Source organism: Euleptes europaea, chromosome 1 (genome assembly GCF_029931775.1).
Source record: "Euleptes europaea isolate rEulEur1 chromosome 1, rEulEur1.hap1, whole genome shotgun sequence".
In the NCBI taxonomy this organism is placed as follows: domain Eukaryota; kingdom Metazoa; phylum Chordata; class Lepidosauria; order Squamata; family Sphaerodactylidae; genus Euleptes; species Euleptes europaea.
The window spans coordinates 152,919,745-153,063,923 of NC_079312.1; the positions used below are offsets into that span (position 1 = coordinate 152,919,745).

The following is a 144,179-nucleotide window of genomic DNA, read 5'->3' on the forward strand; positions in this document are numbered from 1 at the left end:
ATCATAGCACAAATGAGTTAAACCTACTCAGTTGTACCTACTCAGGATTTCTTAACAGTTAAGGCACAGATAACTTAGCTTTGTGATCCTTTTGCCTAAGCACTAGTAATTGCTGTCTAATTGTATTATGTCTAATTGCCGTCCAATTTTATTCAATTGTTATTCCACCCTTCCTCCAATAAACTCAGAGCCCCATTTTGGCCTTATAACAACCGTGTGAGAGTGAGCTGTCCAAAGTCACCCAGTGAGCTTCATGCCAGTATGATTATTTGATTCCTCCTCTTCCAGATTCCACTGACACCAGGGTTGCCAACCTTCAGGTGGTTTGGAAATCAGCACAGACTCAAGGTACAAAATTTTTATTAGTGATTAGGACAAATTACAACAAGTGCTATACAACAACAATTTCTATCCTACTAATATAATACATATATATAAGATTCACTTAATGTCAACCATACAGGTGTACAAATATTCTTTGTGTTATAGATGCAAATATACAATTTCTCTTTATGGTATGGTATAAAACTCCAATTCAGTTAGGATATCCAATGAATGGTATAATCCAAAAAGAATGAGCTGGGGGACGGCCGTTTCAAGATGTTTTCTTCAGCCCCATGTTCAATCCTATATTCAAATATACAGTATAAATATTGCTAATAAATCCTATCACCGAAGTTTACTATTTTCTTAAAATGTCATACTCACAAATCCTATTATAAAATCTGGTAATTTGTCATTAATCATTGATCCAGTACTGCTTCAAGTCAGATTCATAGTTCCTCAAGGGATACAATTCAGTGTGATTCTTAGTTGCATTCTATACTTTCATTTATAATCATGAACAGGTGTTAGCTGGTGTCTAACTTAATTACCCACTTTCAAACTACCTTATTAAGTCAAGCCACTAGATGGTGTCTTCTCACAGGCTAGCTACCATATATCTTAAATTATATAAAGCAGGAAAGATCATTTTCGAGATTCAAGCCTTTAGGTTTTACAGAATCAAATAAATGTATAAAAAAGCCTCTTTTTGTCTTAAAATCCTTTCTGTATTTCTCTTGTCAAACTGTTTTCCTTTTAAACTCCAAATTATAAAGAACCGAAGATCATTCTCAGAGTGACGCGCTTCCAGGAAGTGATCGGCTACCGGGGCACTAACAATCTTAGCGCATATGTTCTAATATCCTATTTTTTATAGGTCTAACACTTGAACCAATGTACAAAAATCCCCATGGACATAAAAGGCAATAAACAGAGTTCTTAGTGAAATTAAACAGCTTAAATGTAAATCTTGTATCAGTGCGTGTAAATTCCTTTACCTCCAGACATAAATTGCACGCCAAGCATTTGAAATGAAATGGCATTTAAAATGTCCCCTTTTGTCATTACTCCGTTCTAAAGTCTGTGACACATCCGTATGTACCAACTTATCCTTCAGGGACATAGTTCTCCTAAATCCAAACCGGGGGGAATTTTCATATCCAGGCATGCTTGCTAATAAATGCCAAAGCTTCCCATATTTTTATGGCGGACTTTGAACACCGTTTCATATACAATAACAATCCCTTTATAAACAGTATCATTGTGTATAGACGTTTTATAGATGATTTGGTATTTATTTTTGCAGCTGATATAAATTTTGAGGAGTTCTTGACATGACTGAATACACGTTCGACCATACAATTTACAGGCAAAAGTGACAGCAATAGCATCCTTTTTCTGGATACTACGGTATACCGTAGTTCCTCTAACAAACTGGCAGTTCGGACGTATACTACACCAACAGATCGCAATGCCTTGTTGCATTTCAACACATTCTATCCTAGACACTTAAGAGAAAATTTACCATACGGCCAATATATTAGACTCAAGAGGAATTTTACGAACCAGTATGATTACCAACAAGCAGCAGATAAATTTTCTAATGCGTTAAGAGACAGAGGATATCCAGAAAGGATTATACAACAAGCACAACATCGGGCGCAGGGGGTAGATAGACAGGATGTACTGTATCAAAATTCTAAAGGATCTAGTGATCTCAATAGACTTACCTTTGCATTCCAGCATACACATTTATCTGGAAAAATCAGCCAAATAGTTAGGAAGCATTGGCATTTATTAGCAAGCATACCCGGATGTGAAAATCCCCCACGGTTTGGATTTAGGAGAACTATGTCCCTGAAGGATAAGTTGGTACATACGGATGTATCACAGACTTTAGAACAGAGTAGTAAATGCCATAAATGCTTGGCATGCAATCAATGGATCAATGATTAATGACAAATTACCAGACCTTGGATTTTATAATGGGATTTGTGAGTATGAAATTTTAAGAAAATAGGATTTATTAGCAATATTTATACTGTATATTTGAATATAGGATTGAACATGGGGCTGAAGAAAACATCTTGAAACGGCCATCCCCCAGCTCATTCTTTTTGGATTATACCATTCATTGGATATCCTACTTGAATTGGACTTTTCAACCATACCATAAAGAGAAATTGTATATTTGCATCTATAACACAAAGAATATTTGTACACCTGTATTGTTGACTAAGTGAATCTTATATATATGAATTATATTAGTAGGATAGTACTTGTTGTTGTATAGCACTTGTTGTAATTTGTCCTAAGCACTAATAATAATTTTGTACCTTGACTGTGCTGATTTCCAAACCTATTAGGTACAAGCATAGTGATGCCTGTATTTGTTTAACCTCCAGGTGATGGCTGGAGATCTCCTGGGACTACGACTCATCTCCAGGTGACATACATCAATTCACCTGGAGAAAATGGCCACTTTGGAAGGTAGACTTTATGACAGTGAAGTCCCTCCTCTCCCCAATCCCCACCCTTCCCAGGCTCCACCCACAAAATCTCCAGGTATTTGACAACCCAGTCCTGGCAACACTATCTGACACTCTAAATACGACACTATACTGGTCTCAGCTTTTCCTGAATCACCTTTGTCAGAATAAATCCCAAGAACTAGCAGGAACTAGGCAGTTTGCCAGTTAACTAATCACCAGACCATGATCTACCTTCTGCCCATACATGCTATAACAGCATACAAAATTCTCAAATTATGAGAAAACACAGCAAAGCACACTGAAGGCAGAACCAAAGTGGGTTCCAACTGCAATAGTCTGTGTTAAAATTACTGGAATTAAGCCCCTTCAAATAGATTTCAAATGGCGACCTACTGCAAAATGTGGAGTCCACACCAGCAAGTCAAAGGTATAAATCATCTTTTTTTGAACAGCAGCACACAAAGTATTCGCCACCTTGGAATCCATCTTGGAATCAGGCCTGCACTAGCCCAGCCTTCCCCAGGAACACGCCTAATCTGGCAACTAACAGGAACATATATGCCCTCACCACATAGTCCTAGCAAATTCCTAAGAACATGAGTTCTGCTGGATCAAACAAATGATCCATAGAGTCCAGCATCCTGTTTACCACAGTGTGCATCTAAGTATCAAAGTCTCCCCCTGTTGTTGCCCCTATAAAGGTAATCATGACACTGTGCAAGCAGTGGGTAATTACTGAGCCATGGGGTGACGTCACATCCCGATGTTTACTAGGCGGACTATTTTTATGGGGTGGTTTGCCGTTGCCTTCTCCAGTCATCTACACTTTACCCTCAGCAAGCTGGGTACTTAAAGTCAAATTTATTGTATAAAGCCATAGGCCATTACAATCTAAAACAATATAACAGCAGGGGTACTCATTTTACTGACCTGGGAAGGATGGAAGGCTGAGTCAACCTTGAGCCGGCTACCTGAAACTGACTTCTGTCAGGATCAAACTCAGGTTGTGAGCAGAGCTTTTGACTGCAGTACTGCAGTGTACCACTCTGTGCCACGGGGCTCTGTTGCCCCTAGCAAACAGAATTCAGGGGTATATTTCTTCCAAGAAGAGAGATGTGATTTAACCATCCTGGCTAATACCAATTGGTGGACAGATTTATCTAATCCCCATTTAATGCTTTTTGAACTAGTGGCTATCAATCCTATGATGATTTTCTTCCTCCAACATGATCCTCAATACTCTGAATTTTCTGAGCAGCCATGGGTTGATGAATCATAGGAATTAGCTGATCAATGGAATGTGTCATCTAGCTTGCAATGGGAAGGGGGTAGAGCAAGGAAGAATAACATTAGTTGTAATATGGAAGAAATGACATTTTGAAATTACATAGAAAGTTATGTGTATTGGCTGTAAAAACGCCGCCATTTTAAGTTATGAAGTTTACATGTAAGTGAAATGAAGCCATCCTGTATCAAGGCAGAAAAACTGAACAAGCGTAGTGATAGGTAGAATGTAACCTCTTCGTGTGGCCTTTCATTGGCCAAAGAGGGAGAGAGGGAACATGCTGAATCGGGACTATAAATTGAGCTGTGCTGTGTCACAGACTTCAGGGACAGCACGAGTTGCTTTCTCTCCATGGACTGCAGTCATGTATCCTGAATAAACTGCTTGCTACTAGCTGCCTTTGTTCGACTGATCTATGATCCATCCATAACAAACTTGGTGTCAGAAGTGGGATATTGTCCTTTTTGGGATCAGAGGTCCTAACCTCTGTTGGAGCCTTAGTCAAGGAATGTGGCTTGGAGATCAGGGGGGCGCCCCGGTTGTTTTTCAATCGGCCCTGGTCCCTCATTTCACCTTTGTGACTGGGAATCCAAGAACCCTATTGAAACAGAAGTAGCAACCAGTTTCATCCTCGGCGGGAGGATCGGGACTTCTAGACTCATTGGTGAGTATCTTGGTCAAGTTAGAACACACACACTCATTACAAGGGAATAGGAATAATGGGAAATAAGACGTCTAGGAAGAAGGGACGCGAGGGGGATGCCCCGCCTGTGGCCAGACGGGTAGCGATTCCCGAAGGAAGTCCAGTGGGTGGACTATGGAAGGCTTGGGATACCCAGCCAGGAACCAAAGGTTTGTCATGGGAGACAATGGTTTGCTTATGTACACAGGACTGGCCCCTGTTAGGTCTATCAGGTGACATGAGGTGACCCAAGGAAGGGTCGTATAATTATTCCTTATGTCGGGAGGTTGATAGAATTTTGAGGGAAACAGGTGGTGAGGCAGCTAAGGAGGGAGTGGCCTATGCCTTAGTTTGGTCTCATTTTGCTCTAGAGTTGTGTGGATCCCGGTCTTCGGGAAATAAATCAAAAAAGAAGAGCTTATGCATTTCTCTGAAACAATCCCCCTCTGCCCCTACTGGGGAGAAATCTCAGTGGGATCCCCTAAACCACTTACCTCCTCCTTATACTGAAGGAGGGGAAGGAGGTCAAAATCTACCGAGGGAAGATGACAACAGAGCCCCCACTCCACCACCATCATCAAAGGGTGATCCTAAGAGGGGAGAAACAAGAGGAAGACAGGTGCTGGAGGAGAAAGAGGAGGAGGATAGTGATGGAGAGGAGGATAAAATATTAGAGGCTGTAGGAGGAGGTCAGGGTGAAAGCTCTTACCAAACACTCAGAAAAGAAGTAGAAGATTTAAAACAGTGTGAAAAGTACTGGGGGACTGAATCCCCAATTGCTCGGAGGAGGCTTAAGAAAAAAATTCGATCATTAGAGAAAAGACTCCAATCCTTTCAATCAGGGTCAGAAGTCTTAGCCCCTCTAAGGCAGGTTCCCCAGGGGCAAGGAGCTATTGGTTATGTGGAAGTCCCTCTAACATCAGTTGACATCCGGGGAATGAAGGCCCAATTACCTAAATTACAAGATGACCCTGAGAAATTTACCAAGGATCTCGATGGACTCCTTGGCCCTCAGATATATACTGTAACTGAATTGCTGCATATCTGTCAGCAACTCACAAACAATGAAGATGTTAACGGATCAGTAGAACAGGCCCAGAAAATTTGGCAGGAAAGAGGGCCTGCAGGAGTGGCTCGTACTCCAGCAGACGCAGAGGCCCAAGTTCCCTTTGCAATGTCAGCCGATTGGGATTCTCAGACCCCAGAAGGAAGGAAACATTTAGAAGATTATAGGGAACTACTTTTTAAAGGATTTGTGAAATTGGTCCCCAAAATAACCAATGTTACTAAAGCTTTTGAAAACCCTCAGAAAAAGGAAGAAACCCCCTCAGAGTTTCTAGAGTGCCTAAAGGTTAATATGCGCCACTATACTGGATTAGATCCAGAGGCAGCCGAGAATCAATCCACCCTTAAACTCCAATTTATGGCTAAATCATACCCAGACACTAAAAGGAAGTTGCAGAAGATAGAGGGGTGGGAAAATAAATCAATTACAGAACTAGTAACAGAGGCCCAGAAAGTGATGGTCAGAAGGGATGAAGAGAAAGAGAAAAGAAAGGTTAATCTGACGGTACAGACAGTGAAAGAAGTAACTAGAAAGGAATGGGAGATGAGAGGAGCTAGAGGTAGGAGCAGGTCCAGAGGAGGAGGAATAAGCAGGGGCATGGGAAGGAGAGGCTTGGCACCCTCGTGGGCATCTGGGAGTGCCCAGGTTACCCCAGCCAGAGGGGAGGAGGTAATCAGAGAGGCAGAGGAGGGAGGACACCCCTCCCTCATGATATGTGTGCCATTTGCAAAGAGACTGGTCACTGGAAGAGGGAGTGCCCTAATAGGAATGGTTCAGGCCGGGAGGCTACTTATCTTCAGGCACTTCAGTATGAAGAGGATTAGGGGGGTCATGGGCTCTTGTACAATGGCCTGTCCTCAACAGAGCCCATGTTAACTTTGGAGGTGGCCCCCAATAAGGAACTTGTTGACTTTTTTGGTGGATATGGAGCCACCCGCTCCACTCTCTGCCAAAAGGTCCCTGGTATGTCACTTACTGATGGAAGTGTAAAAGTGACAGGGGTTACTGGGACCCCTACTACTGTCCCTGTATTAGGCCCATTATTAGTTACAGTTCAGGGAAAAGATCAAAAAGAGTGGCATGACTTTCTGTGGATGCCAGCAAGTGGTTTGAATTTATTGGGGAGGGATCTGCAGTATAAATTAGGACTTCAAATACATTTGATAAGGAAAGGATGTAGTGTACTTCAGGGGGCCCTCAGGGAGGAAGATGAACCGTTAATTGATCCGACCATATGGGCTAGGCCAGGCAATCCAGGTCTTCTGGATGTAACTCCTGTGCAAATTACCCTTAAGCTAGACCGCCCAATTCAAGTTAGGCAGTATCCAGTCCCCCAGGAATCTAAGGATGGATCAAGGCCAGTAATAAAAGACCTCCTAGATGACGGGTTGATAGAACCTTCTGTATCTCCTTATAATACTCCTATCTTACCTGTTAAGAAGCCAGATGGAACTTATAGGATGGTGCAAAACCTTAGAAAAATTAATGAAGCTGTTGTTCCCCGGGCCCCTATAGTACCTGATCCATATACAATTTTGAACCAAATCCCTCCTAACTACCAGATTTACACTGTTATTGATCTTAAATCGGCTTTCTTTAGTGTCCCATTGGCAAAAGAGAGCCAAGGACCCTTCGGATTCCAATGGCCCCACCCTGACACTGGTCAGGTGACTCATGTTCAGTGGTGCGTTCTTCCCCAGGGGTTCACAGAATCTCCCACAATATTTGGGGAAATCCTCCAGTCTCTCCTGACTGCTCCTGCAGTACGTTGATGATTTTCTGCTAAGTGGGGAGGAAGGGAAATCAGTCCAAGAGGCCTCCATAAGCCTGCTTAACTTTTTAGCTGGCAAAGGGCTCCGGGTATCAAAGAAAAAGATTCAATTTTGCCAGAACCAGGTTAAGTATGTAGGGCACATTCTGAAGGAGGGCAAAAAGTTAATTGATATGGAAAGGGTGCAAGGCATTCAAGATATACCTCTACCCCAAACAAAAAAGGAAAATAGGGTTTTTGGGAACTGTTAATTTTTGTAGACTTTGGATTGAGGGTTTCGGTACTCGAACAGCCCCCCTTACGAACAAACTTAGAGATTCTGAGCCTGATCGATTAGAATGGACCAAGGAAGAGAAAGCAGCCTTTCAGGGAATAAAGCAGGACCTAGTGTCAGCTCCGGCCTTGGGTCTTCCGAATTTGCAGAAGCCCTTCCATCTATATGTAACCACCAGAAAGCAGTTTGCAATAGGGGCCTTGGTGCAGCTGAAAGGTGGGGTAAACCAACCAGTGGCATACTTCTCCAGGATGTTGGAACCGGTAGTCCAAGGATGGCCCCCTTGTTTACAGGCTTGTGCGGCTGCAGCCTTACTGGTTAAGATGGCAAGGAAGTTTCTCTGGGGAGGGGCCTTGGTTGTTCATTCCCCCCACCAAATTCGAGCAATCTTGACTCACACTGCCAGGCAGTGGATGACAGACGACAGACTATTGCAAATTGAGGCTATGCTTTTGGAGCGGCCTGATTTGGTCCTCACAACTCATGAAGGCTCTAGTCCTGTATTGGGACTTTCCCCTACAATGAAAAGGGACCTTGAGGTTGATCATCCATGTGTTGAAATAGTAGCCTTGCAAACAAAAACTAGGGAAGATTTAGGAGAGGTACCAATGGAGGGTGCTGTTAATGTTTTTATTGATGGTTCATCCAGGGTAATCCAGGGAAGAAGATGTAGTGGGTTTGCAGTGGTAGAAGAGGGGGGACAAGAAATATAATCAGGAGCTCTCCCTCCGTCAATGTCAGCACAAACAGCTGAACTTTATGGTTTAAAAAGGGCTTTAGAACTCTAATCAAAATATAAATATCTATACTGACTCAAAATACGCTTGTGGGGTGGTACATGTGTTTGGAAAAATCTGGATGGAGAGAGGACTGCTATCTTCTAGGGGAAAATCAGTAGCTCACACTAAGTTAGTCCAAGAAGTCTTAGAGGCTTTGCAGAAACCAGCCCAGGTGGCAGTAATTCATGTAAAAGGGCATCAATCAGGATCCTCAAAAGAAGCTATGGGTAATCGAAGGGCGGATGAACAGGTTAAACGAGCCGCCCTCAGTTCTCTAGAAGCTGGAAATACGGTTGCAGCCATGATCCCTTTGGCAGCACACCCTGAGCCCCCATTTAAATATACACAGAGAGAATTAGAAAAAGCAGCCCAGCAGGGGGCAGTAGAAAAGGATGGCCAGCTAGTTCTACCTGATGGGAGATGCTGGCTGCCCAAAGGACTGGTGAGGGAAGTGTTTAAATTGCTGCATGAGGAAGGTCACTGGGGAGCTGAAGCATTGGTGGAAGCATTTCTAGTCAAGTATGTAGGGTCTGGGGTATGGACTATAGCAAGACAAATCACTTCAAACTGTGTCACTTGCCAGAAGGTAAATAAGAGAGGGAAAAACCTCACCCCGACTGGAGGTCACCCCCTTGCCACCAGGCCTTTTCAAAGTTTACAAGTAGACTTTATAGAGCTCCCACAGGTGGGAAGGTTAAAATATTGCTTAGTCCTAGTTGATCAACTGACCGGATGGCCGGAATCTTTTCCAATCTTTCGAGCCACTGCATCCACGGTCGCGAAAATTCTTTTGGAACATGTGATACCGAGGTTCGAGTTAATTGAACGTTTGAATTCAGATCGCAGAACACATTTTACTGGGAAGGTACTCCAAGGGGTGATGAAAGAGTTGGGAATCTCTTGGAAACTACACACCCCATGGCACCCACAGAGTTCAGGGCAAGTGGAGAGAATGAATCAAACCCTTAAAGGAATACTAAAGAAACTTATGATTGATAGCCACCTCCCATGGACAAAAGTTCTCCCCTTAGCTTTGTTTAGTGTTAGAACCAAGCCCAGTTTGCTTTCTAAACTGATGAGAATAATAACATATGAGCTTTATTAATGTTGCTGACTGGGATGTGAACAAAAAGGACCTTTACTTCATCACTCTGCTCAAGTCAATGAAATAAAATGGCTGCTGTGCTAGGTTTCTAATCACTTTGTGTATCTCACAATAGGTTTATAATCTCAACTGTTTATGTCAAAATTAAGACGCAAACTTTTTTCATTTTTAGGAAATATTTTTAAATGTATTTGCACTTAGAACTATTTGCACTGTAATTGGTAATTAACAATTGAGGAATTACAGGGGGTAAACAATTTTTTCCAGCTCATGAATCTCTTCTTCAGGACACCATAAATTCTGACAAGCTGCAGCAAGCCATTTTTCCATCTCACTATTGTCATTTCTTTTTCATTAAGTGAGACTCAACTGTCTTCAACTTCCCTTAGGGAGGCAGTGGGAGACTGGGGGGCAGGGACATGGAGGGAGTTATAGATGACAGTCACTTCCAGAAAAAACATGGGAAAGGCATGTTTTTGAAGATTCTAAAGATTCCTAGAGAGATTCTGGGTTTTCCCCATAACTTGTGTCAGTCCTTACTAGATGACCCTTGAGGTTCCTTCCAACTCTATGTTTCTTTAAATCACCAAACACACTATAGTCTAGAGATGTGTGACATTATCTTTGGAAATGACATTACGCCATCAGCCTGACTGCCAGATTTTAATTTTTTTCTCCCCCACCTCTCAGAGTGGTAACAGGAAATAAGAGGTGTTGGGTCTCCCACCCCAATAGGGGACTAAGGCAAAGGTCCTCTGTGCAAGCACCGGGTAATTCCTGACCCATGGGGTGACGTCACATCCCGACGTTTTCTAGGCAGACTAGCAACCTTATTTATATTCTAGAGGACAGTGAGCATGTTCCATCCTCATCAGGCCATTTACTTTTCCACATACTGCTTCCTGCTATTTAACCTTTTATTAATTCTTGAGACGATCCATCCTCTTATCCTATGATCATTAAGTTGAGGAACGTCATCAAAAACGTATTTTAAAAACTGGTATGTAATATCTACTGGTTCACCCTTATCCACATATTAGTCAATACTTTCAAAGAAGAACTGTAAAAGGCTGGTGAGGCAGGACTTCCCTTTGAAGAAGCCAGGCTGATTTTTTCTCCTTTGTATCATCAGTAATTCTATATGAAGTAATACTTTCCACTAATTTACAATTCATCTTAGGGTTCTCATTTGCCCAGTTATGGCGGGCAATTACCTCCCAACTAACCATGCTGCCCACTGACCCTTGGTTGGTCAGCAGGCAGAAGTATGCCTGCCGAAGGGAGGGAAGCGATCTGCATGTGCACATGGCATGCCCTGGAAGCACCAGCATTGTGATGGGGACACTCTAGCATTCTCCCCCCCAGGACAGTGCTAGTGTCCAGCGTGATACCGGTGCTTCTGAGGTAAACTTGGAAGTGACATCATAGTGCCACGCATGCGTGGATTGCCACCTCCAGCCCCACTTCCAGGAAGGTCCCACCGGTGCCTAGGGGGGACCTGGCAACCCTAATTTAACTGGATTTGTTTCCCCACACCTGTTCACGAAGCCAGCTGGGAGACCTTGGGCAAGTTACAGCTCTGCTAGAGCTCTCAGCCTCACCCCCTCACAGGGTGTCTGTTGTGGGGAGGGGAAGGGAAGGTGATTGTAATCCGGTTTGAGTCTCCCTTAAGTGGTAGACAAAGTTGGCATATAAAAACAAACTCTTCTTCTTCTAGATGGAACAAGAGTGGACTGATGCAGTCTCTGTGACCATATTATTATTATTAGGAGTGACGGAGGAACTGCAAGGACTTGCAGGGGGCATGTCATTTACACTTGTATCTCCTCCCCCACCATCTCCTCTTTACCTTCCATGGCAGTGCCCATAGCCTCTCCCCTTTTCCTGTTTCCTTTTCTCTTCCTACCCATCAACCTATCTTTATCAATCCCATGTCTTTAGCCTTCACTCCTTCCTTATCCAACAACCTGTCTCTGCCAAAATCTGGCTCGGCTGTGTGGTGGCCAGGCCCAGTTGTGTGGTGGCTGCTGCAAGGCAGGGCCAGGATGAGTAGTGTGGTGGCCACCAGAAGGCCAGACCTAGTTATGTGGGTAGTGAGTTTCTGGTAGTCACTGCTGAGCCTGTCACCAGCAAGTCCTCCCTCATCACAGGGCTGTTTTGGCCTCCAAGTACACTCCTGCTTCCTCCCCCCCACCCCATGGCTTTGCTTTATAAAAACCAAGGCTTGGCAATATTGTTGTGGTTGCCTAGTAACACCCAACAACCACTGAGAGTTCAGTGAACATTCTTTTCTTAAAGCCACAGCATTGGTTGTTATTTGGGGAATATTTAAGCCTCACCCTTTTGTTTTTTAGATTTCAGATTTTTCGGCAACCCTTGGACTTCCTTCAGGTTTGTAGAGCAATCCCCCTGGTCTGTCCCTAGCTCCATTTTGTCTCTTTGTAACTGCAACCCAATATAATTACAATGTAAAGCCAACAGAGTTAGTTCCATACATGAAAACCCATGGCAAATCTTGAGGAAAAACTTGGAAAGGAGTTATAAGTTTCTTCTTAGGATCATGGCAAAATTACAGAGGGAACAATAAAACCGAGAGAAGTGCTCACTTGAACATAATAGGAATCTATACCCACGCGTATATAAATAAACATCCCTGGAAACTCATGTGCTCATAAATGCATGACAGGTTAAATAGCCAAGAACTAATTAGCTGCTAAAATTTACACATTAACTTGAAAACTTGGCAGGAAGTTTAAGCAAAGCTACATTGTTTTGCCATTTTCGTTAATGTAATTGTTTCATTTACATATGTAGAAGCATGATCCTTGTAGTAGCCTGCATTCCAGCACTCTAGAATATTGTACATATTATTTAGGTCAGGAATGGACAATTTGCATACCAGATACACTCCCTAATGGACATTTATTGGCCCTTGAAGGTCCTACTAAATTTTAATGAAGATATGGTACAATAGTTTCACTCATTCCAGCCGTCCAACTACTCTATAGGGCTGCATCCACACTTCACTAAATACTGTGCTATCATTAGGGTTGCCAGGTCCTTCTTTGCCACCAGTGGAAGGTTTTGGGGGCAGAGCCTGAGGAGGGCGGGGTTTGGGGAGGGGAGGGACTTCAATGCCATAGAGACCAATTGCAAAAGTGGCCATTTTCTCGAGGTGAACTGATCTCTATCGGCTGGAGATCAGTTGTAATAGCAAGAGATCTCCAGCTAGTACCTGGAGGTTGGCAATCCTAGCTATTATAGCACTACAGCAATCATTCACAACTCTCAACAGGATCTGCCTGTGTGGGCAACAAAATCCAGCTGCAAATATTGTTGTGGCACAACAGAAGTTCAATACAGAACATTCAATCATCCCTATAAAAGTCTGAAGAAGATAGCAATGTGACCCTCTGATAGCCTATCTCCTGACCTAGTTTATACAGTGTCAGAAACAGACACAGAAGAAGCCAAGGGGAATCAACAGAGAGCTTTTCATGGGACATATAAACCTTCTGAACACCCAGCACAGTGATCAATTAGCTCCTGGGGCACGAAAATGAAACCTGTCCATCAGGCTCACTAACTTGGCTGAAACCCTTGTTTATTTGGTTTAAATTCAGCCTAGCCTGTTGGCTGTGTCGTCTGTTTATGGAAATCTCAGATGTCTGCTTTATGTGAGAAGCAATGCAGAACAAAATGTCTTGCCCTTGAGCTACTGGCCCTCTGAAGTAATGATCTCTTCCATGACGGCCTCTGACCCCAGTCCACTCCTACCAGACTTTGTTTATCTGATGTAATGCCCTTGAAAATAATTTTTCACAGGGAAGAATGACAGCTCATTTTAATCAATATCATTACTCAATTTATTCTGTTTTTTTGAAATTAATCATGAGAACAAAGAATAAATGATGTTTGCATGAAATTAGAACAAAGTAATGAAGAGACATGGGAAAGTTCGGGCTTTAAAAAAAATCTTTTTCAATGTTATGCCTTTGTTTGACAGCTATTGGATGGGAAATATATATTATTTGCTTACAGATTTATTATTTGATTTTTAGAACCTTGTGTAGGATTAATGCTTACTCAGAACTTATTCCAAGTGCTTTGGGTCTAGAAATTGAGCTGTAAATCTCTGAGGAAATTTCTAGTACTTTCTCAAGCTGAATGGATAATAAATACTGCAAAAGGCAGTGTATTTTGCAGTTATTTCATTTAAAGCTACAATGGAAAAAACAGCTAGGAAAGTCTGTCTCACAGAGTATTCTTGCTTTGGCCCTAGGGATTTAATCAGTGATGTGATGTATGTAAAGTGGCTAAGAAAAAGAGCGTATTCTTCCAGGGGTTTCATGGCTTTGTCTAGAGTTTCAAAGCCTTGTTTGTGTAATTTCCACTAATTCATACTGGCTGCCTACATCAGACTTTGACTGGAGACATGTATAACATTTTAAGAACAGTAGGATGGTTTGAAACACATTAATTACAAATGAACCTTTTTGTCTCTTGGAGAAAACTCCAGGAAAAATGGTTTTGAAAGTTTTTAGTGTGGTACAGTATGGACTAGGGGAAAGTAGACTTCGGAGGTTTTCTCTTGGTTAATACCTGGTAGACCCACTGATCTACCTGGACACAAGAATGCTGGGAAGTAGGATGGGTAAACTTTGCTGGGGCCCAGCGGTCTGGTGGAGGGCAGTAAGCCAGTTACCATGCTATAGTTCCCATGCTGACCAAAGGGATCAGTAGGACAATAATTATTAATACTGTTGTGCCTTTAAGGGGGGGTTCCTTCCTCCCTCACCTTCCCTTCTCTAGTTCTGTTTTCGACATGCGCAGAAAGGGGGCAAATGAAATGTTGGACAATAATATCCCCCTCTCCAGCTCCAGTCCTCACCCCACCCATCAACCTACTAAAAGCAGGTTGCTAGGGGCGGCTTTTCTGCTGCTGCTGCCACTGTCTCCCAGGTGCCACAGTGTAGAAGCTGCTGCTCAGCGCCTCAGTGCCACATGGGCAGCGCACTCCCCACGGTCTGCCCATTGCCCAGGGCAGGCATCCCCCCCTAGATCTGGCCCTGCCTTGAGGTAACAGAGAGTTCAGTTCCTCTTGCACAAGAGCTGCACCCAGGCAGAAAGGTGTATCACCCTATGCAAGCACTGATGAGATCAGTGACAGGGCACCCATCATCAAACCATTCTTGTCAGGCTGCTAGAATGCTTTGCACAGGCACAGGAAATCACTGACCTCTCACCCCTATACTACACTGCCTCTCACCACCAGCACTGCACAGTGCTGATGCACAGCATTTTATTTAAAACATTTTAGGGTGCCTTTCCACCCAACTTAGGGTACCCAAGGCAGCAAACAATAAAAACAATATAAACAAAACATATATAGCTCTCTCTCTCTCTCTCTCTCTCTCTCTCTCTCTCTCTCTCTCTCTCTCTCTCTCTCTCTCTCTCTCTCTCTCTCTGTGTGTGTGTGTGTGTGTGTGTGTGTGTGTGTGAAGCACCCTCAAATCACAGCTGACTTATGGTGACCCCAGTAAAGGGCTATCAAGGCAAGTGAGAGGCAGAGGTGGTTTTCCATTGCCTTCCTGTGCAGTGTCTTCCTTGGAGGTCTCTCTTCCAAGTACTGACCCTGCTTAGCTTCTGAGATCTGACAAGATCGGACTATACCTTTACTATGTATGCATGGGCGATACACGAGACTGGAGATGGAGTTCCAACGCAACTGCTTTATTAGGTGAACAAGAACAGAACTGGAGAACTGTGCAACAAACCCCTGCTAATATGCCCAGTCGGCCACACTGGGGCCACGCCCCCATGTCCGTGATTGGGCAGCTGCAACCCCTTGAGCCAATTAGAACACACAAGTGCAGGAGCCTGGAGAAGCTCCAAGCTCAACATGATTCCAGCTTCCAGCTGCATACATAACAACCTTCCCTCCCATATAACTATATAGAAAAGAACTAAAAGCAATTCAAACAGCTATAGAGAGGGTTAATGGGAATCAGTGAGGGAATGCCAGACAAAAGAGAAAAATCTCCACCCTCTCGCAGAAGACAGTGATTGAAGTATCAGATGGTCAGAGCACTATCAACTTCTGGACCTTTGTGTTTAGTATCTCAGCTGGGCTCTCCCTCACTGCCCTTTCTGTGTTCTTTGCTGTGGTTCTTGATTTGATGTTCAGTACTTGATGAATGATCTATCATAGATCAAATGTTACAGAGGCAGGTTTCAAACTTCTTCACAACTGTCTCATGCACAATTTTTTTCAATGGAGACAGTTTACATATTCAGATGTAAGATATTGAGTGGGTGTAAGTCATTGAGTAAACATCTTTAGTGTGGGAAAATCTGTGGTCCAAATGGTTTATGATTTTTTAATTCAATATTTTATTTTGTTGTACACGAGATATGTCTAATTAAACTTCATCTTGTGAATCATTCATATCTGCACTAATGACAATGAGTGTGAACATTTTTTTAATGCCAAATTTTCAGCTCTCAAAAATTAAAAAGGTATATTTTTATTGCCAATTCTAGTGCTGTTTTCCTTTAAAATCAGGGTTGAAATGCTACCACAAACCCGTTAAGTGATTCATGAGAGAGAGATTATGCTTAAAAATTAAAAAGCAGAATGACCTTTTTTCATTTATTTTGCTCATTTTTATTGGTGTGTATGCCTATAAACATTCGAACAGCTGTCTTAATTCTGAATGGTTATTACATGGTATATACAGAGCCAAGATCTAAGCCAGTCAAAATCAACATGAGAATAGCATTTGGAAATGCTTGCCAAGATAACAAAGTGATTCTGGTATGGAGGACTCAGAATAAAATGTCAGGCCTTAAATGTGAACGTGATGAAATGACTTTGTTGACATATGGTATCCCCAGGAGTGGATTTATCACTTAAAGGAACATAATATTCCATGCTTAATAGTTTTCCCTTTTGCACAGATGTTTCTGACTGAAATTAACACATGAAAATGTGTTTGCATTCATCATCTGCTTCCTGTATAGTTAAAAATAATTCCTAATTTCTCCAATCTGTATGCAGAGCTATACTTAACAATAGGACAAACACACACTGTTCAGTTTTAGCTTTATAACAGCCATCTAAATAAAATAATTTATCATTTCTCACATACACACACAAATGCTAGACCATAGACTCAGTCACACCTCTGAATCATCATTGGTGTAAACACCAGATCCGACAAGGTACTCAGCCAGACCTAACTGCCAGGATAAGAAGTTATTAATAAGGATGTCCAGGATAAGAAGCTATTAATGTCCAAGATTACTCTTTGGCACTGGGTCACTGTCAGTTAATGTTCTAGCCCAATGCAGGCTTTGGCATTTCAAACCCCAATAGTGTGATCCTAAGCAGAGTTACAACTACTGAAGTCTGTGGGCTTAGAAGATGGTAACTTGCATGTTAAAATATTCATGCTTAGGATACCAAAAGATTTGCCTTCCCCATACCCATATGTTCTGCAGGGATGTGGAATAGTATAGTACAGCCCGATCTCCTCAGATCTCGGAAGATAAGCAAGGTTGGTACTTGGATGGGAGACCATCCAGGAAGACTTTGCAGAGAAGGCAATAGCAAACCACCTCTGCTTCTCACTTGCCTTGAATACTCTATGGGGTCACCATAAGTCAGCTGTGGCTTGACAGCACTCTACACATATAAATATGTTCTGCAGCACAGAGGCTTTGAGACTTTCAAGTGAGGCTCTGCTCCAGATGCCTCCAATTTGTCAGGCCTGTATCTCAGTTACTTTGTTTTCCTTTCGTTTCTATCGCTGACTTGACTACTGACTAAGCTCAAGGACAAGCCTGCATACCGAAGCCTGTTTGAAGTCCTGGGAACAGCAGCTATGTTTGTGTTCTGTAATCTCTTGCAAATATCATAGCCTTTATACTGCTGAGTGTTAGACAGCGAGCTCATTGCTGTCAGCTTTTCTTCATGCTCTGTACTCCTATTTAGACCAAGTAAAAACCAGCTTCTTTTGGACCTGGCTGTCTCGATGTGGTTTGTTTTGGTTCTGATTTAGGCCAAGGGCTCACATTCTGACAGCAATCCTTCATCACCCTTTTTATCAGTCAGGCTGGAACCCAGGAGGGTTCGCCTGCCACTCGGATGGGAGCTAAGACAGAGCTCTCCGAGTGAGTTTACTGTGGCTGGAGCCCCGTGTGGTTCACCACCGGTCCCGGTGGATCTGTTCCCCGGGTAGCGGGTTCCTCGCCGGAGCCCTGGAAGGGTCTCATCCCTGATACCTTCCTTTTAGGACGCCCTAGACAACGTTCAACGGGCAGAAGTGGAACGTAGCCGCCTGACTGGACTTGTATGGGCGCAGCACGGAGGCCAGCGCCCGCCACGACCTCCTGGCGTCAAATTGTCCAGTGGAGGATGCTCGACTGGCCCGGGTGTGCGGAGCCGGGCCAAAAACACTGGCGTAACGGATGGTTTTACTCTTCCACGGAATGACCTCGACCACCACTTCAATGGCCGGGATTGATAAGCTGTCAACCCCCGCCTCTGGTGTCAGAGCAGCAACCTTAGCGGTTCGGATCCAGCAGCGACTGGATCTTCCGGATCAAACCGGACCTATTCCGGCATGTGAGCAGGAGGCTCTGCCACTAGTTACCATGGCCCTGACCACCAAACTTGAAGCAGACCAAGTTTTGGCGGATCGTAAGGGGGTCAAAGAGGACTTGCACTATGAGGACACTCTCTGGGCTGCAAACCTCTGAATCAGCCAGCCCCGTCGCTTAGGTGATGCGGGCGAGGATATGTTTTTGCTCCAAAAGCACAAGCGGGTACACGTAGACCGAGTGGCCCGCTTGCAGGATCAGATGAACTTTTGGCTTCACGACAACGACTGCTTGCAGCAGATACAAGCCGAACCGGATGACTCGGCCCCAGCTCCACAACCAGGGTCTCCTGATCAGGCTCAACCGCAGCAACCTGCGGCACCTCTGGGCGGAGCGCCCATGTTGCCAGTAACTCCAGCAGTGCCTGTGGCGCCAGGAGACTCCGGAGCTCCCGTCCTGCCACCGCCAGGAAGGCCAGGGGCTCCGTTCCTTGGATCTACACCAGCACCCGTAATACTTCAACGCAGAGGCACCGCGGCCACCCGCAGTACAGCACCGGGACGGCCCACACCCTCTGCACTTCCTACTTCTGCAGACCCCTCCGCGTCCTGGATTACAAGTGCCCCAGTGAGGGACAATTCCCAGTGGGGGAACGCATCGCCCCGAGCTCGGGGACGACTTCAGCGCAGAGGCACCGCGGCCACCCGCAGTACAGCACCGGGACGGCCCACACCCTCTGCACTTCCTACTTCTGCAGACCCCTCCGGGTCCTGGATTACAAGTGCCCCAGTGGGGGACAATTCTCCATCTTCAGACAGGGATCTTCCCTGGGATACCCCAGCGTTAACCCTGGACTCGCCTCCTGACCTGGCACAAAACCGGGGGCGACCTCAATGCGGAGGCACCGCGGCCACCCGCAGTACAACGCCGGGTCGGTTCACACCCCCTGCATTTTATTTCAGAGACTCTCCCGGTCTTCCTACTTCTACAGACCCCTCCGGGTCTCGGATTACAAGTGCCCCAGTGGGGGACAATTCTCCATCTTCGGACGGAGATCACCTCCGGGATACCCCAGCGCTAAACCTGGACTCGCCTCTTGACCTGTCAAATAACCGGTCACAGCCTGCAGTGAATGGAACATCCCCGCAGACCCCCGCAGTTTCTCCTGTAAAACCTACGAAACCGACGAAGGTGAAAGAAGTAGAAAATACGATGTATGTGGACGCAGTGTTACAACGCTATAAAGGGGGTCCCCAACTGCCTGTCAGGGCACTTATTGACTCCGGCTGCGGTCGCACTTTAATTAGTGAAACCACATTCGCAGCTCTCAAAGTCAAGTCCAAGGCGCTACCAGCTCCCGTCCAATTTGCCCAGATGGATGGAAGCCATTTCAAGGGGGGCCCAGTTGATCATCGCACTAAAGGGGTGGCGATGGGTATTGGCTCTCATTGGGAGCAAATAGACTTTACCATAGCCCCTATCCGATTCGAGGTGGTCCTAGGAATTAATTGGATTAAGGGTCATAATCCCTATATAGATTGGGAGACGGACACTATCTCCTTTACCAGTTCCAAATGTGAACAGCACTGGCAGCACATCGCGCTGCTGGCTCCACCCGCTCCGGCATTGACCTCTGATATCCCATCGCCACCGTCCCTGCCCGATGTATACCAAGACCTTGCCGATGTCTTTGACATTAAAGAATGCGATGCTTTACCACCCCACCATGCCACAGACTGTGCAATTGAAGTAGTAAAGGACTGCACACTGACCAAAAGCAAGATTTACCCTATGAGCGCTGCCGAGCGCACTGTGCTTCGGGACTTTTTGGATAAAAATCTTGCTCGAGGGTTCATCCGACCATCGAACGCTCCTAACTCTGCTCCTGCGTTCTTTGTCCGAAAAAAGGAGGGCGACCTGCGTCTATGCATTGACTTTCGAAAGCTCAACGCAGTCACCCAAGCCAACGCCTACCCCATACCATTGATTTCGGATATTTTGGGACAGTTACAAGAGGGATGTATATTCTCCAAATTGGACCTAGTAGAAGCTTACTACCGCGTCCGTATCCGCGAGGGGGACGAACCCCTCACTGCCTTCTCCAGCTGTTTTGGAATGTTTGAATTCCTCGTGATGCCCTTCGGGCTAAAAGGGGCCCCGGGGGTCTTCATGCAGCTCATCAACGAAATACTACATGATTTGCTGTACCGCGGGGTGGTGGTTTATTTGGATGACATCCTTATTTATTCGAAAACCATGGAGGAACATGTTGCTCTGGTCAGAGAAGTGTTACAACGACTCCGTAACCACCAGTTCTATGCAAAACTGTCCAAGTGCGAATTTCACCGAAAGCAGATAACTTTCTTGGGATACATAATCTCTCATCGTGGCCTTAGCATGGACCCCGCTAAAGTCCAATCGGTACTTGACTGGACTCCGCCCTCCACCCGCAAGCAAGTGCAGCAATTTCTGGGCTTTGCTAATTTCTACCGCGGTTTCATTCCCAACTTCGCTCAAGTGGCGTTGCCAATCACTGACCTCCTGAAAACAAAGGGTAAAGGGGTTTCTGCAATGTTGCCCTCTGCCAAAATACTATGGACTGATCAATGCCAATCCGCCTTTGTAGCCCTCAAACGGCTTTTCACTTCTGAACCGGTCCTACAGCACCCAAATCCGAACCAAATGTTTATTGTACAGGTCGATGCGTCTGACGTAGCCATGGGGGGGGCCCTACTCCAGAGAGGACCTTCACCCCTGTGCCTACTTCTCGAAGAAGTTTACACCTTCCCAATTAAACTGGCCCATTTGGGAAAAGGAAGCTTCAGCCGTCCACCATGCCCTTATGCTGTGGAGGCAATTCCTGGAGGGGTCCGGGATCCCCTTTGAAGTTTGGACCAATCACAAAAATCTAGCTGCCCTCACGGGGACCCATAAATTGTCCGCAAAACAACAGCATTGGGCGGACTTCTTTGCTCAATTCCGTTTTGTTCTCAAACATGTACCTGGGAAACAGAACGTGCTTGCAGATGCCCTATCCCGGTTGCCTCAATACCCAGTAAAACGGGATCGGCCGACAGACTCGTTGTTTTACACCGGCGCAAAGGGAAGCCCTACCCCTACTGGTCATGCAAACCCGGGCCCAAACCCGGCTCCAGCAGGGGAACCATACCGTAGCTGACAAGGTATCCAGCCCTAACCAGCAGGCTCCCTCGCCTGTCCCCCTTGCGCCAACTGTATCCAGCGCTCCACAGCAACCAGCCTCTCCTCTCCCTCCACCACCATCAACTCCTGCTTCTCCCTCTCCCACAAACGGAGAGGGGGTGATCATCTCCAATACCTTCCTGGACTCCCTTCGGGCTCAGTGCCTAGCCGAACGCACTGCCCAAACCTTGCCCCAAGGTGTACTCGAGCAAGGTGGTTGTTGGTAAAAAGACTCAAAATTATACGTGCCTAAAATACTTCGAAGAGAAGTTCTACAGTTAGCCCATGGAGCTAAGACAGCAGGGCACTTTGGGTTCCTGAAAACTCTTCACCTATTGCGTAGACAGTTTTGTTGGGGGGGGGATGCGTTCTGATGTGGACTCCTTCGTTCGCAGCTGCCCTATCTGTGCCACAGTCAAACGTTCTCAAGGCAAACCCCCAGGACTACTGCAGCTGCTGGAAATCCCCAGTAAACCCTGGGAAGTGATTGCCATGGATTTCATGACGGATCTCCCCCTTAGCAGGGGCAAAACTGTACTATGGGTTGTTACTGACTTATTTTCCAAACAGGTACATTTGGTTCCCTTAGCGGGTATTCCCTCCGCCCCCAAGTTGGCCCATCTCTTCCTGTCACATGTCTTCCGGCTACATTCGTTTCCACGCAAGATAATCTGCGACCGCGGAAGTAGTTTTATTGCTAAATTTTGGAAAGCTTTCCTCAAATTAGTGGGGGTGGAGCAAGGATTGTCTAGTGCTTACCATCCTCAAACGGATGGGCAAACTGAACGTGTCAATGCTGTACTGGAATGCTATTTGCGTTGTTATGTCAATTATCACCAAGATGACTCGGTAGAACTGTTGCCTTTTGCAGAATATGCTTACAATAATGCTGTGCATCAATCTACTGGCTTCAGCCCTTTCTATGCTGTGTATGGTCAGGACTTCGGTCCTATTGCGCCTGTAGAAGGATCTGAGGGGGAGGGGGATCCTGATGTCGCCTCATGGGCGCATGCCCTCCGTACTACTTGACCCTGGCTGATTAGCAACCTGGACCGAGCCAAACGCAAATACAAAGCGCAAGCTGATAAGCATCGCTCCCCCAGTAAGGACTTTCAAGTCAGGGACTTAGTATATCTTTCCACCAGAAATCTGCGCTCCACCCGTCCTTGTCACAAACTCAGTGCCAAGTACATTGGCCCATTTCCTATCGCCCGAATCATTAACCCTGTCGCCGTGGAATTGACTCTCCCCAAAACCTTAAGGCGTATCCACCCCGTCTTCCATGTCAGTCTCCTGAAACCCCATGTCGCCTCCTCAGACTGGCATCCAGAGCCGCCTCCCGAACAACCAGTGATGGTGGGAGGGGAGGAACATTTCGAGGTGTCCAAGATCCTGGATTCACGTATACACCATGGATCTCTGCAATACCTAATTCGCTGGAAACACTTCCCCCCTGCCTATGACGAATGGGTGCGTGCACAAAATGTCTCCGCCCCCCGCTTAGTAAACGCCTTTCACACCACCTACCCAGACAAGCCATCCCCCTTGCCAGGAGGAAGGGGGCCTTAAGGGGGGCAGGATGTCAGGCCTGTATCTCAGTTACTTTGTTTTCCTTTCGTTTCTATCGCTGACCTGACTACTGACTAAGCTCAAGGACAAGCCTGCATACCGAAGCCTGTTTGAAGTCCTGGGAACAGCAGCTATGTTTGTGTTCTGTAATCTCTTGCAAATATCATCGCCTTTATACTGCTGAGTGTTAGACAGCGAGCTCATTGCTGTCAGCTTTTCTTCATGCTCTGTACTCCTATTTAGACCAAGTAAAAACCAGCTTCTTTTGGACCTGGCTGTCTCGATGTGGTTTGTTTTGGTTCTGATTTAGGCCAAGGGCTCACACAATTTCAAAGGAAAACTGAATGCAGTTAATCATGGGGGATTTTCAGTGGTGGTGCTAGGGTTTCCAGCTCTAGGTTAGGAAATCCCTAGAGATTTGAGGTGTAAGCATACGGGTTGCCAATTCCTGGACTGGTCATGGCAACCCCGGCCAATGTGTGCAGCAGCCTCTCCAGACCAAGCGGCAAGCTTATGCCACCATGGAAAGGACTCCTCTTCATCCCGCGAAACCGGCAGTCAAAGAGCATCAGCCAAAGTGGTCCCTCCAGCTAACCAGAGGGCATCCATGTTCCTGTGTATCCTGCTCCAGTGAAAGCCATATTGCAGGGAATACGTCCAGGCATGTAGCCTGCACCAACACTCCCCCTCTTGCAACATTGGACTAGTTCAGCAAAGCCATTCAGCAGACATTGAGATAACAATGACTCGCTCTTCAGCAACGATCTCCAGACATTAGCAGCGATCGCACCTTTTGTTTCAAGCCATTAAGCCAATCAGTGAGACTCCTGACTTCTCCTGGGGTTGCACAAGCCATTGGAATCAGAATAGATTTCCAAATTCTCCTCACCCCACCCAGGTAGCAGACCATTAAGGTCTTTTGTCACCCTTTTGTCACCTGGGAACCTAGCAGGGTTAATCCAATCATCCCGCCCCCAGAGAAACAGTATAACTGGGGTAGCCCACACCCATAACCTTACCTTAGGGCTTCCCATTTCATACAGCCTGCCACTCTGCTGGAGTGAGCAGCCATGCTAGAGTACGCAGGGGGCTACCCCTGCCCTCTATTTATTCCCCATGCCCCCCCCCCATTTATTCATCTTGATCCTATGGAATTCTGGACTACAGGAAGGTATCGTATATATCCTGTGAAAATATTCCTGCCACTGGCAACCGTTTCTCTCTCTCTCTTACCTTTGAATTCTTAGACTCTATGAATATTTGTGTGTTTCACCACTGAATGCTTGAATACATGAACACTATTAATTTGGTATCCATTTGCCTCTGTCTTCATTCCAAGGTCACAGAATATGGACTCTGGTAGAGTTGGCTGCAATCTCGCTATATAAATACATAATTACCGATTGCTCAGCTAATTTCCCCAATTAAAGAGCAATTCGGGTAACAGGGGCCTGGGGCCTGGTGAGGGCAGGGTTTGGGGAGGGGAGAGACCTTACAAAAGTACAATGCCATAGAGCACACCCTCCAAAGCAGCCATTTTCTACAGGGGAACTGATCTCTGTTGTATGGAGATCAGTTGTAATACTGGGAGATCTCCAGACCCCACCTGGAGGTTGGCAACCCTAGGTCGTGCCCTGCCTCTTGAACAGTCACCTGGCTGAATTTGCTTAGAATGTTGATAAATACCTTCTCATTCAGGAAGACATTTATGTAATTAGATAACGTAGCTTCTGTGGTTTTGGTTTTGTTGTTCTAATCTGATTTTTAATGTTCCTTTGTTTTATTGAATTATATATGCATTTTAACTTGGCTATAAGCCACCTTAAGAGCCTGTCAGACTGAATACTAAAAAGGCTGTAAAAGATGTGCATATTTTCCTTTCAAAGGTTAGGTCTATTAGATATGTAAAAGTAAAGGTAGTCCCCTGTGCAAGCACTTGGTCATTACTGACCCATGGGATGACATCACATCAAGACATTTACTAGGCATCCCAACATTTACTAGGCAGATTTTGTTTATGGGGTAGTTTGCCATTGCCTTCCCCAGTCATCTACACTTTACCCCCAGCAAGCTGGGTACTTGTTTTACTGACCTCAGAAGGTTGGAAGGCTGAGTCAACTTTGAGCCAGCTACCTGAAAATGACTTCCGTTGAGATTGAACATCGTTAATAATAATACATAGAGAGCTGGTTTTCAGTTCTAAATATGCCCACATTGAAGCAAGCCCTATTAAAATCAAATATTCCTGGTATCATGGTTAATTAGGACCGGGCTTAAGGTGTGTCATCTGAGAAAGCTCGGGTTAAGAACTGCCACTGGGATTTCTAACGTTCCAGGGGCTGTTTCCCAAAGTGGCTAACCAAACCAAAGCTGGAATGCAGTGTCTGTTAGTCAGAGACTTTGATTGTCTTCACTGGGCTCTCTCAGTGGCAGTGGGGAGAAGGCCAGTGGTAGCAGCTCATGGTATGTGGACCAAGGTTGGAAGCAGCACTGCTGAATAAGAGAGGCTAGGAGGAGAGATGCAGGTGTTCCTCTCAACATGAGATTAAAGGACCTCCACAATAAACTTTTCCTATTCTGCTCATCCATCCTGTAGGGATTCCAACAGTCCTCAAAGGCTTTTATGGGATGTTATTTATCAGATGATGCTATTTACCTCCATGCCATGAAAAACTTCACCTGCCCATTGTCACATTTCAAAGCTCTGTTAAAAAGAAGGAAGTGTTTCTCCTGATCTGATGGCCATCCTATCCTCCAGCTTGGCTAATTCTGAGCAACACAACCTTGGAGGCCAGCTGCGCTACCAAGCCTGGCGCTCACGTGACTACACTGAATTTTGGAACTATAGCAAAGTGAGGTGACTGAGAAGCAACTCCCTGAATTTAGGAAAAACCCACTAGTTACATAGTGGGCTAAAACCCTTCCAACTTCCAACTGAGCTGCTTATTCACTGGCATCAATATTAGTCATCCTTCCTTCTCAGATGCCAGTTTCCATTTCCACTTCCCAGGAAAGGCAAGGAAGGCTGAAGGTGGGGAAAGACCAATCTTTAAATTCCTGTTGCTCCAGCAAATATAAAGGGAGGTTCACAAGGATGCTCTGAATTGTTCCATGGGAACAGTAGGAGTTTAAAGAGGAGCCTTACATCATCCCTAGCCTTCCTTGCCACCAGATTTTCTTCTCCCCACATAACATACATTTGGGAAAGGAGGGGGAGCCATGTACACTGGAGGGCTGGCAGCAGTCCCTCCAGCCTCAGTCTTTGCAAGATGTTTTCATAGAACTCTCACAAAAAACTCAGTTTTTTGCCTCTGGAGCTAGATGGTACGGGTGTATGGTTGCCAGGCATGGTCTACTAAGCCTACCATGCACTGCTACAGCATATTGTTCCATGCTTTACTGACATAGATGGCCAGCTAGGAGATTAAAACAAGTCCCTATTGCATATAATTTAAATTCTCTACATAGGCTCTTTTCTCAAATAGATTTTCATGTTTTTACTCCCTAACATTGCCTCCCTTGTGCACATATGTGCTCCTCTGTGAAAGGAAAAAAAACATGGGGAAAATCTCCTAAACCAAACATAACGTTTCCTCTGAGCAGACGTCTGACTGCCAGCAAGATGTAGTGGTTATAGGGTTGGACTAGAATCTAGGAGACCCAGGTTCTAATTCAGCTTGGCAGATGACTTTTGGTGAGTTACAAACTCTCAGCCTAACCTACCTCTAAGGATTGTTGAGAGGATAAAATGGAGAAGGAGGAGTTGGTTTTATATGTGGACTTTCTCTACCACTTAAGGAAGAATCAAACCGGATTGCAATCACCTTCCCTTCCCCACAACAGACACCCTGTGAGATAGGTGAGGCTGAGAGATCTCTAAGAGAGCTGTGACTAGCCCAAGGTCACCCAGCTGGTTTCATGTGTAGGAGTGGGGAAACCAACCCAGTTCACTAGATTAGTGTCTGCCGCTGATGTGGAGGAGTGGGGAATCAAACCCAGTTCTCCAGATTAGTATCCACCACTCCAAACCACCACTCTTAACCACTACACCATGCTGGAGAACAATGTAAGTTGCTGGGGAGAAAGGCAGGGTATAACTGAAGTACATATAATCAAACAAATACATGATACAAACACCTTGTATTGTGTGAACTGGCCCTTCATTTGCCCAGCTGGAACATTCTATTACTCTTTAAACTTCCATCTGTTTATCAGGACCAAAGGGGCAGGGCATATTCCATCAGCTTTAAAACTTTACTCAGCCAAATCCTTAGCTCAGCTTAGTTATGGGTTCCAATTAGGATTCGCTACCAACAATGTGGCTCTGGAAAGGGTCCAATCAGGCTTCCTCAGAGCACTATTTAAAGTACCTAAATGTACGTCTAATGCAGTACTAAGACAGGAGGCTGGTTTGCTTAAGGTCGAAACAAAGATTTGGCAAATTTCCATCAATTATTGGCTGAGAGTTCATTTAAATCGCAATGGATTACTCCCTGTCCTATTAGCAGCAGTTCCATATCCAAGATGGTCATCCAGAATAATCAATGAACTACACATGATTGGATTAGATCCTGAACATCTACTGGAGTTAGGCTTGAGACAGGCAAAATCATTGGTCCATCAATGCCTTGTGAATATCGAAAATCAAATCCAATTTTCCACTATTGCCAAAATCTTTTTTTAAAATAATTTTTATTATTATTTTTCTATATTAATTAGACAAAGTATTCAACAATCAATATAGGTAAACATCAGAGTATAAATTCTAATAAACAATTGTTGAAAGTACATACATATATAGATTAAAAATAAAATATAAAGACTTCCCCTACACCTCCCTCAATCTTGTCATTTATTTGTAATCTCCTTTGTTTAAGATTCTAATCCTAATATTATTACAAATGTTTATAAAATATTTTTTATTTTGTTTAATTAACATTACTAATAATCTAAGTATTTGCTATTTCATTTGTCTATATTCAAATAAAGAGAAAAAAAAAGAAAGAACAGAAATAAAAAGCACCGTTTTTATAATAAAAAAGGTAATAAGTATCATTTTTAAATTCTTTGAGAATGAATATCATTATGATACCTCCATTTCTCCCACATATCTAATAAGTATCAGTTGTAAATGCCATTAATTATTCTGTTTTTGTCAAAGCCAAGCCATTTAATGTCCTTTTTAATTAAATCCCGAGAAAAACTAAACCCTTTGACCCAGTCTCTTTATCTTAAATTTCCAGCATCTTCCTCTTTTTCCCAGTAGCTTTAAACATCGAAGGGCATCCATGGAGGTTGTTAGTGCAATTCCCTCTGTGAAAATTGATGGGGGATAGTAAATCTGCAGCATGTTTTCTTCCATCCCTAAGGCGAGAAGAAAAATCCCGGTATTTCCAGCTTTTTGCCCTTTTAAATTCTCCCAGTTGACTTTGAAAAGTTCATCAGGTAAATCATATGAACAAAAGTCAAAGTCTCTTACATTCATATCCATGTTTGTCAATTGGGTTGGTTCAATTTCTTCTTGTAGATGTATATCCTTTGGTGGTCCTTCATAGCTCTCCAACTACTTTGCAGAATTTAATTCGTCTTTTAATGGTTTGTCATTTGGGGAGCTTCCTTCTCTCATCTCTGATCTCATTGTCATAATTCGGTCTTTTATATCCTTGAGATCTCCCGGAATTACATCCAGTTTCCGATTGACAAGTTCGCAGATATTGTTTGTCAGAGAGACTAGTCGATCCATAAATCTAGTCTTACTTTCCATGGTTGCTACTTCTGGTAGTTTGTTGAGGTTTAATTTGTAAAATCTGGACAGGTATACATTGTGAGTTGTAAAGTGGTGTTACGGGGGGCAGGATATAAGGTCGCACGCCTGCCGTTCCTTCCTTTTGCCTAGGAACTTGGGAAGTATTTTCCTGTTACACAGTGGTGCCACACATCCGGTCTCAAATCCTGTAGTACTCTCGCGATGGCAGACGATAGCTGATACTTCTGGATAAGACGTGGCTTGAAAATTTGTTTACTCAGAAAAGCCTCCTCCAGGAAGTGGGGGGGGGAATCTGCTCATCCCTCCCCTTTACACTTCTGAGTTTCTGATTGGTGGCTATAACGTCATTCAAAAGGTCCCAATTGTTATGTCTATCCACCGATCAATTTGATTAAGATCCTGCTGGCCTATCCAATACTTTTAAATGTCAAAGAGTCATCCAAACCTCAGATGGGGAGATAAGGATTCTGTAGATATTTTTTCCACTCCTTCAGGACTTCCAATTCCAGGTAAAACAAAAGAGTTCTTGTTACTTACTCAGATTTTAGAAGAGTAGGCATTCTTGATACTTCCAGGCAGAGACCAAGCCTGCCAGACGCGATTCCTTTCGCGGGTTCCCAACTGCCTCCGTGGAGACCCCCCCCCCAGGCCTGGGGAGAGTGGGCAAATAGGAGATCCTCTCCATAAAGCCTTCCCGTTCCTAATGCGGGGGTCCAACAGCCAGCAAAACGCTGAGTAAGCGTCTGGTCGAAGGAAGCAACTGGGGGTGAGTTCACCGAGACCATGGCGGCTCTCCGTCCCTACTTTCCCTCCCCCCCCACTTCCGTTTTTTAAGAATTTTTTTAAATACCACATAAAAACAATCTGAAAGTCACCATAAGCCTTGGATTTAATAAGCCAGCTTTTAAACAAGTGGAGAGGGGCTGCGTAAGAGCGAAGACGACTGATAGACCGGAGCGAAAAGAAGGGGGGGGAAATTACTGTTTGAATTCAGCTGCTGCTGAACAGAGCTCATGGTCCACACGGGCGGCGCGACGTGGTGCGGTCTCTGTGCGGCTGCCCTGGGCTGCCGGCTCGCCCGGGAGCGGGGGGGCCGACAGACCCGGAGCGGGCTGTAGGAGCCAGGATACCGGTGGTTGCGGTGGCGGCGACGCGGCGGCGGCAGACCCAGATGGTTGTCAGCAGTGCGGATTTCGACTCTCGTCTTCTTCCCTCACAATCTCCCCCCCTCGCCTTGCATTGGATTAGCTCCGCGCCCCTCACTGTGATTTTTTTTCTTTTGTTGTTGTTGTTTTGTTGTTAAACAAGTTTTATAACTCAAAACGGAGCCCACAAAATGGAGTCGGTCTTTTAGAGAGCTACTTTAGTTTCTTCACACTGAAAAAATCTAAATAGACGCTCTGCTGCCCTCTAGTGGTTTTTGGACGAACTACACTTATATTTTCCTTTCCACTATTTTTTGAATTGACAACCTTGTGGGTAAAAGGACTACAGATAACAACTGAAGATCAATCAATTTTTTTATCTATTTCCCCTCTTTTTACGTGACACTCACTCATGGAAAACAATTTTTAACATTTGCAACTACTGAACTCTGGAATAAATTGCTAAGTGAGCTAATTTTATTATACTATATTTTTTAAAAAAATATTTTTTTTGCTTTGCTTTTCTACAATCACTGATCACTGACAATTAACTTAGTTGATTTTCTTTTTTGAAGTATAATCGAAGACTGTGTTGATTGAATTTAATGAATTTAATGGTCTCTATTAGTAAATGAGCTGATCATATTGGGAATTATTTGTTACACTTAGATCTAATATTTTTTCTTTAATACTGTGCAGTTGGGAGAATGTAGATGATAATAACTTTATATGTACAAAATTGAAGTTGATATATTTTCAGGTTTTTAATTATTATGAGGAAAAGATTCACCAGCTTTGTGCATCGACAATCCCAAAAACTCAAAGATAAACAACAAAAGAAATTTTTAGAAGAATTTGAGGAGTCAGAAGAAGAAGAACAAGAGGTTGACGTGGCGAAGTTTAAATCTACAGCAGAGAAGTCACAGGCGAAGAGTTCGGTGATGGCCAAAGAAAGTCAGGACTTTTTTCTGCATACTCAAGAAATGATACTGGATATGAAAACCTCCCTACAGAAGTCAATTCAAGACTCTGAACAGAAGGTGCTTCAAAGTATTGCAAAGGTTGAGGAAAAGCTTGAACTTAATTCTCAAGAAATTGTAAAAATTAAACAGAAGCAAGAAGATATAGAGACTTCAGTAACGCAACACACTACAGAACTTTTGGAACAATCAAAAATAATTCAAGATCTTTCAACTAAAGCTGATGCTCATGAAGTGAAGCTTAGAGATAAAAATATTAAATTTCGTGGGATTCCGGAACGTTTCGGGAAAGATACTTTGGTAGCAGATGTCAGGGCCTTACTTCATGACAATTATGATTTTGACGAAGACGACACTCTCCTGGAATTTTGCTACAGAATAAACTCATCTTTTGCTACTAAATATAATAAACCAAGAGATATATTGGTGAGATTTGTTCACAAGAGAACTAGAGATCTGTTGCTGAAGACACAAAGAGACGATCCACTGATTTGGGAAGGAAGTTCAATACAGATTCTATCTGATCTCCCACGAAACGTTTTATCCAAAAGGAAAGAGTACAATGAGTTAAAGCAAGAACTGGCCAAGCAACAAATCAGGTTTCGCTGGCTCATTCCATACTCCCTAGAGATCTCATTACCACAAGGGAAGAGAATAATCCACAATCAACTCCAAGCAAAAGACCTACTTGAAGAATTAAAAACTTCAGAAGAATCTCTTCCAAAAAACTCTGAAGACACTCCGGAAGCAGGTCCCAGTACGTCACAACCGATTCAGAAAGATAAAAAACAACCACTTGAAAAACGAGAACTTAGAAAACAAAAGAAGACTACCGAAGGTGACAAATTAGATCGAGCAGCAGCATTGTAGATTAGAACTTCAATTGAACCATGAATCACCTACAGATTGTATCACTGAATATTAACGGGCTTAACTCCCCTAATAAAAGAAAGAGAGTTTTTCACAGTCTAAAAAAACAAAAAAATGATATTGTTTGTTTCCAAGAAACTCATATTAAAAAAGAACATGAAAAAATCTTACAGAAAAATCATCTTGGAACTCCCTATCTTGCATCGGCTCAAGAGAAGAAGAGGGGCCTAGCTATTTATATTAACGAGAAAATTTTGACTGTTAAGACCCATATAGCAGACCCAGAAGGACGTTATCAAATCTTGATCCTCTATGGGCCAGATGGAATTTGCTTTACAATAGCTCATATTTATGCTCCGAATGCTGCCAAGGAAGCCTTCTACGAAACATTGTTTAAGAATCTTGCAGAATGTCAACAAGGAGAAATTATAATTCTAGGAGATTTCAATGCAGTTGTGAATCCAATGTTAGATAAGACCCACAATAGTACATCTGGAAAATTGCCGAAGAATGTTCTCAAACTAATGAAAGAATTTCATCTAATTGATGTATGGAGAATGAAGAATCCTAGAACAAAAGATTTTACATTTTACTCAAATCGACATGGATCATATTCTAGAATTGACATGTGTTGGATTTCCAGATCAATGATAACAAGCGTGGAAAAGATACAGATTGCACCTAGAATACTGTCAGATCATAACCCAATTGAATTGACTTTGCTAAAAGGCAGAACAGGGATCAGAAGATGGCGTTTGAATGACCAAATATTGCGGAGGAAACAAATACTCGAACAATGTAAACGTGATGTGGAGGAGTTTTTTATAATAAATAAAACTGTAGGTATGTCTGATTTTGTTATATGGGATGCAAGTAAAGCTTTTATCAGAGGGAAAATGATTGCCCTGAATTCCAAAATTAAAAAAGATAAACAGAAGAAACTTAAAGATCGGCAAGACCAATTAAGAAGGTTGGAGAAAAAAGTTCAAACTAAGTTAGATAAAAGTACATTACATAATATCAAGATGATCAAACATCAGATTGAGCTGATAGAAACAGAAGAAATTCAAACAAAAATCAGATATGCCAAGCAAAGAATTTTTGAAAGAGCAAATAAACCTGGTCGTTTTCTGGCTAACCAACTTCGACAACAAGAGAAGACAAGGAAGATAATCGGGGCTAAGTCCAATGGGATAATTCACAACAAGCAAGAAGAAATCGAAAGAATATTTGTTGATTATTACAAGCAACTATATGCGAAAGATGACCTGCAAGAAGAAGGATCAAGAAATTACTTATTAGAGGCACAATTACCTAAACTACCAAAAGAAGACCAAGAGAGTCTCAATCAAAAGATAACTCAGGAAATTGTAGATGCTATAAACAACTTGAAATCAGATAAGGCACCCGGCCCGGACGGTATAACACCTCAATTCTACAAGTTGTTCGAACAACAATTGACTCCGGTTTTACTTTCTCTTTATAATGAAGTAATTGAACATGGCAAGATTCCTCCGTCCTGGCAGGAAGCACATATCTCCCTGATTCCAAAAGAAGGCACAGATCAATATCTTCCTCAAGCATACAGACCAATTTCATTGCTGAATATTGACTATAAAATTTTTGTTTCTATAATCACTAAAAGATTTCAGAAATATGTTGGCAAACTGGTACATCCAGACCAAATTGGTTTTATTCCAAAGAGATTTATGAGAGACAACGTACGATTGATCCTCAGTGCAATCAAACATATAAAATCTAAATCATTAAAAACTGCAATGATCTTTCTAGACGCAGAGAAAGCTTTTGACAACGTTTCTTGGCATTTCATCTCTAAGACTTTACAACAAATGGACTGCGGAGATACCCTTTTAACGATTTTTAACACAATATATTCCGTTCAGAAAGCACGTCTTTTGATAAATGGCTCACTGTCAACAGAATTTGCTATTACTAAAGGTACAAGACAAGGCTGTCCACTTTCTCCCCTTCTTTTTGATTTATCTATGGAAGCTCTCTCGAATTACATAAGAAATGACCCAAAGATTAAGGGTCTTACAATAGGAAACGAAGAACACAAAATTAAAAGTTACGCAGATGACGTTGTCTTAATCTGTCAGAACCCTGGACAAACACTCCCACAGGTTTATAACCATATTATGGAATACGCAAAGCATTCCGGCTACAAATTGAATAAGACAAAGACGAAAATTATGACCTTTAATACTACAACAGACGAAGATAAGTACATTAAAGAAGTTACTGGTTGTCACATTGCCAAGGAACCAGTTAAATATTTGGGAGTTAATATATCCTCACAAAACAAGACACTTAAGGTCAAATTATTTGAAAATCTGGGGGAAAATAGAAAGGGATTTGAATTTATGGTCAACAATGAACATTTCATGGTTGGGAAGGATATCGGCGATAAAGATGAACGTACTTCCTAGAATTTTTTATTCCAGTTTCTGCCGATTGATATTCCAGACAGAACAATAGAAAGTTGGCAAAAACAGATCAACCGATTCGTATGGAACAGGAAAAAACCGAGAATTAGATTTAAAGTGTTACAAGACGAAAAGAAAAGAGGAGGATTAGCATTACCTAATCTCAAATTATATTATCATGCTGCCTGTCTAACTTGGATTACAGAATGGATAAAATATCCCCAAACCAGACATGTTATTCTAGAACGAGGGGACCTTGGACAAGGTTTTCACAAAGTTCTGTGGGACTCCACAACAAAAATTCGAAAAGACAAAGCACCAGAAGATTGCGATGTTAAAATAGCGCTATTGAAAGTATGGAAAAAATATAAAAAGAGAATAAGTCCTTCTCCACCATCCATGATGTCGCCTGTTGAAGCTTATCATGATAACGTTAAATTAAAACCGGGTGTCCATCTTACTTACAATCAAATGATAGAGCCCACAGGAGAAATTAAGACCTTGATTAATCTTCAAGAAAAATTTCAAAAACTCAACTGGCTGACTTACCTACAACTGAGGTCTAACTTAAAAAAAGATTGTTTCTATCCTCAGCCATTTTGTGAACTAACAGAATTTGAGCAGATAATATCTAAAAATGATTCACATTTATTAGGAAAAATTTACAAGCTTCTTTTAAAATACGATACAGAAGAAGAACAAGTGAAAACCAATATGATAAAATGGATGCAAAATTTTGGACAAATGATTAATATGGATTTATGGGAAAAACTTTGTACTTCCGAATTGAAATATACCGTTTCTCAAGAAGTTAAAGAAAATTGGTATAAAACTTTTTACAGATGGTACTTGACTCCTAATATGCTCTCCCAGATGACTACTCCCGGAAAAAGAGGCGCTTGTTGGAAATGTCAAGACACGGACGGTTCCTACTTTCATGTCTGGTGGACATGTCCAAAGTTACAAATATATTGGAAGAAAATTCATCAAGAACTTCAGTTGATGTTAAATACCAAGTTTACATTTGATCCTAAATTCTATCTACTCAGTATAGTGCCACCAAACTTCTCCTCGAATTCTCACGATGTTTTTAAATATGCTACTACTGCAGCCAGGACGGTTCTTGCTAGAACCTGGAAACAAACTTACATACCTGAAATAGAAGACTGGAAAGAAAAGCTACTGGAATACGCCAGTATGGCTAAGATGACTTTCGAGTTAAACCTAAAGTCTAGTGAATCTACAGAGCAATTTGCCGTTAAGTGGAAGTCATTCTATACTTATATGAACTCTAGTTAATTGAATGCAATAGGTTGGTTATGTATTATTTAATTAGCATTAAACAATTGCTGAGTAAATTTTAGACTTTTACAAAATAGAACATCAACATAAGCAGAATAACTGACTGAATGACACTTTGTATTAAAAAATTTTTAATTTTATTTTTATTGCTGTATAGATAATGTCTTTTAATATACAATTGAGCTTATTTCATAACACTGTATTGTTTTTATATTTACAACGATTTATCCCTCCCCTTTTTTCCTGTACCCTTTCACTTATACAAATAAAATCTTATATATATAAAAAAAGAAGAGTAGGTATTCTTGCTTATGTATCGTTGCTTAGATGGTAATAGGTAGGGGAGAGCTGAGCCTAATTCCAGAGAGACGTTCGCGGCAATGGTTTCCCCTCAGGCCGGGCGGGACCTCATCCAGGATTCCAAGAGTCGTCCGATGACTCTCTCAGCAAAACTGGAGGTCAAACCACACTTCGTGGGCAGCAGGAGAGATCCTGTTTCCCAATCCACTATTTAGGATCGGGTAGGGGTGCAGGATTACACCCCAGATTCGAACGAATCTTGGTTCCCTTGGGAGCCCCCAAGAGACGTGGTGCTCAGCTCAGCGTCCCTAGCGGAAGTATTGCCAAAAGCTTACAGTGTATTGAAACCTTGCGTTAGATCCGCTGCAGCCCCATATCTGTTGACCATCACCTATACTAAATACAGATGGGCTTTCTCGAGAGCACGTTTTGATGCTATGCCTGCTGTGTTAGAAGGAAGGTTTACCTTTGGAGCAACGGCGTTGCCCATGTTCACCCAATGCGGTTGAAACAATATCACACACAATTTTGCAGTGTGAATTTTATACTGACATTAGAACTAATATAATTTATCCTCTATTAGCTCATCTTGAGCAAACAAGTTATTACTCGAGATTTACAGAGCTAGATCAGATTAGATACCTGTTGGAAGATAAGGAGGCTTATGTGTCGTATGCTGTGGCAAAATTTTGTCATTTGGCCATTAAGAAAATAAATGTTTTAGTAAGAAAGAAGGATGGCTAATAACTTTTCATATAAAGTAAAATCATGTGCTGAAGTGAAGGTTTACATAATTTATCTACAGCAGACTCAGGTTTGCTGTACAGATTTCTTATGTTTAGCTAGGTACATGTGTGGTTACGGATGTATATAATTTTTACTTTTATGGTGGTTTATGTAATTCTTTTAGTGTGGATTGCATTTTATATAAGAGTCCGTTTAAGACTGTATTTTATACCCATGCTGGTCTATGACCATAACAACAATAAACTAAACTAAACTTCCATCTGTTTATCACATTTAACTTGCCATTCTGCCAAAGAGCTCTCCTCCTCCATTTTATCTTTACAAGACTCCTGTGAAGTAGGTTAGGCTGAGAAAGAGTGTAATTGGTCCAAGGACATCTAGCAAGCTTATGGCTGAGTGGGGATTTGAGCCCAGACAACCCCATATCAAAGTCTGTACACATTACAAAGTCCTCATGTTTCTTGGTAGACAAGCAGAAGGACAAGCAGAATGGCCCTGGACCCACTCCAATCCATTCTGACCTGGCCAGTGGCCACAGGACTGAGACAGTACTGGTTGCCCTTACATATGATCTCCAGAGGCAGCTGGATCAGGGCAGGTCAGCGCTGCTGGTGCTGCTCAATCTGACCACAGCATTTGACATAGTTGACCATAACCTGTTGACCCACTGCCTCGGCGATGTTGGTATTCGTGGGACAGCCCTTCAATGGCTGATCTCATTCCTCCAAGATCGGGAACAGAGGGTGGTGCAAGGGGGAGAGTATGCCTCCATGGTACCCCTTGGTTTGTGGGGTCCCTCAGGGGGCAATCCTCTCCCCAATGTTGTTCAACATCTATATGCATCCCCTTGCCCAGCTGGTCCAGAGTTTCAGGCAAAGTTGCCATCAGTACACTGATGACACCCAGCTGTATCTGTTGGTGGGCTGCTGTCCAGATACTGCCCCAGATATATTGGCCAGTTGTTTGGGGGCTGTAGTGCGATGGTTGAAACAGATTCAGCTGTGATTGAAGCCATCAAAGATGGAGGTCCTGTTGCTGGGGCAGGAGATTTGGAACTGGAGGGCCAGCTCCCAGCTCTTGATGGAGTGTAATTAACACCTGCATCCTCCGTCAAGAACTTAGGTGTGACCTTAGGTGCCTCCCTTACAATGGAGGCACAGGTCACGGCTGTAGCCAGAGTGGCATTTTATCATTTTTGCCAAGCAAAGCAGCTGGTGCCTTACATCTCTTGCCCTGACCTAGCCACAGTGATGCATGCAATGGTCACCTCCAGACTAGACTACTGTAACTCGCACTACATAGGGCTGCCCTTAAGACTGCTCTGAAAACTTCAACTGGTCCTCACAGGGACACACACACACACACACACACACACACACACACACCGGAGAGTACATATTTGACCAGTGCTCCAACAGTTGCACTGGCTCCAGATTGAAGTCCAAATCAGGTTTAAGGTTTTAGTACTGACTTTTAAAACCCTTAATGGTCTGGGACTATCGTATCTGCAGGACTGCCTCTCCTGTTATGTCCCCCAAAAAGCTCTTCACTCTGCAGGAGAAAATCTACTGGTGGTCCCTGGCCCTATCTTACAATAGACCCTCTGACGAAGCCACAGGCAAAACATATTGGGATCAGGAAATAACAATAAAGAATTTAATCAACACCTTGATTCTTTTCTTCTGCTTGCTACTGCAGGTGTGGCCCTGACTTCTTCCTGATTATTCCTGGTAGACAACACTAGGACTTCTTATCACACATTTTGGAGAGCCAGCATGGTGTGTAGAGGTTAAGAGTGGCAGACTGTAATCTGGATGGGTGACCTTGGGCAATCACAGTTCTGTCAGAACCCTTTCAGCCCATGTGGAGGCAGGCAACGGCAAAACACCTCTGAAAGTTTCTTGCCTTGCAAACCCTACAGGATTGCCATAAGTCAGCAATGACTTGACAGCACTTTCCGTCACCACAATGGGAGTTTTGTGCTTCCCACAGATACAATAGCCCTTTTCTGCTTGTAACTGTGGTGCAAGGCAAAAGGAGGCTTTAGCCTCCCCTCAGCACCAGTTTTGCATTGTCAAACTACCTGGTGGAGCCAATATTAGCTCTGTTGCTAACATGTGTAGTCACGTAAATAATGTGATTTTTTGTAATGGAGTCAATAGTGGATCCACAGGGCACTCTGAGGACATAAAGATGTGTGCTGGGCAGGGAGGCTAAAGCTGCTTCTCCCTATGAATCCCATTCATAAGTAGAAAGGGGTCAGTGTCCATGTGGGAGACACAGAATTCCTATCCCACATGGGATACAAAGTGATTGTGTCATTCCCCAGCAAGCATGGGGGGGGGGTTTGTAACACGAAGATTGGCCCCTATAGTGTACAACTGACCACCCATGAAAGCTTCATGTGTGCATTGCAGCCCTTTGCCTACTACCCTTGTTATTTGAAGATATTATTTTTAACACTACTATGGAATGGTTATTTTTATTCACTGACTTTGGAATTTGTGTTTTTGGACCTATGGAGGGGGTTTGCTTTTGGGATGAAAGTTGCATACAGCAAAGGATGTCCAATCAGTTCCACACATTCCTTATTCCGCACCTTTATTTTCCTCAAAGGATTTTTTTCTTTTTTCATTCTGGAACTACAGAACAACAGTTTTATGAACCTCCTGCAATTAAAGTCTGTAAAATGTGAAGCAAATTGCTAAAAAACCTTCCCTGGACCAAAATAATTCAAGTTCAGCGAAGCAGTGGATTGTCCCAACGTATCTCCAGCAACTGATAGGCTGTTTGTGACCCTCTTCTGCTGCTGAGACTCAACACACTTCCAAATTTCATGTTATGTAATAGATTCTGCCTGGGCAATTTCACACTACATAATTCATTTCTGACTTGAACAAAATAGAGCTTCCACTGTGGTAAGGTGACATAGTTAAATGTATTGCTGCTAAAAATCTGTGTAGGTAGTGTGTTTTGTCAACTTAACTAACTGTACCGCAATCACTGGAAATTAGTGATCAACACTTGCACATGTTTGACAAGGCAAAGAACATCAAGAAAAAGAGTGTAATTGTAGAACTTGTTAATGTCCCCATTCAGGCACTGAGAATATTACAAGCCCCTTAACTTTCTGCATAGAATTGCAACCAGACCTGATATATGTAGGATTCTTCATTCTGAATGCTTGTTTTTGCCTCACAGTTCAGTAGTATCTTTGACAAGGCTTTCAATGAAGTAAAATATATTTTATTTCAATGTAGAAGTTGGCAGGAAACACATTTCACGCACAGCTCCCAGAAATAAGTAATTAGACTCCTGATAACATTTTAAAAGATAACATTTTAGCAACAAAACACTCTATAAGGGCTACCTCACATGAACATGAAACTGCCTTATACTAATCAGGCCATCAGTTCATCAGAGTCAGTATTGTCTACTCAGACTGGCAACAGCTCTCCAGGGTCTCAGGTGGAGGTCTTTCACATCATCTACTACCAGATCCTTCATCTAGAGATGCCAGGGGTTGGACCTGGGACATTTTGCATGCCAAGCAGATTCTCTACCACTGAGCAACAGCCCCTTCACCTTCACACTGGAACTGATACAGTATGCTCACGTTTATTTTGTTTTATTACATTTCTAAAAAGCACAGAAAAAAAGAAGGGGGAAAAGTGCACTTCAGCCCATAGCCTTCTACACTGCACATGTTTATTGAATTTTTAGCTTCATTGTCTTATACTACCTATATTTCATAAAGGATAATTGCTTCATTTCCGATAATACCTACAGTTACAGTCCAAAGAAGAGACATCGAAACGGGATACATTTTAACAGCTTCATTGATCTGTCAGTGGTTTCCAAATTATTTTGGGCCGCCACTCTCTTAGTTTCATAAACTCATCCCCAGTGCCTCCTACCCTATAAAAAAACATTATTCAGAATAGTAGTTTGCATGACCCACTAAGGAAAATAGTAACAATAAAATTCCAAATAGTAACAATTAATTACACATTTATTCGAAATCCAATTACAACATTTTAGTTTAATTTATTAAACAAAATTGAACACTTGATTCAATGATATCAGCTTTTCAGAGGAAGAATCTTAGATACTACATTTAGTAACTACTCTACCACATTTAGTAATCTAGATTTATTTGCTTGGAGAGAAGTTGGATGAGCACACTAAAACCACATTCCACCAAATCTGATGTTGGGAATGCAACTAGGAGTTTCTTCACCACTGTCTATAGCGCAGGATACCGATCAGAAATTTCCCTCTGTAACCAAAACTCTTGATACAATTTCTTAAACTTTGGCTGCAGCTAAACGTTACTTTGTAGCTCAATTCCTTCTTCCTCCACTACCTCAACTTCTTCAGTATCTGAAAATGGATTTATCACCCAATCTGGAATTTCAATCGAAAGAAGATTCTCAAATTGCTCACACATATCTTCATGCAGCATATCCAAATGGTCACAAAAAACTTGAAGATCATCATCTGCTATCCCGCTTTTCTCTTCTAGCTCAGACAGGCTCAGAAATTGGTATAGCTCATGATGACTTATATTGTATTTGAATAGAGTTAACTTTAAAATAAATGTAGAGATGACAGATTTGGCCTTGATAAGATTGATCTCATTTCCTTGCAACTGCAAATTCATTTCATTGAACTTTGCAAACAGTTCTGATAAATAAGCAATGTTATGCCTGATATCTTTGAGTTCATCCCTGTCTTCAAAAAACTCTACACTGTCAAAAAGGTTGTAAAAGCATCTTATGTAGTTGCCTTTTGATAGTCAATGAATTTCAATATGAAGCAGCAAACATTCAAAATCATCATTCCAACATAGAGCTCCTAGAATAATCAATCATTGAGAGCATGGGCTTTAATTTAATTCACTGCAGAAATGACAGTGTACAATGACTTGTGCAGGCAATCACAGAGGTGTTTTGCAGCCAGATGTTGGTGATGAATGACACAGTGAATTGTGAAAATATTTGGCACAGCTTTTTCAAGTAAGCAACACACCCACGATAGTGACCAGTCATTGATGGTGCTCCATCAGTTGCACAAGCAAGTATGTTAGTTAACAGAATTTCCTTGTCTTTGGAGAACTCCTCAACAACACGGAATATTTATTCCCCTTTAGTATCTGTTCTTAGTTGCCTTGCAAATAACAACTCTTGAGCCAAACCTTTGTCTTTTCTATCACTCACATAAGCCAGAAGCAAAGATTCATTGCCTGAAAAAGATCACTCATCCAGCTGTAATGCAAATTCTGTTGCTAGCCAAGGACTATGACTGGAGGAAAGGCATTGGGCAATACCCATAACCACTTTGTAATTATAACCATTAACATTAGCACAACTCAATAATACAACAAACACAGGTTTGGAAGCAATGGCCACAACCTATTTATTGGCATACAACTGTAAATGCCTTGGCACAACATAGAGGATGGATAGGAGACATTGGTTGACCCCATGTGACTGGATTTGCACACCCTGACCCTACTCCCCGTGAGCCCGCTGAGAGTAGCAAGGGATGACGGTATTGAAAGGCACCTCGGCATGTGCCACTTGGTGGCTCCCCTGCCACTTGAGGAGAGGCATCCAGATTGTCCATTGAACCAGGCATGACTAACCCAGGTCTTCTCCCCAAAATTCGTTATTGGGATCCCCCAAGGCAGAGGATAAGGGGCACGCAGACTGCTTTCCTCTCACAAACTGATCTAGCCTCATGCAAAACCGCCTAAGTTGTGACATAAAAAGCCAAAATACCATATAAGTAACAGGGAGGGGGGAATGGGACAAAGCCGGAGACGGACTGAAGTCTGGAGGTGAGCCAGCCCTCCTTAAATGCTGGGCAAGCAGACAAAAGTGAAAACTTCCCTCCACCTCTGCTGGCCCACCACCACCCCACCAGAACCCAGGCAGCTCCTGATAGGCTCGTTTGAGCCCAAACTGGGAGCTGATTGGTCTGCCGGAGGGAGCCAGCACAGCTCCCAAGGAAGGTGACGAGCTGCGAAGATGCTTCTTCGCAAGCCGCCTGGAGGAGCTGCTGGCCCGCAACCACCCTCCTGCCCCTCCCGCTGCCCAGGCCACCAAATTGGGCTCCAGGAAAGTCCCAAAACCTTTTCTTGTCCTTAGCATGCTGCACAATGTGTCTTCCACATTTTTCAGCCATTTCTCTATGGTGGTGGTGGTGCTGCTCTTCAGGCTTTTTATGTTGCTGCAGATCTCTGGAGGCTGCTGCTCTCTTGAGGCTCCTGCTCAAGTCACTCTGTTTTCTGCCCTCAGACCCAGATAGCTTCTGTCTCCTTTCTTCTCCTCAGAACCTCCCTTTCCCCTCAGGACTCTCCTATGGTTCCCTCTCAGGGACAAAATACTTTTGCTCCCCAATAGAGGAGCCAAAGCCAACTCCAATAGAGGGCCAAAGCCACAGGGTAACATATATATAACCTAGAAATATTAATATTGGGGGGGCTGTGACAAAAATAGTACTTCTATGGCTAAAAAGCACACTTCATAATCAACATGTTCAGTAACTGAGAACACAGGAATAGAAATACTTACCAGCAAAAACTTGAAAAATGACAAAGACAAAAACACACATGGTGACTACAGCTTCTCAAAATGCGGTATACTGGTCGTACTAGTGTTGTGGTGGCATATTTACTAGAAATTCCAATAGTTTCCATGAGATTTCAGCACTATGCAGAGGCAGAAACTTGGAGTGCCATTTGCCAGCATCTAGACTGGTCAATTGTAAATAAGTGAACAATGCGGTTGAAGGGGCCCGCCTCCAATGCCCCATTGCCATTCCTTGCCTATTTGTGCCCCCCTAGGTAATCCCCCCCCCAGGAAGTGGTAGACCTACTTTGGGAACCACTGATATAATCAAGAGAGAGAGAGTTGGAGGAATTCCAAATAACGCCTTGTTTTTAAGCATAAACAGTTGTTTTTTTATGGCAAACTCGTCCTCCAGTCATCTGTTTCCAAGGGGGAAAAACATAATCCCAAATATGAAATATTTATCTATGTAGTACATTCTTATCCCACTTTTTTATCCAAGGAGCTCAGACCAATGTCCATGGCTCTTCCCCATTTTTATAGAGGTTTAAATCACAGATACATTTTTTAAAGAATGCTTTCTGTTACCAGCTTTACAGTGCATAGTCTAGTAATCTTGTTCTTTCACCCCTTGGTTCAACTCGATATCCAGCCTCTTTGCTTCAGCCTTACAGTACTTCAAAACAACAAGAACCTTTCAGAGTTCTTTGTAAAATGTTTGCTTGTTATAAAGCTTGTGGTAGATCTGAGAAGAATGTAGACATTTTTCATGCTGGGACCATCTCCTGCGAATCTGAGCAATGTCTCATTTTTTCCCCTAGAATACTTGCAGGTTTATAGTAGTTACTTCTTTGTCTTTGTTATTTGTAAGCGTGATGCTTTCAGGCATCATGTTAACCCCTTGGCAAAACCACAGTCTATCATGTCATGCTCTTCCAGTGATGCTTATCCATTTATTTGTGATAAATGTTGCTGTAATCTGTTGGTCTCTTCTCAATAGTTTGCTGCTGAGAATGGTTCTGACTGCCCAAGAATTCACAAGGAATTCACATTCCTTAATGTACCTCCCTTCTGGGACTGCCAGGGCCATGTTGCTTTCTAACTGCTAAAGGCCATTGTAGACTTCGTTCTTTACTTTTAGCTCTTTCATGTAATAAATTTATACTCAGGCAGTGATAAGCATTCATAATTTAAATGTGTGTCATCTGTGTACACAAATAAGTATTTTCCAATTTCCCCCCCTTTTAGTGGCATCCCCATGTTGTGTACATATGTTCCGGCTTTAAAAGAGCCCAATCCCCTTTGCTAGGGTGCAAACCTTCTTTTTCACCTTGCACTTTAAGAATGCAAGTAAAGCTCTATTGGATCAGATCAAAAGCCCCCTCTTCTCCAGCATTTCCCAACATGGACAATCAGGTGCTTCTGAAGAGGCCACAAGGAGAGCTGGAAAGCAGCAGCCCTCCTCTACTGTTGACTCATAACGTCAAGTAGTCAGAGGTGCACTACTCCAGAAAATGGAGATTCTACTTAGCCATCATGGCTAGTAGCTGATTTATCATCCATTATTGTGTCTAGTTCCCTTTTAAAGTCACTGAAGCCAGTGGTCCAACTTGCAAAAGGACTGCCTCCTCCCATATGCCCCCAAGTGCCAACGGTAGTACTCAGGCTACAACCTACTGGGTGTTCCTCCAATTATCTTCTCCACTGAAGCTTCTGCTTTGTGGAATGGGTTCGCTGAAGAGGGGAGTGTCAGCCCTTGCCCTAGTCAGAACCAATAACCACGACAGGAGACACACTGGTCCAAGGAAGATGGTTTACTGGCAGCATAGGTAAACAGAGCATACAGGATCTAAGACAGCAATGGAGGGCACTGGGGTACACTTGACTATATAAAAGCATAGAAAAAAGCATTCAGCCTTCAGCAGCCCAGGACAGGCTCATGAGATTACTATTTCAAATCAGTCTAGAGATGCCTCCATTCTCACGGAGTACTGTCTACTTCAAAGTGTTCAAGAATGCAAAACAATCCTTGGGAGCAAGTTGGTGGAAAAGCGAAACTGAAACACAGGTCTGACAGGGAGGGGAATGCTCTTTAGAAATCTTCAGGAGGCACTGCTATGCCATTTTATTTCCCAAGGCCTTTAATCGGGTATATAAACTACAAGAATCTTTGGGGGGGGGGTGAGGGGCTATATGGGGTATTATTTTGTATTTTTTTCTAAGCCTTGTAAAAAATTATTTATAGTTGAAAAGTGTATGGCTTGGTTTCACCTGCATAGATTTGAAACACCAGCCTGGAAACACTGCCCTCTAGAGGGGGGCGCTTCTACAGAGGAGGCAGGGTGAGTGATTGCCTGGCAATGGGGCAGTTGAAGGAGTGGGAAGACACCAAGAGGGAGAAGCAGCTGGAGGAGAAGCTGAGGCATTTTTTCCTCCTGATGTTGTGGCAAATTTAAGAAGAAACTCCTGAGAAAAACAGATGGGAAGATAGAGAAAGGCAGAAGAATGGCCATATTCTGGTGTGAGCATTTGATCTTGAGGGTTACTGGGACTTCTGAATTGTGCCGATTTAAGCTGGCAGAGAGCAGCCCTGGAAATACGGCCACATTGTTCTGCCATTTAGACCCTTTCTTCCAGCTTCTGTCATCTTTTTCTAAATCTAAAAATGGACCAGTTAAAAAAAAAATGCTGATCTAGGGCTGTCAGTACATTTCTTCTATTTTATAAATGATGCTATTGATGTGAGGGACATGGTATTAATGGACTTTATGAGTACTCCACTTTAGCTATCCAGGTTGTTAAAGAGAAATGGACAAGACTGTGGAGTCTGCATGTGTGTATTATATATACACTGCTGAGCAAAGCAAAGGGGGGGGGAGATTAAGTGCAATAATATTAAAGAAGCTTCTCATTTCGTATATATTATGAATGGGAGGTTAATGGGGATCTTTATCACAAAAGCTGCAGTGTATATCCAACTCTTTTTATTGTACTCTAAAGACAGAGCAGGAAGAAAGAAAAACCTCAATAGTGAGTATTTCTTCATGAAAAGGTGTTTTATACAATTTTGTTTTCTTCCTTCAGCATCAACATCAAGGCATAGAACTCTGAAAGAGTCCCAATTGTACTGAAAAGAACTTGTGAAGCTCTATGTCTTTTCAGGACAAGGGTGCTACTCCCAGGCCAACTCATTAATGGCTGCTGAATTCCGGCAAAGGCAAAGTAAAAGCACAATCCTAAAGCCAGTCTCCAGACTGCATGGGTAGCAACTAAGCCCCATGGTGTTAAGCTGGCATTGCACCCTCTGGACACCAATGTAAATCTGGAAACAGTACAGTTGTGGCAATGTAGGGGCCAGAAATTGACAGTATCCAGGCCTTCTAGGGGATGGATAAGACAGACAGAGCAATCCTGAAGGAAGGGGCCAAAAGGATTCTGGAGGTGGTGTGACCCCAGAGCCAGTGTAGATGCCACTTGTGGCATGAAAATGGGCATCTACACCAGTTGGGGGCCACTTAAGCCAATTCCAGGGAGCGGTGCAGCAGTTCTGTGCTTGGGCACCCGAGTAGCCGCCACAGCATTTTGCTGGTGCAAGGGCTCGCACCAGCACCAAAGGAGGCATTCCCAAGGGCAGGGCTAACTTTAGTCAACTCCCAAAGCCCTTATGCCCTGGGAACGCCCCCTTTTGCAGGTGCAAATTTGCACCTGCCAAAACCATGGTGCAGTCTCATGTGACTCAATGGGGCAGTTACACTAGGTTTTGGGGAAAATACATTTTCCCCTTCTGTGCTGGACCACCAAGCCACTTAGGAGGTGGCGTGGCTGCACTGTCTCTGAGCCTGCTGTAAGTACATTAGGATTGCACTCTAAGTCAGCATTCTAAGCATCTCACAGCTGAGGCCCTACCTCTGTAGCCGCATATGTGGTAAGGAAGCAGAGCCTAGAAAAACTAAGGACCATAATGCTGAGTCACCCAGTGGGAAGGCTCTTTTAAGCACTGCCAATTTGGAGGGGCCAGATGTGGAACAGGCAAGGGGAGATTGTGGCACTATGGCTGCATCCACACATCAATGGATGTTGTACTATTGTTGCACTGCAGCAATAATTTGCACCTGGATTTCCCAATCGGACAAGACAATTCAGGCGCAGTGATAGCACCGTATCCAACTATGAGAGCCAGCACAGTTAGCTGTTGGACTAGGATCTAGGGCTGTTGAAAATTTTTTTTTTGGTAAAATTCAGATTCGGCAAAATTTGGCCCATTTTTATTCGGGAAATGCCAAAGTCCGAACTCCCCCGCTTCAGGGCCGTGCATGAGATCCGGAGTTCGGGGAAAAATTCGGCCGAATAAAGCCATTAAAAACACAATAGCGCCTTTCCGCGGCTCTGGAGGGCATTTTTGGTCCCAAACTTTCAGCGTAGCTTGAGGGGACCCTTCTTGCAAGAACCTCCAGGTTTTGTGAAGATTGGGTCAGGGGGGCTGAGATATAGGCCCCGAAAGGGGTCCCCCCTCCTTAATGTGCATCTCTGACAATGGGGGTTTGCAATTAGCAGAGCTTGCCGCCCACTTCCGAAGTTCCCAGCCCCGACAAACAGCTGAGCTGGGGGGAGCAAGGGCGGGGCAGGTGCGAAGAAGTTTGCAAACCATGCAAAGCAACATGTTTGCAATCATGCAAACCATGCAAACCATGCAAAGCAACACGTTTGCAACCATACAAAGCAATACATGACGCCTGGGAGTTTGCAAACCATGGAAAGGGACAGAGGCAAGCTAGCTAAGCATAAGGAGCGGAGCCGGAGGGGGGTGGAATTTCCCCTTTTGCATCGGACTCGGGACCAGGCAAATGCATTCTTTAAGTCACAATTTGAAATCCAGTTTTGAGCAAGCATCAAAATAGACCTAACCGATCTTATGAATGAGGGAAAACCTGAGGACACACAACTGAAGCCCCCCCCTCAAACCAGGGAGAGAGAGACTCGAGGGAGCACAAACCCCCAGGCAGACTGGGCGAAAGCCCCCTTTGGCTTCCCCCCCACCCACAGAAACTGCTCCCTCCCCCCCACACACAGACTCTTCTTCCCCCCACACACACACACAGGAGAAAAATTATAGAGAAAAGCCCCAAAATGGGTCTTACTGTGGATGTCTTCTGTTCCATCTTCTTCGCACCTGCCCCGCCCTTGCTCCCCGCAGCTCAGCTGTTTTTCAGGGCCGGGAGCATTGGGCGTGGGAGGCAAGCTCTGCTAATTGCAAACCCCCATTGTCCGAGATGCACATTAAGGGTGGGGGTGGACCCCTTCCCGGCCCCATATTTCAACCCCCCTGATCCAATCTTTACAAAACTTGGGGGTTCTTGCAAGAAGGGTCCTCTGAAGCTATGCTGAAAGTTTGGGGGCTCTACCCCCAAAAATGCGCCCCCTGCAGCCATGGAAAGGAGCGAATGTGCACACGCACCCCCCCCCCAAGGGGGATCTCTCTCACACACAAACACATACTCTCTCTTTCTCTCCCCGGGAGGTGCAGCAGCTGGGCTCATGCACTCAATCGATACTGATTGGCCAGAAGAAGACCTAGCTTGGCCACCGATTGGCTGCGGGAGAATGCTGCTTACTAACTGACGGTTATGCAGCTGCGCTGAACCCCTGAATTTGCTGAATTTATTCGCCGAACACCCCGAACTCACTGAATTCAGCTCCCCATTTTCCCGCCTTTTTTGAGTTTGGTTCCATCCAAACTAAAAACAGCCGAATCAGGGGAAATTCAGCTGTTTTTTGGTTCGGGATGAACCGAATTGACAGCCCTACTAGGATCTGGAGGACCCAGCTTTGAATCCCTGCTTTGCCACGGAATCTTGCTGGGGGACCTTGGGCCATGCACACACTTTCATTCTAGCCTACTTCACCTCAGCCTCCTGGCTTTCCTCCCCTTACTGGTCTCCTGGCAGCGGCCTCGCATCGCTGCCTTGCCACTTGGTAAGTGGGGAAGGGGCATTTTGGAGAAGTCTGGGGTGGCAGGGTGTGCCAATCCTGGACTGTTACAGTGAACACACATCCTTCATGTATGTGCATACAACTGTTTGTAAGAAAGAGCCAACATGCATTCACTTAACAAATGAAACTGGAGACCAGTACCTGGATAAATGTATGATTTCAGTCACATGTTCAGCTGAATATGCAAGGAATGTAACATAAGAATTATGCAACACATGTATAAAGAAAAATCAAGCATACATTGTACACAGATTGTATGTGCATTCCCCCTAATTTGTGACCAGGTGTTTTGTTCATCAGTACCACCATGTACCTGTGAACACGTGTTGTGGCAATTAGTCTGCCCAGCAATCACATTCTTTTTATAGAACAGCGTCATCCTATAGTTATATAGCCTGTCCTATGGTTTACTGCCCATGCCCAGGCATGCTGTTATTTAGATACCACGCTATAATTTGATTGATAGGATACTATTCGATTGCTGCTCAGAATCACTCCCACAGTCCTCAAATGATTGACAAAGAAAAAAAGGACTGGGGAGCACTCAGATCAACCCTGAAGGCACTGATCATCAGGTTAATATGTGAACAACTACGACACACAAAAAGACATCCTGTGCAGGTATCATATGTTTCACAGTGCAATTATCTAGGTGGTAACATACCAATCCTGATTTGCGTGCTGGCCAGGCACTGTATCTAGGGTAGAGGGGTAAATAGCAATCTCAGTCCATTCTAGTAGGTTGGGATTCATGTCTAAAAGATATTATTAGGCAACTTTGACTTTTTCTAATTGTTAAACTGTGGATATCTATCGCAGTGCGATGGCGATACAGGGTTCTTATCTCATTAGTGACTCAGGTAATTCACATCTGAATGTGCAAGCACAATTTTGGGGGATGGGACATATAAAACACAGTTAATTTTGCTTGGCCTCACTAGGGAAATTTCGAGATAATGTTGTCAGCATGCTCTATAATGAAATGGATTTTCAGTAGCCTGAAGAGAAAATTCATCCCCCGCCCCCTTGAAGAAGAAATAACAATTCTTAGTCTTTCTCCAGAGGCTGCAGACAGCTATCAAAACTATAAATATTTTAAAATGGAGCATTTAAATGATTAGAAATCTAGCACAGAGAAATTGGCTCTCTCACTTTCAGCATGGAACAGCATCAAAAATTATACATACAAAAAATATACTTACTAAATCTAAAGAACTGCTGAGCCAAGAGCTACATAATCAAATGCGGTTAAAAGTAACCCAAATGTTTTGTAGCACATACTGGGAGTGTAACAGTTTCTTAACTAGGGATGCTCAAGTAGGGCAGCTCATCATATTCGGTGAATTCAGACAGTACAGTACAAAGCAATTGGCACCATTTCATACATGTATGTTCTCGCACAGCCCAATGGGAGTCCAAGATGAGCCAACATTGAGCATCACTCTTGTCTGAAGAAAGAGCAATCAGTCAGCTATTTATAAACAACACTACCAATCAGTCAGCTATTTATAAACAACACTACCAATCAGTCAGCTATTTATAAACAACACTACGCTTTTCAAAAACTTTTCAAAAACTTTTACCATCTGGCAATCACCATGGTATTACTGATGTAATTTCCTGCACGCACATTTTCGCATAGCCTTATGGGAAATAGCCTTATGGGAGTTGTAGTCCCCCCCTTATATCATTTGTTTTGAAATGCCTGGATTACCTTTAATTGTCCCAATACAGTAATTCAGGAGAGGTTGTCAGAGTAAACAATTCTTTTATTGGACCAATAAACAGACACTGGTGTGAATGCCCTTAATGAGGCGCAGGGCAGTCCACACGCCAGAACAAAGAAAGCCATCATCCTTTATAGACTTGGAATAGAGGGCAGGTATTAGGGTTATGTATAATAAAAGGACCAATACACATTAGAGAAGTATACAGGATGATTAGCATACCCTATTAACGTAGCCTGAAGGCGTTACAGATAGCAACCTGATCTGCTAATGAGGAAACGAAACTCAGCATTCCAATCTTGACATGGCTGGTGTCTTAAATCACTTGCCTAGGCCTCATTAGGGCAGCTAACCATACCAGGCTAATGAAGATGAGTTCACTGGCACCTTATAGAAATGGCTATATATGAAGTTTATAGGCATTTTATTTTCCCCCTTTTCTTGAACCTTTGAATTATTTCAAAGTGAAAATGAGAACACTTGAGGTGTGGTTGAGAATCAATGGAGTTCCTTGGGTAGGGGACGCAAAAACCATTAAGTTCCCTGCCGCCTTGGGCGGTGGCTTATCAATGGGCATTGCAACCATGTGTGAACTTTGGAGAACAGCTTGAATGAGTTGCATGAAGCAGGGGATACAGCAGGGCAAAAGGATTATCCCACCCAGGGTACAAGCAAGGAAAAACAACAGTTTCTTCCACCAAGCCCCTCCAAAAAGATTTTCCCACCAAGATGCATCCCAAGCACTTTTCCAGGACTGAACAGGAACATGAGCTACTTTCCGAATGTTGGAGGCAATATTAAGGAACGCTTCTCCGTTGTCATCTATTTGAAGGCAACAGTTAGTGAAGTTAAATTTACCACAAACACCTCCCTCCTCTGCCATTAGATAATCTAAGGCGAGGCGATTTTAGTAAATTGCTGCTCGCATCTGTGTTTGCTGGTGAGCCAGCAGTTCTAGGGCACTGGCTGTTTGGTTTGTGATAATTTCCAGGACGGCCTGAAGCCGGATGATGTGATTTAACATGTAGACAGGAGTTTGGTAACCAAAGAACCCATCATTTGCCCAGGAAGCAGGGTCATAATAATAATGCGCTGAGGGGGCCAAGCATCACCCCACTGTTGATACCCACCAATGTTGATAGATCTCTTGTCCCGTTTGAGATCATCATATAGTGGGATTCCTAGGGAATTTCCTTTGACAGTGGGCAGCAGGAAAAACCCTGGCTTGATTGTTCCAAATGCACAGGACCCAGCCCAAGGCAGTGGCAGTTGGGAATAAGCAGTGTTGCCACACAGCCAAAAGAAACCATCAGGAGCAACCCAGGGGAGAGAAAGATTAGAGGGGGATCTCCAGAGCGGCCGCAAAGAGGGGAATGCCTGGAACGGGTTGCTGCCTGAGCAATTAAACAACCGGGAGTTTTTTTTTTTAACAATTGAAACAGGTTTATTAAAGAATTAAAAAAATGAAAACAAGAAATATATTTCAAACAACGAACATACACACGCAACACATGCAAGAGCTAACAAAGAAAAGGGAGGAGGTTGGATAGCATTTTAGGGAATGGTGACAGTTGCCAGTCTTTTTTTATATATATAAATTTTTATTGATTTTTTAATAAAGAATACAAAAAAAAGAAAAAAGAAAAAAATATATGTGTATAATAAAAAAGAAAAAACAAACAATACAGAAAAATATGTACAACGCAATATTAAGGCCAATGTTATGACAGTAAATAAAAACAACCTGTTAGTCTATTTCTTAATTAAAAATCACATTAAACTAATTCGTTAAATATACCTTTAAAATCCGTTTTTGCCAGTTTATCCCAATATGCGGCGGCCTTTAACCAAGTATATTTAAATTCATCCAAATCTTTACCATATAAAGAATCTGTAATTTTTGCCATCCACATATAAAACCATAATTTTTCTCTCCATTCTTTAATTGAAGGTTTATTTACTTGCTTCCATTTTTTAGCAATAACAATTCTTGCTGCAGCGAAACTATATTGGCATATGACTCTGTCAGCTTTAACTAAACCTTTTTTTGGAATTTCCAATAAGCAAAAAGCAGGATCTTTTTTGATTTTTACTTTGATCAAATTATTTGTTTCATTCAAAACCAAGCACCAAAATCTCTTAATTTTTTTACAAGACCACCATGCATGCATAAATGTTCCAGTATCTATTCCACATTTCCAACCTAACGCTTTATCTTTTTTCATCTTACTCAATAGCACTGGGGTTATATACCATCTATAAAACATTTTATAAAAAAATTCTTTTATTTCATTTGAAACAGTAAATTTAAATTCCTTTTTCCATAAATTTTTCCATATCTCCAAATCTATATTATAACCAAAATCCCTCATCCATTTCACCATCACCAATTTAATCCTTTCCTGTTCTAGATTCATTTCTATAAGTAGTTTATAAATCCTTCCTATCATTCCTTTATTACCCTTAGATAGTATAATCTCAAAATTAGATTTGGATTGATTAAAACCCAGTCTATTATCCTTACTGAATATATCTTTTAATTTATAATACATAAACCAATCTTTAGTCTGAAGTTATTTTCGTGATTTCAGCGTCCATGTCCCATCTTTAAATTCTATCATCTCTCTATAATTATTACAATCCAAATTTAAATGTGCACCTCTTTGCAAAAATGCTTCTATGGGGTTAATCCAGCCAGGTGTTTTAATTTCTAAAAAATCTTTATATTTATTCCATGTTAATAATAAATTCTTCCTAATAATATGGGAGTTGAATTCTTTATTTACTTTCTCCTTATCATACTATAAATATGCATGCCACCCAAATCGTAGTTTAAAACCTTCTAATTCTAATAATTTTGGATTCTCTAAGAGGATCCAGTTTTTAATCCAGGTGAAGCAAGCTGCGTGATAATACATTTTCAAATCAGGTAATCCCAATCCTCCTGTTTCCTTTAACTCTATTAAATTATTATATGTGTCAGCACTAGCCCCTAGTCAGAACCAATAACCATGACAGGAGACACATTGGTCCAAGGAAGATGGTTTACTGGCAGCATATGGTTGCAGAGCATACAGGATCTAAGACAGCAATGGGGGGCACTGGGATACACTTGACTATATAAAAGCATGGAAAAAAGCATTCAGTATTCAGCAGTACAGATCAGGCTCAATAGATTACTATTTCAAAACAGTCTAGAGATACCTCCGTTCCCACGGAGTACTGTCTACTTCAAAGCGTTCAAGAATGCAAAACAATCCTTGATGGAAAAGCGAAACTGAGACACAGGCCTGACATTCTGCTCCCCTTAGGGCCCCCTCCTGGTTGGCAAGGGGGACGGTTTATCGGGGTAGGTGGGGTAGGAAGGTGTGCACTAGATCCGGGGCGGAGACATCTCGTGCCTTCACCCATTCATCATAGGCAGGGGGGAAGTGTTTCCAATGAATCAGATACTGCAGAGAGCCATGACGTATACGAGAGTCCAGAATCTTAGAAACTTCAAAATGTTCCTCCCCCCCCATCACAGGCTGCTCAGGGGACGGTTCCGGGTGCCAATCTGAGGAGGCGACATGGGGTTTGAAGAGACTAACATGGAAAACAGGGTGGATACGTGTCAGGGTTTTCGGAAGAGTCAGTTCTACAGTGACAGGGTTAATTATCCGGGCGATGGGATATGGTCCCACGTACTTGGCACTGAGTTTAAGGCAAGGCCGGGTGGACCGCAGATTCTTGGTGGAAAGATACACTAGGTCACCCACTTGAAAGTCTTTACTGGGAGAACGATGCTTATCTGCTTGAGCCTTGTATTTGCGCTTGGCCCTGTCTAGATTTTTCACTAGCCAGGGCCAGGTGTTGCGGATGGCCTGAGTCCAGGAATCCACTTCGACACTCCCCTCCACCCCCGTCATATCCACATGAGCAATGGGGCCAAAATCCTGACCGTACACTACATAGAATGGACTAAAACCAGTAGACTGATGCGTAGCATTATTGTAAGCTTACTCTGCAAAAGGCAACAACTCAACCCAATTATCCTGATGGTAATTGACATAACAGCATAAATAACACTCCAGGACAGCATTAACACGTTCAGTTTGCCCATCTGTTTGGGGGTGATAAGCACTAGACAAACCTTGCTCCACCCACACTAACTTGAGAAATGCCTTCCAAAATTTGGCCAAGTAGCTACTTCCGCGGTCGCAAATTATCTTACGCGGAAAGGAATGTAGACGGACAATATGTGACAGGAAAAGGCGGGCCAACTTGGGGGCAGACGGAATGCCTGCACATGGAACCAAATGTACCTGATAGGAAAATAAATCGGAAACAACCCAAAGTACAGTTTTTCCCTCACTAAGAGGGAGGTCAGTCATGAAATCCATAGCAATCACTTCCCAGGGTCTGCTGGGAGTTTCCAGTGGCTGAAGGAGTCCTGGAGGCTTACCCTTCGATCGTTTGACAGTGGCACATATGGGACAGCTGCGAATAAAGGAATCCACATCCGTACGCATGCCCACCCACCAAAATAGCCTGCATAACAAGTGAAGGGTCTTTAGGAAACCAAAATGTCCTGTCGTTTTAGCTCCATGAGCTAATTGTAGGACTTCCCTTCGAAGCGCTTTAGGCACATATAGTTTCGAGTCCTTGTACAAACATCCACTCCGTTCAAGCAAGCCTTGGGGTAGAGTTTGAGCGGAACGTTCAGCCAGGCACTCAGTGCGAAGGGAGTCCAGGAAGGAATTGGGCAGGATCACTCCCCCCCCCTCGGCAGAAAAGGAATCTGGAGTCGCCGGTGGTGGCGATGGAGGGGGAGGGGACCTCAGGTGCTGCGAAGCACCGGTGACGGTCGGCGAAGGCTGATTTGGAGAGGGAGTTGGTTCTTTAGCGCCCGTTGCTCTGCCATCCGTTGCTTGGGTCTGGGATTGGAGCAGAGTCTGGGACCTAGTTGTTACTGCCAGGACGAGCAGAGCCCCTTTGTGCACCGGCAATCTGGAAAGAGCGTCAGCAAGCACGTTCTGTTTCCCGGGTACATGTTTAAGTACAAAACGGAATTGGGCAAAGAAGTCAGCCCAACGCTGTTGTTTCGCGGACAGTTTGTGGGTCCCCGTGAGGGCCTCTAGAATTTTGTGATCGGTCCAGACCTCAAAGGGGACCCCGGACCCCTCCAAAAACTGCCTCCATAGGGTGAGGGCATGATGAACCACAGCCTCTTCTTTCTCCCAAATTGGCCAATTCAATTGAGCGTGCACAAACTTTTTGGAAAAGTAGGCACAGGGGTGGAGAAGACCATCAGCCCCCCTCTGGAGAAGAGCCCCCCCATGGCCACATCGGATGCATCTACTTGCACAACAAACATTTGGTTCGGGTTGGGGTGCTGCAGCACTGGTTCGGAAGTGAATCAGAGTTATTTTTTTCAGAAAATCCACTGCCACACACCCCAGTTTAGAATTTTAAAAGCAAAAAGAAAAGTTAGCTGTAAAACTTGCTTGTGTATCGGGTCCCTCCTCACTCTCTCCTGCTGTCACCTAAGATGGCGCCGGTTCTTCAGCAAAGCCCGTCAGAGCAAGAGCCGCCATTTTCTCGGCAGGCTTTGCTCTAATGACGGTCCGCCACCGGCACCCGATTCTGCACCCCCTCTTGGTCCGAGGGGTGCTGCTTGCCACTTGTAGCAGGGGCTGATTTCGAGCCCCTGGGCAGCAGACGGCAGGAGCGTGACGCCGCGCTTGCAGTGGGGGGGTCATCCGACCCGGAAGTCCCAAAAACCGGGAGTTATTAACGGGGCACATTTGTCACTCCAGGTGTTTTGTTCATCAGTACCACCATGTACCTGTGAACACGTGTTGTGGCAATTAGTCTGCCCAGCAATCACATTCTTTTTATAGAACAGCGTCATCCTATAGTTATATAGCCTGTCCTATGGTTTACTGCCCATGCCCAGGCATGCTGTTATTTAGATACCACGCTATAATTTGATTGATAGGATACTATTCGATTGCTGCTCAGAATCACTCCCACAGTCCTCAAATGATTGACAAAGAAAAAAAGGACTGGGGAGCACTCAGATCAACCCTGAAGGCACTGATCATCAGGTTAATATGTGAACAACTACGACACACAAAAAGACATCCTGTGCAGGTATCATATGTTTCACAGTGCAATTATCTAGGTGGTAACATACCAATCCTGATTTGCGTGCTGGCCAGGCACTGTATCTAGGGTAGAGGGGTAAATAGCAATCTCAGTCCATTCTAGTAGGTTGGGATTCATGTCTAAAAGATATTATTAGGCAACTTTGACTTTTTCTAATTGTTAAACTGTGGATATCTATCGCAGTGCGATGGCGATACAGGGTTCTTATCTCATTAGTGACTCAGGTAATTCACATCTGAATGTGCAAGCACAATTTTGGGGGATGGGACATATAAAACACAGTTAATTTTGCTTGGCCTCACTAGGGAAATTTCGAGATAATGTTGTCAGCATGCTCTATAATGAAATGGATTTTCAGTAGCCTGAAGAGAAAATTCATCCCCCGCCCCCTTGAAGAAGAAATAACAATTCTTAGTCTTTCTCCAGAGGCTGCAGACAGCTATCAAAACTATAAATATTTTAAAATGGAGCATTTAAATGATTAGAAATCTAGCACAGAGAAATTGGCTCTCTCACTTTCAGCATGGAACAGCATCAAAAATTATACATACAAAAAATATACTTACTAAATCTAAAGAACTGCTGAGCCAAGAGCTACATAATCAAATGCGGTTAAAAGTAACCCAAATGTTTTGTAGCACATACTGGGAGTGTAACAGTTTCTTAACTAGGGATGCTCAAGTAGGGCAGCTCATCATATTCGGTGAATTCAGACAGTACAGTACAAAGCAATTGGCACCATTTCATACATGTATGTTCTCGCACAGCCCAATGGGAGTCCAAGATGAGCCAACATTGAGCATCACTCTTGTCTGAAGAAAGAGCAATCAGTCAGCTATTTATAAACAACACTACCAATCAGTCAGCTATTTATAAACAACACTACCAATCAGTCAGCTATTTATAAACAACACTACGCTTTTCAAAAACTTTTCAAAAACTTTTACCATCTGGCAATCACCATGGTATTACTGATGTAATTTCCTGCACGCACATTTTCGCATAGCCTTATGGGAAATAGCCTTATGGGAGTTGTAGTCCCCCCCTTATATCATTTGTTTTGAAATGCCTGGATTACCTTTAATTGTCCCAATACAGTAATTCAGGAGAGGTTGTCAGAGTAAACAATTCTTTTATTGGACCAATAAACAGACACTGGTGTGAATGCCCTTAATGAGGCGCAGGGCAGTCCACACGCCAGAACAAAGAAAGCCATCATCCTTTATAGACTTGGAATAGAGGGCAGGTATTAGGGTTATGTATAATAAAAGGACCAATACACATTAGAGAAGTATACAGGATGATTAGCATACCCTATTAACGTAGCCTGAAGGCGTTACAGATAGCAACCTGATCTGCTAATGAGGAAACGAAACTCAGCATTCCAATCTTGACATGGCTGGTGTCTTAAATCACTTGCCTAGGCCTCATTAGGGCAGCTAACCATACCAGGCTAATGAAGATGAGTTCACTGGCACCTTATAGAAATGGCTATATATGAAGTTTATAGGCATTTTATTTTCCCCCTTTTCTTGAACCTTTGAATTATTTCAAAGTGAAAATGAGAACACTTGAGGTGTGGTTGAGAATCAATGGAGTTCCTTGGGTAGGGGACGCAAAAACCATTAAGTTCCCTGCCGCCTTGGGCGGTGGCTTATCAATGGGCATTGCAACCATGTGTGAACTTTGGAGAACAGCTTGAATGAGTTGCATGAAGCAGGGGATACAGCAGGGCAAAAGGATTATCCCACCCAGGGTACAAGCAAGGAAAAACAACAGTTTCTTCCACCAAGCCCCTCCAAAAAGATTTTCCCACCAAGATGCATCCCAAGCACTTTTCCAGGACTGAACAGGAACATGAGCTACTTTCCGAATGTTGGAGGCAATATTAAGGAACGCTTCTCCGTTGTCATCTATTTGAAGGCAACAGTTAGTGAAGTTAAATTTACCACAAACACCTCCCTCCTCTGCCATTAGATAATCTAAGGCGAGGCGATTTTAGTAAATTGCTGCTCGCATCTGTGTTTGCTGGTGAGCCAGCAGTTCTAGGGCACTGGCTGTTTGGTTTGTGATAATTTCCAGGACGGCCTGAAGCCGGATGATGTGATTTAACATGTAGACAGGAGTTTGGTAACCAAAGAACCCATCATTTGCCCAGGAAGCAGGGTCATAATAATAATGCGCTGAGGGGGCCAAGCATCACCCCACTGTTGATACCCACCAATGTTGATAGATCTCTTGTCCCGTTTGAGATCATCATATAGTGGGATTCCTAGGGAATTTCCTTTGACAGTGGGCAGCAGGAAAAACCCTGGCTTGATTGTTCCAAATGCACAGGACCCAGCCCAAGGCAGTGGCAGTTGGGAATAAGCAGTGTTGCCACACAGCCAAAAGAAACCATCAGGAGCAACCCAGGGGAGAGAAAGATTAGAGGGGGATCTCCAGAGCGGCCGCAAAGAGGGGAATGCCTGGAACGGGTTGCTGCCTGAGCAATTAAACAACCGGGAGTTTTTTTTTTTAACAATTGAAACAGGTTTATTAAAGAATTAAAAAAATGAAAACAAGAAATATATTTCAAACAACGAACATACACACGCAACACATGCAAGAGCTAACAAAGAAAAGGGAGGAGGTTGGATAGCATTTTAGGGAATGGTGACAGTTGCCAGTCTTTTTTTATATATATAAATTTTTATTGATTTTTTAATAAAGAATACAAAAAAAAGAAAAAAGAAAAAAATATATGTGTATAATAAAAAAGAAAAAACAAACAATACAGAAAAATATGTACAACGCAATATTAAGGCCAATGTTATGACAGTAAATAAAAACAACCTGTTAGTCTATTTCTTAATTAAAAATCACATTAAACTAATTCGTTAAATATACCTTTAAAATCCGTTTTTGCCAGTTTATCCCAATATGCGGCGGCCTTTAACCAAGTATATTTAAATTCATCCAAATCTTTACCATATAAAGAATCTGTAATTTTTGCCATCCACATATAAAACCATAATTTTTCTCTCCATTCTTTAATTGAAGGTTTATTTACTTGCTTCCATTTTTTAGCAATAACAATTCTTGCTGCAGCGAAACTATATTGGCATATGACTCTGTCAGCTTTAACTAAACCTTTTTTTGGAATTTCCAATAAGCAAAAAGCAGGATCTTTTTTGATTTTTACTTTGATCAAATTATTTGTTTCATTCAAAACCAAGCACCAAAATCTCTTAATTTTTTTACAAGACCACCATGCATGCATAAATGTTCCAGTATCTATTCCACATTTCCAACCTAACGCTTTATCTTTTTTCATCTTACTCAATAGCACTGGGGTTATATACCATCTATAAAACATTTTATAAAAAAATTCTTTTATTTCATTTGAAACAGTAAATTTAAATTCCTTTTTCCATAAATTTTTCCATATCTCCAAATCTATATTATAACCAAAATCCCTCATCCATTTCACCATCACCAATTTAATCCTTTCCTGTTCTAGATTCATTTCTATAAGTAGTTTATAAATCCTTCCTATCATTCCTTTATTACCCTTAGATAGTATAATCTCAAAATTAGATTTGGATTGATTAAAACCCAGTCTATTATCCTTACTGAATATATCTTTTAATTTATAATACATAAACCAATCTTTAATCTGAAGTTATTTTCGTGATTTCAGCGTCCATGTCCCATCTTTAAATTCTATCATCTCTCTATAATTATTACAATCCAAATTTAAATGTGCACCTCTTTGCAAAAATGCTTCTATGGGGTTAATCCAGCCAGGTGTTTTAATTTCTAAAAAATCTTTATATTTATTCCATGTTAATAATAAATTCTTCCTAATAATATGGGAGTTGAATTCTTTATTTACTTTCTCCTTATCATACTATAAATATGCATGCCACCCAAATCGTAGTTTAAAACCTTCTAATTCTAATAATTTTGGATTCTCTAAGAGGATCCAGTTTTTAATCCAGGTGAAGCAAGCTGCGTGATAATACATTTTCAAATCAGGTAATCCCAATCCTCCTGTTTCCTTTAACTCTATTAAATTATTATATGTGTCAGCACTAGCCCCTAGTCAGAACCAATAACCATGACAGGAGACACATTGGTCCAAGGAAGATGGTTTACTGGCAGCATATGGTTGCAGAGCATACAGGATCTAAGACAGCAATGGGGGGCACTGGGATACACTTGACTATATAAAAGCATGGAAAAAAGCATTCAGTATTCAGCAGTACAGATCAGGCTCAATAGATTACTATTTCAAAACAGTCTAGAGATACCTCCGTTCCCACGGAGTACTGTCTACTTCAAAGCGTTCAAGAATGCAAAACAATCCTTGATGGAAAAGCGAAACTGAGACACAGGCCTGACATTCTGCTCCCCTTAGGGCCCCCTCCTGGTTGGCAAGGGGGACGGTTTATCGGGGTAGGTGGGGTAGGAAGGTGTGCACTAGATCCGGGGCGGAGACATCTCGTGCCTTCACCCATTCATCATAGGCAGGGGGGAAGTGTTTCCAATGAATCAGATACTGCAGAGAGCCATGACGTATACGAGAGTCCAGAATCTTAGAAACTTCAAAATGTTCCTCCCCCCCCATCACAGGCTGCTCAGGGGACGGTTCCGGGTGCCAATCTGAGGAGGCGACATGGGGTTTGAAGAGACTAACATGGAAAACAGGGTGGATACGTGTCAGGGTTTTCGGAAGAGTCAGTTCTACAGTGACAGGGTTAATTATCCGGGCGATGGGATATGGTCCCACGTACTTGGCACTGAGTTTAAGGCAAGGCCGGGTGGACCGCAGATTCTTGGTGGAAAGATACACTAGGTCACCCACTTGAAAGTCTTTACTGGGAGAACGATGCTTATCTGCTTGAGCCTTGTATTTGCGCTTGGCCCTGTCTAGATTTTTCACTAGCCAGGGCCAGGTGTTGCGGATGGCCTGAGTCCAGGAATCCACTTCGACACTCCCCTCCACCCCCGTCATATCCACATGAGCAATGGGGCCAAAATCCTGACCGTACACTACATAGAATGGACTAAAACCAGTAGACTGATGCGTAGCATTATTGTAAGCTTACTCTGCAAAAGGCAACAACTCAACCCAATTATCCTGATGGTAATTGACATAACAGCATAAATAACACTCCAGGACAGCATTAACACGTTCAGTTTGCCCATCTGTTTGGGGGTGATAAGCACTAGACAAACCTTGCTCCACCCACACTAACTTGAGAAATGCCTTCCAAAATTTGGCCAAGTAGCTACTTCCGCGGTCGCAAATTATCTTACGCGGAAAGGAATGTAGACGGACAATATGTGACAGGAAAAGGCGGGCCAACTTGGGGGCAGACGGAATGCCTGCACATGGAACCAAATGTACCTGATAGGAAAATAAATCGGAAACAACCCAAAGTACAGTTTTTCCCTCACTAAGAGGGAGGTCAGTCATGAAATCCATAGCAATCACTTCCCAGGGTCTGCTGGGAGTTTCCAGTGGCTGAAGGAGTCCTGGAGGCTTACCCTTCGATCGTTTGACAGTGGCACATATGGGACAGCTGCGAATAAAGGAATCCACATCCGTACGCATGCCCACCCACCAAAATAGCCTGCATAACAAGTGAAGGGTCTTTAGGAAACCAAAATGTCCTGTCGTTTTAGCTCCATGAGCTAATTGTAGGACTTCCCTTCGAAGCGCTTTAGGCACATATAGTTTCGAGTCCTTGTACAAACATCCACTCCGTTCAAGCAAGCCTTGGGGTAGAGTTTGAGCGGAACGTTCAGCCAGGCACTCAGTGCGAAGGGAGTCCAGGAAGGAATTGGGCAGGATCACTCCCCCCCCCTCGGCAGAAAAGGAATCTGGAGTCGCCGGTGGTGGCGATGGAGGGGGAGGGGACCTCAGGTGCTGCGAAGCACCGGTGACGGTCGGCGAAGGCTGATTTGGAGAGGGAGTTGGTTCTTTAGCGCCCGTTGCTCTGCCATCCGTTGCTTGGGTCTGGGATTGGAGCAGAGTCTGGGACCTAGTTGTTACTGCCAGGACGAGCAGAGCCCCTTTGTGCACCGGCAATCTGGAAAGAGCGTCAGCAAGCACGTTCTGTTTCCCGGGTACATGTTTAAGTACAAAACGGAATTGGGCAAAGAAGTCAGCCCAACGCTGTTGTTTCGCGGACAGTTTGTGGGTCCCCGTGAGGGCCTCTAGAATTTTGTGATCGGTCCAGACCTCAAAGGGGACCCCGGACCCCTCCAAAAACTGCCTCCATAGGGTGAGGGCATGATGAACCACAGCCTCTTCTTTCTCCCAAATTGGCCAATTCAATTGAGCGTGCACAAACTTTTTGGAAAAGTAGGCACAGGGGTGGAGAAGACCATCAGCCCCCCTCTGGAGAAGAGCCCCCCCATGGCCACATCGGATGCATCTACTTGCACAACAAACATTTGGTTCGGGTTGGGGTGCTGCAGCACTGGTTCGGAAGTGAAAAGGCGCTTGAGGGCTGCAAAAGCGGTTTGACATTGATCAGTCCAAAGTATCTTGGCAGTGGGCAACGTAGCTGACACCCCTTTACCTTTAGTTTTAAGGAGGTCGGTGATTGGCAGTGCCACTTGAGCAAAGTTGGGAATGAAACCCCGGTAGAAATTGGCAAAGCCTAGAAATTGCTGCACTTGCTTACGGGTGGAGGGAGGTGTCCAGTCAAGGACTGCTTGCACTTTAGCAGGGTCCATGCTGAGGCCCCGATATGAAATGATGTACCCCAAAAACGTTAGTTGTTCCTGGTGGAACTCGCATTTGGACAACTTAGCATAGAGTTGATGTTCACGGAGACATTGCATCACTTCTCTGACTAGAGTAACGTGTTCCTCCATGGATTTAGAGTAAATAAGGATGTCATCCAGATAAACTACCACGCCACAATATAATAAGTCATGGAGGACCTCATTAATGAGTTGCATGAAGACCCCCGGGGCCCCTTTTAATCCGAAAGGCATCACCAGAAATTCATACATACCGAAGCAGCTAGAAAAGGCTGTAAGGGATTCATCCCCGTCGCGGATCCGAACCCGGTAATAAGCCTCAACCAAGTCCAATTTGGTGAATATACGCTCCTCCTGTAGTTGTCTCAAGATGTCCGAAATCAAAGGGATAGGATAAGCGTTAATCTGGGTAACTGCGTTGAGTTTTCGGAAGTCTATACACAAACGCAAATCACCCTCCTTCTTACGGACGAAGAAAGCGGGGGCTGAATTAGGGGCGGTTGACGGCCGAGCAGGATTTTTATCCAAAGTCTCATAACACAGCGCGCTCGGAGGCGCTCATAGGGTAAATCTTGCTTTTGGACAGTGTGCAGTCTTTCACAACGTCAATGGCACAGTCCGTGGCACGATGAGGGGGTAAGGCATCACATTCTTTTATGTCAAAAACATCTGCAAAGTCTTGATATACTTCAGGTAAAGGTGTTGGCACTACTGTCTTTTTGGTTAATATTTGTTGTTGTGAGAGAGTCATATTTTTAACCAATATTTTAGTTTTGATTTTATTAATTTTAAAACCTGAAAGCTCTCCATAAACCTCCAAAATTTTGTTCCATCTGTCAATTTGTTCAATCGGATCACTCAAAAAACATACTAAATCATCAGCATATGCTCTAAGTTTATATTGATTTCTCCCTATTCGCACACCAACTATTTCATCAGTTTTTCTAAGATTATTCAATAACAATTCTAATAGTAATATAAACAGCAAAGGGGAAAGAGGACATCCCTGTCTCGTTCCCCTTTGAATTTCAATATTCGGTGATAATGATCCATTTATTATCAAATAGGCTGTTTGTTGAGTATATACACTTCTTATAGCATTTTTAAAATTATCCCCAAAATCCATAAATTCTAATACCTTAATCATAAACTGCCAATTGACATTGTCAAATGCTTTTTCCGCATCCAAAAATATCAAAGCTAAAGGTGTTGTATCTTGATCCGCATGTTCCAAAAGATTTATTACCACCCTTACATTCTGACTGAGCAGTCTTCCTGGTAAAAATCCTGCCTGATCTTCGTGTATTAATTGGTTTAATACCCTTTTTAATCTCATAGCTAAAATTGCAACAAATAATTTATAATCAATATTTAATAACGAAATCGGTCTATAATTTTTAACTTCCAATATATCTGAATTCGGCTTTGGTATCAGTACAATATTTGCTTGTTTCCATGTTTGAGGTATAATACCCTTTGTCAATGTTATATTAATCACTTCTATTAAATGGGAAGTTAACTGATCTTTAAATACTTTATAATAATTTGCGGTAAAACCATCTGGCCCGGGAGATTTATTTAATTTACTTTTACTTATTACTTCATCTAATTCCTCTTTAATTATTGGAGAATCTAACGCTTCTTTGTTTTCCTGGGTAATTTCCCCCAAATCCCATTTGGTAAGATATGAATCTATTTCTGTTTCTGAGACTTCATTTTTTGTATAAAACTCCACAAATGTGTCTATTATCTCATCCTTACCCCTTATTATCTTACCTTTCCTTTTTATTTGAGTTATTAATACTTTTTTATCTTTATGTTTCAGCTGCCATGCTAACATTTTACCCGGTTTATTAGCATGTTCAAAAAATCTTTGTTTGTTATATATAATTTTCCGTTCAATTTCCTCCGCAATTAAAAATTCATATTGATGTTGATATTTTCTTATCACAGCCTGCTGGTCTTGTTTAGCTGTTTTATCTTGGAATCTACTAAGATACCTTTCTCCTTGCTTTATTTCATCTAATACCTCTTTTTTCTTTTTCTCCCTTTCCCTATACCATCTTGTATTTTGTTGAATTAGTAAACCTCTAATTACTGCCTTACCAGCATCCCAAACTATATCTTCCTGGGTACCCTTATCTGTATTTTCCTTAAAGCAATTCTGTATCTCCAACTTCAATTTGTCCACTATTTTAGTATTTTTTAAAAGAAAATCATTAATTCTCCAGGGTTTATATCTTCTTTCCCCTATTTTAATCTTTACTGTTACCACATTATGATCAGATAGTATCCTAGGCAATATCTCTGCATCTTCTGAATTCGTTATCAAACCTTTCGAAAGCCATAACATATCTATCCTGGAATGTGAAAGATGTCTCTGTGAGAAAAAAGTATATCCTTTCTTATTACCATTTGTCAGTCTCCAGACATCAAACATATCCCATTGATCCATGAGAACATCAAAAATCCCCGGTAATTTACCTTCATTATTTGCTTTTTGCTTTTTACCAGATCTATCTATCTTAGGTACCATTACTCCATTAAAATCCCCCATCCATATCATTTTTTCTGTAGCATATTCCGCCATTATCGTTGCAAATTTATCATAAAATATTTTTTGATTAGTATTGAGGGCATATATTCCCACAAGTAATAACTTCTGAAAATCACATGTTATTTCCACCATCAAAACTCTACCCTCTATGTCCTGATATATAAGTTTTGGTTCTAATAATGAAGGTAAATACATCACTATACCATTAGTTTTTTCCCCCCATTACATGCCGTGAAAAGTGTGCCCAACCTAGAGTGTTCCAATCTGAATATATCCTTTGGAAGTATATGCATTTCCTGTAAACAAATAATATTAGCCTTAGTTTTTTGTAGATGATGATATATTTTCCTCCTTTTATTGGGAGAATTCAATCCATTAGTATTCCAAGATAAAACCTGTAACATATCAAAATTCAGTTAGATCCATTAACCCTCATATTCAGAATTATCAAACCTTAACTCTTACCCTGCCCCCTCCCACCCCCAATTTTTGTTCAGTCAATATCCTCAGTTGGAGACTCCTCTGATGAATCTATTGGTAAGTCTCCTCCTCCAGATGCTTCAGCTGCCTTTTCTTCTTCTGTAGATTCTCTGGTTTTCACTTGTTTAGTTGGCTTAATAGGTTTAGCCAGGTCTGCATCATATCTTCTCAGAAACTGTTCAGCCTTGTCCAATTCTGTGAACTTGAATCTTTTAGCCTTAAAAATGAAAGAAATACCTTGTGGATATTCCCATCTGAATTGTATTCCGCTGAGTTTTAGACGTTGAACAATCTCCATAAAATCCTTCCTCTTCCTCAGCAGTCTTGCAGGTATTTCCTTCATCAGTCGCAGAGACTCATCTTCAACTTTAAGTGGAGTCTTGTAGTGAGTATTGAGTATCAAATCTCGATGGCTCCTTGAAAGTAGTTAAAGTAGGCAATCCCTCGGAACTTTATTTCTGGTTGCATATGCAGAATTTATTCTGTAAGCTGTCACAATCATCCCCGCTATAACTTCCTCAGGTTCCTGTAAAAAATCTGCCAGAAGTACTGTCAGATATCCACATAGGTCACGATCTTCAACTTTTTCTTTCAATCCACGTATGCGCAGGGAGGATTCTTTAATCTTATATTCAATCATCGCTATTTGGTCTTGTTGCTTTTCTTCCCTTTCATTTACAGCTGTTAGTGACATCTCAAGGGTATCCACCTTCTTCTGAATTTCTTTAGTTTCCTGTGTTGTTTTTTTAAGCTTGGTTTCAACCCTATCTTGTCTGACAGGGATGAAATTGTGTCTTGAAAAGCAGCTATTGCAACCGAGTTCTGAGATGTAGTAATTGTATTCTGGGATAGCTCCTGCTTCATTTCTGCAACATCTTGATGAGTCTTAGATAAAAGATCATATAAAGAATTCAGTGTCACTTCAGGCTTGGTTTTTGAAGTCATCTTTGTAGTTACAGATGTTGTTGCAACTGGAGACTGTTTAGGCGTGATTTGAGATACCGAGGCTCTTCTTTGGGGAATCTGTACCACCAACTTTGTATCTTTAAGAATGTCCTTAGCGTCCTTCTCCTTTTCTCCCATTGAGAGGCTAGGAAATAGGAAGCAATTGTAATCCAAATGGAGGAGATGGGGGAGGGCAGAAAACGTCTATTTCATGATGTAAAACAAAGTTATTTCAGATGTAACAATTCATTATAGAGAAAAGACAATCACTATGACATCTCAGCAAGCATATTCCATGTCACTTGATTGCTTTCCAGCAGTTTCTGTTTGCTTTACCAATCTTTCAATGCAGAAAAAGTTTTTTTTAAAATGCGTCACTCAGCTGGCAAAAAGCCAAAACTTCTTAAAACAGAGCAAAATGAGATTATAGATGAATCAGAGTTATTTTTTTCAGAAAATCCACTGCCACACACCCCAGTTTAGAATTTTAAAAGCAAAAAGAAAAGTTAGCTGTAAAACTTGCTTGTGTATCGGGTCCCTCCTCACTCTCTCCTGCTGTCACCTAAGATGGCGCCGGTTCTTCAGCAAAGCCCGTCAGAGCAAGAGCCGCCATTTTCTCGGCAGGCTTTGCTCTAATGACGGTCCGCCACCGGCACCCGATTCTGCACCCCCTCTTGGTCCGAGGGGTGCTGCTTGCCACTTGTAGCAGGGGCTGATTTCGAGCCCCTGGGCAGCAGACGGCAGGAGCGTGACGCCGCGCTTGCAGTGGGGGGGTCATCCGACCCGGAAGTCCCAAAAACCGGGAGTTATTAACGGGGCACATTTGTCACTCCTGTTTGTGGCTGCGAAAAAGAAGCTGAGAGGTCGAGGCCACCAAGAGGAGTGGCGGTCGTTGGCCACAAGGGTGAAAGTACCCAGAGTGTTTCCAACTGGGTGTCAGGCCTGTGTCTCAGTTGATGTTTACTTTCGCTTTCCCACTGACCAGACTCAAGGACTGTTGTGCCTACTGAACTCCGTTTGAAGCTCTGGGAACTCAGCTTTGTTTGTGATGTGTAATCTCTTGCCTTTTCTGTGCTTTTATATTGCCAAGTTCAAGCCAGCAGGCTTCATTGCTGTCACCCTTTTCTTTATGCTCTGTTAACCTATTTTGACCAGTAAAACCAGCTTCTTTGGACCTGACTGTCTCTGATGTGGTTTTTGGTTCAATTGGGCCAAGGGCTTACATTGTGACAGCAATAAATCAATCCTTCATCTTCTGCCAGGCTGGAGCCCCGGAGGGTTCGCCTGCCACTCGGATGGGAGCGAAGAAAGCGCTCTCTGAGTGACTCGTGACTGGAGCCCTGTGTGGTTCCATCCAGGCCCGCCGGAACTGATCCCTGGGTAGAGGGTTCCGACTGAGAACCCTGGAAGACGATCCTGACCTCGTACGGGACGTTGTAGCTTAGCTACGGAGGACCAGCACAGAAGTCTGTCGCCTACATGGATTAATAAAGGCCCAGTGGCGTTCTCTGGCGACAGCCCCCTGGATGTCCGACGCTGAGGATGCCAACGCCTGCTTAGACCTCCAAGCCCTTGATCGGTTGGTGGAGGATGCTCAGTTGGCGGCTGAGGATTTACAACTACTAATGGACTTGTTAGACAGGCTTATTGTTTGTGAGACCTCTCCTGATTTGTCCGCGGCCCCGATCCGCCCAGCCGTATCCCGAGCCATGGCAGGAGCGGAAGGTGTTTCATTGGTACCGAATGCAGCTGAGTGTCAAGCAGAGGCTCAACAGATCGCAGTTCAAATGGCGCTACTGTTTGTGGGACTACCTAAGGATACCACAGTAGCCGACCTATCACAATTGTTAACCCCAACTTTCGGAGCTGGGGCACCCGCGATAGCGGTCCAGGTTCAACCGCTCCTGGGCGGGGAGTCTAAACCGCTCCTTGCCCTATTGGAAAAGGAACTTCTACCACTTGTTACCACGGCTGCTGTCCTGAAGCTCGAGGCTGCCCAAGCCCTCGCGGACAGAGAGGCAGCTGCTGCAGCTGAGGCGGCGGCCAAAGCTAAGGCCGAGCGGGAAAGGGAGCAGCAGTTGGCTGCAGAACGGGCGCGGGCGGGTGTGCACCCCAAAGACACCGGGCGAACCGGCCCCTCGTGGGGGCCAACGTTTTCTCCAGCTTTTGCTCCGTCTCGCACCACCCAACGCATGCGTCGCCTCGCAGAACGGCTTCGGGGCTCCGATGAGTCTGATGAGGAGGACTTGTATGGAGATGTCAGCCCTTGGCCCACAGAACCAGAAATCACCACAAAGTCATATAGAGTCCAAACAGATGGCTTTTACTGGTCAAATAGGCATACAGTGCAAACGAATAAAATGACAGCTATGAGAGACTCACTAGCTGGGAGATAATATAAGGCTGAAAAGGCGGGAGATTACAAGCATAGGCTGAATACAGTTTCCCAGGAGCTGAGTTCCCAGGCCTAGGTATGCGACCTTGAGGGCCAGACAGTACAGCGCAGAGACAGAGGCAATAACGAAACCGAGATAGCAGCCTGACATTCTGCTCCCCTCAAGGCCCCCTCCCAGTTCGCAAGGGGGCTGGCTTATCCGGGTAAGCAATGTGAAAGGCGTTGACGAGGTCGGGGGCGGAGACATCCCGTGCGCGCACCCATTCGTCATAGGCAGGGGGGAAATGTTTCCAACGGACTAAATACTGCAGGTTGCCATGGTGAACACGGGAGTCAAGGATCTTGGAGACTTCGAAGTGTTCCTCCCCCCCCACCATGATGGGTTGCGCAGGAGGTGGATCCGGATGCCACTGTGGAGAAGCAACATGGGGTTTGAGGAGGCTAATGTGGAAAACAGGATGCACACGCCTCAAGGACTTGGGGAGAGCCAGTTCCACCGTGACAGGGTTTATGACCCGGGTGATGGGGAAAGGGTTAATGAATTTAGCACTGAGCTTATGGCACGGACGGGTGGAACGGAGGTTTTTGGTGGAAAGGTAAACCAAAGCACCCACTTGCAGATCACCCCCGGGGGAGCGATGTTTGTCAGCTTGCGCTTTGTATTTACGCTTGGCCCGGTCGAGGTTGCTAATGAGCCAGGGCCAAGTGGTACGGAGGGCGTGTGCCCAGGAGGCAATGTCGGGGTTCCCCTCCCCCTCTACATCATCTGCAGGAGCAATAGGACTGAAATCTTGTCCATACACAGCAAAAAATGGGCTAAAACCTGTGGATTGATGCATGGCATTATTGTAGGCATATTCTGCCAAAGGTAACAGTTCCACCCAGTCATCCTGGTGGTAGTTAACATAACAGCGTAAATAACATTCAAGTACAGCATTGACACGTTCGGTTTGACCATCAGTTTGAGGATGGTATGCACTAGACAACCCTTGTTCCACTCCCACCAACTTGAGGAAAGCTTTCCAAAACTTAGAAACGAAACCACTTCCGCGGTCACAAATTATCTTACGCGGAAACGAATGTAAACGAAAGATATGCGTCACGAAGAGGCGGGCCAGTTTCTGAGCAGAGGGGATCCCTGCGCATGGAATCAAATGTATTTGTTTAGAAAACAAATCAGTAACAACCCACAACACAGTTTTACCTCCACTGAGAGGGAGATCAGTCATAAAGTCCATAGCAATCACTTCCCAAGGTTTGCTGGGCGTTTCAAGAGGTTGTAGCAGTCCCGGGGGTTTGCCCTGCGATCGTTTCGCAGCGGCACAAACGGGACAGCTGCGGATGAAGGAGTCAATGTCGGAACGCATTCCCCCCCACCAGAACTGTCTGCGCAATAAGTGAAGGGTTTTCAGAAACCCAAAGTGCCCAGCTGTTTTGGCTCCATGAGCTAAATGTAAAATGTCCTTCCGGAGAGCTTTGGGTACATACAATTTCGAGTCCTTGTACCAGGACCCTCCCTGTTCCAAAACACCAGGAGGTAGGGTATGAGCGGAGCGTTCTAAAAGGCACTGGTCCCGAAGGACATTTAAAAAGGACTCGGAGATGGGGATTTTGGAGGGGGCCCCCCCGTCGGCCATGGAGATCTTAGAAACAGTTATGGGGCTAGTGCTTACGTGCGGCGGCGCGCAGACTGCAGGCGGCTGAGCGGCCGGAGGGGTAGGAAGGGCGGGAACGCCGGTCTGTTGCGGTGGCGGCTGGGTAGCCGGTTGGGCTGGCGGAGCTTGTAAGTTGGGTAAGGCGTGCTGATGCTGGGATCGAGTTTGCACAGCCAGCATAGGTAGGGCCCCACGTTGCATAGGGGTGAACAGAGAGTTGGTGGGTCTCTCGAGTTTTACCGGATATTGTGGTAAACGGGAGAGGGCATCCGCGAGAACGTTTTGCTTCCCAGGGACGTGCTTCAGGGTGAAACGGAACTGAGCAAAGAACTCCGCCCACCGTTGTTGTTTCGCCGATAGCTTATGGGACCCCGTGAGGGCAGCTAGATTTTTGTGATCGGTCCAAACCTCAAAGGGGACTTTAGACCCTTCCAAGAATTGCCGCCATAGAGTCAGTGCATGATGAACTGCTGAGGCCTCTTTCTCCCAGATGGGCCAGTTTAATTGAGCGTGCGCAAATTTTTTTGAAAAGTAAGCGCAAGGGTGAAGAAGACCATCCGGTCCTTGCTGGAGGAGAGCCCCTCCCATGGCTACATCGGAGGCATCGACTTGCACAATGAACATTTGATTTGGGTCTGGGTGCCGTAGCACCGGCTCCGAAGTGAAGAGGCGTTTGAGGGCCAGAAAAGCGGCTTGGAGGGCAAGGCAGCCGAGCTTACTTTTCCCTTAGTTTTCAGTAGGTCCGTAATGGGTAGAGCCACTTGGGCGAAGTTAGGGATGAATCCCCGATAGAAGTTTGCAAATCCTAGAATTTGTTGTACTTGCTTACGGTTGGTGGGGGGAGTCCAATCGAGGACGGCTTGGACTTTGGCGGGGTCCATGCGAAGACCTTGGTGGGAGATGATGTATCCCAAAAACGTGAGTTTGCTTTGATGAAATTCGCACTTAGCTAGTTTTGCGAAAAGTTGATGGTCACGCAGGCGTTGCAGAACTTCCCGGACCAGAGCCACATGCTCGTTCATAGTTTTCGAATAAATGAGAATGTCATCTAAATAGACCACCACCCCACGATATAGAAGGTCATGTAGGATTTCATTGATGAGTTGCATGAAGACCCCCGGGGCCCCTTTTAATCCGAACGGCATCACAAGGAATTCATACATTCCGAAACAGCTAGAGAAGGCAGTGAGGTGCTCATCCCCTTCGCGGATACGGACTCGGTAGTAAGCTTCCACCAAGTCTAATTTAGAGAACACACGGCCTTCCTGTAATTGTCCCAAAATATCCGATATTAATGGGATAGGATAGGCGTTGGTCTGGGTAACCGCATTGAGCTTTCTGAAGTCAATGCACAGGCGAAGGTCGCCCTCTTTTTTCCGGACGAAAAACGCGGGGGCCGAGTTTGGGGCATTCGAAGGGCGAATGAACCCTCTGGCGAGGTTTTTGTCCAAAAAGTCCCAGAGGACAGTGCGCTCGGAAGCGCTCATAGGGTAAATCTTACTCTTGGTTAATGTGCAGTCCTTTACCACTTCAATCGCACAGTCTGAGGCCCGGTGGGGGGGTAAGGCATCACATTCCCTAAGGTCGAAGACATCTTCAAAGTCCCGGTATACAGCAGGTAGAACCGGTGGTGCTGGGGCAGTAGAGGTTAATGCTGGAACGGGCGGATATAGCAGAGCAAAGTTCTGCCGATGCTGGTCGCAGGTGGGACTAGCGAAGGAGATAGTGTTTGTTTCCCAATCAATACTGGGACTATGTCCTTTAATCCAGTTAATTCCCAAGACCACTTCAAATCGGATAGGGGCTATAGTGAAGTCTATTTGTTCCCAGTGGGAACCAATTCCCATTGCCACCCCTATGGTGCGGTGATCAACTGGACCCCCCTGGAAATGGCTTCCGTCCATTTGGGCAAATTGGACGGGGGCGGGTAAAGCCTCAGAGTCGGCTCTGAGTGCAGCAAAAGTGGCTTCGCTTATGAGAGTGCGACAGCAACCGGAGTCAATTAGTGCTTTGACGGGGAGTTGTGGGCCACCGTTAAGGTGTTGTAAAACTGCATCCACGTAGACGGTGGAGTCCACTTCTTTGATTTTGGTAGGAGCATTCGGTTTGATAGGAAGATCCTGAGAGGTCTGTGGAGACGCTCCATTCACCACAGACCGGAGCCGTTTTTTGACAAGTCGAGGGGAGATTCCAGGTTTAAGGCTGGAGAAATCCAAGGATTTTCCTCATCCGAAGAGGGAAAGTTGTCCCCCAATGGGGCACTTGTAATCCGAGACCCGGCGGGGTGGTTGGTAGTAGGCAGGGAGGCTGGGTCCCCGGCATGGAGTGCAGAGGGTGTGGGTCTTCCCGGAGCTGTGCTGCGGGTGGCCGCGGTGCCTCTGCGTGGTGGACGACCTCGGGCGCGGGTTGTCGTGCTGGGACGAAATAATTCCTGGCGGCGCGGGCAAACGGCTGCAAAGTGGCCCATTTCTCCGCAAGTAAGACAGGCACCCCTCTGAAATCGGGCTTCACGTTCCTGGGGCGGACGTGGGGGATTTCGTGGGACGAGCAGTGGTGCCTTGGGTTGAGGCTTTTGGGTGCCTTTTTCCTTGTGCTTTTGACGGACGAGAGAAATAAAGCGTCGGCGGCTTTCCACTTCCTCGGCTAATAGGATCCAGTCTTCGAGGGTATCGGGATCGCCCCGCATGTAAGACCAGTTCAGAATGTCAGGATGCAAGGCTTCCCTGAAATGATGGATCAGGGTGGTCTCGGGCCAACCTACAATTTTACTTGCCAGTCGTTGAAATTCATCGGCAAATTCTCGAACTGTAGCAGAGCCTTGTTTTAATTGTAAGAGTTCCGTTTTGGCTCTTTCCCCCAGGAAGGGGTCCTCAAACCTCCTTCTCAGGGCAGTCATGAAGTTGTTGAGGGAACGAATAGCACGAGAGCGGGTGTCAAACTGGAGGACCATCCAGTCAGCCGCTTTACCTGTCAGAAGGGAAGCTACGTAACGCACCCGGCTATCTTCCGTGGGGAAAAGTTGTCCTTGTTCTCGCATATAACTGTCCACTTGATGCAAGAAACAAGGCAAAGTCTCGAGAGATCCGTCGTACGTAGTCCTCAATTTGAGTTGCTTCCAAGGGCCGGGCGCAGGTTGGCCCGGTTGCACGGGTGGTCCGGGCGGAGGAACAACAGGAGCTCCAGGAGGCAAGGGTGGAGTAGGCACATTAGCGGGTGGTTGGGGTGGCTGTACGGGTACCCCCTGACCCGGTATCGGAACGGGCTGTCTCTGAGCTATCAGGGTTTGTTGTAATTGCCTGTTCTCCTGAAGCATACGTTCCATTAGTTCCTGGAGTTGATCAACACGGTCGGAGAGCTCCCGATTCTGGGCTCGTAAGAGATGAACCTCCTCACTTGGGCCACCAGTAAGATGAGAGTTTCTCGAGAAATAAGATTATCCAAAAGTCCAGTTAATATTTGTAAATCCTCAGTTGCCAACCGGGCATCGTCCAGTAATTGATCCAAGTCTTGAAGATCTAAACGAGTATCGGAGGGCAAGGCACCGGCTCTCATTGGGCCTCGGGTTTGCGGACCAGTCGAGCACATCATACAGGTGGACCTGAGGAAGAGGTGCACCTATTGCGAGCTCAAAACCGGGAGTTATACGATCGGGTAGACCATCTCCAGGATCAAATGGAACGCTTGTTTCAGGAAAACGAGCGCTTGCAGCAGGCGCTGACGACTCCAGCGCAGCCCGTTCTCCCGGTTCAGCTGGGTATCGTCGCTCAACAACCCGCAGCATCAGTGCACCCCCAGCCGGGTGTACCCGCTCATCCACCTGCTCTCCCCCTAGTTCCGGGAGCCCCGGCTGCACCAATTCCCGGAGCACCCGTGCTACCGGGTCAGCCTATACCCGGTCTATGGAAGCAACCTTGGCTGAAGACGACATATGATGGTTCACTCGAAACTCTACCCTGTTTTCTTCATCAAGTGGACAGTTATATGAGGGAACAGGGGCAATACTTTCCCACTGAGGACAGCTGAGTCTGTTTCATAGCCTCTTTATTGACGGGGAAGGCAGCTGACTGGATGGTCCTCCAATTTGACACTAGATCCCGATCTATCCACTCCCTCAACAATTTCATGCTTGCCTTGCGGAGACGGTTTGAGGACCCCTTTATGGGTGAACGAGCCAAGGCAGAACTATTACAACTCAGACAGGGTTCCTCTCCAGTCCGGGAATTTGCAGATGAATTCCAGAGACTGGCAAGCAAGATTGTGGATTGGCCTGAGGCCACCCTTATTCATTATTTCAGGGAAGCCTTACACCCTGACATTCTGAACTGGTCGTAAATGCAGGGTGATCCCGAGACCCTAGAAGATTGGATTTTGCTAGCTGAGGAGGTTGAGAGCCACCGACATTTCATTTCCCTAGTCCGACAGTGAAACAGGGATAAGAGCGCCCAAAAACCCCCACCGAAAGCGCCGCTTTCCAGCCTACATAAACCTACTCAGCCACCTCTAGATCGCGAATCAAGGTTCCAGAGGGGGGCTTGCCTTGTTTGCGGGGAATTGGGCCACTTTGCAGCGGCTTGTCCTCAGCGTCCGGAGACCACTCGCCCCAGCATAACACCCTGAGCTCGAGGGAGACCTCAACGCAGAGGCACCGTGGCCACCCGCAGCGCAGTGCCGGGATGACCCACACTCTCTGCACTTCACGTTGAGGAGTCGGCTAACCTTTCTGCATCAAACGACCCCGCAGGGTCTCGGATTACAAGTGCCCCAATGGGGGACAACTCTCCTTCTTCTGACGAGGATAATCAATGGCATGCTCCAGCTCTAAACCTGGAAACCCCTCTTTATCTGTCAAAAAACGGATTCGGTCTGTGGTGAGTGGAGCGTCTCCACAGACCCCTGCAGAATCTCCTGCTAAACCCAAAGCTCCCATCAAGGTGAGTGAAGTGGAAACCACTGTTTATGTAGATGCAGTGTTGCAACACTATAAAGGGGGTCCCCAATTTCCTGTCAAGGCACTTATTGACTCTGGCTGCGGCCGCACCTTAATTAGTGAGGCCACGTTTGCAGCTTTAAAAGTCAAGTCCGAAGCTTTACCAGCTCCCGTCCAATTCGCCCAGATGGATGGGAGCCATTTTAATGGGGGACCAGTCGATCATTGCACACGGGGAGTAGCGATGGGTATTGGTTCTCATTGGGATCAAATAGACTTTACCATAGCCCCCATCCGGTTCGAAGTTGTCCTAGGGATTAATTGGCTTAAAGGTCATAGTCCCTATATAGACTGGGAAATGGACACTATTACCTTTACCAATCCCAATTGCAAACAGCACCGACAGGAAGTCGCGGTGGTGCCTCCACCCGCTCCGGCGTTAACCTCCGACACCTCCTCGCCAACGCCTTTGCCCGAAGAATACAGGGACTTTGCAGATGTCTTCGATGTTAAAGAATGCGATGCCTTACCCCCCCCACTGTACCACAGACTGTGCAATTGAGGTGGTAAAAGACTGCACACTGACTAAGAGCTAGATTTACCCCATGAGCGTTTCCGCACGCGCTGTGTTACGTGACTTTTTGGATAAAAATCTTGCGCGAGGGTTCATTCGGCAATCGAACGCTCCCAATTCTGCCCCGGCGTTCTTTGTCCGAAAAAAGGAGGGTGACCTGCTTTTATGCATTGACTTCCGAAAGCTTAATGCAGTTACCCAAGCCAACGCATACCCCATACCATTGATTTCAGATATTTTGGGACAATTACAGGAGGGACGCGTTTTTTTTCAAATTGGACTTGGTGGACGCTTATTATCGCGTCCGTATCCGTGAGGGGGACGAACCCCTCACCACCTTCTCTAGCTGTTTTGGAATGTATGAATTTCTTGTGATGCCTTTCGGATTAAAAGGGCCCCCGGGGGTCTTCATGCAACTCATTAACGAAATCCTCCATGATTTACTATACCGCGGCGTGGTAGTTTATTTGGATGACATTCTTATTTATTCAAAAACCATGGAGGAACATGTTGCTCTGGTCAGAGAAGTTTTGCAACGTCAGCGTAACCACCAGCTCTATGCAAAACTGACCAAATGCGAATTTCACCAAGAAAAAATAACTTTCTTGGGGTACATCATCTCTCATCGTGGTCTTAGCATGGACCCCGCTAAGGTCCAAGCGGTACTTGACTGGACTCCACCCTCCACCCGCAAGCAAGTGCAGCAATTTTTGGGCTTTGCCAATTTCTATCGCAGTTTCATTCCCAATTTCGCTCAAGTAGCGCTGCCAATCACTGACCTCCTGAAAACAAAGGGTAAAGGGGTTTCTGTGATGTTGCCCTCTGCCAAAATACTGCGGACTGATCAATGCCAATCCGCCTTTGTAGCCCTCAAACGGCTTTTCACTTCTGAACCTGTGCTGCTGCACCCAAATCCGAACCAAATGTTTATTGTGCAAGTCGATGCGTCCGACGTAGCCATGGGGGGAGGCTCCTCTCCAGAGAGGACCGGATGGTCTCCTTCACCCCTGTGCCTACTTCTCGAAAAAGTTTGCGCATGCCCAATTAAACTGGCCCATTTGGGAAAAGGAGGCATCTGCGGTCCACCATGCCCTTATTCTGTGGAGGCAATTCCTGGAGGGATCCGGGGTCCCCTTCGAAGTCTGGACCGATCACAAAAATCTAGCTGCCCTCACGGGGACCCACAAATTGTCCGCAAAACAACAGCGTTGGGAGGACTTCTTTGCTCAATTCCGTTTTGTTCTTAAACTTGTGCCCGGGAAACAGAACGTGCTTGCAGATGCCCTATCCAGGTTGCCTCAATACCCAGTAAAACGTGATCGGCCAACAGACTCTTTATTTACCCCGGCACAAAGAGGAGCCCTGCCCTTGCTGGCCGTGCAGACCCAGTCCCAAACCCGATCCCAGCATGGGAATCGCGCAGTGGCTGACAAGGTGTCCAGCCCTAACCAGCAGGCTCCCTCGCAAGCCCCCCTTGCGCCAACTGTATCTGGGGCCCCGCAGCAACCAGTTTCTCCCCCCCTCCAACACCACCAGCTCTGGGTTCACCCTCTCCCGTGAAAGGAGGGGGTTGATCCTCTCCAACTCCTTCCTGGACTCCCTACGGGCTCAGTGCTTAGCTGAACGCACTGCCCAGACCCTGCCCCAAGGTGTACTTGAGCAAGGTGGTTGTTGGTACAAAGACTCAAAACTATATGTGCCTAGGATACTTCGAAGAGAAATCCTGCAGTTGGCCCATGTAGCTAAAACTGCGGGACACTTTGGGTTCCTGAAAACCCTTCACTTGTTGCGCAGACAGTTTTGGTGGGGGGGGGAATGCGTTCTGATGTGGACTCCTTCATTCGCAGCTGCCCTATCTGTGCCACAGTCAAACGATCTCAAGGCAAACCCCCAGGACTGCTGCAACTGCTGGAAATTCCCAGCAAGCCCTGGGAAGTAATTGCCATGGATTTCATGACGGATCTCCCCCTTAGTGGGGGCAAAACTGTACTATGGGTTATTACTGACTTATTTTCCAAACAGGTACATTTGGTTCCGTGTGCGGGTATTCCCTCCGCCCCCAAGTTGGCCCGCCTCTTTGTGTCCCATGTTTTCCATCTTCATTCGTTCCTGCGCAAGATAATCTGCGACCGCGGAAGTAGTTTCGTAGCTAAATTTTGGAAGGCTTTCCTCAAGTTGGTGGGGGTGGAGCAGGAGTTGTTGAGTGCCTACCATCCCCAAATGGATGGACAAACTGAACGTGTCAATGCTGTACTGGAATGTTATTTACATTGTTATGTCAATTACCACCAGGATGACTGGGTAGAACTATTGCCTTTTGCAGAATATGCGTACAATAATGCTGTCCATCAATCTACAGGGTTCAGCCCTTTCTATGCTGTGTACGGTCAGGACTTCAGTCCTATCACCCCTATAGAAGTACCAGAGGGGGAGGGGGATCCCGATGTAGCCTCTTGGGCGCATGCCCTCCGCACCACATGGCCCTGGCTGGTGAGCAACCTAGATAGAGCCAAGCGCAAATACAAGGTGCAGGCAGATAAGCATCGTTCCCCCAGCAAGGATTTCCAGGTTGGTGAATTAGTGTACCTTTCCACAAAAAACCTGCGATCCACCCGACCTTGCCACAAACTCAGTGCCAAGTACATTGGACCATATCCCATTGCCCGGATCGTTAACCCTGTCACTGTGGAACTGACTCTCCCCCAAACCCTGAGACGTATCCACCCAGTCTTCCAAGTCAGCCTCCTTAAACCTCATGTCGCCTCCTCGGAATGGCACCCAGAACCGCCTCCCAAGCAGCCCGTGATGGTGGGGGGGAGGAGCATTTTGAAGTGTCAAAGATCCTAGATTCACGTATACGGCATGGATCCCTGCAGTATTTAATTTGCTGGAAACACTTCCCCCCTGCCTACGATGAGTGGGTGCGTGCACAGGATGTCTCCACCCCACACTTACTGAATGCCTTTCACACCGCCTACCCGGATAAGCCGTCCCCCTTGCAAGATGGGAGGGGGCCTTAAGGGGGGCAGAATGTCAGGCCTGTGTCTCAGTTGATGTTTACTTTCGCTTTCCCGCTGACTAGACTCAAGGACTATTGTGCCTACTGAACTCCGTTTGAAGCTCTGGGAACTCAGCTTTGTTTGTGATGTGTAATTTCTTGCCTTTTCTGTGCTTTTATATTGCCAAGTTCAAGCCAGCAGGCTTCATTGCTGTCACCCTTTTCTTTATGCTCTGTTAACCTATTTTGACCAGTAAAACCAGCTTCTTTGGACCTGACTGTCTCTGATGTGGTTTTTGGTTCAATTGGGCCAAGGGCTTACACTGGGTGGTTGAACTTGGCAGATTGTCTTTGGGACACACAGAGACTCACAAGAATTGGAGCTCGCAGCATCCAGGGCTGTGGTCTGGCTGCAGGGTTAAAAGAGGGGTGGCGGTTCCACTTGGCTAAAGAAGCCTGGGGGACCTCATTGGCCTCCCAAGGCCATTCGGTGCTAGCTATAGCCTCTCCACAGACCCAGCAATTAATGACATTTAACACTGAAGCAATTCTTTCTCCCAAGTCAATGAACAAATTCCTGGCTGGGTCTGGGATGCGAACTGTTCTTGCCAGCTCTCGATACAGGGAGGGGTAAACTAAGGGACCTTTGGGAGTAGGGATGTCCTTCGGAGGAGGAGGAGGCAACAAGACTCTGGCAATTGCCTTATGATCTGGAGAGGGCAGATTGGGAAGGGTACCTTTCACATCTTGCTGCTTTACTTGGGAGGTACACACCCAAGGGGCCCTTGGACAAGTCACTCCAGCCCACTTTCCAGTGGAATACCCTAGGTTTGGGGCCATGACATAAGTCTTCCCAGCCTCCATGCAAGTCTTAGCAGGGAGTTGGAGGCAAGCGGAGTTAACACTGGGGAAGAAACGAAAAGCTTTAACTGAGTAGCCGTCTTGTTTTATGAACTCATGGCATTGACGGCAGGTAGAGGGAACACATCGAACGCAGGCAATAGTGCCACGGGGCTACAAAAAAACACTATAAGGAGGGGAGCTAGAGGACCCCCCTGAGCATGCAGGGTTTTCATGGTAAACAACAACACTTTCTGCACACTGACCTTCAGAAGAAACACCACAGATACACTGTTTTTGACACCAGCAAAAACAAGAGCAAAGCCAAGCCCAATCAAAAGTCCCACCAATTCATAAGTCCAGTTCATTCAGAAAAGTTCTGAAGTCTCCGGCCAATCTTCAGACACAGGGGAGCGAGCTGCTCAGCTTGCCAAGTGATGTTCGGGTCAGGAACGCACTTCACTCAGGAACAATGGATCCAGGACTTGATTCCTTCCACCTTCACTGTAGTTGGAATGGACAGGAGAACTTGCTTCGGCAGCGACCACCTGGGCTGTTCTGGACTTGGACAGAGTTCTTTGATCAGGACCCACGATCCCACATAAGCACATGGGGGCCGGTCAGGTTGTGGGGGAAGGGCATCCAGCACCTGCTTATGAATAGAAGACAAGACCTGGGCCAGCTTTTGCAAATACATACTCAAGTTCTCCCCCCCCCCAATATGGCTCTTTACACACAGAAGCAACAGTCTCCCATACAAAATTTCAAAGAAGGACAACCCACGTCTGGCCCCTGGGGCACTTCGAATGCATATTAGGGCAAGAGGCAGGACCTTAGTCCAGGGGAGAGAAGTCTCTTGGCACAACTAGGAGATGTGCGTTTTGAGGGTATGATTCATGCGTTCAACTTTGCCCGATGCCTGTGGGTGGTAAGCTGAATGCAAGGACCACTGTATGCCCAGGAAGGTGCTAACCGCTTGTGTGACCTCCAAAATGAAGGGGCCATTATCGCTTTCTAACACCTTTGGGAGAGAAAATCTCGGACATAGAACATCCAGCAGGGCGGCGACAACCTCTTTTGATCCCTGGGTAGCCGTGGGGATCGCTTCTGGCCATACGGAGAAAAGATCCACAAAAACTAACAGATGGTTCTTTCTGCCATGCTGGGGCATCTCAGCGAAGTCAACCTGCCATTCTTCCCCTGGGTACTTGGCTGTTCTGAGTCTAGTTGGGGTCCCTTGGGGACAGGAGGCTTTGGGTTGGTTTGCAGACATTCGGGGCAGGTGCCAACGACTCGCTGTGCTATGGCCCGCAAACCTTGATTGCAGTACCGGGATTGGAGCCAAGCTGTAAGGGCCTTTATTCCCATGTGGCTTGCCTTGTGGGCTCTCTGAACTACGGAAAACAGTCCTTCTGATGGTAGCTGGATTCAATCACCTACCACCCACCAGCCCTGATGCCATCTTCCCCCCTTTTCTAGTGCATCCTGACTGCTGTACAGGAGCAATTCAGTTTCACACGGATCAGCCAAGACGAGTGGGCAGAGAGGGTTAGGGGTGGGGGGAAGGAGGGCAGCTTTCTTTGCCCAGTGGTCCGCAGCACGGTTCCCTTGGGAGACCTCAGAGCTGTCAGCCTGGTGGCCAGGGAAGTGAACAACCGCAAGGGCGGACGGCAGCCAAAGAACATTCATTAGTTCCTCAAGGAGGGGCTTCATTTTCAGGGGTTTTCCATCAGAGCCGCAAAAGCCTCTCTCTCTCCAGAGGGCGGCATGGGAGTGGGCTGCTAGGAAGGCGTACTGGCTGTCAAGATATATGGTGGCTGACTTGTTCCTGGCTAAGCGGCAAGCTTGAATGAGGGCGACTAATTCAGCTGCTTGGGCTGAGCAGTGGGAGGGCAGACAAACATAAACACAGGTTGAAAGGAGGAGTCTACAATGGCAAAGCCTGTGTGGGGATTCCCGTTTAGGATGTAAGAAGAACCATCAGTCCACAAGACAAGCTCGCTGTCTGGAAGAGGGTCACAGCTAAGATCGTGCCCCCCCACATAGCCTGTAAAACATCCATGCAGTCATGGGAGCATCAGGAGCGGACTGCGCTCGGGAAGAGGGTGGCTGGGTTCAATCGCTCAGAGTGAGTTCAATGAGCAGAGCCATGTTCAATGAGCAGAGCCATGTATTTGGAGAGACGATTGGCTGTAGCCCAGACTGGGGCTTTCTGATCCAAAAGGGTGCGTATGGAGTGGGGGCAGTGGACTTCTAAAGATCCCCCCAAGGTGATTTTCTGAGCCTCTTCTACCAAAAGGGCAGTTGCTGCTATGGCGCGCACACATGGGGGCCAGCCTTGGGCAACGGGATCGAGGCGCTTGGAGAGATAGGCAACAGGGCGAGGAATAGACGCGAGGGTCTGGGCAAGAAGTCCTACTGCACATCCTGCATTTTCGGTCACAAAGAGGAGGAAGGGTCTTTGAGGATCAGGGAGAGCCAGGGCGACAGATCGGAGCAGGGCTGAGCGAAGGGAGTCCCAAGCTTCATGATGGACTTGTGTCCATTCCCATGCCTGTCCCTGCTTAGTGAGATCATAGAGGGGCTGCACTAACACGGAGAAGCAGGTGATCCAGACACATGCATAACCTGTTATGCCAAGGAATGCCCTGACTTCTTTGACATTTCGGGGTTCGGGCAGGTTGAGGACAGCCTGAACCCAGGATGTGTGAAGGCGCCTAGTGCCCTCATGCAAAATATATCCCAAATAGGTAACTTCGGGGGAAAGCCATTGAACCTTGTCTCTACTGATTTTGTAGCCACAGGCAGCTAGATGATTGAGGAGGGCAATGGACGATTCCCTGAGGGTTTCTAGGGAGTCAGAAGCCAGCAAGATGTCATCAACATAAGAAATCAACGTGCAGCCGGGGGTTTCTAGGTGGCTGAGATCCTCAGTTAGTGCGGCTGCGAGCACTGTGGGAGAATTTCGGTAGCCCATTGGCAATCTTGTCCAAGCAAGGAGATAGTGCCCCCCATTGGTGGGTGGAGGGTCCTGCCATTCAAAGCAGAAGAGGGGGAATCACTCGTGGTCCACACAGGTGTACCACGTTTGGGAAGACTGCAGCGTGGTTAGGCGGGTATATGGGTTGGCTAGCACGGGATGAAGGGGGTGGATGCGGCGATTAACTTCGCGCAAATCCTGCACAAAACGCCAGGTGCCATTTGGCTTTTGCACCGGTAAAATGGGGGTGCACCAGGAAGACTGCACTGGAATAAGGATGCCTGCATCTAGAAAGAGGTGCAAACCTCTCCAGGACACAGCACAGCTGTAACCTCTTGGGGCGGATGTTCGAGTGGGCTCTTGTGGGGTCAGCCCCCCCGAAGGGAGCGCTGCGAAGGTCTCTCCCTGCAAACAAACTGGGTGCACACTAGAAAACCGAGGGTCTCCCGTAGGGATTATGATTTTCCCCAGCACTGGCCGAAGGCCAGGGAATCCTAAAAGCAGATTCCACTCCCAAACTTTTATTGGTGGTATAAAAGTTCAGCGGGCAGAGGCCTTTAGGCCAGCCCTTAAATCACGTTGGGCACCAAAATGAAATGCCTGGATTACCTTTAATTTTCCCAATACAGTAATTCAGGAGAGGTTGTCAGAGTAAACGATTCTTTTATTGGACCAATAAACAGACACGGGTGTGAATGCCCTTAATGAGGCGCAGGGCAGTCCACACGCCAGAACAAAGAAAGCCATCATCCTTTATAGACTTAGAATAGAGGGCAGGTATTAGGGTTATGTATAACAAAAGGACCAATACACATTAGAGAAGTATACAGGATGATTAGCATACCCTATTAATGTGGCCTGAAGGCATTACAGATAGCCACTTGATCTGCTAATGAGGAAACGAAACTCAACATTCCAATCTTGACACGGCTGGTGTCTTAAATCACTTGCTTAGGCCTCATTAGAGCGGCTAACCGTACCAGGCTAGTGAAGATGAGTTCACTGGCACCTTATAGAGAGGGTTGCCAGCTCATGTTAACTAAGTGATTACACAGTAGAGGATCTGAGCCTAAATATAATGTTTTACCCCTTATACATGGAGGTATTGCCTTTACATATGTGTGCATAAGAATATATTTGTGCCTGATGCTAGCCCTTCTACCTGAGCATAGCACCTTATATATTGTGAGTGTGCATATATATATATATATATATATATATATATATATATATATATATATATATATATATATATATATATAATATTTCCCTATATATGAAGTTTATAGGCATTTCAGTTTAACTAACCAAACTATCCACAACCCTGGTGGATAACTGATTTCACCTAAAGCAGAAGAAAACTGAAGGGCTACACACCAATCACAGAGGTAAAAACAGGCAAAAGAACCAGTGGTGTAAATGAAGAAGAATATTTTATTCTTCAAGTTCTGATCTTGCATTCTTGCTGTAAAAACACTGAAGGGCACCCAATTCCCCTGAACCAGCTTCACTGAGAAATGTGTAGGGAATTTTATGCCTGAACAATAAAATATTCTTCTTCATGTATACCTAAAGCAGAAGGAAATGTAATTCCACCACCATAGTCACTGTACAACTGCAAAACTGTCTGGCACATGGTTAAAGTTGGATTATGTGAGGCAAGGAGATCCAAAGCTCAGCTCACAAGTGGTGTGTGTGTGTGTGTGTGTGTGTGTGTGTGTGTGTGTGTGAAGTGCCGTCAAGTCACTTCTGACTCATGGCGACGCTATGAATCAACGTCCTCTAAAATGTCGTATCTTTGACAGCCTTGCTCAGGTCTTGCAAATTGAGGGCTGTGGCTTCCTTTATAGAGTCAATCCATCTTTTGTTGGGTCTTTCCCTTTTCCTGCTAGCATGGCTGTCTTTTCTAGTGACTCTTGTCGTCTCATGATGTGACCAAAATACGATAGCCTCAGTTTAGTTATTTTAGCTTCTAGGGTCAGTTCAGGTTTGATCTATAACCCACTGATTTGTGTTTTTGGCAGTCCACAAGTGATTACAACTTTCAAAATGCTATGTTCACCTGCCAAACATGTTCACCATGAAGTTCTCAGCATCCCTACTCCTAAAGTGTCCAAGAAGAAGGTTTGATTAAGTCAAGATACACATTCTGTGATAGACCCTCCTAAATGTTCCTTGAAAAATCAGCCCCAGGGGAAGATTTGGGTTGGGGCCAGGGATGAAGTGAAAATGGCCCTGGGGCAAGCCAACCAGAGCAGCCCCTACGACACTACAAGCCAGTGTTGCAAAGTTTACTCAGTTCACTGGCACTAGCAGGGGACATTAGCTCATAGGTTTGCTGTGTGCCCACTGAGGGAGGGAAATCTCCTGCCCCTAGTATCGGTTCCCTGTTGGCACTCCAGTGGCCAGTGGGAGGGGAAAAGCGGATGGGTTCAGGTAGCCGCTTTCGCTTAACTCGCAATTGTCGGGCAGCCTCTTCGCTTATCAGGGTGCGGGCACAACCCGAGTCAACTAGGGCCGTAAATTCTAACATGGGCCCCCCTTTAGGCAATGAGAGATTGACCTTTACATACACATTGTCTTCCTGAGCGCTTACCATCAGTGGAGCTCCTTGCACAACGTTCGGAGCGGTCTGCTGAGGAGCCCCCTTTACAGCAGACCGACGGCGTTTTTTGCCGGCATGTCCCAGTCCTCCTCCTCGCTGGAGGAAGCAGACGCGGTGTTTGTAATCCGTGACTCTGATGAGTCAAAGGCTTCATTTGTAATCCGTGGCCCCGATGGGCCAGAAGAGCCCGAGGCTTCGACCTCGGCGCGTGCGTGCAAGGTGCGCCCGTCGGCTCGGTGCGCCGCTCCGGCGGCGAGGTTGCCCCTCGGGAGGGGGCTTCTCAGGTTCGGTTGTTGCCAGACGAGACGGTCCCGGATGTCCGGGTCGTGAAGGGCATTGAGAGGCAAAGTGTCCTTTCCCCCGCAAACGAGACAGACCCCGCTCTCAAAGCGTTTGCGGCGTTCGGTCACGGATGGTCCTCCCCCCGAGGGGGGACGAGAGTCCTTCGGACCGCCGGGCCTGTCTCCACGGGTCTTGGTCTCCCGTCCGGTGCGTTGTCGGGACAGGAGCAGCAGCTGCTTTCGGTTCTCGATGTCAGCGGCGTGACGAACCCACCCTTCAACATCAGGAGGGTTACCTTGCATGAAAGCCCAGTGTTGCAATTCCGGGTTCAGACCTTCGCGGAAATACTGCACCCTGGTAGCTTCACTCCAGTCCAAAATTTTACTCGAGAGCGACTGAAATTAGCTTGCATACTGCGTGACAGATTTAGTCCCTTGGCGCAGTTGTAGCAAGGCAGTTTTTGCTCGCTCACCCAAATGCGGGTCCTCGAAACGGTGTCGAAGGGCGATCATGAAGTCATCGAGACTTCGCAAGACCGGGGAGCGGAGCTCATACTGCAGTACCATCCAGGCGGCTGCCTCATCTTGTAGGAGGGACGCCACGTATTGGACCCGAGATTCTTCCGAGGTAAAAGTCCGGGCCTGTTCGCGCATAAAAATGTCCACTTGCACCATAAAAAACGTCAACTGGTCACTCGACCCGTCATACGTGATCTTCAGATCTCGGCGGGCCGGTGCAGCGGGACGGATGGGAGGTGTGGGAGCCACAGGTGGGTCTGGTTGCTGCCCTCCGTCCGCCGGAGCCACGGGCGGCGTCGGAACCTTCAGTTCGTCCATGGCTTGAGCCATGTCCAGAATCACCGCGTTCATGGTATCCATCCGGTCCAGTAATTCCTGGCGCTCTTCCTGCCAGCGCTGCCGCTCCTCATCCATTGGGTGAAGCAGCAGGGCTTCCTTTCGGGTGGGATCGTCCTCGAACCCCAACCCGTGCACCGCAGTCCGTAGTGACCGCGCGTCGCTCTGCGGGAGCGACCAACCCCGGGGAGATTCCAGCCAGGTATTCAAGCGGGTAGGCTTGGACTTTGTACCCAGACCCGATCCCAAGTCAGCTCCACTGGGCGTCTTCCCAGTCGACTTCCCTTCCGAAGGGGCCGGATCGGGCTGCTTGGGTACGGCGCTGTCCTTCTTGTCGTTGTCATCCCCGTTGCCTGCCATAGCTGTCCAAGAACGGTACAGGAGCAGGATAACGAGGCAGAAGACTTGCAACTTAATGTGAGGGTTCCCAACCTCCCTGTGCAAACTCCATAAAATCACTTGCTCAGACGGTCATGCAGAAACAAGGAACTTTATTGGAAGCTTCAGGTAGTACAGGCCTTACACTGGTAAAGTTGCAAGTGCTCACGGTTTCACAAAGACAGAATTATAACCGCTACAGGGAAGCAGATGTCAAACGTATGTTATGGGAATCTACGAGATAATTGTGCATGGTACAAGAACATCAAAGACCTCAGGGAGCTCGTTATTGCTATCTACCCACCAAGGCCACAGCTGGCGGGAGGGAGTCAGAGAGAGCAAGGGAGGTGGACGTGGGAAGAGACATTCCAACCTGGGGCCTGTCAGACTCAGCGCCTGAACCAAGGAAAGGCAAAAGGCCTGGACTGCTTTTACGAGTCCAGGGGGGGAACACACCAGGCAAAGACATACAGACCCTCACACTCAGTACCCGATGAAACTCGATCGGCCAACAGACTCTTTATTTACGCCCGCGCAAAGAGAAGCCCTACCCGTGCTGGCTGTACAAACCCGATCCCAAACACTGCCCCCACAACGGAAGCACGCAGTAACCGACGCACCAACTCCTCCAACCCAACCGGCCGCCAAGCCGCCTGCAGTCAGCGCACCTCCGCACGTAAGCGCTTCCCCCTCGTCGACCCCCATATCTGCTCCTGCTTCCACCGTAAAAAAAGGGGGGGTTCCCGTCTCCAAGTCTTTCTTAAACTCCCTTCGGGCACAATGACTTATGGAACGCTCTGCTCAAACCCTGCCTCCCGATGTAATCGAACAAGGAGGTTGCTGGTACAAAGACTCGAAATTATAAGTGCCCAAAACGCTCCGAAAAGAAGTCTTACATTTGGCTCATGGAGTAAAAACAGCTGGACACTTTGGGTTCCTAAAGACCCTTCACCTGTTGCGCAGACAGTTCTGGTGGGGGGGAATGCGTTCTGACATTGACTCTTTTATTCGCAGCTGTCCTGTTTGCGCCACGGTCAAACGATCTCAAGGCAAACCCCAAGGACTACTGCAACCACTTGAAATACCCAGCAAACCCTGGGAAGTGATTGCTATGGATTTTATGACGGATCTCCCTCTCAGCGGGGGAAAAACTGTGTTATGGGTTATCACTGACTTATTTTCTAAGCAAATACATTTGGTTCCATGTGCGGGGATCCCCTCCGCTCAGAAGTTGGCCCACCTCTTCGTGTCACATGTCTTTAGACTACATTCGTTTCCGCGCAAGATAATCTGCGACCGCGGAAGTAGTTTCGTTGCTAAGTTTTGGAAAGCTTTTCTCAAATTGGTGGGGGTGGAGCAAGGGGTGTCTAGTGCATACCATCCCCAAACGGATGGTCAAACTGAATGTGTCAATGCTGTACTCGAATGTTATTTGCGCTGTTATGTCAATTACCACCAAGATGACTGGGTGGAACTGTTGCCTTTTGCAGAATATGCCTACAATAATGCTGTACATCAGTCCACAGGTTTCAGTCCATTTTATGCGGTGTATGGACAGGACTTCGGTCCTATCACCCCGGTAGAAGGATCAGAGGGGGAGGGGGATGCCGACATTGCCTCTTGGGCGCACACCCTCCGTACAACATGGCCCTGGCTGATTAGCAACCTGGACCAAGCCAAGCGCAAATACAAGGTGCAGGCTGACAAGCATCGTTCCCCCAGTAGGGACCTGCAAGTGGGTGACCTGGTATACCTTTCCAACAAGAACCTGCGCTCCACCCGTCCTTGCCATAAGCTGAGTGCTAAATACATTGGCCCATTTCCCATCACCCGCCTCATAAATCCTGTCACGGTGGAACTATCTCTCCCCAAAACTCTGAGGCGTGTACACCCCGTTTTCCATGTCAGCCTTCTAAAGCCCCATATTGCTTCCCCACAATGGCACCCGGAGCCGCCTCCTGAACAACCCATAATGGTGGGGGGGGGGAGGAACATTTTGAGGTCTCCAAAATCCTGGATTCCCGCATACACCATGGGGCCTTGCAATACCTGATCCGCTGGAAACACTTCCCCCCTGCCTATGACGAGTGGGTTCGCGCACGGGATGTCTCCGCCCCCAAACTCATCAACGCCTTTCACAATACCTACCCGGACAGACCAGCCCCCTTGCCGGATGGGAGGGGGACTTAAGGGGAGCAGGATGTCAGGCTGTTATCTCGGTTTAGATGTTTCCTTTCGTTTCTCTGCTGAACCGTCCAGACTCAAGGACGGCTACACATACCAAAGCCTGGGAACGCCACTCCTGGGAAATAATGCTCTGTTTATGCTTTGTAATCTCCCGCCGTTTCTCTGCCTTATATTTCCAAATAACGGGGAAGACAAGCCATAGCTGTCATCTTGCCTTTCATGCACTGTATTGCCTATTTGACCAGTAAAGCCATCTGCTTGGGATCTGATTGTCTCTGTGGTGATTTCTGGTTCGATGGGTTAAGAGCTCACAACCTTTAATAAATATGGAGATAGTTGTTCTATAAAGGTTTTATAATAAAATACTGTAAATCCATCTTCGCCTGGAGATTTATTTAATTTACTTTTACCTATAACAGTTTTTAATTCCTCCACAGTTATTCTAGAATCCAATAATTCCTTATGCTCTTGTGATATTCCATCCCAGTCAAATTGATTTAAATAGACATCCATTTCTTTCTCTGAAACAACATTTTGTCTATATAAACTTGAACAATAATCTATAAAAGTTTCCATAATTTTTGTTTATCTGTTGTTATTTTACCCCCATTCTTAATTTTTAGTATTGGTGATTTTTTCTCTTTATATTTAAGCTGACGAGATCAGGCTAGCCTGAGCCATCCAGGTCAGGGCAACAAAAAAATAGTTTTACCTAATTGGCCTTGACCATATTTTTTATCCCCAGCAACACGATGATATCAGTTCTGGAAGCACAGGAAGCGATGTTAGTGCATCACCAATGACATCGATGGCAAGAACCCCACCACCACTGCTCTTAAGTTCCCCTGTCAGTTGCCACACCCTGCCTGAAAACCCTACCTGGAAGTGATGTCTCACCTCTCTAAGAAACACCAGAAACTGCATTTCCTAGAGAGCCATCATGACACTTCTGGGTTTTCCCCAGAATTAACACAATGCCATCACACAAAGAATTAACACAAAGAATTAACATAATGCCAGAATTAACACAATGCCATCACACAATGCCATCACATGCCCACATGCCCCTGGACCTTTGCTGCTTGCCAGCTACTGGCTGGCAACCCTATTACTTTACCCCATGCTTCCCCCACAAACCAGCAGCAGTACACGAGGAGAGTATTAGTGAGCTGACACTGATTACCACTGCTGATAAAGGGTCTGAACCAAGTGGCTCCTGAAGCACTGATGTGAGAGATCCCCCTCTCTGAGTTTGCTTCTCCAAATCAGTTGCTCAGACGTTGATACAGAAACAATAGATTTATTGAAGCCTTCAGGAGATGAGACAGGCACAGGTAGAAAGTTGCAAGTGAGGGGCTATACGGGTTTACAGAATATATTGACTCCAGGGCACTGGGGCACTGGGGTTCACACTTATTGTTATGGGAAGTTACAAGCTTGGCATAATACAAAACATCAGACGGATCCCAGGAAGTCTGGTGCGGCTATCACACTTCCAAGGCCGCACCGGCCTGAGGGAGTACTGGCAGGAAGAACAGCGGGGGGGAAGATACATGGGCCATCAGGCCTGGCGCCTGAGACCAGAAGGTGTGAACTGCTTTTACGAGTTCACTGATAACACCGCAGGTGATGGAAAGCAGAGACACAAAGACAGAGACCCTCACATTCTGCCCCCCTTAAGGCCCCCCTCCGAGAGGACGAGGCTTATCGGGATAAGCGAGGTGGAATTCTCGGACCAAGCGAGGAGCTGCCATGTGGGGTGCGGCCACCCATTCGTCATGAGCGGAGCCAAGGTTTTTCCAGCGAACAAAGTAAAACAGTTTCCCTTTCTTCCATTTGGAATCTAAAACCTTGGATATTTCCAAATGGGTATCCCCTCCTACTACGGTAGGAATCTCATGAGCGGGAGGGGGGTGGAACTGGGGAGCTGCTACATAAGGTTTGAGGAGGCTTATATGGAAGACTGGATGAACTCCCTTGAGAGTCTTAGGGAGACTCAGTTCCACGGTAACCTCGTTGATTATTCTGGTAATGGGGAAAGGTCCTACATAACGGTCGCTCAGTTTTTTGCAGGGGCGAAGAGAGCGGAGGTTTTTGGTGGACAGATAGACTTGCTCCCCCACCTTGAGTTCCCATCCCGGAGACCGGTGTTTGTCTGCTTGTTCCTTGTACTTGCTTTTTGCCCTTTCCAGATTTTTGAGCAACCATGGCCAGGTGGATTTAACCACCTGAATCCACTCCTGAAGATCAGGGGTAGACTGGAGCTCTGGCGAGACGGGGGCAGAACCGAAAGGGCCAAAATCCGTCCCGTATATAACTTGGAAGGGACTAAAGCCGGTAGAGGAATGAGGCGCATTGTTGTACGCATATTCGGCAAATGGCAGCAGGTCGACCCAGTCGTCCTGGTGGAAATTTACATAGCAACGCAAATAACATTCTACTACCGCATTTACTCGTTCCGTTTGACCATCCGTTTGGGGGTGATAGGCGGAAGAAAGGCCCTGTTCCTCCACTCCCATTAACTTTAGGAAAGCCCGCCAGAATTTGGCAACAAACTGGACCCCCCGGTCGGAGAGGACCTTCCTCGGGATCGAGTGTAGCCTGAGGACGTGCGTGATGAACAGTTTAGCTAAGCCCTGGGCTGAAGGAAGACCTGCACATGGAACGAAATGAACCTGTTTGGAAAAGAGGTCTGTGATAACCCAGAGAACCGTTTTCCCCCGACTTGGAGGTAGGTCGGTGATAAAATCCATGGCGATGACTTCCCAGGGACGGGAGGGGTTCTCAAGCGGTTTGAGAAGCCCCGGGGGTTTTCCCATCCGTTTCTTGGCTGTGGCGCAGGTGGGGCAGCTGCGCACATACAACTCTACATCAGATCTCATACCGGGCCACCAGAATTGCCTTCGAACCAGGTGAAGTGTTTTTACGAAACCAAAATGACCCGCTAGCCTGGCCCCATGTACAAGTCCCAATACTTCTTTGCGAAGGGAAGATGGGACATATAGTTTCCCCCCTTGCACCCACCAAGTGTTGGTTCGTTCCAAGCCAGTGGGGAGGAGATGGTGCTCCTCCTCCTGTAAGGAGGCGTCCCGGAGTCGCTGTTGGAATGCTTCCGGGATACCTTTGAGCGTAGGGGGGGTCTCCGGTTGGCGGGCTTGGGATCGGGTGGTGACGGCCAAGCCAGGGACTTCCCCTCGCTGTTCGGGAGTGAACAGGGAGTCGACGGGGCGATCGAAATCGTTGCGATACTGGGGAAGTCGTGACAAAGCATCAGCTAGGGCATTTTCTTTGCCAGGGACATGTTTGAGGGTGAACCGGAATTTTGCAAAAAATTGGGCCCACCGAATTTGTTTGGCATTGAGTTTTCTAGCTCCCTTGAGAGCCTCAAGATTCTTGTGATCTGTGCACACTTCGAACGGCAGCTCGGCCCCCTCCAAGAAGTGTCTCCATATGGTAAGGGCATGTTTGACCGCTGCTGCCTCCTTCTCCCAAATGGCCCAGTTGATTTCGGACTGGGAAAACTTCTTGGAGAAGTAGGCGCATGGCCTCAACCGTCCCCCCTCATCCCTCTGCAATAGGGCCCCGCCCATGGCTACATCCGAGGCATCCACCTGCACCACGAAGGGCTTGGTGCAATCCGGGTGAGCCAAAACGGGTTCGGATGAAAAAAGTAGCTTTAAACGTTCAAAAGCTTGCTGGCACTGGGGAGACCATTGCAGACGGGCTGAGGGGAGTGCGGCGCTAGCCCCCCTGTCCTTGGTACGCAACAGGGCAGTGAGGGGAAGCGCAACTTGGGCAAAGTTGGGAATGAAATTCCGGTAAAAGTTGGCAAACCCCAAAAACTGTTGAAGTTGGCGGCGGGTAGTGGGGGTTTCCCAGTCCCGCACCGCCTGGACCTTGGCGGGGTCCATTTCCAACCCTTGGTGGGAAATCACATACCCCAGAAATGTAATAGAAGGTTGGTGGAATTCACACTTGGACACCTTAGCATACAGTTTGTGCTCCCGCAGCCGCTGGAGCACTTCTCGCACTAGGCGCACATGTTCTTCCATGGTCTCAGAGTAAATAAGAATGTCATCGAGAAATACCACCACCCCCCGAAACAGTAAATCATGCAAAACTTCATTAATTAATTGCATAAAGACACTCGGAGCCCCCGAAAGTCCGAACGGCATGACCAGGTACTCAAACATCCCAAAACAACTGGAAAAGGCCGTTTTGGGTTCGTCTCCTTCTTTGATGCGAATGCGGTGGTAGGCTTCTACCAAGTCCAGTTTGGTGAAGATTCGGCCCTCCTTTAATTGTGCTAGAAGGTCAGGAATAAGAGGGAGGGGGTAAGCATTAGACTGGGTGACTGCGTTCAGTCTGCGAAAGTCAATACACAGTCTTAAATCTCCCGTCTTTTTCTTTACAAAGAAAGCTGGGGCTGAATAAGGAGCCTTGGAGGGGCGTATGAAACCCCTCGCCAGATTGACATCCAGATAGTCTCGCAATACAGTCTTTTCACTAGGGCTCATGGGGTAAACCTTTCCCTTAGACAGTTTGCCTTCCCCTACAATCTCGATGGCACAGTCCGTTTCTCTGTGGGGAGGCAGTTCGTCGCACTCTCTAACATCGAAAACATCAGTAAACTGCGAGTACTCAGAGGGTAATTGAGGAGAGACTGGGGCGGGGGACCCTACCAGTGCGGCGGCTGGAGTTCTGAGTACCCGTTCCTTGTCATGCAACCCACAGGGGTTTTCGGGGAAGGAAAGCACCCGTTTAACCCAATCAATGGAGGGATTGTGTCCCCTTAACCAGTTCATCCCTAACACCACAGGGGTTACAATAGGGGCGATGGTGAAATACAACCGTTCCCAATGTTCCCCCACGGACATAATCACGGCTGCAGTTCTGTGGGTCACAGGGCCCCGTTTAAAGTCACTCCCGTCCATTTGGGAAAAACGGAGGGGTCCCGGAAGCCGCTTGCGCCGGACACCCAACTTCTTGGCAGTTTCCTCATTTATCATGGTGCGGGCACACCCCGAGTCGACCAACGCGGGGACCTCTAACGGGGGACCCCCTTTGGGTAGGGACAGATGAACACGCACAAATACATTGTCCTCTTGGGCGCTTACCATCGGTGGAGCTCCTTGCACAACGATAGGGACGGTCTGCTGCGGAGCCCCCTCTACAGCAGACCGACGGCGTTTTTTGCCGGCTGTTCCCACTCTTCCTCCTCGCTGGAAGAGGGGGACGGGGTGGTGGCTTCCGGGGAGCCGTCCGAATCAAAGACGGTATTTGTAATCCGGGACCCCGATGGGACCGTAGAGTCGGATGCCCCATCCTGGGGGCGCGCGTGGAGAGCGGAGGGTGCGCCGGAGCGCCGGCTCAGTGGTCCACTTCTGCGGCGAGGCTGGCTGTCGGCGGCCGGTTTCGTCGGCTCGGCCTGGGTTTGGCGGGGGGGGGTCGGACGGCCTGAGCGAGAGGGGCATTGCGATGCAAAGTGACCCTTTCCCCCGCAGATCAGGCAGACGCCGGCCTCGAACCGCTTGCGGCGTTCCGCGGCCGAGAGACCCCCGCCACCCCCTTGCCGGAGTTCCCGGCCACGGTCACCTCGGGGCCTGGGGTCTCGCCCAAGCCGTTGCTTGGACAAGTTCAGGAGTTGTTTGCGATTCTCGATGTCAGCAGCATGGCGAACCCAACCTTCCACATCCGGGGGGTTCCCTTGCATGAAGGCCCAATGTTGGAGGTCTGGGTTGAGACCCTCCCTGAAACATTGTACCAAGGTAGCTTCACTCCAGTCCAGAATTCGGCTAGCCAGTGACTGGAACTCACTTGCATACTGCGCCACCGACTTAGTCCCTTGGCGCAGTTGCATCAGGGAGGCTTTAGCCCGCTCACCCAGAGTCGGGTCCTCAAAACGGTTTCGGAGTGCTACCATGAACTCGTCCAGGGTTCGCAGCACCGGCGAGCGGAGTTCATACTGCAACACCATCCAGGCAGCCGCCTCCCCTTGCAGTAAGGAAGCCACGTACTGCACCCGGGACTCCTCAGAAACGAAGGTTCGGCCTTGTTCCCGCATAAAAATGTCTACTTGGACCATAAAAAAGGTCAACTGGTCTCCCGACCCGTCATACGTGACTTTCAGGTCCCGACGGGCCGGGGGGGCAGGAGTTGCGGGCGGAACTACCGGCGCCCCGTCTGGGGGAGCACCGGCTGGAGGTTGCAACTTCAGCGCATCTAGGGTCGTGGCCATCTCACCCATTACGCGTTGCATGATCTCCATCTGCTCCTGCATAGCCCGGCGGTCTTCCTGCCACTGCTTTCGTTCTTCCTCCATGAGGGCCTCTTTGCGGGCCGGGTCCCCTTCGAGTCCCGTGCTGGGGAAGGCCAACCGGCGATCCTTCGCCGCAGTCCGCGAGAGCGACCAGCCCTTGGGAGAGTCCAGCCAATAAGTAAGCCCCCGGGGACGTTCGTCCCGATCTTGGTCGGGGGCGCGACCCTTCGGTTTCTTTGGCTTGGCTCCCTCCTCCTTCGGGTCCGGCTTCTCCGGCTCGTCCGGTTCCTTGGGGGCATCGGGGTTAGGGGTGGTGTCCTCGTCGGCTGACATTCTGTCCAAAGCGGTACAGCTGCAGTCCGAGAGGCAAGGACTTGCAACTTAATGTGAGAGATCCCCCTCTCTGAGTTTGCTTCTCCAAATCAGTTGCTCAGACGTTGATACAGAAACAATAGATTTATTGAAGCCTTCAGGAGATGAGACAGGCACAGGTAGAAAGTTGCAAGTGAGGGGCTATACGGGTTTACAGAATATATTGACTCCAGGGCACTGGGGCACTGGGGTTCACACTTATTGTTATGGGAAGTTACAAGCTTGGCATAATACAAAACATCAGACGGATCCCAGGAAGTCTGGTGCGGCTATCACACTTCCAAGGCCGCACCGGCCTGAGGGAGTACTGGCAGGAAGAACAGCGGGGGGGAAGATACATGGGCCATCAGGCCTGGCGCCTGAGACCAGAAGGTGTGAACTGCTTTTACGAGTTCACTGATAACACCGCAGGTGATGGAAAGCAGAGACACAAAGACAGAGACCCTCACAACTGAGGCCAGAGGCCCTCTAGGTGGCCCACCAGTACATTTCCTAGCAAGTGAATGGCCAGTTTGCCTTGTCTGAGCCATCAGACCAAGCAGGGGAGTTAACCCTTTTCCTTGATAGAAATTGTACCCTGGAGCTGCTGTGGTTGGTAAAAATATTGGCACAATAATGGAACTTGTCTTTCTTATCTCTGCTAATAACAGCTCCAGGGAAGATGACAGCAAATTCTATCAAGGACATGGCAAGGAAGAAAGAGTTAAAAAACCCTATCTCTTCCAGAGCCATGGCTGTGATCAAATTAGCAGCTCCTACAGCAGTTTTTATGTTAAAGAAAATTCAGGAGATCCAGTAAAGGATTTCTCCTGTAAAAGCTAGACTATGATTAGCCATTTTTTCACCTGTTGTGGTTGGTCCCATTGTTTTCAGGTGTTTATTAGATTCAGAACGTCCATCTTGATTGACACCCAATACGCATGCTATTTTCATTATGGAAAAGGGAAATCAGTTTTAAAGTGCATTTGCTATTGGCTGCCCAGGCTAACTATATGACACATTTGCTGGAAGCAAGAGTCACAGGTTGTCAGGCCTGCTTTCCTCTGCTCTCAGCAGCCTGTCAGACTGAGAATGTTTTGGTTTCAGTTCCACCATGTGCATCTCAAGGCCGAGCCTACTAACTGTAGAATTCCTGTTCCAGCGCTATCTCCCCTGGGAACGACTCCTCATTAGGAGGGGGGTTGCCATGACTCGTTGTGACTAATGCTTTCCCATATAGGCCCTGTACTGTGCTACCAGTTCCCATTCGTGCCAATTTACCTGTTAGCTCTGTATACCTGTAGGTTTTCTAATAAAAACTCTCTTTTGGACTCCGCGTCTGTGGATGTTGTTTTGTGGGATTACCGCGGGGACAAGTGCTTACACAGGTTGTCATGGACAGCAATCTGCTGCTCCATGATCAAATGTTCCTTTGCACAAAAAATTATATTTGTTTATAATAAAGTCTTAACATGTTCAGTCTTGCAATGCAAAGGAATTCTCAGACATGTTATTTCCAAGGAAGAGGCCTAAAAGAATCATAGCATCATAGAATCATAGAGTTGGAAGGGACCACCAGGGCCATCAAGTCCAACCCCCTGCACAATGCAGGAAATTCACAACTACCTCCCCCCTCCACACCCCTAGTGACCAGAAGATGGCCAAGATGCCCTCCCTCTCATCCTCTGCCTAAGGTCACAGAACCAGCATTGCTGACAGATGGCCATATAACCTCTTCTTAAAAACCTCCAGGGAAGGAGAGCTTACCACCTCCCGAGGAAGCCTGTTCCACTGAGGAACCGCTCTGTTAGAAAATTCTTCCTAATGTCTAGACAGAAACTCTTTTGATTTAATTTCAACCCATTGGTTCTGGTCCGAACTCCTTGAGCAACAGAAAATAACTCGGCACCCTCCTCTATATGACAGCCCTTCAAGCACTTGAACATGGTTATCATATCCCCTCTCAGTCTTCTCTTCAGGCTAAACATACCCAGCTCCTTCAACCTTTCCTCATAGGACTTGGTCTCCAGACCCCTCACCATTTTTGTTGCCCTTCTCTAGACACGTTCCAGCTTGTCTTCATCTTTCTTAAATTGTGGTGCCCAAAACCGAACACAGTACTCTAGTTGAGGTCTAACCAGAGCAGAGTAAAGCGATACCATCACTTCGCATGATCTGGATACTACTGTTGATGCAGCCCAAGACTGCATTTGCCTTTTTAGTTACAGCATCACACTGCTGACTCATGTTCAGTGTTTGGTCTATTAAGACCCCAAGATCCTTTTCACACACACTACTGCTCAAACAAGTCTCCCCCATCCTATAATTATACATTTGATTTTTCCTACCTAAATGCAGAACTTTACATTTGTCTTTGTTGAAGTGCATTTTATTAGTTCTAGCCCATTTCTCCAGCCTGTCAAGATCATCCTGCATCTTGGCTCTGTCTTCTACCATATTTGCTACCCCTCCCAATGTAGTATCATCTGCAAATTCAATAAGCATCCCCTTCATCCAAATCATATTCCTTCATTGAAATCATTTATAAAGATGTTGAACAACTCAGGGCCCAGCACAGATCCCTGAGGAACTCCACTAGTCACTTCTCTCCAAGTGGACGAGGAACCATTAACTAGCACTCTTTGGGTACGATCTGTCAACCAGTTGCAGATCCATCTAACAATAATAGAATCTAACCCACATTTTCCCATTTTGTCAACTAGAATACTATGTGGAACCTTATCAAAAGCCTTACTGAAATCTAGATAAACTGTCTACAGCATTCCCCTGATCCAGCAAGGTAGTAACTTTCTCAAAAAAGGAGATAAGATTAGTCTGACATGACTTATTCTTGAGAAACCCATGCTGGCTCTTAGTGATCAGATCCATCCTTTCTAAATGCTCAAGGACAGACTGTTTTGTTCGAACACTTTTCCTGGTATAGAAGTCAAGCTGATGGGTCGGTAGTTACCCGGATCCTCCTTTTTCCCCTTCTTGAAGATGGGGACAACATTTGCCCTCCTCCAATGTCCTGGCACCTCACCTGTTTGCCAAGACTTCAAAAATAATGGACAGAGGTTCCAAAATTACATCTGCAAGTTCTTTGAGTACCCTTGGGTGCAATTCATCTGGCCCAGAGGATTTTGTTTCATTTAAAGGAACCAGGTGTTTGTGCACTACCCCAATGCCAATTCTAGGCTGCAAATCCCTTCCCTCATCACATGTTCTGTTTATGCCATGTTGAGCACCACTTCCCTCATGAGAAAAAACTGAGGAAAAGTAGAAATTGAGGAGTTCTGCCCTCTCTTCATCTCCTGTTACAATTTCACTTTCCGGTCCACGCAATGGGCTTGTCCTTGTTCTTACTCTGTACATAGGAAAAGAACCCTTTTTTGTTGTGTTTAGCATCTCTCGCTAGCCCAAGTTCATACTGAGCTTTAGCTTTCCTAACACTCTCCCTACAAGCACTAGTTATTTGCTTATATTCCTCTTTGGTTATAAGGCCCTTCTTCCACTTCCTAAATGAGTCTTTTTTTATTTCTCAACTCTTTAGAAAGCTATTTATGGAGCCACCCTGGCCTCTTTTGGCTCCTCCCATTTTTCCTTCTCATAGGAATGGTTTGGGATTGCGCCTTCAGTATTTTATTTTTAAGAAATGCCCACCCTTCTTGAACTCCCTTCTCCATAAGTATTTCTGACCATGGGATTCTACCTAGCATAAGTTTAAGTTTGTTAAAATTTGCTCTTTTGAAGTCCAACCTACATGTCTGACTACGTACAGGTTTTCCTCTCCCCAAGATTGTAAATTCCAAGAGTACGTGGTCACTACTACCCAGGGTGCCTACTACTTTAACCTCATTGACCAGTTCTTCCCTGTTGGTGAGAATCAAGTCTAAGATAGCAGACCCCCTTGTTTCCCTGTCTACCTTCTGGAATAGGAAGTTGTCAGCAAAACAAGTCAGGAATTTATTGGATCTTGCATTTTTAGCAGCGTTGGACTTCCAACAGATATCCGGGTAATTAAAATATCCCATGACCACCATGTCCCGTCTCTTTGAGAACTTTGTGATCTGGTCTAGGAGCGTCCCATCCAAGTCCTCTGCCTGGTTTGGCGGTTGATAGCAGACTCCCACGAGAATATCACTATTATTTCTTATTCCTTTTATGTTTACCCATAGAGTCTCGACTGCACTACCATGCTCAGAGTCATGTACTTCTTCACAAGTGTACACATCTTTGACATACAGTGCTACTCCTCCCCCTTCCTTATCAATCTATCCCTTTTAAACAAGTTGTACCCCTCAATCTTAATATTCCAATCATGAGTGACATCCCACCAAGTTTCAGAAATGCCTATTAGGTCAAAATCCCCTTCCTGTATTAGGGCTTCGAGTTCTTCCTGCTTGTTTCCCATACTCTGCGCATTAGTGTACAGACATCGGAATCCGTGGTTTATGTGCCCCGTGGTTATGTGCCCCGTGTACTTACCTGTGAGTTTATGTTTCCTTGCATACATGAATGAGTCCATAGTGTGTGCACTGGCATCAGAGTGAAAACTGTGTGTATGGATATTTGATAGACATTATAGGATGCGGCTTAAATGTTGCCTTACAGTTTGCATATTCCCATTAAAATGGCACACGTTATCTTTTAGTAAACTATAGATAATAATCCCTTTGAGTACTTAATTTTTATTTTTTTGCTCCATTAGGAGCAAAAATTTACCTTGGGTTAAGGAGTATCATGAACTCATTACGAATAGTCAAATTAAAATTTTCTTTCCAGGCCAAATGTTGGTACTTCTCTCTCCTGCCCTCTGTTGAATTCCTGGCATGTTTATACAATGTGGCTAAATACTTGTTTGCAGTAGTGATCAAAATCAGTTACATGGTTTGGTATATAAATTTGTCCAGAACATTGGCTTGGATTCTGCAAGTTGTAAGCAGGAGGGGCTGACAGACACAGCTCTTTCCCAACACAGCAACCCTCTGTTACACCCCTCCCACACACAAAGGGGTGATGGAGGTCTATCCAGTGGAGCTTACTCTCTGGTAAGAGTTTTTAGCATTGCACTGTGAGCCAACAGGCAGTATTAGGTGAAATCTTAGAAGTGGAAATATGTTTCTCGAAGACAATTATATAATTCTTTATGTCATGCTGAAACTTGAACATAAGATATTAGGGACTTAGGGATGTACAAAAAGTGCCCCACCCTGAAATTTTGCAAGTTGAAAAGCATAGATTCCCTCTAAACTGCTCAGGTGTTCTGCCCAAATCACTTCAAATTCTATTTTTCTCTGGCAATGTTAGTTAGGGTTGATTAACACTTCACAGTGGCAAGCATGTTTTCCACATATACACTTATGGGTTTCATTGTGTGAGTTGAAGGCACATGACTTCAAACACATAGTAAACATGCTTTACTGCAGAGCATGGGCACTTGTAGCTTCCAATATATCTCCACCAATATATCCCTCATGCGTTCACATGTTTTCAGACACTTAGGTCTCCTTTTCACACATTATGTCCCCTGAAGGGTACACCAGTGTAAACAGGGTTGTAAAGAGTGAATTGATCCTCGGCGAATGAGAATGCAATAGCTTCTTTCTCACCCACATTCATACAACATGGCAATGCTCTGACATTTCCATTAGACTGTTGTGTACTTCGCAAGCTGGAAGCATCACATTTTTCACATTTGACAATGTGGTGTGCAGCTATATGATACTTTCCCCCAGAGTAAACAAATGCAGGGTGATTTTTTACTAGCTCTTTATCCGTATTCTTCAAATGTCACACCAGTTCCAGTAATTCATGAACCTTGCTCTGAACGGCCAGCTGTCCCAACACTCTCATTCTCAGGAACACCATGCTCCAAACCTGATGTTCACTTCCTCATTTCCTTTCCTGCAGGCTCTGTTGTACAATGATAAATCCTTGGTGAGCCCATCAACCCCCGTGTCTGCTGCCATCAGTCACTGGCCTGATGCTGAAGCGGGTCATGCTGTTCAGATGACAGGCTCTTAGAATGTATCACTTACTGAGAAGTGAAGTTATTTTATTCAGCCAGTCATCGAGTAAGCAGGACTCAACAACTTTACCTATTTTTAAAAAGCAAGTCTTTTTATTGATTTACTTCTAGTAAAATATGTGTAAATGCAGATTATCAAGTCTTTAACACTTCTATAAAAACTCTTGTCAAAGTACAATGTATGTATTTACAATGTATGGAGTAAAAGCAAGCAAGTCTTACATACTATTCAGTTTCAAAATCCAACTTCTAAAATATAACAGTCAAATTATTCTGATTCAGTTCAAAGTATCTAATTCATAAAGTCTAGAGCAATGTATTTCAGCCATACATACCAGTCAGCCTTTTCTTGAGAGCCTTTGGAAGGTTCTGATTCTCTGGGCTTACTGTAGCTGTATTTATACTGTTTCAGACTCATTAAAAGTGTTAATTTTACCATCAGGAGGGATATCTTTCTTCCCACTTTCAGATAACATGAGCAGCGCAATAATGTCTTAGTTGCAGCTGTTCAGGTATTCTCCCCATGACCAAATATGGGCTTCCTTTCCTTTCAGTCTATTTTGCTTAAAGTATAAACAATCATTTCTGAGCTCCATGATCACGCCATATACTCAATTTTCATACCATTCTCATTGTCAGTACAATACGCATTAAATGAGACTATTTAGAAATCTGCAATACAATATATAACTATATAAATCATAAAACACAATTATTGCTTACATTGTAACATTTAACCATCTGGTCAGTAGGAAACATAGCCCTCAGCAAGATTATAGAAAGCAAGAATCTTACTGCACTTATAGCCTTGAGGTTTTTTAGTAAACCTTCTCAAGGATAGCAGGACTTTTCTGCTCTTGAGATATGAGCAGCTGACAGCTGAATCAGAAAGGGTAATTTTAGATACACCTTTCTGGCAGATAGTGAAGAATAACTTAGTTCTTCTCCCTTCAAGGACAAGACCAGGGCAAGATAGTTAGCTCTTGAAAGAATACAGACCTTGAGAGAATTCATTCAGCCTGTTCTAAGGACATTTGCATTTTGCAAGCTGTTGCCAGGCATTTCATTACACAAACCTCTACAGTTTGTGGTTCAGTTTGTATGTTGTGTTCAAGCTCTACATGGCATTAATTCTGCACCTGTACACAAAATACCATAATTATGTGAAAGACCGTGACAATGCAGGGTAGCAATTCGTACTCTTTGACTCAGAGCTTTTAAAAAGAATGGAAGTCTTGTCCAGGGTGGAATTTGGCACCCTAAATATAACTTATACTAGCAGGGCTGGATTTAGGTTTGATGAGGCCCTAAGCTATTGAAGGTAATGAGGCCCTTTATATGTCCAGATAACAGGTACTACAGCTTGACTACGTTCAACTGTGCTGCACTGCAGTCTGCAACTGCATGCTACATGTTGCCATGCAACCAGTCCATGCAGAATGTAGGCACTCTATATACAGAAATGAGCAAACCAGTGATATTTTAGGGAGCAGGCTAGCAGGCGGGGCCCATTACTTACATCATAGAAGCCTACACAACACAAAACACTGTTGCTGTATGTAGGTTTTATTTTATTTGTTTTTTATCTTATATTTTGGAAATGTACATCCAGTTTTTTTTCCTTTAAATTTTTTTGGGGGGGGGCCCAAGAGAGTGGGGCCCTAAGCTATAGCTTGTTTAGCTTATATGTAAATCCGGCTGGCTAGCTAGTGATATGCGAGTTCCCCTTGGGTTAATTTGGGATTAGTTTAGTATTTCTGAGCTTTCTTGATAATCACAGAGGTTCATCTGTTTTCAAGAGTTCTCTTTTGGTTCATAATGATCCATGTGCACCAATAGTCTTGTGCAGATGACATCATCACATTGCCCCCTGGACATTATAGTCTGGTTTCACCTGTGTTGCACCTACCCCTGAGCACCTCCCATACTTGAAAATTCAACTACCATCCTTCAAAAAATATACCCAGTGACAAGAGACAATTTTAAGAGTAGAAGGAGGACAACGACTGCAGAAATAGGGGTTCCAGCTCTGGGTTGGGAAATACCTGGTGATTTTGGGGGTGGAGCCTGAGGAGGGTGGGGTTTTGAGAGGAAAGGGACTTCCAATTCCATACAGTCCAATTGCCAAAGTGGCCATTTCCTCTAGGGGAACTGATTTCTATCACCTGGAGATCAGTTGTAATAGCAGGAGATCTCCAGCCACCACCTGAAGGATGGCAACTCTATGCAGAAACTATTTGTGAGAAGCAATCATGAGAATTTACTCAAATAGGGAAAATACAGGGGCTTGACTGGGTGGTCTGGTCTTGTGTAATAATTCGCAGCAACCAGTGTGAGTTCTCATGAGGGTAAGAGGTGAACATTGCCGAACCACTGCACAAGTGCCTACAAAAAAGGGGCTTTTGGTGCTTCCCCTGGGCACACATACATCATAAGTTCTTCAGGGGCAAATACCATTCAATTTGTGATACAGCAAGGGCAGTGACTTAAATTCTAAAAACGGTCAGTCTGTCTGGGTGCAATGGTGCTGGTATTTATTTTATTAATTTATTATTTTATTTTATTTGTACCCTGCCCTTTTCCAGCTAAGCTGGGCTCAGGGCAGATTCCAACAATAATAAATTACAAGTATAAAATAAAAAATTAAAACATAGAGTTTAAAACCATAGATCCCCATTTAACTGAACAGATGGCACCCTAAAACTACATGACTGTGAGCACTTGTCCCCATGGTAATCCCATAAACAACATCCACAGATGAGGAGTCCAAAAGAGAGTTGATTTATTAGAAAACCTACAGGTCTACAGAGCTAACAGGTAAATTGGCACGAATGAGAACTAAAGGCACGGCTAAGGCCAATAGTGAAGGCAATCACCCCCCCTACGAGAGCGGTTCCCACAGAGGAAAGAAATTTGGCAGTTACCAGGCTTGGCCTTGGGACCACACCTGGCGGAATCATAACACACACACACACAGTCTAGCTGTCTCAGCGAAGAGCAGGCCTGACATTCTGCTCCCCTTAAGGCCCCCCTCCCCCAGTTCCGTGTATGGGCACTGGTTTGTGAGGGTAGGCCGTATGGAACTGACAGATCAAACGGGGTGCAGAAACATCACGTGCGCGCACCCACTCGTCGTGCGCAGAATCGAAGTGTTTCCAACGAACCAAATACTGGAGGGATCCATGATGGAGACGCGAGTCTAGGATTTTTGCAATTTCAAAATGCTCCTCCCCCCCCCACCATCACCGGCAGTTCTGGGAGGGGTTCCGGGTGCCACTCCGGGGAAGGAATGTGCGGTTTCAGTAAACTGACATAGAACACGGGATGGATCCGTCTCAAAGACTTTGGGAGCGAGAGCTCCATAGTTACTGGGTTGATGACTTGAGAAATGGGAAAGGGTCCCACGTACCTGGCACTGAGTTTGTTACACGGGCGGTTGGCCTGCAGATTCTTGGTGGACAGGTACACCATATCCCCCACTTTATAATCCTTCCCTGGTGAGCAGTGTTTGTCAGCCTGAGCCTTGTATTTACGTTTGGCCCGTTCCAGGTTTTTAATCAGCCAGGGCCAGGTTGTTTGAATAGTGTGTACCCAGTCGGCTACACCTTCACCCCCTCCTCCCCCGAGACATCGTAGTGGCCAATGGGGCCAAAGTCCTGACCATATACGGCCCGGAAGGGGCTATACCCAGTGGATTGATGGACAGCATTATTGTATGCATATTCAGCAAAGGGTAACAATTCAACCCAATCATCTTGATGGAAGTTAACATAACTACGTAAATAGCATTCTAGCACAGCATTAACCTATTCTGTCTGGCCGTCGGTTTGGGGATGGAAGGCACTTGAAAGACCTTGTTCTACCCCCACCAATTTTAAGAAAGCTTTCCAGAATTTAGCGACATAGCTACTTCCGCGGTCGCTGACTATCTTGCGTGGAAAGGAATGTAGACGGAGGACATGTGACACAAAGAGGCAGGCCAGTTTCAGAGCGGACGGGATACCTGCGCAAGGGACGAGATGAATCTGTTTAGAGAATAGGTCAGTGATTACCCAAAGTACAGCTTTTCCCTTGCTGAGGGGGAGGTCAGTCATAAAATCCATTGCGATTACTTCCCAAGGTCTAGTGGGGGTCTCTAATGGTTGCAACAATCCGGGAGGTTTTCCTTGGGATCGCTTAACAGTAGCGCAGACTGGGCAACTGCGGATGAACGAATCCACGTCAGTTCACATGCCCGCCCACCAAAATTGTCTCTGTAACAGATGTAATGTTTTTAGAAACCCAAAGTGTCCTGCGGTCTTGGTTCCATGGACTAGCTGTAGTACTTCCCTCCGTAGTCCTTTAGGCACATATAGCTTAGAGTCTTTGTACCACAAACCTCCACATTCAGTTAGAGTGGTGTGGAGGGTATGCGCAGAGAGTTCAGCTTGGTAATTGAACTGACGTGAGGCAAAAAAAGGCTGTTAGATCCACCCCATTAGGTAGCGTGGGCTCCGTGCTGGTGGGAGGGGAGGCTGATGTCTCCGAGAGGGGTTGGATGGCTGGATTGACAGGGCGCTCGGGTGCCAGCGGAGCAGGGGACGGAGGCGAGGGGAGCGGTGAGGTCAGGCCGACTGGCGGGGTTGGGCTTGGAGTGCCCCCCTCTTGTGACGGTTGTGGCGGGAGCCAGGTTTGCGATAGGGTTTGGACTGTTAGAGTGGGCAGCAAACCTCTTTGAGCAGGAGTGAACAGGGACTCCGTGGGGCGTTCAACCTTGGTTGTGTATTGGGGAAGTCTGGATAGAGCATCATCCAGGACATTTTGTTTCCCCGGTACATGTTTTAATATGAAACGGAACTGAGCAAAGAAGTCCGCCCAGCGTATCTGTTTCACGGACAGTTGACGGGCCCCCATGAGTGCCTCCAGGTTCTTGTGATCGCTCCATACTTCGAAAGGGACTTTAGAACCTTCCAAAAACTGTCTCCACACCATAAGGGCATGGTGGACGGCAACCACTTCCTTTTCCCAGATTGGCCAGTTGAGCTGAGCTTGCGCGAACTTCTTACAGAAGTAAGCGCACGGATGCAGAAGACCGTCCCTCCCCTGCTGTAAAAGCACACACCCCTATTGCCATGTCTGAGGTGTCAACCTGAACTATAAACATCTGATCGGGATCAGGGTGCTTTAACACCGGTTCAGAGGTAAACAGTCGCTTGAGAGTATCGAAAGCGGTTTGGCACTGGGGGGTCCAATTGATTCTAGCTGAGGGCAACACGGTGGCGCTGCCTTATCCCTTAGTCTTAAGGAGATCCATGATGGGGAGTGCGATTTCAGCGAAGTTAGGGATGGACTCCCTGTAGAAGTTAGCGAACCCAAGAAATTGCTGAACCTGCTTACGGGTGGAGGGTAGTTCCCAACTGGTTACCGACTGCACCTTGTCAGGGTCCATAGTGAGTCCATGGTGAGAAATTATATAGCCAGGAAGGTTAATTGTTTTTGGTGAAATTCACACTTGGACACCTTAGCATAGAGCTGATTGTCTCTGAGGCGTTGCAATACTTCCCTCACCAGGGCAACGAGTTCATCCATAGTTTTTGAGTAAATAAGAATATCATCCAAATAAACCACCACACCCCTATACAACAAGTCATGTAGGATCTCATTAATGAATTGCATGAAGACCCCTAGGGCCCCTTTTAACCCGAAAGGCATTACTAAGAATTCATACATGCCAAAGCAACTGGAAAAGGCTATTAGAGGTACATCGCCCTCCCGAATCCTGATTCTGTAATAGGCTTCCACCAAGTCAGGTTTTGTAAAGATACACCCCTCCTTTAATTGTCCCAAGAGATCCGAGATCAAAGGAATGGGATAGGCATTGGACTGGGTGACTGCATTGAGTTTTCGAAAGTTGATGCATAAGCGCAAGGCACCCGTTTTCTTGCGCACAAAGAAAGCAGGGGCCGAAGAAGGGGCAGTAGATGGCTGGATGAAACCTCGAGCCAAATTCTTGTCCAAGAATTCACGTAGCACGGTACGTTTGGAAGCGCTCATGGGATAAATCTTACTTTTAAGCAGTTTTTCATTTCCCACCACTTCAATAGCACAGTCTGTTTGGCGGGGGGGGGGGCAGTACATCACATTCCTGCACATCAAAAACATCCACAAAGTCTTGATATTCAACAGGTAGTGGAGAGGACGAGGGGGTGTCTGAGACTAAAGCCGAGGTTGACGGAGGTACAACAGCCACATCGAGACGGTGATGGTCGCAATTAGGATCATTATAGTCCCAGCCCCCCAGTCAATACAATTGCTGTGCCCCTTGAGCCAGTTAATTCCCAATACCACTTCGTATCTGATAGGGGCTATGGTGAAGTTGATTTGTTCCCAGTGGTGGCCAATGCCCATCGCCACCCCGAGAGTGCGACGATCTACTGGCCCACCCTTGAAGTCACTGCCATCCATTTGGGAAAACTGGATGGGAGTTGGCAGGGTCTCAGACTTGACTTTGAGCACTTTAAAAGTGGCTTCGTTGATCAGGGAGCGGGCACACCTGGAGTCTATGAGCGCTTTGACTTGTAACTGGGGGCCCCTTTTATGGTGCCGTAACACTACGTCTACATACACAGTATCTTCAATCTCACTCACCTTCACTGGAGCTTTGGGTTTTGCAGGAACAACTGCGAGGGTCTGCGGTGTCGCTCCACTCACCGCAGACCCCGCCCATTTTTGACAGATCCAAAGGAGATTCAAGATTCAAAGCAGGGGGGTCCCAGTCTCTGTCCTCATCCGAAGACTGTGAGCTCTCCCCAATTGGGGCATTTGTAATCCGGAACCCCGATGGGTTCGCCGGTGCAGATTCGCGAGGCGCATCTCCGACGTGGAGAGCCGATGGCACGGTCCGTCCTGGAGCAGAGCTATGGTTGGCCATGGTGCCTCTGCGCTGAGGTCGCCCCTGATTCCGGGGCAGTCCATCCAATCGAGAAGGAACCAACCGATCCGGTCAAAGCGGACAGGCTGCTACAAAGTGGCCTAAGGTTCTGCAAACGAGACAGGCTCCCCTTTGAAACCGAGACACGCAGTCTTGCGAGGGTAGAGCAGGTCTCTGTGGTGTAGGAGCTGCAGCCTTAGTAGGGGGATTTTGGTTCCCCCCCTCCCTGGCTCGACGTCGGGCCAGCGAAATGAATTGGTGATGACTCTCCACCTCCTCAGCTAGTAAAATCCATTCAAGAGTGTCTGGGTCTCATTGCATGTAAACCCAGTTCAATATCTCAGGATGTAAGGCTTCTCGGAAATAATGTATTCGGGTAGCCTCGGTCCAGTCCGTTATTTTACTAGCGAGCCTTTGGAATTCGTCCACGAATTCCCGCACTGGTGTAGAGCCTTATCGAAGTTGCAGGAGGGCTGCCTTGGCCTTCTCTCCCAGGAAAGGTTCCTCAAAACTGCTGTAACGCTCGCATGAACTCATTGAGTGAGCGTATGGATCTGGCCCGAGTGTCAAACTGGAGGACCATCCAGTCGGTGGCTTTTCCAGTCAATAGGGAGGCAGCGAAGCGCACTCGGCTGTCTTCGGTGGGGAAGTGCTGCCCCTGTTCCCTCATATAACTGTCCACTTGGTGTAGGAAACAGGGCAGAGCCTCAACTGAGCCGTCGTAGGTCACCCTTAACCGTGGTTGTTTCCACTGTATGAGAGGGCGCTGGGGGTAGCACTGGCGGTTGCCCTGGGGGTGGCAAAGCCGGTGCTCCTGGGACCGGCTGAGCCAGAAGTCTTGGAGGCAGCTGGGCTGGTTGCCCTGGAGGGGGGAGAAGTGGTGCCCTCAGCGGTGGAAATTGTGGTCGTGGAGCCGGCTGAGTTGGATGCCCTGGCATCGGTTGAACTGGGGGCGTTTGAGCTCTCTGTAAACGTTCGTTTTCTCGCATTAGGAGCTGCATTTGGTCCTGCAGATGGGCCACACGATCAGTCAAGTCCTGGTTCTGGTCCTGCAAGAGATGCATTTCATCCCCAGTTCCCCCTGTGCATCGGGACTGGCTGACCCGGAGATCAGTAGCCCAGTGGGGTTCCTCACCATACAGGTCCTCATCATCCGAGTAGTCCGGCTCGATCAAGCGACCGGCAAGCCGACGTGTGCGTTGCGTGTCACGAGACGGGCCAAAAGTCGGGGAAAACAAGGGGATAAACCCGAATCCTGTGCTGTCTTTGGGATGCACATCCATGACCATTGTCGTGCGGGCTCGAGCGGCAGCCAAACGTTGCTCCTCTTCTTTCTCGGCCCGCGCCCGAGCTGCCGCCGCATCCGCTGCCCACAACTTTTCTTCGGCTCGCTTTCGGTCAGCGAGCACTTGGTCGGCCTCGAGCTTGGCAGCAATCACAGTGGTGACGATCGGGAGGGCTTCTTGCTCCAGAAGCAGAAGGGGTTCAGAGGAATCTTTTAGGTCCAATAACGGTTGAACCCGAACTGCCAGAGCAGCAGTGTCTGCTCCAAACTCAGGGTTTAAACTGTGGCCGTGGCTGGGGTCAGTCCTACAAACAGTAAGGCCGTCCGGGCTGCTACATCCCGTGCTTCCTTCAAGCACAAGTTGGGATCAGGAGCGGTTGGCATCGGGACCTCTTCTGCCCGTGTTCCCGCCATGGAGCGGGGTGGAGCAGGGCGGATCGGGGCTGCTGCTGGCTCCTGTTGCTCCTCACGTACAGTTAACCGCACTAACAAACGGGTTAAGGCTGCTAAATTCTCCTGCGCCAGTCGAACTTCTTCCACCAAACTGTCCAGTGTTCGGAGGTTGTGCTGGGCACTTTGACCTGCATCGGGGGTCGTCCAGGGAGTCGTGTCAGCCAGGCGACGCCACTGAACTCGAATGTGTACAATTAGGCGATTGATTTCCGCATCCGTCCGCAGCGCCTCAGCAAGAATGTCATTCAGCACAGAAGGGTCGTCGGGGTACTCGTCCGACGGTTCCAACGGAGGTTACCAAGGTTCAGGACCCTCCAGGATTTCGGCCAGAAACCCTCTACCCGGGGAGCGCTGTCTCTACTCCCACCCGGGACCTAGGCAAACCCTCTGGGGCTCCAGCCACAGGCAATTCACTCAGAGAGCACGTTCCCTGCTCCAATCTGAGATGCCGGTGAACTCTCTAGGGCTCCAGCCCGGCAGGTAAAAAATAGAGAAGGGATTCGTGCCAAAATGTGAGCACTTGTCCCTGTGGTAATCCCATAAACAACATCCACAGACGAGGAGTCCAAAAGAGAGTTGATTTATTAGAAAACCTACAGGTATACAGAGCTAACAGGTAAATTGGCACGAATGAGAACTAAAGGCACGGCTAAGGCCTATATGGAAGAGCATTGGTCATATCAGATAGTGAAGGCAATCACCCCCCCCCCCCCCACGAGAGCAGTTCCCACAGAGGAAAGGAATTTGGCAGTTACCAGGCTTGGCCTTGGGACCGCACTTGGCGGAATCATAACACCCACACACACAGTCTGGCTGTCTCAGCAAAGAGCAGGCCTGACAATGACCACCTCATATAGGTGGAATTGTCCTCAGTGGTGAAGTCAGCTTACGGTGGTAATCAGGAGACCAACAACAACCGAGAAACTCACTGGTCCTCCAGGGAATAGAGACAGGAGGAGAGGAAAACAAGAAAAAAGAGAGGAAATAGGAAATGGGAAGGGGAAGGAAGGAAGGAAGGAAGGAAGGAAGGAAGGAAGGAAGGAAGGAAGGAAGGAAGGAAGGAAGGAAGGAAGGAAGGAAGGAAGGAAGGAAGGAAGGAAGGAAGGAAGGAAGGAAGGAAAGGAAAGGGAAGGGAAGGGAAGGGAAGGGAAGGGAAGGGAAGGGAAGGGAAGGAAAGGGAAAGGAAGGAAAAAGGAGGCCAGCTGATACTTAGCTGTCATTGTTCTCAACCATATGCCTCGCAGAACATCTCCATCGTACAGGCCCTGTGGAACTGAACTAAGGCCTGCAGGGCATGGGTCTCACTAGACAGAGAGTTCCAGCAAACTGGGCCAGGGCCAAAAAGGCCCTGACCCTGGTTGAGGTGTCTAGCTTTCCTCTCTCCCCTCAGCAGCCCTTTGCAACCCCTGAAAACATGGTGCCGAGGACTGGGAGAACATTACGTACATAATGCCATGCTACACAGGGGACTGCACTGGAGGGGGAAACTGCCCTTTTCTATTGGTAGAGGACCATGGGGCAATTTGTATTTGCTTTGTCTATACTGTTTGTATTTCCTTTGTCTACAGCAGTGGCAGACCTACATTTTTGGGACCTTAAGCTTGAACTGTTATGGGGGCCCCTTCGCAACCAGCAAGAATAGGGCAACATCCAACAAGGTCCAAAGGTTTGCTGCCCTTGCAAACACCTCGAGGCCCAAATGGCAGAGAACAGGTTGGTGGGGTGGAGTCCTTGAAAATGGGCCATACAGTAAGGCTAGTGTTGCCAGGTCCCTCTTCACCACCGGTGGGAGGTTTTGGGGCGGAGCCTGAGGAGGGTGGAGTTTGGGGAGGGGAGTAGGCTTACCAGTAGGGTTGCCAGGTCCCTCTTCACCACCAGCGGGAGACTTTTGGGGCGGAGCCTGAGGAGGGCGGGGTTTGAGGAGGGGAGGGGAGGGACTTCAATGCCATAGAGTTCAATTGCCAAAGCGGCCATTTTTCTCCAGGTGATCTGATCTCTATCAGCTGGAATTGGCGACCATGAAGGGACAGAGCGATGAGTTCGAATCCAGATGTGGGTTTGAATTCAGTGTGTTTCTCATGCACACAATTTAAACCATTAGTATTTATTCCTGCAGGATCCTAAAGCACGGCTTAGGAGATTTTGGCTCTATATATTTGCAAAGCTTGTAGAAGAGACTACAATGACAATGCCACAGTCAGGAATTGACTGACTTCATAAGGTGAAGGTAAAGGTAATATTACTTTGCAACCTACTGCCCTTTGTATATTGTACATTGAGCCGGGGCACAACTAAACCAATGGGCATTTCTCTAAGTACTTATAGAGAAATGAAGGCTACTATACTGTACTAGCCTTTTCAATAACAGCCTACAGGTGGCTGAGCAAGTAAGCAACTCTATGTGATAACTGTATAATATGCAGTCAGATATATTAAGATACATTAAGATGTATTGATGGTGTACTAAGGTACATAAGGTTTTGAATGTATTGATGTGTTGAGTTGAAGTACTAAGGTACACATACAATACTATATGCCAGGTTAGAAAATATCTGGAATTTCTGAAACATGTACTTATATAAGAGAAATGTAAGACATGACGAATATAAATGAATATAAATGAAATGGAATGTATGTTTCTTTACTTGGTTCTTAACCCACGAGTGTACAGGTGGTTGAAGGGACGTCTGCTACTCACTTTTCTGTTTCTCATTATGCTATTATGGGATTATTGTACTAAGGACAAACAGTTGTCTGCTGGATAGACAAACTGAAACCTGGGCAATTATGATCATAAATACCGGACCGTTTGTCACACCCTAGTAGTGGGTAAGTGGAGTGAAAAAAGACAGAATGACATGTAGTATGATTGAACTCCTATCTGTTCCCCAATGTGTAATTACTAAGTAAATATCATGCATTATAAATATGATTGAAAGAAAATATACAATGACTCATTGTAAAAATATTTCATTTTAATCTCCAAATAGAGTAAAAGGAATCTTGGTGTCTAGGAATTTGGATAAGGTTCAGCTGATACTACTCAGACCAATGATGTTACTCAGACCAATGATAATGTTCAGAAACATGAAGATATTTATATAAGTATATGTTATACTTTTCAGAAAGTGCATGTGTTCTAGATCTTACTTTCCAGCAGATGTAAAAGAAGAATTTGGTGAAATGCCCTCACCAGCCTGAGGTCATCTGAGAACAATAGACCATATATGTATGAAGAAATTAATTGAACAATTCAATAATCTGAAAAGATATGAATATTTTGAAGAAGTTGTGAAAACCACATAGTGGAACATATGATGGAACACAGCCCAAAGGAATCATTGTTAAAGAAGTAAGTAAAATTATATTTACTTCACAGCCAGTGAAGGCCTACTGATGTGCCAAAAGATGTACGAAGAGAAGTACAAAGAGATGTGCCAGGCCTACTGTATCTGAACTGTACTGGAATCCATCTGCTACATGACTATGGTCTAAGATGTGCAGCTGAAGAAGAGAATATACAGAGACTAACCTGATGAGTCTCTGATTTAATTGGCAGAAAAAGTCACCCCCCCAGAATAAGTGACTAACTCTGATCTGAAACCTACCTCTGCTTGGTGACGACAATAGTTATCTACACCAACCATCAGAAGCAAGTATTGATATTTTAAAATGATTTGATATATGTTATGCGTGAAAACAACTGTTTATCCATCCAACCCATCCATATAATCAGAAGCAAGTATACTTCTAAGCTTGTGAGCAGTTGATGTTTTGGGATACAACCCAGTATGATGTGTACATCAGATTGCAGCAAGTAAAAACCCTTGCATAGAGGACTTCTGAAATAAGGACTCTCGTGATGATCTTTATGAGTTTGAGGCAAACTCCTCAGAGACTGTCTAAAATACAAACTTATATGGGCTGGAGGAACTGATGATACCATAAATGTGATGAATCAATATCCATGTCAGAAGAAATATGGAAGAAACAACCATATCAACCATATTTGTCATTCAACAAACGATTGAAGACAGCCTTGACAAAGGTAAACTATTTTATATACTTTGCATCCAAGAAGAAAATGCAAGACTAGCATAAATGCTTTATGATAGAGAAGCAAGAAGAAAAATAATTATGCTTCAGTTATAATACAGCGTGGAACTACACAGTTATAACACAATAATCCAAAGAAGCTTTGGTGACAAGAAAAGAAATAGTCAAACGAGACTGTATAGATGTCTATATACTGATGTTCATATGCTGGCTAACATAGCTGAAAAAAGCTCAAAGTTCAGCAAAATGAAACTACAAGCAAGTAAAGTACTTCAAAGAAGATATGTATCCTGAGATGGAATCAGTATGGTCTAGAGTTTTGAAAGCTGAATACAAAATGATTACGCCAAGGGTGTAAACAAGAATATTTCCTAGAGTATTTCATGGCACCAGGTAATTGGAGGTAAAAATGATATATTTCCCATAGGGAATGTATGGCACATATATGCATAATTAAACGAAATAAATATACAATGTAATGTGAGGTAATGCCTATACTTGTATATTAAGAATGTGAAAGCTCACAACATCTGGTCCTGTGAGAACCTTTACACATTTACATTTCACATAACAGAAAACTGCTCACCCATAACAAGGGAGACACAAGTTCCTGGTCTCTGAAGTGAGCAGGTCTTAAGATTTATGGGAGAATATAGCAGGTGTGTGAGTATATTATAAATATACTATTCATGTTTGTTACAATTCAGAATGTATTAGTATTATACAGAATTGAACTGCAACTGTAAGGATGACATGTTTACTTGTGTTATAAAATACAAGATCACTGTCAGGCTGCTATCTCGGTTTCGTTATTGCCTCTGTCTCTGCGTTGTATTGTCTGCCCCCCAAGGTCGCATACCTAGGCCTGGGAACCCAGCTCCTGAGAAACTGTATTCAGCCTGAACGTGTAATCTCCCGCCTTCCCTGCCTTATAATATCTCCCAGCTAGTGAGCCTCTCATAGCTGTCATTTTATTCGTTTGCACTGTATGCCTAATTGACCAGTAAAAGCCATCTGTTTGGACTCTATATGACTTTGTGGTGATTTCTGGTTCTGTGGGCCAAGGGCTGACATTATGACAGCTATCACCTTCTCTTCACCACTCTACTAGCCAGGCTGGAGCCCAGGGGGGTTCGCCTGCCATTTGGATGGGAGCTGTGCAGCTCTCCAGGTGATCTACACCCTGGAGCCCTTCTCTGAGGATCCTACTCTGTTACAAGACTTAATCGCTGAACTTTTCCGGACGACCCGAGAGGTTTGCCGCTTGAGGGGACTGGTACAGGAACAGTGGCAATCTCTTAAAGGACGTCTCTGGATGTTAACGTCGGAGGATACTGATGCTCGTCTAGATCTTCAGGACTTGGATCAATTACTGGACGATGCCCGATTGGCGACTGAGGATTTACAAATATTAACTGGACTTTTGGATAATCTTATTTCTCGAGAAACTCTTTCTACCATGGCGGGAGCCCCACTGGAGGGTTTTTCCCTGATCCCGGATGCAGCCAGCTGTCAGGCTGAGGCCAAGCGAGTCGCTATTAGCACCGCTCTTCTCCTTGTGGAATGTACAAAGGACACCCCGGTAGCCACCTTGGCTCAAGTTTTGACCTCGACCTTCGGAGCCGAGGCACCCGCACTGGCGGTTCGAGTACAACCTCTGCTGGGCGGGGAACCCGACCCCATACTCTCACTCCTGGAGACAGAACTTTTGCCGCGCATTACGGCAGAGGCTGCCCTGAGACTTGAGAACGCCAAAGTTCTTGCGGATCAGCAAGCCGCCGAAGCGGCTAAGGTCGCAAGAGAGAGAGAGGCTGCGGAAGCAGCCAGGGCGGCGGCAGCAAGGATTAGGAATCAGGCGAACGTGGACATGCGCCCTAAGGGCAATGTACTAGGGCTATCAGGTCTGTCCTTTTCCCCGGCGTTTGTCCCGTCGCGCGCGACCCAACGCGCACACCGTTTGGCTGACCGACGTCGAGACTCAGAAGAGTCTGAAGACGAGGATTTATATGGGGATAGCTCTCAATGGGCCACAAGCTTCCGGACCAGTAAGCCTCATCTTACTGGTGGCCCAAGTGAGGAGGCTCATCTCTTAAGAGCCCAGAATCGGGAGCTCTCCGACCGTGTTGATCAACTCCAGGAAGTAATGGAACGTATGCTTCAGGAGAACAGGCAATTACAACAAACCCTGATAGCTCTGAGACAGCCCGTTCCGATACCGGGTCAGGGGGTACCCGTACAGCCACCCGCTAATGTGCCTGCTCCACCCTTGCCTCCTGGAGCTCCTGTTGCTCCTCCGCCCGGACCACCCGTGCAACCACCCGCTAATGTGCCTGCTCCACCCTTGCCTCCTGGAGCTCCTGTTGTCCCTCCGCCCGGACCACCCATGCAACCGGGTCAACCTGCGCCCGGCCCTTGGAAGCAACTCAAATTGAGGACTACGTATGACGGATCTCTCGAGACTTTGCCTTGTTTCTTGCATCAAGTGGACAGTTATATGCGAGAACAGGGACAACTTTTCCCCACGGAAGACAGCCGGGTGCGTTACGTAGCTTCCCTTCTGACAGGTAAAGCGGCTGACTGGATGGTCCTCCAGTTTGACACCCGCTCTCGTGCTATTCGTTCCCTCAACAACTTCATGACTGCCCTGAGAAGGAGGTTTGAGGACCCCTTCCTGGGGGAAAGAGCCAAAACGGAACTCTTACAATTAAAACAAGGCTCTGCTACAGTTCGAGAATTTGCCGATGAATTTCAACGACTGGCAAGTAAAATTGTAGGTTGGCCCGAGACCACCCTGATCCATCATTTCAGGGAAGCCTTGCATCCTGACATTTTGAACTGGTCTTACATGCGAGGCGATCCCGATACCCTCGAAGACTGGATCCTATTAGCCGAGGAAGTGGAAAGCCGCCGACGCTTCATTTCTCTCGTCCGTCAAAAGCACAAGGAAAAAGGCACCCAAAAGCCTCAACCCAAAGCACCACTGCTCGTCCCACGAAATCCCCCACGTCCGCCCCAGGAACGTGAAGCCCGATTTCAGAGGGGTGCCTGTCTTACTTGCGGAGAAATGGGCCACTTTGCAGCCGTTTGCCCACGCCGCCAGGAAATATTTCGTCCCAGCACAACAACCCGCGTCCGAGGTCGTCCACCACGCAGAGGCACCGCGGCCACCCGCAGCGCAGCTCCGGGAAGACCCACACCCTCTGCACTCCATGCCGGGGACCCAGCCTCCCTGCCTACTACCAACGACCCCGCCGGGTCTCGGATTACAAGTGCCCCATTGGGGGACGATTTTCCCTCTTCGGATGAGGAAAATCCTTGGATTTCTCCAGCCTTAAACCTGGAATCTCCCCTCGACTTGTCAAAAAACGGCTCCGGTCTGTGGTGAATGGAGCGTCTCCACAGACCTCTCAGGATCTTCCTATCAAACCGAATGCTCCTACCAAAATTAAAGACGTGGACTCCACCGTCTACGTGGATGCAGTTTTACAGCAACTTAACGGTGGCCCACAAATCCCCGTCAAAGCACTAATTGACTCCGGTTGCTGTCGCACTCTCATAAGCGAAACCACTTTTGCTGCACTCAGAGCCGACTCTGAGGCTTTACCCGCCCCCGTCCAATTTGCCCAAATGGACGGAAGCCATTTCCAGGGGGGTCCAGTTGATCACCGCACCATAGGGGTGGCAATGGGAATTGGTTCCCACTGGGAACAAATAGACTTCACTATAGCCCCTATCCGATTTGAAGTGGTCTTGGGAATTAACTGGATTAAAGGACATAGTCCCAGTATTGATTGGGAAACAAACACTATCTCCTTCGCTAGTCCCACCTGCGACCAGCATCGGCAAAACTTTGCACTGCCATATCCGCCCGTTCCAGCAGTAACCTCTACTGCCCCAGCACCACCGGCTCTACCCGCTGTATACCGAGACTTTGAAGATGTCTTCGACCTTAAGGAATGTGATGCCTTACCCCCCCACCGGGCCTCAGACTGTGCGATTGAAGTGGTAAAGGACTGCACATTAACCAAGAGTAAGATTTACCCTATGAGCGCTTCCGAGCGCACTGTCCTCCGGGACTTTTTGGACAAAAACCTCGCCAGAGGGTTCATTCACCCTTCGAATGCCCCAAACTCGGCCCCCGCGTTTTTCGTCCGGAAAAAAGAGGGCGACCTTCGCCTGTGCATTGACTTCAGAAAGCTCAATGCGGTTACCCAGACCAATGCCTATCCTATCCCATTAATATCCGATATTTTGGGACAATTACAGGAAGGCCGTGTGTTCTCTAAATTAGACTTGGTGGAAGCTTACTACCGAGTCCGTATCCGCGAAGGGGATGAGCACCTCACTGCCTTCTCTAGCTGTTTCGGAATGTATGAATTCCTTGTGATGCCGTTCGGATTAAAAGGGGCTCCGGGGGTCTTCATGCAACTCATCAATGAAATCCTACATGACCTTCTATATCGTGGGGTGGTGGTCTACTTAGATGATATTCTCATTTATTCGAAAACTATGGACGAGCATGTGGCTCTGGTCAGGGAAGTTCTGCAACGCCTGCGTAACCATCAACTTTTCGCAAAACTAGCTAAGTGCGAATTTCACCAAAGCAAACTCACGTTTTTGGGATACATCATCTCCCACCAAGGTCTTCGCATGGACCCCGCCAAAGTCCAAGCCATCCTCGATTGGACTCCCCCCACCAACCGGAAGCAAGTACAGCAGTTTCTGGGATTTGCAAACTTCTATCGAGGATTCATCCCTAACTTCGCCCAGGTGGCTCTACCCATTACGGACCTACTGAAAACTAAGGGAAAAGTAAGCTCGGCTGCCTTGCCCTCCGCGAAAATCCTATGGACTGAGCAATGCCAAGCCGCCTTTCTAGCCCTCAAACGCCTCTTCACTTCGGAGCCGGTGCTACAGCACCCAGACCCAAATCAAATGTTCATTGTGCAAGTCGATGCTTCCGATGTAGCCATGGGAGGGGCTCTCCTCCAGCAAGGACCGGATGGTCTTCTTCACCCTTGCGCTTACTTTTCAAAAAAATTTGCGCACGCTCAATTAAACTGGCCCATCTGGGAGAAAGAGGCCTCAGCAGTTCATCATGCACTGACTCTATGGCGACAATTCTTGGAGGGGTCTAAAGTCCCCTTTGAGGTTTGGACCGATCACAAAAATCTAGCTGCCCTCACGGGGTCCCATAAGCTATCGGCGAAACAACAACGGTGGGCGGAGTTCTTTGCGCAGTTCCGTTTCACCCTGAAGCACGTCCCTGGGAAACAGAACGTTCTTGCGGATGCCCTCTCCCGTTTACCACAATATCCGGTAAAACTCGAAAGACCCACCAACTCTCTGTTCACCCCTATGCAACGTGGGGCTCTACCTATGCTGGCTGTACAAACTCGATCCCAGCATCAACACACCTTACCCAACGTACAAGCTCCGCCAGCTCAACCGGCTGCCCAGCCGCCACCACAACAAACCGGAGTTCCCGCCCTTCCTACCCCTCCGACCGCCCAGCCGCCTGCAGTCTGCGCGCCGCCGCACGTAAGCACTAGCCCCATAACTGTTTCTAAGATCTCCATGGCCGACGGGGGGGCCCCCTCCAAAATCCCCATCTCCGAGTCCTTTTTAACTGTCCTTCGGGATCAGTGCCTTTTAGAACGTTCCGCTCATACCCTACCTCCTGGTGTTTTGGAACAAGGAGGATCCTGGTACAAGGACTCGAAATTATATGTCCCCAAGGCTCTCCGAAAGGACGTTTTACATTTAGCCCATGGAGCCAAAACAGCTGGGCACTTTGGGTTCCTGAAAACCCTTCACTTATTGCGCAGACAGTTCTGGTGGGGGGGAATGCGTTCCGACATTGACTCCTTCATCCGCATACCATCCTCAAACTGATGGTCAAACTGAACGTGTCAATGCTGTACTTGAATGTTATTTACGCTGTTATGTTAACTACCACCAGGATAACTGGGTAGAACTGTTACCTTTAGCAGAATATGCCTACAATAATGCCATGCATCAATCCACAGGTTTTAGCCCATTTTTTGCTGTGTATGGACAAGATTTCAGTCCCATCGCTCCTACAGATGATATAGAGGGGGAGGGGAACCCCGACATTGCCTCCTGGGCACACGCCCTCCGTACCACTTGGCCCTGGCTCGTTAGCAACCTCGACCGAGCCAAACGTAAATACAAAGCACAAGCTGACAAACATCGCTCCCCCGGGGGTGATCTGCAAGTGGGTACTTTGGTTTACCTTTCCACCAAAAATCTCCGTTCCACCCAACCGTGCCATAAGCTCAGTGCCACATACATTGGCCCTTTCCCCATCACCCGGGTCATAAACCCTGTCACGGTGGAACTGGCTCTCCCCAAGTCCTTGAGGCGTGTGCATCCTGTTTTCCACATTAGCCTCCTCAAACCCCATGTTGCTTCTCCACGATGGCATCCGGACCCACCTCCTGCGCAACCCATCATGGTGGGGGGGGAGGAACACTTCGAAGTCTCCAAGATCCTTGACTCCCGTGTTCACCATGGCAACCTGCAATATTTGGTCCGTTGGAAACATTTCCCCCCTGCCTATGACGAATGGGTACGTGCACGGGATGTCTCCGCCCCCGACCTCGTCGACGCCTTTCACATTGCTTACCCAGATCGGCCAGCCCCCTTGCGAACTGGGAGGGGGCCTTGAGGGGAGCAGAATGTCAGGCTGCTATCTCGGTTTCGTTATTGCCTCTGTCTCTGCGTTGTATTGTCTGCCCCCCAAGGTCGCATACCTAGGCCTGGGAACCCAGCTCCTGAGAAACTGTATTCAGCCTGTACGTGTAATCTCCCGCCTTCCCTGCCTTATAATATCTCCCAGCTAGTGAGCCTCTCATAGCTGTCATTTTATTCGTTTGCACTGTATGCCTAATTGACCAGTAAAAGCCATCTGTTTGGACTCTATATGACTTTGTGGTGATTTCTGGTTCTGTGGGCCAAGGGCTGACAATCACACAATGACACAACTGACACAAAGTGACAGTGACAGTGATATGGAAGAGTTTGCGTTGAATGATTTTAATGAACCTTCAGCATTACCTAATTTTGCATTAATACTCATATGGAAAGATATGGGCCCACATAGCAATCCAACACTCTGCTCCAATTTAATAGTGAGTCTTCACAATGTGATGACCAGAAAACATATTTTCTGGCACTTTAGATGTCAATCTGATGGAAAGAACTCAGAACTAGGGCTGTTGAATTTAAATTTTTTTGGTATAGTTCAGATTCAGCTGAATTCGGTCCGTTTAGATTCAGGATATGCCGAAGTCCGAACTCCCCCGCTTCGGGTCCGTGCAATTCGGCGGGAATTCAAAGTTCGGGAAAAACATTCGGCCGAATAAAGCCATTAAAAACACAACCGCGCCTTTCCGCGGCTCTGGGGGGGCATTTTTGGGGGTAGAGGTCCCAAACTTTCAGCGGAGCTTCAAAGGACCCTTCTTGCCAGACCCCCCAAGTTTTGTAAAGATTGGTTCGGGGGGGCTGAGATATGGGCCCCGAAAGGGGTCCCCCCACCCTTAATGTGCATCTCTGAGCAGAGCTTGCCGCCCACGCACAAAGCTCCCAGCCCCGACAAACAGCTGAGAAGTTTGCAAAGCAACACAACTGCAAAGCAACACAACTGCAAAGCAACACAACCCTGCAAAGCAACACCTTTGCAACCGTGCAAAGCATGGAAAGGGACAGAGGCAGCTAGCTATGCATAAGGAGCAGGAGTGGGTGGAATTTCCCCTTTTGCATCGGACTCGGGACCAGGCAAATGCATTCTTTAAGTCACCATTTGAAAACCAGTTTTGAGCAAGCATCAAAATAGACCTAACCGATCTTATGAATGAGGGAAAACCTGAGGACACACTGAAGCCCCCCCTCAAAACAGGGAGAGAGAGACTCGAGGGGGCACACCCCCCCAGGCAGAATGGGCGAAAGCCCCCTTTGGCTTCCCCCCCACTCACAGAAACTGCTCCCTCCCCCCACACACACAGACTCTGCTTTCCCCACACACACACACACACACAGGAGAAAAAGTATAGATTAAAGCCCCCAAAGGGGTCTTACTGTGGCTATCTTCTGTTCCATCAGGAGGGGCTGGGAGGAGGACTGGGTAATCCAAGACGATTCCATTTAAGCACGGGACGTTTTGCTCTGGAGATGCATACAGGATCGGGTGATCCATTCATCCCAATAGGGAAAAGGGAAAAGGGGAAAGCCCATATCTCGGGGTCCCCTGACCCAATGTTTACAAAACTTGGGGGGTCTCTTAAGAAGGCTTGTCTGAAGCTCCACTGAAAGTTTGGGGTCTGTACCCCCAAAAATACATCCCCTGCAGCCATGGAAAGAGAAAAGGGGGAGCCGATATTTCTGCCCCCACTGACCCCATCTTTACAAAACTTGGGGGGTCTCTTAAGAAGGCTCGTCTGAAAATATCCTGAAGGTTTGGGGGCTGCACCCCCAAAAAAGCGCCCCCTGCAGCCATGGAAATGGAAAAGGGGGGAGGGAAAAGGGGTGGAGCCCATATCTCAGGACCCCCTGACCCAAAGTCTACAAAACTTGGGGGGTCTCTTAAGAAGGCTTGTCTAAAGCTCCGCTGAAAGTTTGGGATCTGTACCCTCAAAAATGTGCCCCCTGCAGCCACGGAAAAAGAAAAGGGGGGAGCCCATATCTCGGGACCCCCTGACCCAATGTTTACAAAACTTGGGGGGTCTCTTAAGAAGGCTTGTCTGAAGCTCCACTGACAATTTGGGGTCTGTACTCCCAAAAATGCATCCCCTGCAGCCACAGAAAGGAGCGAATGTGCACAAGCACCCCCCCACACACGAGGATTTTTCTCTCTCTCTCTCCCCGGCCGGGCCGCGCATCAGCTGATTCCTCCAGTACTCAATCCTGACTGATTGGCCAGAAGAAGACCCAGCTTGGCCACCGATTGGCCGGGGGAGGAGAATTCTGCTTACTGATGGCCCCGAATTTGCCGGATTTATTTGTGAACTACCGAACTCGCTGAATTTGGCTCCCCCGTTTCCCGCCATTTTTGAGTTCGGTTCGTCCTGAACTAAAAACCGCCGAATCAGGGGAAATTCAGCTGTTTTTCGGTTCGGGCCAAACCGAATCTACAGCCCTACTCAGAACATGGTCTTTGAAATGGTCTATTTTTGTAGATATTGCAATGTTAACTTTGCAGGTCCAATTTGTTTGAGACAAACGTTTGACCATGTTTTTAAATCAATAGCCACAAAGACCAAATCTGGCATGGGTTTAATATAACCCTACAAGATCATACATAACTTGAGGGCTCATCTCAATCTACATGAGATTAACCTTTTTAAAACATCACGGAGAATTATGTCACAAGATAGAATAATAAATACAAATATAATAATGGATCCAGAAGTGTCCACAAAGGTAGCTACCACGTCCTCTAGCAGTGGAAAAGGTTGGATAGCGCTCCTAAACATGCATCAAAAAGATATTGTTTGGAATAAAGATACCAATAGTACTGCAGAAAATGAATACTTACTCTGCAATGATGAGCTTCTTCTCAATGAACAAGATGTGGTGAATATATCTATGTTGAAATGTATAGTAAGTAACTATGATTTTAAGTAGTCTTGATAAATAAAGGGACAAATCTCATTAAAAAAGCCAAGGGGCCTTACGTAATGTATAGTCTTTGACGGGGCATTAAAGTAATACAAAAGGAACAAAGGGATTGAAATAAATCACATCACATAGAATATGCAGAAAGAGGGGGAAAAGAAACCTCCTCCTATCATTTACAGTACATTTTAAAATGGACACTTTTTTTCCTGTGCAGTGGCTTGGTTGCAGGAGACTAAAGAGACAAAGAGCCGTGTCTGGGCTTTGAGCCAAAGGCTTCAGATAAGATATGGGTAAAAACTCCCTCCTCTCTCCTCAAGAAGAAAAGAAAAAAAAACACAGGATGTTGACTCTTGTTCAATGAATGAACATTTATGAAACCAAGGTTTCCAGTGAAAACATAACCATTAATGAATGCAATGCGTCGGTGCCATAATTTGTTTGTATCAAGCATAGAATGCTTAACCTATATAACTTGCAGTTGCAATTATAAGCTTAATTAAGCTTCAACACTGGCTTAAAATACAGGATAGAGAAAAGCTACTATTACATGCTCTGAGAAAGTTAATAAATGATATAACTACAATGAGAAGTGTTCTTGTTAGAAACATGAGTAATAGTATTCCCATAAATGTGCAGTATTATGTCATGCAAAAACAACAATACTTTGAATTTATAATTAACAGATTGTTTTTAAATGCTTTCCTCCACTGAGGTAGGACGAACTATGTATTTGCAGACACACAATGAAGACGACTAAATAAAGAAGTTATGTAAAGGCAAGACCTTGTCATTGTAATGTTCAATACTTGTTATTTTGTAATAGCCTACATGTAATGGCTCTGCTGTATAATAGTTTGATTTGTATTATCATATAATAGTAATACTGTTTCTCACTACAAAAATATTCTATCATGCACAAATGATTGCTGTATTATTGACACTTAATTATAGTGATTGATTATATGGTATTCAATAAGCATGGGGGGATTCATGAAGGACACTATGCTCATAGAATCCCATATCATATTCTTAAATGTATAAAATTAAGTAGAATACTGCTGTAATGTAGTAATGATTCAGTGGTTGGTTTCAGTACTTCTCTAAGGCGTGCAGAGCAGCTCTATGCTAAGTTAAGTTATTGTGAGGGTTCCCAACCTCCCTGTGCAAACTCCATAAAATCACTTGCTCAGACGGCCATGCAGAAACAAGGAACTTTATTGGAAGCTTCAGGTTAGTATAGGCCTTACAATGGCAAAGTTGCAAGTGCTAGCAATTTCACAAAGACAGAATTATAACCCCTACAGGGAAGCAGATGTCAAAAGTATGTTATGGGAATCTACGAGATAATTGTGCATGGTACAGGAACATCAAAGACCTCAGGAAGCTCGTTATTACTATCTACACACCAAGGCCATAGCTGGTGGGAGGGAGTCGGAGAGAGCAAGGGAGGAGGATGGTGGGAAGAGACATTCCAACCTGGGGCCTGCTGGACGCAGCACCTGAACCAAAGAAAGGCAAAAAGGCCTGGACTGCTTTTATGAGTCCAGGGGAGCACACAAAGCAAAAGCTTACAGACCCTTACATTCTGCCCCTCTTAAGTCCCCCCTCCCCCGACTCCGGGTGGACGAGGCTTGTCAGGATAGGCAGAGTGAAACTCCCGAACCAGGCGGGGAGCCGCTACATGGGGAGCGGCCACCCATTCGTCATGGGCGGGCCCCAGGTGCTTCCAGCGGATCAGATAGAACAATTTTCCTTTTTTCAGCTTAGAGTCCAATACTTTGGAAACTTCAAGATGCGATTCCCCCCCCCCCCACAACCGTAGGAATTTCGGACTTAGGGAGGGGGTGGAAGTGAGGGGCAGCGACGTACGGTTTAAGTAGGCTGATGTGGAACACCGGATGTACCCCTCGAAGAGACTTGGGGAGTTCCAACTCCACCGTGACGTCGTTGATCACTCGGGTGATGGGAAAAGGACCTACATACTTGTCACTCAGCTTTTTACAAGGCCGAAGTGAACGTAGGTTCTTTGTGGAAAGGTAAACCTGCCCTCCCACCTTGAGTTCCCACTCTGGAGACCGATGTTTATCGGCCTGGTCTTTGTACTTGTGCTTGGCCCTTTCCAGGTTTTTCTGCAGCCAGGGCCAAGTGGTCTGCACCACCTGTACCCAATCCTGGACCTCCTGCACCCCTTCAAGTTCAGGAGTGATGGTAGGAGAACCAAAGGGCCCAAAGTCTTTTCCATAAACCACATGAAACGGACTGAAACCTGTGGAGGAATGGGGGGCATTATTATAGGCATATTCAGCAAAAGGCAGTAGGTCTACCCAGTCGTCCTGGTGGTAATTGACATAACACCTTAGATAGCATTCTACCACAGCATTGACACGTTCGGTCTGACCATCGGTCTGGGGGTGGTAGGCTGAAGAGAGTCCTTGTTCCTCCACCCCCATGACTTTTAGGAAGGCCCTCCAGAATTTGGCAACGAATTGGGCCCCTCTGTCGGAGAGGACCTTCCTCGGGATCGAATGATACTTCACCACGTGATTAAGAAACAGTTTAGCCAACTTTTGGGCCGATGGTAGCCCCGCACAAGGAACAACGTGAACCTGTTTAGAGAATAAGTCTGTTATCACCCACAGTACAGTTTTCCCCCGACTTGGGGGCAGATCAGTGATAAAATCCATGGCGATTACTTCCCAGGGCATGGTCGGGGTCTCCAGAGGCTTTAAGAGTCCAGGAGGCTTTCCCATTCGTTTCTTGGCAGTGGCGCAAATGGGGCAGCTTTGCACGTACAACTCCACATCGGCTCTCATACCTGGCCACCAAAATTGACGCCGCAATAAATGCAAAGTCTTTACAAACCCAAAATGCCCCGCAAGTTTGGCCCCTTGGACCATTCCCAGCACTTCTTTTCGGAGTACTTCGGGGACATAAAGCCTACCCCCCTGCAACCAAAAGGAGCCCTGTCGGTCAAGATTTGCGGGGAGAACCTGCTGATCCGCCTCCCTCAGAGAAGCGTCCCGGAGCCGCTGTTGAAAAGCCTCCGGGACTCCTTTGAGGGGAGGAAAATCCTGGCGGTAGGACTGGGACCGGGTGGTTACTGCAAGTCCTGAGACTTCCCCTCTCTGTTCAGGGGTAAACAAGGAATCTACCGGTAGGTCAAAGTCATTGCGGTATTGGGGGAGCCTAGAAAGAGCATCCGCTAACGCATTGTCCTTTCCTGGCACATGTTTCAGGACAAAGCGGAATTTGGCAAAACACTGTGCCCAACGAATCTGTTTCGCAGTGAGCTTTCTAGCCCCTTTTAAGGCCTCCAGGTTTTTGTGATCGCTGCAAAATTCAAAGGGGATCTCTGCCCCCTCCAGGAAATGCCTCCAAATGGTGAGGGCATGTTTAACAGCTGCGGCTTCCTTCTCCCAAATGGCCCAGTTGATTTCGGATTGGGAGAACTTTTTAGAAAAATAGGCACAAGGTTTCAGCTGACCATTCTCTCCCGTTGCAAGAGGGGGCCCCCCATGGCAACGTCAGAAGCATTGACCTGGACCACAAAAGGTTTTTCACAATCAGGGTGCGCGAGAACGGGTTCGGATGAGAAAAGCCGCTTGAGCGTATCGAAAGCCTGCTGGCAGTCTGAAGTCCATTGCAACCTAGCAGAGGGCAAGGCGGTTCCCGCCCCTTTCCCTTTTGTACGCAGGAGCGAAGTGAGAGGGAGCGCCACCTGGGCAAATTAAGGATGAAGTTTCGGTAAAAGTTAGCAAAGCCCAAAAACTGCTGCAAATGTCTGCGCGTGGTGGAGGGGTCCCACTCCATTACCGCCCGAACCATCTCGGGATCCATCTCTAAGCCTTGGTGGGAAATCACATACCCCAGAAAAGTGATGGAGGGTTGATGGAAATCACATTTAGAAACCTTAGCAAACCATTTGTGCTCGCGCAGCCGCTGCAGCACCTCGCGCACCAGTTGTACATGCTCCTTCATGGTTTTCATATAAATGAGGATATCGTCCAAGAAAACCACCACCCCGCAGAACAATAAATCATGAAGTACTTCATTAATCAATTGCATGAATACACTCGGAGCCCCCGAAAGTCCGAACGGCATCACTAAATACTCAAACATTCCAAAACAACTTGAGAAGGCAGTCTTTGGTTCGTCCCCTTCTCGTATGCGGACACAGTGGTAAGCCTCCACCAAATCCAATTTGGTGAAGATTCGGCCCTCCTTCAATTGTGCGAGAAGGTCTGGAATGAGAGGGAGGGGGTATGCATTAGACTGAGTGACAGCATTCAGTCTACGGTAATCAATACACAGTCTTAAGTCTCCCGTCTTTTTCTTGACAGAGAAGGCGGGGGCCGAGTATGGTGCCTTTGACGGGCGGATAAAGCCCCGCACCAAATTGGTGTCCAAATATTCTCGCAACACCGCCTTTTCATTAGGACTCATGGGGTAGACCTTCCCTTTGGATAATTTGCCATCCCCCACTATTTCAATAGCACAGTCCGTCTCCCGGTGGGGGGGCAATTCGTCGAATTCCCGCACGTCAAACACATCGGCAAACTGGGAATACTCGCTGGGGAGCTGGGGCAGGGAAGCTTTGATAGAAGGGGCCCCCACGAGGGCGGCTGCGGCAGTTTTAAGCACTCGGTCTTTATCATGGAATTCACACAGGTTGCGGGGAAAGGTGAGCGTCCGCTCGATCCAGTCTATGGAAGGATTGTGCCCCAGCAACCAGTTCAACCCTAAAACAACGGGCGCGGCAATGGGAGCGATAGTAAAATAAAGCCGTTCCCAATGCTCCCCTACGGCCATGACGACCGCGGTGGTGCGGTGAGTAACAGGCCCCTTTTTAAAGTCACTGCTGTCCATCTGGGAAAAGCGGATGGGTTCAGGTAGCCACTTTCGCTTAACTCGCAATTGTCGGGCAGCGTCTTCGCTTATCAGGGTGCGGGCACAACCCGAGTCGACTAGGGCCGTAAATTCTAACATGGGCCCCCCTTTTGGCAACGAGAGATTGACCTTTACATATACATTGTCTTCTTGAGCGCTTACCATCAGTGGAGCTCCTTGCACAACGTTTGGAGCGGTCTGCTGAGGAGCCCCCTTTACAGCAGACCGACGGCGTTTTTTGCCGGCATGTCCCAGTCCTCCTCCTCGCTGGAGGAAGCAGACACGGTATTTGTAATCCGTGACTCCGAAGAGTCAAAGGTTTCATTTGTAATCCGTGGCCCCGATGGGCCAGAAGTGCCCAAGGCTTCGACCTCGGTGCGTGCGTGCATTGCCGAGGGTGCGCCCTGTCGGCTCGGTGCACCGCTCCGGTGGCGAGGTTGCCCCTCGGGAGGGGGCTTCTCAGGTTCGGTCGTTGCCGGACGAGACGGTCCCGGACGTCCGGGTCGGGAAGGGCATTGAGAGGCAAAGTGTCCTTTCCCCCGGAAACGAGACAGGCCCCGCTCTCAAAGCGTTTGCGGCGTTCGGTCACGAATGGTCCTCCCCCCGAGGGGGGACGAGAGTCCTTCGGACCGCCGGGCCTGTCTCCACGGGTCTTGGTCTCCCGTCCGGTGCGTTGCCGGGACAGGAGCAGCAGCTGCTTTCGGTTCTCGATGTCAGCGGCGTGACGAACCCACCCTTCAACATCGGGAGGGTTACCTTGCATGAAAGCCCAGTGTTGCAATTCCGGGTTCAAACTTTCACGGAAATACTGCACCCTGGTAGCTTCACTCCAGTCCAAAATTTTACTCGAGAACGACTGAAATTAGCTTGCATACTGCGTGACAAACTTAGTCCCTTGACGCAGTTGTAGCAAGGCGGTTTTTGCTCGCTCACCCAAATGCGGGTCCTCGAAACGGTGTCGAAGGGCGATCATGAAGTCATCAAGACTTCGCAAGACCGGGGAGCGGAGCTCATACTGCAGTACCATCCAGGCGGCCGCCTCACCCTGTAGAAGAGACGCCACGTATTGGACCCGGGATTCTTCCGAGGTAAAGGTCCGGGCCTGTTCGCACATAAAAATGTCCACTTGTACCATAAAAAACGTCAGCTGGTCACTCGACCCGTCATACGTGATCTTCAGGTCTCGGCGGGCCGGTGGAGCGGGACGGATGGGAGGTGCAGGAGCCACAGGTGGGCCTGGTTGCTGCCCTCCGTCCGCCGGAGCCACGGGTGGCGTCGGAACCTTCAGGTCGTCCATGGCTTGAGCCATGTCCAGAATCACCGTGTTCATGGCATCCATCCGGTCCAGTAATTCCTGGCGCTCCTCCTGCCAGCGCTGCCGCTCCTCATCCATCTGGTGAAGCAGCAGGGCTTCCTTTCGGGCGGGATCGTCCTCGAACCCCAACCCGTGAACCGCAGTCCGTCGTGACAGCGCGTCGCTCTGCGGGAGCAACCAACCCCGGGGAGACTCCAGCCAGGTATTCAAGCGGGTAGACTTGGGCTTTGTACCCAGACCCGATCCCGAGTCAGCTCCACTGGGCGTCTTCCCAGTCGACTTCCCTTCCGAAGGGGCCGGATCGGGCTGCTTGGGTACGGCGCTGTCCTTCTTGTCGTTGTCATCCCCGTTGCCTGCCATAGCTGTCCAAGAATGGTACAGGAGCAGGACAACGAGGCAGAGGACTTGCAACTTAATGTGAGGGTTCCCAACCTCCCTGTGCAAACTCCATAAAATCACTTGCTCAGACGGTCATGCAGAAACAAGGAACTTTATTGGAAGCTTCAGGTTAGTATAGGCCTTACAATGGCAAAGTTGCAAGTGCTAGCAATTTCACAAAGACAGAATTATAACCCCTACAGGGAAGCAGATGTCAAAAGTATATGGGAATCTACGAGATAATTGTGCATGGTACAGGAACATCAAAGACCTCAGGAAGCTCGTTATTACTATCTACACACCAAGGCCATAGCTGGTGGGAGGGAGTCAGAGAGAGCAAGGGAGGAGGATGGTGGGAAGAGACATTCCAACCTGGGGCCTGCTGGACGCAGCGCCTGAACCAAAGAAAGGCAAAAAGGCCTGGACTGCTTTTATGAGTCCAGGGGAGCACACAAAGCAAAAGCTTACAGACCCTTACAGTTATCTTACTGTCTTGGACCCTCTAACTAAGGGCCTTTCTCCCCTAAGCCTTGGAGTAAGGACAGATAAGAAGAAGATTTGCTTATGGACTATTTGCTAATGAACAAATGGACAATTGCTGAATGAAAAACTCAAGAAAATTGAAAGACTCTACAGCTTAATAAATGTAACAAAGTTATGTTTTTGAATTTCTGTAACATGTTAAATATTTTGCGAGAATGAATCCTGCAAATGTACAAGGTGGGGGTGTCACGGTCTCTGACATAATTATGATATTTTGTGTACATGTGCAGAATTAATTCCATGTAGAGCTTGAACATAACATACAAACTGAACCACAAAACTGCAGTAATGAAAAGACTGGCATCAGCTTATAAAATGCAAATGTCTTTAAAATAAGCTGATTGAATCCTTTCAGGAAATAATTATTTTACCCTGGTCTTATCCTTAAAGGGGAAAGAACAGAGTTACCTTTTATCATCTACTAGAAAGATGTATCTGGAATTGTCGCGGTTCGGGCCGTTAAGTGCCTACACTCTTAGAATGTACCATTTACTGAGAAATGGAGTTATCTATTCAGCGAGACACCACTAGACCGGAATCAACGGTTCCTAGAAACTTGTTATTGTTCCTAGGACATCTCTTGAACACGCCAATAAATTTATAATAATGGACAAGAGTAGAAGTATATATAAAAAACACATTTATTTACATTATACAATATATGCTTTTTGGTTGCAAAGCCTTAAAATATCATATAAGGATAGACATCATTAGTCTTAAACATGTTTATGTAGCAAGTAATCAGTCACATTCTCTATGCCTCCATAAAGGAGTATCTTAGTCAGAATATACTCATAAAGTATCCTTAGTGCAATGCACCTTCATTCAGAATATAAGGTTACAGAAATCCTGTCAAAATATGGTTAATTCTTTGGAGAAAGATTTGGTTAGAAGCATCCTAACTTAAATCATTCAAAACATCATAACATTTCTGTACAGAAGACACACTATACCTTGCTGTGTCATCTGTGTCATCTGGAGTCCTTTAAAGACTTCTATTAATATTCTTAACTGATCATCATTAAGATCAGGCATTGTGTATGTACATGCTATGCATGCTCTTTCTAGTTTTAGACAGCAATGCTGAATGTATAAATACTATGTGTTAGCTTAAAGCTGTTTACAGTCTCTTTGACTGTGCCAATCTGTGTATGTGCATTGTGCATATCTCACAGAGTACAGAGAATCTCCTTTCCCTTCAGGAACTTCTCTGGTCTCTTGCTCTGAGGAGGTTCAGAAGTCCCTCTGTTAAGTAGAGGACGTTCTGACACAATCTCAGAGGTCTAGCTATTAGCCCTGTATTCAGGATGCTTCTTAGCATTGGTAAGCCAAATAGGCTTAGTCTGTAAGAATCCATAAATCTGATGGACTCTCAGTGTTCCATTACATGGAAAGATCACTGCACTTAGATTCCTATTCAAAGAATAGGAATTCTAAGGATCTCTATCCTCTTCTAGGAATAGAGCAGTCTCACAAGAAGACTGTAAGTAAGATATGTTGAAATATCCAGATCTTGATAATTCAAGATATCTCAGAACTACTGTCCACGCAAGAACAGAGTTTCAATGTTTTACATCTCAAGCCTTTTGAGATGGAGGTCCTACACCAGACAGCTGCAGTCTGCCAGCCATAGAACTCTAAAATGCAAGCTGTACTGTGGCTGGTATTTATACAATTTCTAGACCCATTAAGAGTGAAGAGTGTTCCTTTATCTCCTCTTCCTTAGCCCTCAAAAGGGTACCTTTATTCCCCTTTCTTATCCGATACCAGGAGCTTAGTGGCTTCTGCTCCTGTCCTCTGATATCTTGTTGTCCAAATATGGACATCCTTCCCTTTCAGTCCTCTGTGCCTAAAGTATAAACCCTCATTTCTGAGTTACATGATCAAGTTACATATTTAATTTCTATACCATCCTCTTCGTTAGGACTATACGCATTAAATGAGACTACTTAGAAATCTGTAGCACAACGTTTAACTATATAACTCATGAAACACAATTATAGCTGACACTGTCACTTTGCAAAGTGTTTTGTTTACATTAGTTAGCAGGTTTGCATCTGGCAAGATTACAGTAGAGCAAGGAAGCATATTACTCTTATCTTGAGAGAACTAATAATGTCTTTAGGCTATATTTTAAGCACACTTTCAACTATTAATGCACTCTTAGTACATTAAGATATCTTAAGACCTTGAAAAGGCCATTTAAGATACTGACATCTGGCAGCTAAGTCAGAAAGATGACTTTTACGCTGCCCCTTCAAGGGAAAGCCAGAGTAACTTTAGTAGTTAGCTTTGATAGAGCTAACCTTGAGCTAGCCTGTCAGCATGACACAGAGTTGCCTGTCAGCATGACACAGACTTTCATTATACATTACACAAACCTCTGTATGTGTATGATGTGTTTAAGCTCTATATGGAATTAATTCTGCACATGTTCACAAGATACCATGATCATGTCAGGGTCTGCCATAGAATTTCCCTTCCTGACTCAGCTACCAGCTGCCAGCTGTTTATATCTTAAGAGCAGGAAAATCCTGCTATCTTATAGCCTCATATATCAAGAGCAGGAAAATCATTACTTTTGTAAATCTTGCTGAAGACTATATTTTCTACTAATCAGATGGTTGCATGTTACAATGTAAAGGTGTTTTATCCCCAGCTCCAGAGGTGCAAAAGTGCACCCATATGCCAGATAACACTGAACTGAAGTGTATATAAGATAGAGCAACATCGCCAGTACTTCAGAGTGTTATTGCTGGCAGACTGCAGCTGTCTGATGTAACATTTCTCCATCTCAGAGACTCTGATCCTTGCGTGGACAGCAGTTCTCTGAGGTATCTTGAAGTATCAAGATCTGGATATTTCAACTTATCTTACTTACAGTCTTCTTGTGAGACTGCTCTATTCCTAGAAGAGGATAGAGACCCTTAGAATTCCTATCCTTTGAATGGGAATCTAAGTGCAGTGATCTCTCCATGTATTGGAACACTGAAAGTCCATTGGATTTATGGATTCTTACAAACTAAACCTATTTGGCTCACCAATGCTAAAGAGCATCCTAAACACAGGGCTAATAGCTAGACCTCTGAGATAATGTCAGAAAGTCCTCTACTTAACAGAGGGACTTCTGAACCTCCTCAGAGCAAGAAACCAGAGATGTTCCTGAAGTGAAAGGAGACTCTCTGTACTCTGTGAGACATGCACAATGCTGATACATTGTACAGAGATCTCCTGCTACTACCTGGCAGTTGGCAGCCCTACTTACCAGGTCCCTCTTCTTCTTCTGCGAGAGGTTTTTGGAGTGGAGGTGGGGGGGGGTCACGTGCTTCCGGACGTGCTGCATTGCAAAGGGCCGGTTTCCACTCCAACTCCCAGTTTGAGTGGTAAAGGCCTGTTTCGATGTGGCACTTCTGGGTGTAAAATGCACCACAAGGGGCCGTTTTCAACTCAAATGGACCCTTGTGATGCGTTTTACACCCGGAACTGCCGCATCCCAACAGGCCTTTACCACTCAAACTGGGAGTTTAAGTGGAAACCAGCCCTTTGCAATGCAGCACTTCCAGATGTGAACCGGATGTGACCTGTCCCTGCCTGCACAGATTGCCCGCCGACCCTCATCTGGTCAGCGGTCAGCCAGGTGGATTGGCGAGGGTTTGCCCACCACCACCTGGCACTTGGCAACCCTAGAAGGGAGGGACTTCGAGTCATAGAGTCCAATTGCCAAAGCGGCCATTTTCTCCAGGGGAACAGATTTCTATTGGCTGGAGATCAGTTGTAATAGCAGGAGATCTCCAGCTAGTACCTGGAGGTTGTCAACCCTAAGTGAGCCCCTTCCCACCAGCAACTAAGGACTGGGTAACCACTGTTATCTTTTTCAATGGGGTTGTTGTATGGCAGATGTATTGGTTCAGTCTCTAATAGAGAGGTAGAAGGTCATCAGAGGGGGCTTGTTAGGATAAAGAGGTGAAAATCTGATTTTTGGTGTTAAAATGAGCAAGCGAGACGAGTGCAGCCTGAATTGAGAATTCAGAGGTCTTTTTATGGTTCTGATCGACTCTAGCCTAAGGGCTGAGCTATAGAACTATTAAGCCATGCACCATTGAAGGGTTTGAGGATCCAGCTACCAATGTAGACTATGAATAGATTCTGGCGAGCTCAGTGAGCCCATATAGGTGGGGGTTTGGGCACTGCAAGCTCCTGAGAAAATTTTGAAATTTGACCAATTTCAGGGACATTTTGAGGCCATATGAAATGGGTGTTAGAGCATAGTCTAAGGTCAGTATTTAGTCCTTCAACCCATTGGTTTATGATTCTATCATTAAAATAGCCCTATAACAAACACTAAAAAAAAAAAAACCCCTCCATTGATTTTATTGAAAAATTCACTCATTAAAAAAAAAAAGTTCCTTTGGGGCCCGTCAGGGATTAGGGCCCCTGAAGTTTAAGCTTCATTAGTTTCATAGTAGATCCACCACTGGTCTACAGTAATAATCCAGTCTCTTGCTAGAGCTGAGACAGAGAGAAATAAACCACCTCAATAATGGATTATAGTTCTACTTTTTAGAACTGGTTATACATTTTTCAGGTAATTTGGATGAACTTCATATACCATATGAACGATCTGATCCACAAAGAGAGATCTTCCCTTTCTTTGCCTATGGAGTGTTTTTGTTGTTGTTTGTTTTTGATGTCAAGTCATATCTGACTTATAGTGAGCCCTGGTGGGGTTTTCAAGCCAAGAGACATTCAGAGATGGTTTGCCATTGCCTACCTCCGCATCATGACCCTGGTATTCCTTGGAGATCTCTGAAATAATTGCCAGGCTCGACTCTGCTTAGCTTCTGAGATCTGACAAGATCAGGCTAGCCTAGGCTATCTAGGTCAGGGTACCAAGTTGTATTAGATCACTGTAAACCAGGTTACTAAGATTCATGCAGCTGTTTTACTTAATATCCCTCATACAGACGTCCATGTCATGAAAATCCAACCCCCACCATGTTGTGCAAATGTTTGTCCCAGGCACTCATCAGGGATTGCACCTTTGGAACCTACCCTGCAAAAAGACTCTGCAGAAGCTAATGTTGTCACACCCAAGAGTATAGGATTGATCTTTTGTTCTTAATGTTAATTTGACCTGCATTTGCAGATATAGCTGTAGCTCTGCTTAGTGAAATAATCCTTGCAGAAGATGTTGCCAGAACATTCACCTTTGAAACTCTGCAATTGCTCACTGGCGTTGGTTGCTTAAGGTGGCATTTTTGCCTTCTCCAAAGGTGGACTGCTGATTCACTGATGTGTGCATAGCAAGCAATGGCAAGCAGAGATGTATCCCTCCTGTAGCTACCATGTGGTCTACATCAACCTCTTGAGAAAGCTCACATGGTGCTGAATGTTTACTTCCTTGCTTACTTCAGGTTCACGCAGCTATTGCACAGGTGTAGAACCCACATCTATGAAAATGGAATTTAATCCATATGCCACACCTACCATTTAAAAATTAGCAAATTACATGAACTGTGAAGAAAGGATGTTCCTGTGGTGACCTTTGGAAAGTCACTGTCAATCAATCATTGCCCTGCCCACTCCCTTCTTTAGAGTGGGGATGATAATATTGGCTTTGCTTACAAGGCTGCTGTTAGGATTACCAAACAGTTGGATATGAACCTCTTACAAAAATGGTATAAGTGCAAACCTGAGCAGATTTATACCCTTCTAAGTCCATTGAAGTCCATTTGACTGAGAAAGCTGTAACGCTTTTTAGGATTGCCCTGTAGCAATATTATGCAAACAGACACCTGGATTACAAGAGATGAGGTTTCCTTTGTTGGACTTCCTGCGTGTACAGACATTGTCTTAGATCCTAACTTTTTTCCTGCTTGTAGAAAGCACATGACCATAGAAAGGGGACAGGTGAATTTTGCTGATCCCCCACCCTCCCTCTGCAGAGCCCCACTTTCCCCCCATGCTATTCCTGAGTATCCATTGACACCTACCCCGGGACAGGACTTCAGTGGGCATGGTGACCTTGCAATGTAAGAGAGCAGGCCAGCAAGTTGCCTTCGGCAAGCACTGCTACCTAGGAAGATAGGAAGCTCTCAGAATGAGGGCAGCACAAGAACAGTCTGCAAGGAGGCAGAGAAAATGTTATAGTCAAAGCAGGTAAAGGAGCTCAAACAGTCCAACTGGGCTTCAGGCCAGTGACAGCCTTTTATTGGGGAATCTATCCTTCACAGATAGCTAGACTTTAAGAAACATTGGCAGTGCAATCCTAAACAGATTTACAACATTCTAAGTCCATTGATCGTAATAAATAAACTTAATAGGGCAATCCTACGCATGTTAACTTGGAAGCACATTTTACTGTTATCAGTGGTACTTATTCCTAGGTAAGTGTGTATAGGATTTCAGCTCAGAGGAATACTTACTGTGTGTATTAAGAAAATATAAGCTTTGAATAAACATGAGCACATGTCATTCCCCCCCCAAAGTCTACTCCAAGGCTAGAAGCCCAATGTAAAAGCATTAGAAAAACTACCCAGCAAAATAGATATCCATCAGGTTTAGAAAATAAGAAAAGACTCAGAGGCAAAATATACCTGACGAGGCAATCACTCACATGTCTGCCACATTCATATGTAAGGTGAAGTTGGAAGGGTCTTCATTTAAAATAAATACGGTAAACAAATTCGAGGCTCTGCCCAGCTAGTGGGGAGAGTCTTCAAAGTGAAGATGATAAGCAAGCTTTGCCCTGCCCAAGATGGCATATGCCACATGCTGTTAATTCACCCACCCATTTGAAGTAATTCTGCCCTGAAATGGGATCTTAAAAAAAATAGCCTGCTTCTCATGTTCCTGGGTTGTGGGTAGAGATGACAGATTGTAGGTGAGACTTGGGGAACCCCTGGAATCACAGCTCATCTCCAGACTACAGAGATCAGTTCCCTTGGAGAAAATGGATGTTTTGGAGGGTGGGCTCAATGACATTGTACCCCACTGAGGTCCTTGCCCTTGCCAGGCTCCACCCCCAAAATCTCCAGGAGTTTCCTAACCTAAAACTGACAACCCTACACCCCACACCCTGCTGGTGGCCAGAAAGGACCTGGAAACCCTAGTTGAGGGCCATAGTTAGTAATGGTGGTGTGGTGGAAGAGGGGCAGATGGTAGATGGGCCAGACAGTTTTATGAAGATTGAGATGGCACCAAGGCTGGGAAAACTCTTATTTGACCAGATAGGTTTGGTTTTACACCTTGGAGCATTGTTTTGGTATGTTGTTAACACCTCCCTATTGATGGCTTTTTGCTCCAGAACCCAAGGCCTAGATTTGCTAAGGCCTTTTTGACACATGGAAGGACTCTTTTGGGCTTGCATGTTTGTGGCTGTGTGTGAGTGGCGATGGGAAAGACAGACCCTCTGTATGCATACAGCCATTTGCATCTCCCAGAAGGGAGGGGACAATCAGGTGTGCAGAATTTGTAAGTTTCAAGTAGTTTAGCAACCTTTCTTTGTTTCTTTTATTTTCTGAGCCTGTACCCTAGTCCTGAAACTGTATTTACTCTAGCGTTGTGCCTATAGCCATAAAGTTGATTTAGTCCAGAAAGTATTTGCTTGCTTCTTACCCACAGCCTGGCTGCAGGCTCACACTATGCAAATGCACCCCTAGGACACTGTACCTCCTAGCAGCAAACAAGAGAAGGGGGTGGGGTATGGTTGCCAGGTCCCTCTTCACCACCGGTGGGAGGTTTTTGGGGCAGAGCCAGAGGAGGGCGGGGTATGGGGAGGGGAGGGATTTCAATACCCTAGAGTCCGATTGCCAAAGCAGCCATTTTCTCCAGGGGAACTGATCTCTATTGGCTGGAGATCAGTTGTAATAGCAGGAGATCTCCTGCTAGTACCTGGAGGTTAGCTAGCGTTGGTCCCTGAAGAAGGCTCATTAGCCGAAACAGAGTGATAACCGGACCTCTGTAACAAGAAACCACACCCTATGAACCTTGGAACCACAAGACACTGAGTAGCATTTTTCGTTGGCAAATGTTTTATACATGACCATTGTTATTGCATTCAGTGCAACTAGCACTTGTTCTTATATGAACTCACTTATGTATATCAGTGTATATACTAAAGATTAATTCTGTGTTTTATTTGATGTATCATATGTTTTACGTTACATACATAAGTTTGATATGAATACTAAATATCACTACTTTTCTACAACAGCATAACAATTTGTGCATTTTTCTGCTGCTTCTGTTTTCCTAAGTACCTGGAGGTTGGCAACCCCAGGGTTGGGACAGAAATCAGGAGAGGTGGCATACTCCCTGAAGGAGGGCCCTGAACCCCGCTTAATAGGGGTTGGGGAGCCATGAGGGAGCTCAGCTGAGATGGGCAGATCTTCCTCACCCAAATGAATGACTTGTGCCCCAGCATCTGTGTAGGACTGCATCTCTCTTGCTCACTCAAGGGTTGGCTGCCTGAGTGGAGAGTGAGAGTAGCCTACTAGGGTGCTGGGAGGAACTGTCACAGGTGGCAATCAGGCAGATTACTAAGAACTGAAGTAGGACAAATTGGTGCACATCCTGAGGCATCTAACAATGAAGAGCCATTACTAACACAGGCCATCGCTTGAGGGATGCAGTAGTGAGGGGACTCTCTTGGTGCTATTATTGCCTGGCCTCTGACCTTAAGCCCTGGTAGATTTGGGGGATGTGGCATTGGAAGGGGAAGCATTGATTGATGTCACAATGCTTTAGGAACTCCCCAAAACTCTATGGTAAAACCATGGCATTCTAGGGAATTTTTAGAGCTCTGGGACACCACTTCTGGATGAAACCTGGAAGTGTCACTACAACAGTGATTGACCTCGCACACACCCCATTTTCCTCCCGCCACTCATTCAAGTAGTTGCAGGGGCCAGAAAGTGGTACCAAGGAGATCTCTTGCTATACCAGATAAACTGACAACTCTACTTGGTGCTGAGTAGCAGCAACAAAACCCATAGTTTCCCTCAGTTACTTGAGCAGCACATTCAAGGAAGAGGGTGAAGCTTGGCACCTTTGGGCAAAGTTAAGGTGCATGCTAGGATAAACAAAGTCTGCAGTGATGCTGGCCAAATTTGGAGCCAGAGTGGAGTTGCCAAAAATGCTGGTAGCCTGTGTGCTACCATGGTGGCACCCTGCTCTTAAAACCTTTGAGGGTCAGGGTAATGATTTAGATCAGCCATAAAACCTTTTAAACAGCAGTGCAGACAACATTGGCAATTTCCCCCCTCCCACCACCTCTAGGAACTGGGGCAGGCAGAGATCAGGAGGCAGCTACTAATAGGGCTGCCAGGTGGGAGGCCTCCCCCTTGCCAGCCCTATTAGTAGCTGCCTCCTGATCTAAAAGGACTTCCAAAATAAGAGAGCTGATATTTGAGCATTCCTGGATCATCTTCTGAAGGTAGCATTTATCATGATCTATGGACTATACATTTTAGTCCAGGAGTGTCTTATTGGTTATTTCAAAGGAATACTGATATTCCTTTGAATAAAAGTTCTTTTATTCACTTATTTATTTACTTCATTAATACCCTGCCTTTCTCCCCAGTGAGGACTAAGGTTGCCTGGTCAAGGATGGCAACCAGCAGCAGATTTACTATCATGTGAAGGTAGGGTTGCCAACCTCCAGGTAATAGCAGAAAATCTCCTGCTATTACAACTGATCTCCAGCCAATAGAGATCAGTTCACCTGGAGAAAATGGCCAATTTGAAAATTGGACTCTATGGCACTGAAGTCCCTCCCCTCCCCAAACTTTACACTCCTCAGGCTCTGCCCCAAAAATCTCCCGTTGAATTCAAAGAGGGACCTGGATAGGGCTGTTGAAAAAAAATTCGATATAATTCAGATTTGGCAAAATTCGGCCCGTTTTGATTCGGGCCGTGGCAAAGTCCGAACTCCCCCGCTTCGGATCCCTGAAATTCGGGTGAGATCAGAGTTCGGGGGAAAATTCGCCCCCCGCACGCCTTCAGGGGGCTTCACTGAAGGCGCGTGGGGGGCCCTTTAAACAGATCTGTGCCTCCCGACTGGGAGGCGCATATCTGTTTAAAGGGCCTGCCGCACACCTTCAGGGGAGCCCCCTGAAGGCGCGCGGGGGGAGGTAGAACAGATATGTGCCTCCTGGCCGGGAGGCACAGATCTATTTAAAGAGCCCCCGCGCACCTTCAGGGAAGCCCGTGAAGGCGTGGGGGGCAGAGGAGTTTAACGACCCCCCGCCCCTCTTCCCGGGAGTCCCGGGAAGAGGGGCGGTGGGTTGACAAGCCCCTCTGCGCTGTCTGCGCAGGCAGCGCAGAGGGGTTTAAAGACCCCCTGCCCCTCTTCCTGGGACTTCCAGGAAGAGGGGGGATGGGTTGTCAAGCCCCTCTGCGCTGTCTGCGCAGGCAGGGCAGAGGGGTTTAAAGACCCTCACCCCTCTTCCCGGGACTCCCGGGAAGAGGGGGGATGGGTTTTCAAGCCCCTCTGCGCTGTCTGCGCAGGCAGGGCAGAGGGTTTTAAAGACCCCCCGTCCCTCTTCCCGGGACTCCCGGGAAGAGGGGGGATGGGTTGTCAAGCCCCTCTGCGCTGTCTGCGCAGGCAGGGCAGAGAGGTTTAAAGACCCCCCCGCCCCTCTTCCTGTGGCTTCCCTGAAGGCGTGCGGGGGGAGGTGGAACAGATCTGTGCCTCCCGTCCGAGAGGCACAAATCTATTTAAAGCCCCCCCCGCGTGCCTTCAGGGAAGCTCCCTGAAAAAAGAGTGTTACGCATATATAATGTTCATATTGTAATACTATATAAGTAAAGTTGCATATGTTGAAACGCTTAGTGGCTGTGTACTGAGATTATCTCCTTAGGGATTTAGTATTCCACGAGACCTAGCAGCCCTAATTCTCTTCTCCATTTTATCCTCAGAACAGCATTGTGAGGTAGTTTACACTGAGAGTGTATAACTGGCCCAAGGTTACCCAGCTAACTTCGATGGCAAGATTTTGTGTATGTAATAAAGTTTCCCTATTCATCTTACCTGTCTTATTCTTGGCTGTCTGCAATGCATATCTCTTAAAATACTTCTTTAGATTTATCTCTACACTTAGAACATTTGTATTTGATTCTTACAAATTGACTCTATGACGTAGTCCCCATAATACACTTCTCATTATCTGAGGAGTGTCTTACAGTAATTCCTTTCTTATATACTATGCTACACTATCCTTCATCTTTCTTTATCATAGTGTCCCAATAGTTCAAGCTCTGGTAATCTTTACTTCTTTCAAATATAATATTCTTGGATCTTTCATTAATGCATGCATGGAATTCAGATAGGAACTGCTAGATAAGAAATCTGTCTACTCCAAAATTAAATTTTGTTTTTTAAAAAACTGTCAGATAAATTATATATTTCTTCCCTATCTCTTACGCTACAACCATCTGACTGTTAAATGTATTTGTTAAAATATTTTTATGAAGTACAAAATAATGTTTAGAAAATTCT

General features: G+C 46.0%; 1 pseudogene; it reads left to right on the top strand.

The window, feature by feature from the left end:
- Positions 1–6,718: 6,718 nt before the first annotated feature.
- LOC130477015 (uncharacterized) lies at positions 6,719–75,879 on the top strand (annotated as a pseudogene).
- Positions 75,880–144,179: the final 68,300 nt, after the last annotated feature.